The 144,179-nt window shown below is 45.3% G+C and overlaps 1 protein-coding gene across 1 annotated transcript; it reads left to right on the top strand.

The window, feature by feature from the left end:
• The first annotated feature begins 28,213 nt into the window (after nucleotides 1–28,213).
• Nucleotides 28,214–131,201, top strand: TFAP2D (transcription factor AP-2 delta). The gene is made up of 8 exons (XM_069605761.1): nucleotides 28,214–28,680; nucleotides 29,784–30,269; nucleotides 36,568–36,628; nucleotides 105,891–106,056; nucleotides 110,042–110,160; nucleotides 111,347–111,488; nucleotides 127,586–127,699; nucleotides 130,488–131,201. Exons 1-8 carry the CDS (start codon nucleotides 28,315–28,317, stop codon nucleotides 130,705–130,707), a joined length of 1,674 nt encoding a protein of 557 aa, XP_069461862.1. The 5' UTR covers nucleotides 28,214–28,314; the 3' UTR covers nucleotides 130,708–131,201.
• The last annotated feature ends 12,978 nt before the right edge of the window (nucleotides 131,202–144,179 follow it).

The following is a 144,179-nucleotide window of genomic DNA, read 5'->3' as shown; positions in this document are numbered from 1 at the left end:
ATGGCTGTCGGAAGGTCCCACTCCTGCAAGGCTTTTTTGCCTGTTCTAGCTTCTCCCATGGCTCTCGCTCCGTGCAGTAACGTGATCGGATATAGACGAGCTGTGCCTGAGATCCAGTGCATCGCTACTCTTAGCAAAGATGCTTCATAAGTATGAATCCTAGGGAATTTCTTTCCTGTTCCTATAGCTATTCTGCTAACGTTCTTGTCATTTCACAGAACACGTTCTTCTCCGGTATCCCTCGCCATGTGCTGTTACCAGCGGCTGCCGCTCGAATCATACAGCATTTCCCAGCCACCACGTTCGGAGACTTCCTCCATCTGCAGCCACCCATGGCTGCTGCCTGAATGTCACAGCATTTCCCAGCCCCCACGTTCAGAGGCTGGTTACAGTGTTCCTCAAGTCTGCAGCTTACGGAAGGACTCCCCAAATCCCTGGTTTGATCTGAGATCCTCATTCGCTTCATGGGCCGATACTCATTGTTCCTTTGCTCTTGTAGCTTGTATAAAGATAACGGCATACCGAACCGGATCTTCAACAACTCGGATCATGCAGATTTAGATCGTGGAACTTCTACCGTTAGAACCCACGTCTTTTCAAGTAGGTCACAAGAAAGATAGCAGACCCACATTCCCCAACCGCAAGCTCTGTACTTACTTCCCTATCTTCCTTCCTTCCTATTCACCTTGTCAGACATCCAGGAGAGAATCATGTATTCACTTACAGCTCCCCATGGACTTTTCTCTAAACCGACACAGGTGCAGATGTCTTTCTATATTTCTTTCTCTGTGCATTCTTCTATGCTCTAAACAACGTATTAGTGTCATTTTCACTATCAGGCTTCACATTGATATCAGCTCCTGAGGGAATCCAGCCCGAAGAACCTAACCATGGGATCCCCGGAGAGAGATCTTTCGGAGAGCTGAGCACTCAATCCTGCACAGGCGTTTTTGCCCCAGAAGGTTTCCCTAGGGGGTTTGCTTTTCTCTGTTTCCTGTTTCCGTCAGGTGAAGGACAAAGCCCACCTCCATCAGCAAGTAGCTAAGTAGCTAGAGTCAATCCCAAAATACCCCCTTCTTCACTACCTTCTGGCAAATATGACGGAAGCCCTCGTAAGATAAGCGAATTTCTGGATAGCTGCACGTTACAGTTCACATTCAAGGCAAACTATTTTCTCACTGATAAGGATATGGTCAGGTTTCTTATCTCACATATGTCTGGAGTGGCTCTTGCCTGGGCAACGCTGTTGGTTACCAGATGCAACACTAAATTGGACACCTATCCGGCTTTTGTCAACAGCCTGAAATCATTGTTTAGCAGACAGGAAATCTCAATTACATCTCAGGAGAAACTTCTTGACCTCAGACAGGGGACACAAGATCTCATGACCTACATCACACAGTTCAAACAATTGTCTTCTGAAACCGCATGGCCGGATGACGCCTGGTTAACTTTGTTCTGAAAAAGGCTTAACCGAAGAACAGAAAGACGAGGTGTCAGGAGTACCCTGGCCTGGCAATTTAGCAGACATGATTATGCTTAGGATGCAAATGGATTTTCGAATCCAAGATCGACTTAACAAACAAAGAAAAGGGAGTCCTCCAAGACCTAGATTTGATTACCCTAGTAGTACCCCTAAAAGTGTGCCACCTGAAGAACATATGCAACTCGGGACTGCCAGAGGTCCTTTGTCCTCCGAGGAAATAGATTGCCAGCGGACACAGGGTCTTGTATGTACTGCGGCTCCTCCGCCCATATGGATAGGGAATGTCCCATAGCCCTTCCTACACGTCAGGAGATCAGGAGGTCGGGAAACTCCCAAGCCCTGCCATAATGAAACCATGGCCCGGGAGTGTCATGATGGTTATAAGGAAAGAAACATGTTGGGCCTGTTTTTATCATTGTTTAAATTTTTTCTTTGGTGTGTATCTGTATGAATGAATCATAAGTTCTGTATGGGATTGTTTGGTACAAATGGTGAGGAGTGGGTATATGAATAAGTGAATTATGATTGCATATTATCACTATGTATAAGCCACTTTGTCATCTCGGCTCCCATTTACGGATAGCCATTAGTGAATTACATTGCATCAGTGATATGGAGTGATTCTTTTTTTGTTCATGTTCTTGCTCTTTTTTCTCTATTTTGTACTCTCGTTATTAATTCAAGGAGAGCATTTCTTAATTAGAATTTCTTAACTAATATTTTTGAAATGATCTTTTGTATTGGAGATATATTAAATATGTATATGAAATTTTCAAATAAAATATGTAATTGTTTTATAATGTTCAATCTTGTGATTGTGCAATATCGATGAACACGGTAGCCTCTGTTGACATGAGATAGCTTTTTTCTTTTTAAGAGAGCGGTACTTTTGCGAGTCACGAGCCGTTTTGTTATATGCCAAGGGTTCCACCCTTAATGTGAGGGTCTGCTTGTGACGCATAACTTTTCCCTCAAACCTCTCAGTGTTTTCTTGTGTCATGATGGTTCCCCAGAAACCCCAGTGCTATCCCAAAATTCCAGTATCACAGAGAATCCCATGGTAATAATTATGTTGAAGATATTCTTTTACGGCCGCGAAGTACACAATGTGTCGGCCCTGGTGGACTCTGGTGCTGCTGGGAACTTTGTGGACGATAAATGGGCTGAGGGTCAAGGAATCGGACGTTTACCAAAATCTGTCTCCATTCCCATCCAAGGGGTTGGCCGAAGTCCCTTGGTGTCGGGGCCAATTCGAAAGCAAACGCTCCCCATCACTTGCCTTATTTCTTCTCACAAAGAACAATTAAGTTTTGATCTAATAAAGGCTGCCCACTTTCCTATATTCCTAAGTCGACCCTGGCTCCGTTTGCACAATCTGTTTATCAATTGGTCAGCAAGCACTCTCTTACTAGGCTCTGAACACTGCATAACTCATTGTCTGTCCAACAATTCGGTTGGGATCCATATCACTCCTTCACTTTCTCATGCTGGAGCCACCACAATATTGAGCCACTTGGGTGGTATCTCTGAAGAGTATGCTCAGTATACCCAGGTCTTCCCTACATCCCAGTTTTCCTCACCCTCCACATCGTTGGGATGATTGTCACATTGACTTAATCCCAGAGAAATCCATACCATTTGGACACATGTACATGTTATCCCAAACGGAAAAATCAGTCCTCAAGGAATATCTCCAGACCAATCTACAGAATGGCCTCATTTCTTAATCTACCTCATCTGCAGGAGCCTCTCTGTTTTTTACTCCTAAAAAGAATACAGATGAGTTATGACATTGCATTGACCATAGGGGGCTAATTAAGATCATGGTGGCTGATAAGTATCCAATGCCTTTAATACTTGACATTCTCAAAGCTGTGACTGGAACCACAATCTATACCAAACTAGACCTCTGAGGGGCATATCATCTCATCTGTATCGCCACAGAGATGAATGGAAGACTGAGTTCCAAATACCCTTTGGGCACTTTGAGTACCATGTCATGCCGTTTGGACTCTCCAATGCTCCCGCTATATTCCTATGGTTTATGGACCACCTGTTTGCAGATGTATTACTACACTTCGTAATTGTGTATCTTGATGATATACTGATCTTCTCTCCAAATACAAAGGAGCATGTCTGAAATGTCAAGGTTGTATTGGACCGGCTACAATCCAACCAGCTCTGCTGTAAGATAGAAAAGTGTGAATTTCATCGTCACCATGTTACAAACATGCTACACTTTAGCACAAGCAGCAGTTCCACCGGCCGGCGGAAGCCGGCCCACTCCTGCAAAGGCCCACAGAGATAAGGCCCTGTTTGCCCCTTATCCCTTTCACATATCGCCGAATGCGGCGAGGGCAGGAGTCCTCCCCCAACCACCATCGGACATCCGAGTCCCCAGACGCCACACAGGTGCTGCAGAAGCAGCTGCAGTGCACAGTGCTAAAAGGTGAGATCGCTCACACGACCCGACGCACCTTTTTGTGTCATTTCATTAGAAGATCATTTTACACTCAATGTGTTGTCCAGAGATATCATCTGATCTACAAGACCTGCCTGATCCTAAGATGGCCGCCTGATCGGCATTAAGCACTCAAACAAGGCTGGAGAGACACACTGCCAGGCAACGTTTATACTTTAGCACGAGCAGCAGTTCCGCCGGCTGGCGGGAAGCCGGCCCACTCCTGCAAAGGCCCACACAGATAAGGCCCTGTATTCCCCTGTTATCCTCAGTGCGACAAGGCCCCCGAGTCTGCCACCCTCCTCCGTGTCACCCACGTACAAGGTACTTTGCCTAGCCATCTGCGAGAATGTTTCAACATTGTCCACAGTAAATGTGTTTCTAGGCTTAGCCTGTCGCATTTGTAAACAATATAATTACAGTCTACCTATATCACTTGGCCCCGCCTATTTCATAATTACAACCCTACGAGACCAACTGCCTTCCGTAATAGATTGATACAAGTATGACTGCTTCGACTGGTTCGCTCTATCATGTTATTATGTACAAACATACTGACGGACTCCAGGCTCTATGTACTGTATTTTTACTGCAACATATTGTACTCGCTTTTGCGCACTCTGCTATATATCTGACCTTCAGTCAGATTTCAAAATGGTACAGGTATAGTCTAACACGTCGATACTTTTACTAGTGTCATTCTCATGGCCATTTTATGCCACGCATATGCTATTCTTAATGCCTCTAATATGTATAGTCAGCCACTATTAGCCAACCACTACTGCCACCAGTATTGCTTTACCTTACACCCATTGCTTCTAATTGTACAGCACTAACATATTTTTGGTATGTATTATTATTTAAATGCAAATGCTCTATTCTGGTACAAACTGTGCATCATACAATACTCCTGCTACTGCCCATACTGACCATAATTGACACTCAAACTAGTGCTCTGATGCAAACGACTCAGGGTACTGAACAAATTGTATGACTGGGACATCTCAACAATGGTACCTATCTGAATCCTTTTTGAGCCAAATTTTCTAAAGCAACTAACTGACCCGCAAAGCCCCCACTGTAAACCCATTCTTGGCATCTATCTTTACCTTGATCTCCCTCATTAGTATGAGAATTATCCCCGCCTTAATCCAACATACCAATAACAATCCACATCCTGCCGTGTCCAGGAGACACACAATCATTGCCGACCACCCCAATGTCCAAAACCAGATCGAACCTACAAACGTTCTGCCTCCCTTGAACCTACCAACTCACATCACACCTACCCCATTCTTGCCACCGTTGATAACACTGAAGTCCAAGCCTAGGCCTAGACCTCCCGTATTGCCCTCAATGGCATCGCAGAACCTACTATCCATTACACCCCAACACTCAAAGAGACCCAGCCCCCGTCTGCAAACCCTCACTGCACGGAAGAACAGTCAACCATGTCCCTCAATGATTTGAAACACTAGACTTGGCAATAGACTTGAAAAATCCTACAGAATACCTTCTGTGCCACTGACAACTAACTATTGTCCACCACATTCTCCCAAGACTAAACCTAAACACCCAAAGAAGCCAAGACGTTCCACGGCCAGACCATCACCCCCCGACCATAACAACATCCCTAATACCATACTAGGTGCCCTGATTAATGCCAGGTCCCTAGTCTCCCACGCGGTCGATATCGCTGACCTTATCTTAGATAAGAATTTCGACTTCCTCACCATAACCGAGACATGGCTACATACTGCAGCCGGTCAATCTTTCCTTCTAATGACCCTGAACAACTACACGGTCATTAGAACTGATAGAGACTCAGCAAGAGGAGGTGGGGTGGCTTTCATAGCCAAAGCCACACTGGGTCTGAGAGTTGCCGCACACATTCCTAATAAATCATGTGAACTAGTAACTGCAAAACTCCACCTCACAGATTCCAGAACCATAACAATGCATCTAATCTACAGACCTCCCGGACCACTAGGCTCCTTCGAGGAAGAAATGAATGCACTCCTGTCCACCAACACAAAACCCAACTCTCAAATCCTTATGCTGGGTGACCTTCATCTAGGTTTCAGCGACTCATCTGACACCCAAGCCACTTCCATCGCCAACACTCTAGTGGAATTCGGTCTCACTCAAAGAGTCTTCCTCCCCACCCACAATAAAGGCTGAATCCTTGAATAGATAGCAGATATCAACTGCACAGCAACCATCACCTCCATCAAATCTCTGCCCTGGACTGACCACTCCCACCTGATTTCTAAACTGCAATATTGCACGCCTACCAACACTGATCACCCCATTGCCCCAGGCATACCCACCGGAAAAAAAGAACATTACTGCAGACAAACTACTTCCTCTTCTCCAACCATTATCCAAGCCCCCTTCCTCAACGATTCAAATGTTCCCCGGTATCCACTCTAGAAGTAATGAACATCATTGCCTCACTGAAACCCTCAAACTGCCAAGGTGACACTTGTCCAGCTTCGGTCATCAAAGACTCTGCCAAAACATTGGGCCCTTTTATAACTACCCTCATCAATGCCTCAATCCACACAGGCATAGTCCCTACTAATTTGAAGAACTCATGTGTACTCCCCTTACTAAAGAAAACAACACTCTACCCTAGTATCCCTACCAACTTCCGACCCATCACCATAGTTCCTTGTCTTCTTAAAAGAATCGACAAGGCAGCCTATAACCAAATCCAAACCAACCTTGAGAACCATAAACTACTCGGACTTAGACAATTGGGATTTAGGCCCCAACATGGGACAGAAACTGCCCTGATTGACCTAAAGATCCAAATCAATGACTTGAAGGACAAAAGTAAATCTGCTCTCTCGCTCCTGTTGGATCTGTCAGCCCCTTCAACCTGGTTGATGATAAGGTACTATGTAGACACTTATCTACTGCGGCTCACTTTTCAACAGAAGCAACAGCCTGGATCCAATGATTCCTTAACCACCGCACTATGAGAGTATTCTCCGCCTCTGCTGCAGCCGACCCCATCCCTATCACCTGCGGTGTTCCGGAAGGTTCATGCGTTTCACTTACCTTATACAATGCGTTCACCAAATCTCTGTTCGACGATCTGGACCATCTGGGTGTCACCTACACCAAATATGCAGATGACACCCAAATCCTCCTGCCTCTGTCAGGAGACTATGATACAGACCTAGCCCCTGCAGAACAATGCCCTCAGAACAGCACTGAGTATTCACAAACTGCAACTCATCTCTGCAATTAGATGCAACAACAACTGGCTTTCTATTCAAGAAAAGATCCAACGCAAAACAGCTTCTCTGACCTATAAATGTCTTAACAGCGCTGCCCCCCAATACTTGCCTGATAAATGTGTCAAACATAACCCTTCCAGGACGACCAGGTCATCAAACACTGGCCTCGTAAGGGTGCCCAGTTACAAAGCTAAAAGAGCGGGAGGCAGCAGTTTCTCGGTGCTGGCTGCCCAACTGTGGAACGCCTTCCCCCCGACACTACGTACTGAACAACCCTTCCACAAATTCAGGAAAGACACCGAACTCTGGCTGATCACCAAAAGTACACCAGCCTAGACATTACCCCCTTACTGTACCCACTTGCATATACTTTGCCTTTTGTAGCCTGCTCGCTGTAGCACTATGCTACAGTATGTATTTACCCTACCGACTCAAGTGTGTCATTGTGCTCTTACCTTACGCTCATGTATGTAATTTATGTTCTGTGTAAATATCTTACTTGCATGCACTCACTATATTTTGTGCATATGTATTCTATATTCTCACTGTATGTACTATCTATTCTGTAACCATGAACATGCATATTCTTGTAATGCGCACCAATACCTCAGGGTGGGGTGCCCAATATAAATAATAAACAATACAAAACAATACAACATACTTAGGGTTTGTATTGTCCGCTCAAAGAGTGTCCATGGACCATCAAAAGGTTGCTACCGTGATAGATTGGCCCCCTCCTACCAACGGCAAGGAGATCCAACGGTTTGTTGGGTTTGCCAACTTCTAGAGGAAATTCATCCCCTGTTTTTCACAAATAATCTTACCATTCACTAGACTGCAAAAGAAAGGGGTTCCTTTTGTATGGAACTCACAAGTCTAGAAATCATTTGATGACCTGATGAAATTATTTACCATTGCTCCAATACTAATACATCCTGACAGACATAAGAGGTTAATTCTGGAAACTGATGCCTCTCAATAGGCCTTAGGCGCAGTATTACTTCAGGAACTAGCATACGTCATCGAATCACCCTGGCCTATTTGTCCAAGACCTTCAGTGCTTCCAAAGTTAATTACTCAGTTCTGGAAACAAAACTTTTGTCGATAAAATGATCCTTTGTGGAATGGAGACATCTGTTTTTAGGCTACTCTCATCCCATAGAAGTCCGAACTAACCATCAGAAACTGAAAGTTCTTCAATATGCACAAACTACTAATAGTCGACAAGCCCAATGGGCACATTTTTTTTTCTCCCTATAACATCAGCTTCACCTTTTTACCAGGAAATCAAAACCTCTGGGCTGACGGTCTTTCTCACAAAGATCACCCCACGGGCAAATTCCATCAGGAAAAAATATTGCCTCATTTTACTTTTGTCTATGCCATTACTGATTTCTTACAAAAAATAAGATGATCTAACCTAATGCACCAGGATCATTGTCTGGAGTTATTACGAACCCATGATCTTCTTCAATAAAGAGAATACTTTTTTCATGGGCAACAGGTCTTGGTTCCTTCCAAGGATTTACAGCTAGAAATTCTGCACATGTGTCATGACTCCCGTGTGGCAGGCCATTAAGGGGTCTCTGCTACTTTTGATCTCATCCAGAGACATTTCTGGTGGCCTTCTTTAAGAAGGGACTTTAAAGACTATGGCATGGCCTGTGCCACCTGTCTGCAATCAAAATCCCCACGTACCTCTCCTCTGGGTTTACTTACTCAAATGCTAATCCATGTCAAACCCCGGCAGATTATTTCTACCGATTTCATTGTGGATCTTCCCATCTGTGACAAACATACGGCCATCATGGTGACTATAGACTATTTCATGAAAATTGCACATTTTTCTCCTTTGCCTGGTGTTTCCAATGCCACCCAAATTGCTCAGATATTCATCTCTGAAATCTTCACTCGTCACAGATTGCCTGACATCATTGTTTCTGACCGTGGTCCGCAGTACACTTCCAGATACTGGCAAAAGCTTTGTTCTCTTTTACACTTCCAACGTGCATTGAGTTCAGGATTTCACCCCCACACCAAGTGGCAGACCGAGAAGCTGAATCAGACGCTGGCAGTTTATTTACGTTGTTTTGTGTCTGCAGTACAAGACGACTGGGTAGAACTGCTACCTCTCCCAGAGTTTGCATATAATAATGCCCCCCACACTGCATTACATACCAGTTCATTTTTTTGTTCTTATGGTTACCACCCTTCCTTTCTTCCTTCTATGGTGCCTTCGGCTACTCAATTCCCTGGCATTGATGCCCTGGTCACCGACATCCAAGAAGGTCATTGGTTTGCCAGGGGAGCTCTGCAGGATGCCCAGGACCGTGCCAAACCCTATGCGGATCGGAGGAGGTCGCCCGATCCAGTGCTCACTGTTGGCGGCTCTGTATGGTTATCATTACCATTTTTACCACGTCACCTGGTTTCTTCAAAGTTGTCTCCCCGGTACTTAGGTCCTTTCCCTGTGCTTCGGCTAGTAGGTGAAACAGCGATTCGTCTTCGCCTCCCCCCACATTGTCCAGGATCCATCCAGTGTTACACCTGTCCCAAATTAAGCTGGTTGTCTCTGACCGTTTCTGTAGAGCTTCGTCTGTTCGACCTCCCCCTGTGGATACCCCCATGAAGGGGGTTAATACCAAGTGTCCAGCATCTGTGATTCTACGTACTTCAGAGGCCGTTTACAGTTCTTGGTCGATTGGAAAGGCTATTTACCTGCGGACAGATCTTGGGTGCGGGCCTCTAGGGTTCATGCTCCTTGGTTGATCAGGCGGTTTTATCGGCTCCATCCCGGTAAGCTAGGTTGTCTTCCTCTGTGAGGGGGGGCATAATGTTACAACCCATTATGGGCAGTGGTCTTCGTGACGCTGTGGCAGGCGCCAGTATACTGTTGCATTTGCCTGTCCTGGAATGGCCATCGGAAGATCCAGCTCCTGCAATGCTGTTTTGCCCGTTCCAGCTTCTCCTGTGGCTCTGGCTCTGTGCGGTCTTGTGATCGTATATAGACGTGCTGTGCCTGAGATCCAGTGCATCGCTACTCTTAGCCAAGACGCTTCATAAGTAAGGCTCCTAGGCAATATCTTTCTTGTTCCCATAGCTATTCTGCTAACTTCCTTGTCATTTCACAGAACACGTTCTTCTACGGTATCCCTCACTGTGTGCTGTCACCCGTGGCTGCCTCCCAAATTTCACAGCATTTCCCAGCTGACACGTTCGCAGGCTGGTTACAGTGTTGAGTCCACAGCTTACTGTAGGACTCCCTAAATCCCTGGTTCGATCTGACATCCTCATGCACTTCACGGGGCGATACTCATTGTTTCTTTGCTCTTATAGCTTCTATAAAGATATCGGCATTCCAAACTGGATCTTCAACAACTCTAATCACGCGGATTGAGACCGTGGAGCTTCTACCGTTAGAACCCACACATTTTCAAGTAGGTTACAAGAAAGATAGCAGACCCACATTCCCCAACCGCAAGCTCTGTATTTACTTCTCTCTCTATCTACCTTCCTTTCTATTCACCTTGTCAGTCTTCCAGGAGAGACTCCTTTACACAGTTACAAGCTCCCCAAGGACTTTTCTGTAAACCAACACAGGTGCAGATGTCTTTCTAAATTTCTTTCTCTGTGCGTTCTTCTATGCTCCAAACTACTTACTAGAGTAAGTTTCACTATCAGGCTTCACATGGTTGTCAGCTCCTGAGGGAAACCAGCCCGAAGAACCTAACCTTGGGATCCCTGAGAGAGATCTTTCATAGACCTGCGCACTCAATCCTGCACAGTGTTTTTTGCCCCAGAGGGTTTCCCCGGGAGGTTTGCCTTTCTCTATTTCCTGTATCTGTCAGGCGGAGGATGACAAGGTCCCCGAGGGATTTCTTGCTGTCTTCATGGACTGTTCATCTGTGAAGGTTAGTGGATCTCTGCCTCTATACCATAACAACATGACAGCAAGTGAATCTAGGTCACGTGGCCTAAGCCCCACCTACCTGGTGCCTTCCTGGTTGCTGCTCTTTTCCCTACTTAAGGAGCCCTCCAGCCTCTTTTCCTTTGCAGATCGGGAGCAGGTGCATGTGGATCTAGGTCACCTGCCCTAAGACCCGGCGACTTCCTGGTTACCTCTCTTTTATCCCACTTAGCAAGCCCCACCCAAGTGGTGCCTACCTGGTTGCCGCTCTTCTTCCCCACTTAGCAAGCCCTGCCCACCTGGTGCCTCCCTGGTTTCTGCTCTTTTTCCCTACTTAAGGAGCCATCCAGCCTCCTTTCCGTTTCCGGTGCTGAGCAATTGCAAGTTGATTTAGGTCAGCTGACCTAAGCCCCGCCCTCCTGGTGCCTTCCAGGTTGCCGCTTATTTTCCCTGCTTAGCAAGCCCCGCCCACCTGGTGCCTTCCTGCTTGCCGCTCTTTTTCCCTTCTTAGCAAGCCCTGCCTACCTGGTGCCTTCCTGGTTGCCACTCTTTTCCTTACTTAAGAAGCCCTCCTGCCTCTTTTCTTTTGCAGATGGTGAGCAGGTGCAAGTGGATCTAGGTCACCTGGCCTAAGCCCTGTTCACCTGGGGCCTTCCTGGTTGCCGCTCTTTTTCCCCACTTAGCAAGCCCTGCCCACCTGGTGCCTTCCTGGTTGCTGCTCTTTTTCCTCACTTAGCAAGCCCCGCCTACTTGGTGCCTTCCAGGTTGCCGCTTATTTTCCCTGCTTAGCAAGCCCCGCCCACCTGGTGCCTTCCTGGTTGCCGCTCTTTTTCCTCACTTAGCAAACCCTGCCTACCTGGTGCCTTCCTGGTTGCCGCTCTTTTCCTTACTTAAGGAGCCCTCCAGCTTCTTTTCCTTCGCAGATGTGGTGCAGGTGCAAGTGGATTTAGGTCAACTGGGCTAAGCCCCGCCCACCTGGTGCCATCCTGGTTGCCACTCTTTTTCCCTACTTAAGGAGCCCTCAAGCCTCTTTTACTTTGCAGATGGGGAGCAGGTGCAAGTCGATCTAGGTCACCTGGCCTAAGCCCCGCCCACCTGGCACCTTCCTGGTTGCCACTCATTTCTCCTACTTAGCAAGCCCCACACAACGGGTGCCTTCCTGGTTGCCACTCTTTTTCCTTACTTAAGGAGCCCTCAAGCCTCTTTTCCTTTGCAGATGGGGAGCAGGCGCAAGTGGATCTAGGTCACCTGGCCTAAGCACTGCCCACCTTCTTAGCCCTGCCTCTTCCTTCCTGCTCTTAACTCTTAGATCAAGGGCGTCTCTCATCCAGGTGTCTGAAGCAAAATGCAGATGAAGAAAAGGGCAATTCCTGTTTGGACATGTTCGGACCAGGAGGACCCAGCGCCCAAACAGCAGGTAAGCATGCACCAACATGTGTTTACTCCCTCATTCCCCACAGGCCATCCCCACTCCCTCTGGCCCCCCTGTGATGTTCTGTGTGCCCCACCTTCGCACACAGAGGTGTTGCCTGTTTTGCTTGATTCTTTTACCCTACTTGCCCTCCTTTCCCCTCCAGCCTACTTCTGCAGGTGTCTGTAATGATACACTCTGGTTTCACCATCACTGTCTTGTGGCAAAGTGATGGATTTGACTTTTATGGACTTCATTGATTCGCCATGTGTCACCCTTTCTCAACTCTCATGCTGAACTTCCTTTGCATCTTGTACTCATGGTGGCCCTGAATCATGCTGTTCCCATCTTCATCTTATATCTTGGCTTGCAACATTATGTGTTACTACTGACTTCTGCAAATGTATTCTCTCTCCCCTCTTGCTTCTCCACACTTTTTGACTGTTTACTCTCTGTTCTCTCCTCCTCTCCCTTTCTCCCTTTTCCTATCTCCTCTCCTCTCCTTACTTTCCTCTATGCACTTACTCTATCAGAACTGTCCCTGGACCTAGTATGAGAGCAACTTCGTCTGTCCCCTCTCCCCTCCTCCTACTTGTTCCCCCCCTCCAGCAGCACTATCTGAAATGTCATCAGGCCTAGTACGATAGTCGCTTGTTTTGTTAGCATAATCCACCATCTCCAATAATGCACCTAGAAAAATAGGGCTGAGAGTCTCATCCCACCCAACTAAACAGCATGATGCTGCATCTAACAGTACTAGTGAGAGACCCGATGATACATGTCTCCAATCAATCTCATCTGCCAAAAGTAACATGGCCAATAAGGAACACTGTTTGGCCTCTTACAAAATATTCCACTCCCTGGTTCTGCAGGGCAGAGGTGGATGATTTAAAACTTACACCCGAAATAGAAGCAGCATCCCTTCCATATTTGGTGACACACAATATCTTGAAGATCTAAGCATATCAGACATATCATTGATAGAGTTTTCACATCACCAAGATCTTATGCAAGCTAGACTATGGATCAAGTCAGGCATAGTTCTGAACACCCTATGGAAAGCCAAATCAGATCTGTATTACATGGGATTTATATTAAGGCACTAAGGCAGGATGACCTACGTAATGAGGCATTGCTAACCGATCATGTTCCCATGAGGTCACACTACCCTATGGTCGCTGTTCCAAGTCTGAAAATCACATGTACACGTGGAGCTTTTGACCATGTGCAGGAAGTCACCTCAGCATCAGAAGCTGAAGCTTGCGATCCGTGGCGCAGGGGTCCTCCTCAAATGGGTTGGTAGGGGGTTTATTCATAACAACCCGCCAATCCTAATTCATCTGTTTGCAAGTTAGCCAGTTGGAACACAAGGGAGTTTAAGCACTTACTACACCTAGAACACAATCCCCTGAATAAAGTTGACATTATTCTACTTCAAGAGAAGTGGTTTATTACGCCTCTAACTTGGCACGGCAATACAATATCTTCGTTTCAAACCAAAGTTTCACAACAAGGTCTCTTAGTAGCAGGAAAAACTGGCCTGAATTTCATTTTGGAAACATGGGCCACACCTAATATTTACACATAATTGGTAAAAATCAAAACTCCCACTGGCAATCTTGGTATTTTGAACGTGAATTGGAACCATGATGGCATTTCTGATTTTGCCTTTCTCCATCACTTAGAGCAAATGTTTGAACTTATTGCTTTAGATCGATCCATCACATTTACCATCTTTGCAGGGCATCTAAATATTCATTGCCTCACAGGTCGTCCTCCTGACGTGGATGGAATTAATCAAATTTGGCTCTCCTTGATGCGGGATAGACCATTCTTATGTTAAATGGTGCTCTTAGGGGGGACATTCCCCCGAAGCCCACTTATACAAGGGCGAATCAGAGTACCATCATATATTATGTTTTTGTCCAATGCAGCATTATTGAAGATTTTCGGGTTGTTCCACAAGTGTATAGTTATCATGATCTGTTGGAAACTAATTGGTCTTGGGTAATTCACTCATCTCTTCCCGAGCGATACATGGCTCTAATTGAGATCTCAAGCGGCCGCAATAGGTTTTGCTGGTCGGTGGGACAATTGCTCAACTTTAAATAATCTCTTCGTGCTGACCCCTGAGACCTCAATTCTAGGATTATGCTCCTAGACGGCCACTACATGGCTGCCATGTCTATGTACAAACTGCATTTGTAAATCACCCAGAGACCAGCATATAGGCATAAACATGCCTTTGATCAGGGGGTGGTTACTTAAAAAAAAGCAGAGTTACGCAGATTTATTAGACAAGCAGCTTATTTGCCATCTCCGTGAGACATGAGGATGTACACATGCACAAGATGACGTACGAAAATTGGTTCAAAGCGCATCGAGCAGGAATGTACCAAACAGAGTCTGAGCTGATGTTATCAATTATGACCTCCAGGAATAGTGCTGACATCTGGAAGCTTATAAATGCTGCGTACCAAATCACTCAATCTCCGTACCAGATTCATTCTGTACCCAAAGAACTCTGGATTCAACATTTTCAATGTTTGAATGTTGCTCACTCGGCACAAAATCTTGATGATTCAAGCCATTGGACATCATCCGATAATATGAGTTTTGACACGTCGACATAATCTTTCAAATCACCAGTTAAGCATCTCTCGAGCCCCTTGACCTGATGGCCTTTACAATCATATGTTAAAATCCTATCCAGAAGAATGGGCATTAATCATCCATGTCACCTTCTCTAGGGTCATCGAAGAAAGACAAATTCCCCCTAGATGGAGAAACTACATCATAGTACCAATCTTCAACTTGGCAATCGTGAACAACCGGAAAATTATCGTCCAATTGCCCTCCTGGACATTCCAGGGAAGATATTTTCGAGGTTACTATTGAAGAACCTATCCACATGGGTTAAAGAGGCAAAGGTGTTTGATACCAATCAAACATGTTTTTTTCCGTGCCTGGCATCACCAATTAACTTTTTCGCATTTTGGGTGATTAAGAGTTTGGCTATTAGAGTAAAGAACCAAATTACATGGCCTTTATCGACTTTAAGGCAGCATTCAATTTGGTGTCAGGAGAACTTCTGTTTGAAAAACTGAAGAAAGCAAATTGCCCTCCCTAGATGAAAGCATTGCTTGCTCGATTGCACACAAACACCTCGATACAAGTCTGCCTGCCCATGGATGGTAATTTGTGTGAGCCAATTGCAACACATTGTGGTTTCAAACAGGGTAGCATTTTGGCATCCACCTTATTTAACTTCTTTATTGCTGATGTTGGGTGCTCTTTAAAATCAGTAGTTTCAGGCCCTCTGAAGATTGGCTCCTACCCACTACCATGGCTTCTATATGCAGACGACCTAGTTCTATTGTTAAAAACACCAAAAGGTCTACAAAATGTACTTTTGGTTTGGAGGTCTATGTCGAACAAAATCAATTGACTATAAACTTGTCAAAGGCCAAAATCTTAATTTGCAGTTTGACACAGCAAATCAAAAACCCAAGTATAAGTGGCATATATGGCTGGCAAATAGAAATGACAAATGAGTACTGTTACCTAGGTCTCAACACTAACAATCATCCATCTGATCTGCCACACAAGCTCACATGAGAGAGAAAAGTCCAAACTACAGCTGCACAAGACAGAATTATTCTTTAAAAATATTGAAGTTCTCCCTAGAGCCTGTCATAATGTTCTACAAGAAAAAAATACTCCCAACCATAACATATGGTACTGAGACCAGAGCGCATCATGACTTGATCTTTTGGACACAATTGAAAAGTCAATTTTGGAAGAAAATATTTTCTCTTCTGCCTAGTCAGCCCATGTGCATAGTTTGTTACAAACTTGGCCTGCTCTCTTTGAGTGCAATATGCACTTGGAAAAAGCTTAACCTATATAAATAATTTGTTATGGACGATACCGAAGGATCCCTGCTGTCAATTTTAGCTTCCTATTTTAAATCCATAGTAGTGAAAAACCTAGAACCATGGAAAAATAACATCTCAGCCACCATGCTAGCATCAGGAATTTTGTTAAATGTATTAGTAACCGACCATAAGTGGGCAAAAAAAAGTTACGTTACTTTGACTGGATTGTAACACGGCAACAGTGTTTACAGTACTCACATTTTAGGGATTTTCCGTGCAAGACACTGAATATTCCTGAGTGATACCTAATTATATTTCTGGGCTCTAAATATAGACCGATGTATTTACATTCTCGACTCAATCTTTGGCTAAATCGCAAAGTTGTTAGTCAAAGAACAAGAGCGATTCCATCACGCCGAGTCTGCAGATTTTGTAAAAATCACATAGAGCCTGAGACGCTCAAACACCTGCTTATTTTCTGCCCGGCATTACTCCAAGTAAGGAGATATTATCTAGTACATCTCTATTATAACAACTTCACTTTTGTCTCCCTTGACATGCTATGGAGTAGCATTTTCAACGGGGAGCGGAATTCTGTAGTGTTTGCTACCATACATTTCCTACAGTCAGTTAGACTTGAATATGACAGTTAGACGCTCTAGACGTATGATGCCATACTATAAGCAATGTACTGTTTATATGTATTTATAATTGCTCAGGGCTATTTTAGAACCTTTCATTGCACCACAGTTTTGAAATCTAAAAGTTATCTACCTTTGATATTACTAGAACTTTATCACATTGGGTACGTGACCATATCTTCAAGGGTCAGTTAGCTAAAGATGTGGCTTCTTTTATAGCAACACCTAACTTAACCTTCCTTGCAAATGCACAGTTCTAACAGTATTGTATTTTAAAGGGTTGTTGTGTAGGCATCCGATGTGCACCTACTGAGCGGATCATATATGCTTTGCTCGTTTAACTGTGTTGATGTGTTGATGTTAGTTGTATTAGTTGTATTGATGTACAACAGGAACTGTGAACATGAAATGTAATATATATAACTTGCATTTATATATTATAGGACATTCTTAACTCTATGCGTCAGTTTGTTGATCTGTTGATGTAAGCTGTGTTAGTTGTGTTAATGTATGATAGGAATTGTGACTATGAAATGCTATGCATACAATTTACAACTATATCCTATGGGAAACTCTTAATTTCCTGTACATATATATATATATATATATATATATATATATATATATATATATATATATATATATATATATATATATATATGTGTGTTTTAGCCAACCATAACAATGAAAAAATAAAAAATAAAAGAATAGACATCAGAATCAAAGAGAGTCACAAATCCCAACTGAGTCCTGCCTCTATACAAACTTTTTCAAAATATTAATTATTGATCTGCTGCAACGTTCTACACCTCCCGAAGAAGAGGGCTAATATGAAATGTGCAGTTTCCTTTTCACACCCAAAATGTGCCACATCCTTGTCATCACAGCACTGGTGAAATGACTTCCACAGTCTGATTCTATCCTTTGAGGCCAACCAAACCTAGAGAAATTATGATTCACCAACAAGTTAAGCACCAAGATGCCCGAGGGCGGTGCACGCTATACATATAATAAACCAAACCAAACCAAGCTGGCTGCTGTTTGTGCATTGCTGTCCGGTGCTTGAATGCATTCAACCACTTGCACATTGGACAATTCAGTGTCAGCATGTATCTGTTTCCGTGTGCTGATTTTTGCACAGGACCAATAAAATCAATTTGTAGATCTGGCCATGAAAGTGTCAGACCTCTTTTCATTAATGGTGCTCTCTATGTTGGGAAAGTATGTTGAAACCGTGCATATATCAAACACCCTCTTGTATATCATTCTACAACTCGAGATATGTATGGTCAATAAGCATATTCTTTTACTATTTCTAATGTTTTCTGGGAACCGTTGTGACCTGCAATTATGGCATCATGGGCATGATGAAGCATGAGTCCCCAAAATGACAATGGTACCACCGACTGAATTTAGCCTGCCACGGATTCCAAAACTATCAGTCCATCCTGTAATTTGAATACCTTTTTGTTCTTCTCAGTTCTTCTTTCCCTTTGCGGTCCTCCTCAGTCAGAGGATTTTATTATGCATCTACAATGGTTATATAATAGACCTAAAATGGGGTCTTCTTTTGTGCCTTGACCAAGTCCTGATCAGGGGTATGAAAACTCCATTGTGCCACCAGCTGATCAACTGTTCCATGAATTTGGGATCGAGTTATTGCATCTACCTGGATTTCACCAAGTAGGTGATCAATAGGAAACAACTCCCCCATCACAGCCCCAATGTTGGCTAACTGCTCAGACTTGTCTTATCTTTCTTGTCTTCCATCAGTGTTTTCAGATGGCCTTATATTTTCCTTGCAGTGAATAATCATGTCATTTTCAAAAACAAGTTTATCATTTTACCATGTTTAAGTGGTTTCTTGTTATAGGTGACCATTCCTTTCACTTTCTACCCATGTAGGTATTCTACAAAACTATTTTGGGCATAATCAGAATCAGTGACTAAACCTATTTCTTTAAATTCATTTCCTACCGCTGTTGATATTGCTTTATACATGGCGGCCAGTTCTGCTACCTGATTGATTTGGGTTCCAATCCCATGCTTACTCTTGGAATGCCATTACACTGACCCACAAATGTCCTATCCCTGCCACCAAATATTTTTCTGAATCACCCCCATCTAGTATGCATATCCATCCATGTACACAGTCGGGACATCCCTGCATGTTTCATTATTGAATGCCTTGTGTGGAGATTGTTCAAATTCTGCTAAATGTGCTTCGAGATCTGTGTCATCAGATGCACAGGCAGCTGCACAGTCATGTAAATTTGTCAGCTCCTGAGCAACTGGGCTATTTTTATTCTGTCCATATATCACTTCCACCAGGAATCCCTGTAAAGCCAATGTCAGTGATGTGATTCTTGACTGGACCACATTCCCCTTGAATAATGGGGCCGAAAAGTTGTAATGCCCAGACAGTGGTCAAAAGTGCTTTTTCACATTCACTAAATGTGGTTTCTACATGTGACAATGTTTTGCTGGCGTGTGCAATGGTTTTGTTATTTGCATCGTGTTTTTGATACAAAACTGCTGACATACACCAATCTGTGAATCCCATCTCAAAGAAGAAATCCTGATTCGTTATTGGATAAGCCAAACATGGGGCTTTCATCAAACAGTCCTTTATCTAGGCCGCCGCTTCACTTTGTTTCTTTTACCATATCCAGGGTACCACTTGCTTCAGTAATGTAGTCAAAGGTTGTGTGATTTCTGCTTAATATCCAATACGTTTTCTGTGGTAACTTGTCATTCCTAACAAACTCTTTAGGCCTTTCAGATTGGTGGGATCTTTTCGTTTCTGAATAGCTTCAACTTTTTCTTTTGTTCATTTAACCCATGCTCTGTTACTTCTTGCCCCAGACAGTTTACCCTTTTTTACACCACTGCACTTTCTGTAAAAATACTTTTGCCCCAGCCTTTTGTTACTGACCGAGTACATGTCTAATTTTATTGAAGTTACTTTTTAAGTCCTTATTCTTGATTAGCAGATCATCCACACAAATCACAGTTCCCCTCTCAGCTTAACCTAGGAGTGCTTTATTCAGGAATATCCCAAACTCACTTCTAATTTTGGTAGCCAAAGGGTGTGCAAAACCCATGCATACTGCAATCGATTAAAGGAGAAGGCAATTTGAATGTTCATATCTTCAGCAAGTGGCACACACCAATGCCCTACTGTAAGATCCAGAGTGGTATATATCTTGGACCTTTGAACCAGTGCAAGTGGAATGGGGCACCTTGAAACAGGTACCCTCTTGTACAGTCCTCTCAAGTCTGCACACACGCACCACTGGCCATTGGGATTTAGCACACCGAATGTGGTAGCATTTAAAGTACTGTGGATAGGCCTAATGAAGCCCCAGACTCTAAATGTTTTATTATTTCTTCTAGGGACTCCAGACAGGGCATGGGTAACCTATGTTTGTCACACAAATAGTGACAACCCTACCATACCCTTTCGGTAGTGTAGCAACATGCAAATTGGTAAACGCACAATCATAGGTGTCTTTAGCAAATACCTCCTTGAACTCCGTAAAACATTTTATTTACTGGTCTTTTTCCTCTTCATTTGTGCAAGCATCTGCTGCTTGTATTTGTTTGTTTATCATTATAGAGAATTCTGGGAATTCCTCCAAAGGATAGACTTTTGTACTTTCCTCTAACTGTGTGGCAGTGTCTCTTTGGTGAACCGGCACACTCAAGTTTCTTGGTGCATTAGCCTCCATTTCAACTTGCTGTTCTTCTCTTTCAGATTCACCCACTTTAAATAGGATGCAATTATCCTGATGACAGAATATCACATATGTTTGTCTCTAGGGGTAAATTAACTGTATCCTGAAAATCCCCTATGGTTTTCAATCCAATGACTCAAGCAATTCACCCTGTGAAGTTACATAGCTTTCATGGATATTCTCGATCACTGTGTTGTTTAAATCAGGAGTGCAGTGGGATACCTGTATTGCCACCCTAATGCTGTATTTACTTCCGCTTTTAATGTTCTGGCATCCCTTGTTACTCACCAGTATTCGAAGGGGGCCATCCCCAACCTCTTGCAATGGTGTATATTCACATTGCTGGCTCGTGGATTCATTGAGGCACACACATGCATCAGTTTCTTGTATCATTTGTCCCTTAATGCTATTGCACATTGTCTGGTGAAAGCAGGAATAGTGACATCCTTCTTTATCTGAAGCTCAACTGCATATGGCATCATTTGGGCACAATGATAAGCTTGTGTTTTTTGTTCTGAAACTCAGTTGCCGTTGCACCCAGCCTAGACCAAACCTTTTGATTCAAGAAATATGAAACCCTACACCTTCTGTGCATGATGTCATTTCCCAAATAGAATTTATTGTTGTTCCACTTACAATCCAAAGACTGTGGTGAATGCTTTTGGAACTAACTATGATTCTCAACATGCACCTTCCCACAATTCATTGCCCCATTCAGTCATCCAGACCAAAGATTTGTTGATTTTTTTTTTTTTATTATTTTAAAACATGGTATTTCCTCTCTGTCAAGCATTTGTTTAAACATATTTTCATGAATGAAACACTGTTCCTGCTCTAGGGCCAGCACTGCCTCAATCATTTCTGGATTCCCATTCACATACACCGGGATCCAGGCCTGACCTTCTTCCATGTGTATGTCTGCAATTGTTGAAATATATTTTTCCTGATCTGACTCTGCAGCAACATTTGGTTTGCAATTGTCCTCATTTAGGTAACAATGCTATGTGTTTTCATCTGTCCATGTCTGACAATTGTTCTTGGGGTCCAGAAAAATCTCAAAAGCTTGCTTTTCCGCTTCTCCTTGTATTTCACCTGGCACATGAGGATGCCAGTGACACTAGACACACAGCCATTTCGAAGATATACTTCCACTGCATTTTCCGATCTGGCAATCGAGCGACATTCTTTTGCAGTGTTACTCTGCCTCAATGTCTTATATCACACAAGAAGCATGTTACTCCATCTTCATTCTTGTAGCTTATTTTAAAATAGTTGATATTTTTCTGAAGTCTCCAGTTTCCTTAATGTGTGCCTTTGAATTTACTTATGCAGTGGAGTTTCACCTGTACATGTTCATTTCCATACTGCAGATTGCACACATTTCTCCGGGTCAGCTCGGTTGTAGCAGCACTGCATTTTCAGCTACCGGGCCCATGTAGTAGAAATTAGGCTTGAGGCTTTTACGGCCTAGTCATTCGAATACAGGCCACACTTCATATCTGTATTTTTATTTTTCTGTAGACCATATAGGGATATTTGGCCGTTGAAAGTTCAATGCTGGTTTTGTCTCTGCCATCCTACAATGCATTTTTGGGCTTAATTTAGCCATTGGCAGTTCATTTGTATAGGGGGCTTAAAATACCCCCACAGTTCTCGGGGGAGTGATGGATTTCTGGGGGAGCTGTGGCATTCCAGAGAGAGGAGTGCTGCTTTTTTGGGATGGAGTTTCGGAGTTTGGGATAGAGTTCTTTTGGTATGGTGTCCCGGAGGGAGGAATGGAGTTCTTTTTGGATCAAGCTCCAGAGGGCGGGATGGCATTCTTTGGGGTGGAGTTCTGAAGGGACGGTGGAGTTCTTTTGGATAGGAGTTCTGGGGGCCCGGGTGGAGATTTTTTTGGGCTGGAGTTCCAGAGGGATGCATGCAGTCCTTTTGGGATTGCATACTAGAGGGATTAATGGAGCTCTTTTAAGATGGTGTTTCTGAGGGATGAATGGAATTTCTTTGGGATGGAGTTCCAGAGAGATTAATGAAATTCTTTGGGGATGGAATTCCAGAGAGAGGGACGGAGTTATTGTGTGATGGAGTTACGGAATAAGGGATGGAGTTCTTTTCAGGTGGAGTTATGGAGGAAGGTATGGAGTTCCAAGGGGATGGATGGAGTTCTTTTCGGATGGAGTTCCGGAGGGATGGATGGAATTCTGTTGAAATGGAGTTCAGGAGGGAAGCATGGACTTCTGAAGGGAGTAATGGAGTTCCGGGGGTAGAGGGTGGAGTTCTGAATGGATGAATTATGCACTTTTGTGATGAAGTTCTGAAGACTGGGATGAAGTTATGGCGGGAGGGATAGAGCTATTTTGGGAAGGAGTTCCAGAGGGAGCAATTTAGTTATTTTGGGAAGGAGTTCAAGTAGGAAGGATGGATATATGGACAAACTAATTGAAAGGCAGATGGCACATAGATGGGTTTGAGGAGAGACAGATGGTTACATAGATGAACAGATGGACTTTTGAATGAGAAGACAGATGAAGGAATGTATGTACATGATGGTGAATGTGCAGGAGGTGGAATGAAGGAAGGGACTTTGAGTGGAAGTTGGAGTGCGTTTGCATAAGAGAGGGCGAGAGAGAAAGGGAGAGAGAGAGAGAGAGAGAGAGAGAGAGAGAGAGAGAGAGAGAGAGACTGATATACATATCAACGCTAGAAAGGGAGTAGAGGGCTGTTTGCTTCTTTAAGAATATCTAGAATTCGAAAAGTACAGTCGCAGACTTTAGGTGAATACTTATGCAATACCAGTACATATGTGGTCTCAGTACTTAGGTAAATAGTCATAGAATGTCAGTAACTAAGTGATTTCAGTACTTATGTGAATAGTTATAGCGTTTCAGTAACTAGGTGATCTCAGTACTTAGGTGGCTATTTATAGCATTTTAGTACCTAAGTGATCTCAGTATTTAAGTGACTAGTTATCGAATGTCAGTACCTACGTGATCTCAGTACTTAGGTGAAGTTATAAAATGTCAGTACCTGAGTGATCTCAATACTTAGATGAATATTTATAGAATGTGAGTACCTAAATTATCTCAGTACTTACGTGCACAGTTATAGAATGTCAGTACCTAGGTGATCTCAGTACTTAGGTGAATAGTTATGACATGTCAGTTCCTAGGTGATCACAATACTTATGTGAATAGTTATAGAATTTCAGTATGTAAGTGATCTCAATACTTGGCGGAATACTTATAAAATGTTGGGACCTGTGTGATCTCAGTACTTAGGTGACTAGTTATAGAATGTCAGTACCTGAGTAACCTCAATACTTACATGAATATTTATAGAATAATAGTACCTAAGTTATCTCAGTACTTACGTGCACAGTTATAGAATGTCAGTACCTGGGTGATATCGGTACTTGGGTGAATGGTCTGAACAAAACCAATTCGATCTATGTATTCTTTAGAACGTCTCGTGGAAAACACAGCAACGACAGGACTTCCCACTGTTACTATGTGAAAGGCAGGGCAGTGCCGCTGTGCTTTGAAGATCGTTAAGACTGCTGTTTGAATTCGAGGTGCACTTACTCTATTGTGAAGACAGTATAGGGAGTAGGTTCGGGGGAGTTGCTAGGTCTGGAAAAGACCGGGGGCTAACTGATGTTGGAACTGTTGGGACGGGGGGCTAGCTAGTCTTTTGGCTGTAGCTCCTGAGATTCTATCAGGGGTTACAACCAAAAGATCGGGGGCTATAGCCCCCTAGCCCCCCACCCGCCCCCTAGCAACGCCCCTGAGTAGGTTTATGATTGTGATAAATGGCGTCGGCAGTAAATGTTTGCCTTCAGGTATGCGTTAGTAAAGCTGGGGGCATGGGTCTACGTTTGCCGCACACCTTTGGGAATGAACGCGAGCTCCAGGTGCCTGTTTGAGAGCTGGTACCCGGTCACCCTGTCAGTGGGGTAAAAGTGTAGCAAGCACGCCCCTCCTTCGCCCTCATCACGCAGTTACAGAATTGCACGCTGGAAATGTCGGCCTAGCTGTTGTCTTTCGCGGATCTGTTGCCCTACTTTATGAGAGACGCGCGATGTATGGTGCCCTGGGGGCACACTTCAACACACCGTGTGCACCCGGAAGCACGACAGTGAAGCACAACTGCTACCTCCCGGGGGGCCGTTTTAGTTTTAAATAAAAACACCATCATTGAATTTGAACCGTTGTAACTTTGCAGATGTCGATGGGGAGCGCCTCCCGATAACGCGGCCTCGCTGTAATCTCCTTAATCTGCTACAGTGGCCCTGGGATGAGGCGCTTCCGAGCGCCGCGACGCCGCCGCGTCGGCGTCACGGCACATACAGCTCCAAGACTCGAGCTGGGGGTTGGATTAATACCTGAGCTCCTCTCCTGGCCCGTTAATTGGAGGGGCAGCAGGACCTGCACGAGGGGTGCTTTTCAAAAACAGATGCTCCGGCCCAAACACAGGAGCAGACGGAAAGGAGAGCTAAACGCCCCGTGTATATGGCGAGCCCTGCGAGCGGAACTTTCCCCCAAGACACCAGTTCACGACTAATTCCACCTGACACACCATGGGCTGTGTACACGTCATGCAGATATATCCTTTACGTGTATATAATAATGATAATGATGTGTTATTTATATAGCGCCTTAATCTAAAGCGCTTTACAGAGCACATATTTACATACAATATCACCCAACTGAAATTGGCACTATATATATTGGTATATGTATACATATATTTATTTAAATGTATATATAGTATATGATATAACGAAGAGAAGAGTACACGTGCACTTGTATGTGGTGCCCATTGACGGTAATAATAATAATATTAATAATAAGGATGAAAATAATATTCGTGACTTTTTTATACTACCCGTTTATAAAGACCCAAACACAAAGAGAAGTGACAGATGGTGCTTACATGTCGAGTGGTTATTTCATAGATTGAACTAGATACAATAAATCGAAAATGAATATGAAATATACATAAATAGCTTGCAATGTCTTTGCATGTATGTATACGCATAGTACATTGGGAATAAATGCAAACACGCATGGGCGTATAATAAATATACATGATAATAGTTTCTTAATTGTACAAACAGTTCTGAATATTATTCTGCACCCGAGCGTAAATACATAACTGTGCGGTTACTGCCACTTTGCCAAGGATTGCAGTTGTGCACATCGCCCCCAGTCTGCTAATAAACCTGTCCCCGGGCAGGAACCGGGCATTGTGTGCGTGGCCCAGCAGCCTCGTAGGCACTAGTGGTGCCGGGGGAAAGGTCCGGGCAGGCTCCGGTGGGGCGGGGGGGTTGTCCTTTCAGGTGACCAAGGGAGAGTCGGGTAAAAGGGCGTGGCGGGTCTTTGCTGCTCCGATCTGAGTAATTCGCGCCCACGGGAAGGCGGCGCTGATAACCCCCGAGCATCGCTGCCCAGAGGCTGCAGTGAGCAGGTGTGGTGCAGACTCGGCCGTGCACATTCCGTCTGCAGCACACACGCCGTGTACATGCGGCAGGCCACCCCACCGCTCAGCCCTCGGGCGGCGCTGTAAGAAGTCAGGTTATTGGGCATTTAAGAGTAATGAAGCGAGTGTGGACCCCACCCCACCCCGAGAACAAAGCACGTGAAATGTGGGTGACTTGCGGATTAGCGTGTATTCAGGGGCAGGCCACGTCCCTTCCTCCGGGATTCGTTCCCATTCGCTGTCTGTGCTCCATGGCCGCATGTTCGCCTTCGCTTCTGAGAAAAATACCGTTGTGTGCATTTGTTCGTTCTTTCTTTCCTTTTCCCAATAAGGGCCTGGTTTACAAACCCCTTTTCAATGGGGGTCTTCCTTCCTTCCTTCCTTCCTTCCTTCCTTCCTTCCTTCCTTCCTTCCTTCCTTCCTTCCTTCCTTCCTTCCTTCCTTCCTTCCTTCCTTCCTTCCTTCCTTCCTTCCTTCCTTCCTTCCTTCCTTCCTTCCTTCCTTCCTTCCTTCCTTCCTTCCTTCCTTCCTTCCTTCCTTCCTTCCTTCCTTCCTTCCTTCCTTCCTTCCTTCCTTCCTTCCTTCCTTCCTTCCTTCCTTCCTTCCTTCCTTCCTTCCTTCCTTCCTTCCTTCCTTCCTTCCTTCCTTCCTTCCTTCCTTCCTTCCTTCCTTCCTTCCTTCCTTCCTTCCTTCCTTCCTTCCTTCCTTCCTTCCTTCCTTCCTTCCTTCCTTCCTTCCTTCCTTCCTTCCTTCCTTCCTTCCTTCCTTCCTCCCTCCCTCCCTCCCTCCCTCCCTCCTTCCTTCCTCCCCCCTCCGCTACACGGCAAGTCCCGGGCACGAGTGGGCCAATCGGACTTGCCCCTGGCAAACAATGGCGTTCAGTTCTGCTCGTGTGCCTCCCTTTGTCCGCGGCTAAGAAGGAGCCAAGTGCCCCCTTGACAGGTCCTGTTCGCCTCCGTGAGCAGCACCAGCAGATATGGGCCGCTTTCACAGAGAAAGAAAGAAAAAAAAAAACACGCCCTGCCTCTTCGCCTGAGGCCAAGCATTAAGACACCTTCCATTCCTAAACACTTGAAAGCCACACAAATCAACTGTCAATTAAAGGCGACTTGCACGCTCTTATTTCCCCGCGCCCCGTTTGCAATTGTTAGGGAAAGAAGCATTTTGTCAACACACACAAGGCCGAATCGACGACAGGTGCACAATCTCGAATACCAGCCAATCGACGTCCATAGAAATATCGCTTTTCCACACATGGATCGCGCGCAGCGTCGGATCGGATGCGGGGCGCCGTCTCCCTCCCCTGCACGAGCTCGCGGTCGCAAATGCCGTCAAATGCGCTCATCGGAAGAGTTTCGAAAATACGATATTGCGGCGTTGAGAGCAATCTGCAAGCGGAGCAGAATGCATGCACCGGCCATCGGCGCCAGGCCACTGGCAATGGGAAAATCAGAATATAATATTTAATATTTATTTGATAGCCACATACAGAGACACGATCAAAAAGAGGCATGCAGGGCGGAAAACACAGAACATGTATTCCCCATTTAAAATTCGAAATATGTCGATGAAATCCTGCAATTCCCCCAATATCATAAATCTCGTTCAAATATCGTTCCCATTCTAATAATATTAAAACAAGAATGGGAAACATACCCCCGCAAATGAAAGAACCACTGATTACTTCCTGCGCTTTCGTTTCTCAGAAACTGGATCGAAATCTGATCGAAAAGTTCAGGAATATTTCGTGGAAGGCGGTGGGATCGTCGTGCTGCTTGGCCAAAATCCTAAAAAAACGAACAAAAGAGCCAGTATCTTAAAGCGAATGGCCGTCCCTTTCCCCTGTGCCGGTCTGCCGGCCTCTCTACGCGAGACCCCACGGCAGCAGCGAAATAGTAAATAAAACCAGGCCGGTCTTTAAAAAAAAAACCTGCAGTTCGTGGAACGAAATCCCGGGTAAAGATGAAGAAAGCAGAGCGGAGTTAGAAAAAAAAACGGATAAAAATCTTGAAAGCATCGCATGTCCCTTATTAAGGGGGAAGATACAATATTTATCCGTCGTCTCCAGGGATGAGGCTCGTCCGTCTATTGTCCTCCCCGCTCGCGCTGCTGATGCTTGATTTTCAAAACTTCCATATCGCCAAGGGACCTACGACATCAGCCAAAGAAATAGCAGGCAAGTACAAAATCGGAGCCAGGGAGCAGCCTGCGTGCAGAGGGGAGACTCCATTCCTGCGGACTTTTTTTTATCCCAAGGAGTGCAAGGAAAGGACACCGCCGGACACGCACAGCGCCCGCGTGCTTTTTGGGGGTAAACGCGAGAAGTTTGGTATTTTTAAGGGGGCGACCGGCTGCAGCCAGAGGAAGCGGCGCTTTGAGGAGGAAGACGCGAGCGCCATGTCCACCGCCTTCCCGGGGCTCGTGCACGACGCAGAGGTACATTTTTGTGCGCATTGTGTGGTTTTCCTTTCCTCGGGGTATTTTTTTAATCCGCAGAAACCATTGCGTTTAATGATGATCTGGTGAGCTGTTAAACAGGGTGACCGGGGGCTATTTTCGTTGGGACATCTGTCGCGGGCAACGAGTAGCCTTAGCAGTAACAAAAGACTGCCCCTGGTATTGGGGACGGAGCCCGCGGTCAATATTGCGAGGCATGTGACCATTTTATTTGCTCGGACAGTTCGGGGGGTTTGTGACAGGATTCGTGCGGGGACGCTGAGGCATGATTGTGAATTTTAACACCACAATAACGGGACTAGTCGATTCCAGTCACGGTGTTAAGCTACTATTACGAGTGCTTAGTCCTTGAATGCAAACGCACACTCTATCTTCTATTAACATAGTATGGCAGTGTGTTGGAGATTCGCGAACTTATAGATACGAGGTGCCATTTGTATTATATTTCCCTCTGGGTAATGAAGGTTTTCACGGGATGTTTTCCGCCGGTGAGCACTGAAGATGTCAGTTTACTTGTATTGTTTTTTTTTTGTTTTGTTTTCGATTGCGGGTGGGTTGTTTATGTGGTTGGGCGGGTCAATTGTCCACCGAGTTGCTACAATCAACAAAAGCAGCCTTGAGACTGAGGATGTCCCAATCTCTAGTGGGTTTTTATACTTGCATGTCTAGCGCGCCATTCCCGCGCAGTCCTTTGGCGATGTGTGTGTGTGTGTGTGTGTTTTAGACAGGTAGGTGCCAACTCCTCATTGAAGTGTAATCCTCTGCTGTGTCTTGCAGGAGGAAGCCTGGGGTGCTAGTCTCCAGTGCTTGGTGTTACACAGCTCGGATGTGTTGCTGACACTACAGTGCAGGGGTTCTCTCTGCCTGTGTGGGTTTCAGACAGGTGCATGCGCCTTTCGCTGGGTGCGCCTTGCAGGAGGGGGACAGGGTTATCAGAGAGCCCCTCTAGTAGGGTGCTGCAGAGCCGGACGGTCTGCTCTCTTGTTGTGGGGGCGCTTTGTGCTATATATCTGGGGGACTGAGGCTGCCGCGTCTCTTTTTAAACTCCACACTGATCTCCTGCTTGCTTGCCTCCACCGCAGATACGTCACGACGGATCAAACAGCTACCGCCTGATGCAGCTGGGCTGCCTGGAGTCTGTGGCCAACTCAACCGTGGCTTACTCGTCGACGTCCCCGCTCGCCTACTCCGCCGCGGGCACCGAGTTCGCCTCGCCTTACTTCTCGGCCAACCACCAGTACACGCCGCTGCACCACCAGTCCTTCCACTACGAGTTCCAGCACGGCCACCCGGCCGTCGCGCCCGAGGCCTACTCGCTGAACTCGCTGCACCACTCGCAGCAGTACTACCACCAGCAGATCCACCACGGCGAGCCCGACTTCCTGAACCTGCAGCATGCGCGCGCGCTCAAGTCCTCGTGCCTGGACGAGCAGCGCCGCGAGCTGGGCTGCCTGGAGGCCTACCGCCGCCACGACCTGTCCCTCGTCAGCCACGGCTCCCAGTACGGCATGCACGCGGCGGACCAGAGGCTGCTGCCGGGGGCAGGCCTCGGGCCCGACGAGCTGCAGGTAACCGGAGGCCCGAAGTACGCCTGCGCCCAGCCACTTTCTTTTTTTTAACTTATTCCTTTTACTTTTCAAGGCGCTCATTGCAAGCAGATTTTTGATTTTACAAATAAAACTGACAGTTTTATTTTTATACAGACCTCACATATTGGTAGCAGGTAACTGCACGCATTATCATCGCAGCTGTTGACATTTACTTATTTATTTGTTCATTTATAGCAGCAGGACAATCCTTCAGGCATCAGGGCGCTAGCTACAGAAAGTGTGAAGAGACGTTCTCCAAAGTGCAAGACTAAGCATACATGTGACAACAGAAAGGTGGTTCTAGAAAGGCAGAGTCTGGCAGAGCTAGAGTCATCTACACAAATGTGCACGTGAGCCAATTTAACAACATGTCCTCTCTTGCTATTATATATACCAACACACCGACATATAGATTTACATAGCTCTTTCCCATCGAAAAACGCTTTTGCAAACCAGGCCTAGTGTGTAACTGTACATATTATATATATATATATATATATCACACACACTTAAACATTCGATTGCATATCTTCCCTTCGATAGGTTGGAAGATAAAGCTCGCCTGTGAACACGATACACCACCGAACCCTTGACTTTCAAGCTAGATTTCACCGGGAGCGAGCGCGTCTATTCGCCTCGCCGTCTGCATCGGGGTGTAAAGTGCGCGCCCGGCCGCGCTCTCGGAAGAGCCGTCCCCCTCTACCCTGAACCTAAAGATCGCGGCCGCGGCGCGCCTCGAGCAGAGTGTGTGCTCTGCATAGAAGGCGGCGGGATCAATGGCCTGGCAGCCGCCGGCGTGACTTTCCGCACTTGAAGCCGGCGCCTTATTTCCAGGCCGCACTCCCCAAGTTCACGTCTCCGCCGCGCACTCCTTATGTCCCTCGGCGGAGAGAAAAGGGGGAAATGGACTCCTGCCATTCAGCGCCCGGCTCGGCTAAACCCTATTTACTCCCGCTTTCTGTGGCAGCGTCTGCTGCTGATTTGTTTTGTATCTGTACAAATTTCGCCCCATTGCGGGGCACAAAGCGGAGCATTTTTCAAAAGAGGGGATTAGGGAATTTGGAAAGGGAGCGGACAAAGAGTAAATCCCGCGCAAAAGAGCACCGTAGTTTATCCAATTTTCGGCTTAGTGCCGTTCAACTGGCCATTAATGCAATGTCATCCGACCAGACAACGCGCTCTACTGTTTGGAGACAGGAACCAAGTTTGTTAAAGCACGGGACGAAACAGGCAGTTTCTACATGGCTTCTCTGCAATCTACCGTTCAACATTTCTAAGTTATGGATATTTAACTTCCTAATAACCCTGCAAGTAGAAATAATAATAATAATAATAATAATAATAATAATAGTTTCTATACATAATTGCAGTGCTACCAGATCATGCAAATAGCTGAGTTGTGCCTTTCAAAACCCACGGATATATATATATATATATATATATATATAGTGTTCTTTAAACTGTGGGATGTTCACCCTAGAATGGCCAGGGGATAGGAGGCTCTAAAAATAGGGAGTATGGAGACTACTTTCCTAGAAAGAAATACACAGATTGTGTATCTGAGGGTGGGGTAGTAACAGTACCTGTGGCGGCTGTTCGGGTGGTGGGTGGGGGGGGGACTCAGCATAACAACATTAGAGTACCTCTGATAGGTACATTCCCGCCAAATCCGTCATACGGGTCCAAAGTTAATTTCAATTATCAATTCATTTTTGGGTTTCCTATGGAACTTAATACTCAAGTACAGTGCCCTCACCCCCATGCAAATTAAATTCGTCCTGTGTCTGTTTCTATAGTTATCATCTATCTGTTTAGGTATCTATCTCCCGTGTGCGTATGCACGTGCGCATATAGAGTAACAGTATGTATCTATCTCCCGTGTGCGTATGCACGTGCGCATATAGAGTAACAGTATGTATCTATCTTCCCTGTGCGTATGCACGTGCGCTTATAGAGTAACAGTATGTATCTATCTCCCGTGTGCGTATGCACGTGCGCTTATAGAGTAACAGTATGTATCTATCTCCCGTGTGCGTATGCACGTGCGCTTATAGAGTAACAGTATGTATCTATCTCCCGTGTGCGTATGCACGTGCGCATATAGAGGAACATATGGAGAGGGGCATACATCGAGAGATTAAACAATGCATATTAATATTAAAGGTGAACTCAACTTCAGTGTATAGTTGGAAGCCTTTCAGGCCTTGTGTGGAGCTGTCCAGCACCGGCCAAGAGAAGCCGGGCCGTGGTCTGTGGGAACCGGGCGGAAGCAGCCGCCATTTTAGGCTCGAGTTGGGCCTAGAAGTACGGCGTTCGCTTGATTTTCACTGGCACACTCGGGAGTTTCTCCCTGAAAGTTCATCAGCAGCCCGTCTCATTTCCGATGCACCGAATGTAAATGAGGCTCCCCCGGCGCGGAATGCTAAGTGGGTGCCATTGGCGCAGAGGGCGCGGGAGTCACGCGAACAGATGCACGGAGTCGCGGGGCTGCGGCCTCATCTTTCAGCCCCCTAAAAAGATTTGCCATGGCCCACAAAGGGAACTGTCACACCTTGCCCCGTCAGCGCCCTAATTTATGCCTCTTCGCCCAGGGATTCCGATAATCACTTTAGGGCCCGGCATAAAGGGGGCAGCCGTGACTTGCCCTGAATGGGATTTCGCCCCTGCGTCGTCTGTTTACGTTCTTAACAAGGCCGGTGTTACTGCCGCCGCCGTGTGTTTATGTGAGCCGTGTTATGTCGGGCGAGGCCTGGCTTTCCGCAGCCACTTAACCCTCGCTTTGCTGCCTGCCAGCCCGGCCACCTGTTATGGAAACCCCCACTGCCCCACAGATGTGTAATGGGAACTTAATAGGAGAACGTGGAGGCCGAAAAAAAGCAGCGTTGGCAACGGACCAGGTCCCTGACAGCCCAACACATGTAGGCAGCCATACATATAGCCCGGACGCAAACCTGCACGTACAATAATCTACCCAAGTGGTGCATGCACTCTGCATAGCCCATCAAAGGGGTCAGGGGGGAGGCAAAGTGAGTTTGCCAACATACTCATTGAACCGGGCCAAATTCACAGAGCGGTGCAAAATGTATTTTTGGGGGGCAAAGTCACTTTGCACGGCAAAAGTACTCTTTGCACTGCGGTAGATAGGCCTAAACCAAAAAAAAGCACTAGGACTGTGCTACTTGTTTTTTTTTTTTTTTAATTAGGCCCCTTTAGCTCAGCGCAAAGAGTACGTATGCAGTGCAAAGTGACTTTGCTCCGTAAAAATACACTTTGCACCGCTCTGTGAATTAGGCCCAGTTCACCGTGTTTGTTGGCAGTGCACAGTCACTCTGCACCTGCTTAACGTTCCATGAATTATGCCGCACATCTGTTCGCGCCTTTTGTGTGGGTATCTGCAGTGTACCTCGGTATAGAGGAGGCACATTGTATGACTTATGCATGCAAAATAGCACCACATTCTTCACTAGGCCTGATTTACAAAGCGTTTTTCAATGGAACTGCGCCACTGTAAAACGATTTTGTGAAGCAGGCCCATTGTGTGCAAAGCAAACATATAACCCACGGCGCAAAGCGTGCACGCATATAGGTGTGCAACAGAAGATGCTGTGGTGTCAGCGATATTGCAAAGACACCACGGAGCAATCAGCGATAATGCAAAGACACCACGGAGCAGAGTATGTTTAAGATACACACAGCTTGCATACTTCAGTCGTGTGTAATGTTCTCGTCTACACTGACGACATATTCCATGTCGCAAGCATGCAACTAAAGGAAACACATCTACAAAAACATTGACAAAACACACGCAACTTCCTTAAATACACACATGTGGTCCTGATTCGTGGAATTATTTGCGTGTTAAAAGGAGGTTTGCGAGCCATTCTGCTCTCAAATCCCTGTTTGATAAATAGGGATTTGCGGGCAGAATGGCACGCAAATCCCCGTTTTACACGCAAATAATGCCATGAATCGGGCCCATAGACGATGCACATGTATCTGCAGTGGGCAAGTATGCCTCACTCTTGTGTGTATGTAGGGAGCATGGCAGGAAGCAGGCACCCCACAGGGATTCTGTGTCCAAGTTAACACCCCCTCGGCCTGATTTACAAAAGCGTTTCACAATGGCACAGTCTCATAGAAAAAAGAATTACAAATCCCAGGCCCTCTCTCTGTTACAAAGTGGCAGTCATCGTTTTAAAATGGGGGTGCAAAGTGGATGTGTTCTTTGCCTTTTGACATGACGTTATATGTGCTTGCTCACGTGACACAAAATCTAAAACAATCAAGTGCCATCACTCCTTAATATAGAGAGTAGCAACCTGGCACAGCATACCCGGGAACCCACTGCTACTATGCGGGCATTGCAAAGCGCCACGTTCATGGTTGCCATGGTTTCTTAGCGCTGATGTCTACCTATATTGTCACTGATTCACAACGTTTTTTCAATGGGATTTTCCCATTGAAAAACGCTTCACGAATCAGGCCCAGGGTTTATCCTTATTGGTGAATTGGCATTGCATACGATGAATTGAATTGGCCCATGTTCTCATCTGCATTTACACCGCACACCCACCACAAAGGTAAACATGTTATGCATATTAACGGCTACTCACATGTACGCATGCGCAGAAAATAGTACACAATACATTCATGCGATCAGATGTATTGGACCTTCTTTACAAAGCATTTTGCTATGAGTTTGTGTCAGTGAAAAGAGTTTTGTGAATCGGGCCCATTGACGGTTCGCATAGAACGACGCACCTTAGTTCCACTCAGATATAAACGGACTATAACCACAGTTTGCGCATGCGCACAGAGGGCCCCAAAACACAGATTCTTTCAAATTCAAGTGCACGCGTATACAGAATTATCACATGAGCTCAAGTGCTTGGAACGCCCAAGTGCACCCAACGAAGGTAGCCTGTGTGTGCACCCAGCATAGGCAGCCAGGGTGTGCACCCACGGAAGGCAGCCTGGGTGTGCAACCAGCATAGGCAGCTGGGGTGCGCACCCACGGAAAGCAGCTCGGGTGTGCACCCAGCATAGGCAGCTGGGGTGTGCACCCACGGAAGGCAGCCTGGGTGTGCACCCAGCATAGGCAGCTGGGGGGTGTACCCACGGAAAGCAGCCTGGTGTGCACCCAGCATTGGCAGCTGGGGTGTGCACCCATGGAAGGCAGCCTGGATGTGCACCCAAGGAAGGCAGCCTGGGTGTGCACCCACCAAAGGCAGCCTGGATGTGCATCCACGGAAGGCACCCTGGGTGTGCTCCCAGCCTTGACAGCCTGGGTGTGCACCCACCAAAGGCAGCCTGGATGTGCACCCACGGAAGGCACCCTGGGTGTGCTCCCAGCCTTGACAGCCAGGGTGTGCTCCCAGTGAACTTAGGCTGGGTGCGCACCCAAGGAAGGCAGCCTGGGTATGCACCCAACAAAGGCAGGCTGGGTGCACACCCAAGGAAGGCAGCTTGTGTGTGCTCCCAGCATTGACAGCTGGGTGTGTACCCAGGAAAGGCAGCCTGGGTGGGCACTCAAAGAAGGCAGCCTGGGTGTGTACCCAAGGAAGACAGCCTGGGCGTGCACCTAGCGGAGGCAGCCTGCGCGTGCTTCACAGCATTGACAGCCTGGGTGTGCACCCAGTGGAGGCAGCCTGGGTGTGCTCCCAACATTGACAGCCCGGGTGTGCTCCCAGGGGAGGCAGCCTGGGCGTGCTCCCAGACTTGACAGCCTGGGTGTGCTCTCAGTGAACATAGGCTGGGTGTGCACCCAAGGAAGGCAGCCTGGGTGTGCTCCCAGCGGAGGCAGCCTGCGTGTGCACCCAACATTTACAGCCTGGGTGTGCACCCAGCATTGACAGGCTGGGTGTGCACCCAGTGGAGGCAGCCTGCGCGTGCACACAGCAGGTTCTCCTTTCTACACAAACCTCAGCCACGCATCTTGCATGGCGGCAGTGGGGGTTCGTTTACAAACTGCCTCTGGGGCCAGGACATCAGTCACTGCCCGTGTTTCCACCCACGTCTAAAGGAAGCCGGCGTGTGCGGATGGCCGTTTCAGTTGGTGCCGGTAATAGTGGCACGTGGTCCGCTTTCCAGCGGCACTTGCTGCTCGCCTTCGCTGTTCACAAACACAACTCTCGCTGGTTAACTATAACTCAGGGTCAGGGCAGCCCCCGAGGCAGGGAGGGGACCGCGCGATTGCCAGTGGCGGGGTCGGCCTGCGGGGCGCATTTACTCGACCACAGTGTGTAACGTTGGGCCTCATGTGTGATTTGCCTTGCAGGGATCCGTGGAGGCGCAGTGCGGCTTGCTCCTCAATGGCCAGGGCGGCGTCATACGGCGAGGTAAGGCCACAGTGTCCTTTATTGCAACTGTCCCTTGACATGGTTTGTTGTATGCCAATGTATCATTGCACGTGTTCGCTAGTAAATCACGTATGAAGGCATGGCCTGACCGCCGGAGTATATGACATTGTCGCACATTGTGCTCTGTGTAGTATTTCGTGGTGTTACATTATTTTCCCTTAGGCAGAATCAATACATGCGCACACAAAAAATCCCAGCTTTAAAACAGTGTGATAAAAACAGTGTCCATTTTGCATACTGTAAAATGAGGGCTCACAATTCGAGAAATGCACACGCAGACGCCCGCCATTTTCATGCACTGCTTCGCTGCAGCCTCCAATCATATTTCGTTAAGAAGTGCATTGATTTCCGGGTTGGACGCGGATTTATGTGTTTGCAGACTTGACATGTTCAATGCATTTCCGGAGGCAGGGACACGAGGAGAAGACGCGAGGGGCTGACGCTCGAAACCATCGCGCTTTACTGTCAAATACCTTTTAAAGGGAAGCACAGTCCATCATGGAACAAAGTGACAATATGTTGAATGAATGACGCGCTACAATATTTCGTAACGGTGTCCGAAATGAGACACATAAGTTTATAGATTAATAATAAATGTTGATGTGGCAAATAATATCTTTCTCTCTCTCTCTCTCTCTCTCTCTCTCTCTCTCTCTATATATATATATATATATATATGTATAAAGAGAGAGAGGACTTTTAATATAGTTTCTGTTTACTGTGAATTCATTTCTGTGAGTCGTACCTACGGTTGTACTTTAATATATAAATATATATATATATATATATAGAGAGAGAGAGAGAGAGAGAGAGAGAGAGAGAGGGATGGGGGGAGAAGGGGAGAGAAAGAGAGAAATAGAGAGACGCACATTCGCATATTAAGTTACAGTAGAACGTAAACTATATCAAAACTTCAATGCAAAGCGCACCACAGCCGCATTCGTTTCGTGTGCTTTAAGTGACCGCCCAAAATCTAAACCGGTGCTCACAGGTGTGTGTTAGAGCGTTATATTTAATACGCCTGCTGCCCACATGTGCTATAGCTCGTATATAGAGAGCGGAGAGTATGGGGAGAGAGACGGGCCGAGTGCGGCGCATCTACGGGACCGCGCAGTGAATGCACGCTCGCCCCTCTTGCGCTCTTCCTCGTCCCAGGAGCCCCATACACTGGGACGAGGCTTCAGAGCGGGCCGCTATATGAGCCGCCGCCGCCGCCGCCGCCGAGCTGGAGGCGGGATCTGGGGAGGACGGTTGGGATTATTGCGGGGAGACGGTTAATTCCAGGGCCTGGTGCAGATGGTGCTGAAAGGACAGCGCCCATCGCGCTAATCCCCAGGCCGCCTGGACGCGTCTCCCGCCGCAGCGCTTCGATTTCTCGCCACAAGCAGCCACGGTGCAGTGCGCAGGAGGGGGCCGGGCGGGGTGGGGGGACAGCGACATGACCCAAAACCAACTAGAACAACAGTGGGGTTGCATGGCAACCATAGTTGTTGATTTCATAATACATTGCCTTCATTGAGTTTTTGAATAGATTTTACGAGAATGTATTGTGTTACGGTTATCCGTTATTTGTTTTTTGTGTGTAAAGTTTATTTGAAACTATGTCACACAATAAATACGTTATTCTTATTATGTATTATTATTATTATTAGTAGTAGTATTATTATTATACTACTACTATAAATATAGTGGCCGTTTAAATTCTATTTTAGCTATTTTTGTTAGCTGCATATGTGCGTGTTACACAGGTGGGAGTGGGAACCTGCTAACCGGGCAATTCTGTATTTTTGGCCATTACTTTTCCAAATATTATATAAATGAATGCACCCCAATCATGTGTCATACAAACATTTGAAAACCATTCGCCTTTATTCACTTGGCGACAAGTCTTTGGTTGTGACCGCGAGCGCACGCAATATCCCGGGACACGTGCACTGGCGAGGCACCCCTGGGTGAGGTTTTGGTGAATTATGCGCGCGCATCGGCGCCCCGCGTGCTCTGCTAGGTTCCCGTGTACCGACGGGGTCGCCCCGCAGTGCAGGTGCGTTCTCATCATCTCGTCTGCTGAGGAAGCTGTGGCGGCGTCGGCCGTTTTCCACGCACCGCAGATGTGGTGGCGCCCTGTCTCCCCGCGCCACAGTGCTTGCATTCAGCCTCCTTCCATAATTGTTACTCTTTGCATCGATATTGTCTATCGTAACAGAATCACGATTTTATGTGGCACTGCAGGCCGGTTTCACACGCCCATTCACGTGCATGGATGTAGGCTCGCACCTGCGTGGATTCCAGAAACGTGCTCATAAATTGGGCGCCGCGTTTCCAGGCCAGGACTTCATAGGTCGATGCTTCCAGGCGTTCCTTTTACTTTCCGGGGGCTAGACCCCAGACTACAACTCCCATAACGCACCTGGTTGTTAAATGAAACGGCAGAAATCTACGATGTCCCATTGACAAAGGAGTCCCTTGCTCACCCTGGGAATCGGCATAGGAAAAAGGACCTCCTCGTGTGTAAAGTGTAACCTAGATTTGACAAAAAGGTCCCGGTACAATATGGGCAGCATTACACGTACCCCCTCTTAGGTTGTCCCCACCACCTCTACGAGTCCAAATGAATAGCGTAGAGGGTAGATACGGTGGATTCAAATGAATGACTGTCCTTTGTCTCCCTTCCCGTCTCCAAACTCACACATCATTTTGTGCGAGCACATGCATTGCCAAATTTCTATTGGTCCTTTCTACTGTCACTCTTTCTACCAGTAAGTGCTATAAGGAACGAACCATAGAAAACGTGCGAGAACCCCAGGAGGCGTCCATGACGTGCAGAACCTTAACATCATTTTACAAGTGTTGAAAATAAAAGTTTATACGCACGTCTAAAATGGGGAGACTTCGGCGTAACGCTATTCCTATTCTTCCATTAGACAGATAGAACATTCTATTTTTAGGGGGACCGGAAGGGCATAAGAAAAAGGAACAGACTCGATGCTTACAGGCCCCCAGGTCCATGTGTCAGGGTGACGCTGTGAGTGCGTGCACTTCCCTTCCTGTGTCTGCACAACTGTGTGTGTGCACTTGCCTGTGTGCATGGTTCAATGCCTGCCCGTGTCTGTGCCTGCCCGCATGTGTGTCTGCTCTTGGATGTCTGCCTGCATCTTGTATGTCCACCAATGTGCTGGTCTGTGTCTCCGTGTGTGCCGGCCAGTCTTCCCGCCCATACTTCCTCTGCCTTCCAGTGGGTCAGCCTTATGATGGGCCCACTGGAGATGTGCTGTTAGCACTTGGACTTTGAGATCTGGACCTGCACTTGTGAGGGTGTGCCTTACAGGCACATTATGACATTATTGGTGCATTTAAAGCTGCACTTAGCTTATGATAGCAGCATCCTACATGTAAGGGGCTATATTGCAAACACAGGGCCCGATTCATGGAATTATTTGCATGGTTCAAAGTGACTCTGCACTGCTGAAAAGTGACGTTGCAGTGCAGACACAAACAATGATTCATGGAACCGTGCGAAGTGTATTTTTGCAGTGCAAAGTTCGTGCAAAATCAGTGCATTGTCATTTTTGCAGTACAAAATGTCTTTGCATGGACTTTGCACTCCAAAAATACACTTTGCACAGTTCCACGAATCAGGGGTTGTGTCGGCAGTGCAAAGTCCCTTTGCAACAGTGCAAAGCACTTTGAACCATGCCAAAAATTCCATGAATCGGGCCTACAGTGTCTAAACAAAGCACATGATATGTATTTCGGCATGCCCCATGTCCTCCCAGAGATGCATGCTGGGACCCGTAGTTTTGATGTTCACATTACAGTCCATTCTGGGCTCTGCCACTTCTGACAGGCGACTGGACAATACCAGGTGTGCCTGCCTGGTACCTGGCAGGTTATGGTAACACCTAGCAGATACACATTCCTCCCTGCTTCACGAGCACGCTGGGGCACACGTCATGCCCATCAGGCAGGCACCTACTGATGGATTTCATGACCCCTTATAAGTACTACAGAGGGTCCTCCCAGGTTGTACGCTTGGTTGTTATTGGACGCATTGTTTGTTATTCCTTTTCCGGATCAGCGTTATGTGGTGCCATGCGCATCTCCATGCCTGCCTTTTAATTACGCCCTCTCTGCCTGTACACATCGCGTGTTGCCCTTTTCCATGCCTCAGAAGACTAACATCTGTATACTCCTGGAAGGCTCACAATATACGGTTATATGTGATTTTCCAAAGACAATTTCAGAGAGGTACGTTTCACCGAAAATGTAATACCGAAAAAATAGATTTAAAAAAAATGGGTTGGGGGGGAAGCCTCAGTCCCTCATTTTTCTATCCTTTTAACCCCACTCCAGCCCCGTCCACACCCATTTTAAACCTTTACCCCACTCCCCCATATATATTTAATTAACATTTTTGGTATTTTTTCGGTATTATGATTTTCAGTAAAACTTGCCGCTCCGTTTTGTTTTTGGTAAAATGACTGAGTTTCCAATACACCACTCCCCGGACAAGCCTTGGCACTGCTAGACGTCTGCTGTAGTGGCATAGCATATGGAAACATAATACAACATATCAACATGATAAATACAGGACTACAGGCCCAGAAGTCAAAGAATAAGAGGTCTGCGTGAGCATCCCCTGAAATATAGGCGGCATTATTGCAGACTCAAGGCTATACATGGTATACAACAGGTGCACCTGTGGTGCTAACACGGTGAGACTCACTAGGCATACGTTGGCATGTTGTGGCTTTCATGACTACACTTGGCAGATGGAAGCAGCACCTGCACAAATAAGAGCCTACAAAACGGAATCTATGTGATCACGGCATGCCCGAAAATACCGCATTCGGAAATTCCGAATGCAAAAATGCAGGTGTGCAGTGATCACATATGCATTGGTGCCATTGCAGAATGACAGAATCCCTGCAAGTGCAGGGGGCACTCCCGCAACCCATGGACCCGTTACACCGCACAAGGGGAGCCAGAGACAGCCCTGCAACTGATATAATGAGGATTAGGCATTTTTGTCTAATGCAAATGTGCAGTAAACAAACTTGCACTTTTCTTCCTCTGTCTTTCTACGGCAGTTCACTTTACAATGTATATGTTGCATTATTTGTACACGTGAGGTGTCGCTTGGCATAGGATTGCAGTGGATAGAGAGGTGGTCTGTCCCTGATTTAGGGTGACTTTACCAGGCATCTGATGGCATTTTGGAGACACTTCACTCGGCATTCGATGGCTGCCCCTGTAATCATATTTTGATTAGGCATGTGTTGGCACTGTTGGGGCATCCATGGCCTCACTTACCAGATGATACAAGTACATGCACCTGTGAGGGTATATTTTACATATCGTGACTAATCTGTATGCATGTGTCATTATTTGAGCATTTGACACTCCACTCTGCATATGCCAGAAGCACCTGAGCAAGCTTACACATTGCATATTTGCGACAATGCCAGGCATACAATGATATTATTGGGGCATTTGAGGGCGCCGTAGGCATGTATTGGCAGCCCCCCTGTTAGTGGGTTTACACCTTGCATATGGTGGTTATTCTACACATTTGACAGCATTATTTAGACATTTGAAACAGCACTTGGCATTCTACGGTAGATCATGCGGGGCTGTCCCTCACGCATGGTGATCATATGCCCGCCCCCTCTCGCATTTGCCAATTATTGCCATAATTTGCCCAGTTGCTCATGCCAATTGGAGTATAGAGGTGCCCGGGCAATCCCAGTCATTTAGAGCGACATAACATCCAATGTTGGCCCATTGGTGTAAGTACCTGGCTAAATGATGGCAACGCATGGTGCATGCCTCATCGATGCCGATTCACAAGTTGCCATTGTTAGCCTAAGCTCATTTTACTGGCATCCAGTGGCGTCCAAGAACTGCAATAGTTTTAAGATAACAATGTTTGTGGGAAACGTGTTGAGCGTGCTGCAAAGAGTTAATCTGTTGGGTTGGAAGTCCTAAATTAAGACTATTTCTGTAGTAAAAATGAAAGTTAAGATTCTAGGAACTGCCTTTGCTCTCGTCGAGAAAGTAATCAAAGCAAAATCCTGAGCAGGACATTGAATGATGGAACAGCTGTGCAGGCTACATTGGTATGGGATACCACAGAATGGTCACATCCGGCATTGGAGCCTAGGTAGGTCCCTTTAGCTGCTGGTGTGGTAGCACGTCACTGGCCACCTAGAGGCGCAAGAGAACACGTAAGCCATATAAGCTTTACCAGAGAGCAATAAATGTCCAAACAGAGCCGTTTGCTCTCCAGGGTAGCAGGACTTGCTCTTCGGTGGCTTGCCATGAGCACCAGTCTCCCGGTGAGAGTTGTTGATGGACGGTGAACAACCAACACAATGATAATCCTTTATGAGCTAAAGCATGTCAGCTCTAGTCCAATGAAGTCTCACATTATAAAACACCTCTTACCTCGCTAACACAACAATATGAAATATGTAATACTAGCTCATCACAGATTAGCACAGGTTTAACACTCCAATTAGGCTGTAGAAGTTGGCTCCCAATGCAGAAATGTTATTGAAAGTAGACATTACAGTGGCTAGTGGTGGAAAGGATCCAAGATCATGTCAAAATGTGGATGGAAGTTTTGAGGCGTCTAAGATCAGGGCCGAGCCAGGACTGCTGGGTTAGTACCCCTGTTTATTTATGTATTGTTCGCTTGTTAGGTGCTTATACAGGAAGTAAATACATTTTCAAAACACCCACAGGGCAACAGGGAGGGGACAAGGGGATGTCAGACAGTTATAATACATCACAACTATTAAATACAGTGTTGGGAGGGGGAACCTACTATGCCTGGTGAGTGTTCAGAACGTGCAAGTGCAGAAGAGCGAGTGAATGGGATAGGTGCTGGGGTGCTCATGGGTGAGCAACAGATGAAGTGCAATGAAAGGTAAGTGTGAGCCTCCATGGTGGATGGTGTGCCAAGGCAAGTGGCGAGGATAGACAAACTCTCGGGGAGATTCAGTGTGGGAGGTCAGGGCCACGAGCATGCATAAGGGCCCTGAACCCCAAAAAAGCAACTGTGAGTTAGCAGAGGAAAGAGGGGGGGGATAAAAAGAAAAGTCTTGAGGAGCTTCCTGAAATTTAAGAAAGTCCTGTGCAAGATGAAGAGGGACGGGGAGATTGTTCCAAAGAAGCAAAGAAGGGGGCCAGATGAGGAAAGCGATCGACCTCCTGCCCTGTGTTTAGTGAAACGCTTTAAACACAAAGAGTTGGTGCCAGAGGAGTTCAGAGGTCTGGAGGGGGAATATTTAGTAAGAGAGAGTTGAAGATAGTCTGGTCCATGGCCCCAGACAGCAGAGATAGGACTTGCATGGAAATATACATCTACCTTGAGTTTTTTAGTTGTGCCAAGTACTTTGAAGTGGTCTTTGTGTGGCTACTGAAGGTCCTTGGATCGGTTGCATGTGTTATAAGAAGTCGTTGTGTCCCTGGCTGTGGTTCACAGGTGTTCTCAATCAATGCTGCCTTTACTTTCAGTGAGTCTCGGGGTTCAGTTTCCCCGAAGGCACAAGATTGATAGAAATGGTTTTCGGTAGCTCAGCTAGTCATGGCTGTGGGTAGGGTCTCAGCTTGCCAAAGGAAAGGCAATGGCTACCAATATCAAATTCCTGATTAGTAGTGGTCGTGGCAACAGCAGTGGCTGCTTAAAAGTAGTCACTCTTCTCTGTTTCTCTGATCAACTCCTTGACTGTCTAGGTTGGAAATTGGTGGAGACACGTATTCCATTGAAATGTATTTTCCCGTGCTGTAAATTCTTCAAAACTTCTCTGAACTAGAAAATCTGGTGTACAAATGCAACCAATCTGAAATTTCTTGGACATTTAATCACAAATCTTAAAGGGAGCAGAGCAACCCCCCTGGTCTAACGACGAGGCAGAAGCAGGGTCCAACTGGGGCATCAAATTGTCTCGGGCACCAATGGAAGAGTGGCCCACCGTTGCAAAAGGCAATTAATTCCTTTTCTGACAGACTGTTTGCGTAGTACCCATGGTGGAGGTATTTGATAAATTGTCATGTAAATTGTGCTTTTTAAAGAATATTATACAGTAACACTGGTCAAAACGACTACCCACGTGCTGAAGTAACGTATCAAATTGGCCCATATGAGCCTGAAAAGTGGCTTACTTTGACCAAAAAAAACTGCCCCACAGTAACAGTTTGTGTTTTTGGTTCGGCCATTGCCCTATTGCCGTATAGATCATTGCCGAGCCGCGGCAGAAGAGACACACGGTTTCTTTGTCCACTGTGCAGGATCACACGGTTGTAAAGCAGTTGATCAAACGATCACCCCTTTTTGGCACTGGAAAATAAGAGGCCTGGTGCAGGTTACACGCCTGTCAATAGAGGCCACTACTGTTTTAGAGCAGGAGTCCTCCCTGGTGAGTACAGTGGGAGGCCTCTCTCAAGCAAGCACATAGAGCTGTTTTGGGTTGCCCATTCAGTCAAAAGATGCCTCGCTCGTTGGCGTTAAGGTTTACTTTTACAAAATGCAGCAACTGCATGTTAGATCGTTTACAAAAAATCATATTTAGAAATATAGGTTTTACTATGATGTTAAAACGATGCACTCTTTGCGACACACATATCTGGCAGCCACCTGCAGTTACATACAATTAAGTTTGCTGTTGTGTGTAGCTATTAATCAGGCCCGTGGGAGTCACTGTAACTCACTGTGCTAATTTAACATAGCTGGGGCATTTTGATTCACGTGGGCAAATAACGTGCACCTTATGTCCTGCGTGACGCCTGTCAAATTCAGATCATCCATCCTTTATTAAAGATGCAGGTCATGGATTGCTGTTTAACCTGCAACCCAAACATTTTTGGATGTGTTAATATTGGGCTTGGAGTTTACCTAAGGTTAAATTAAGGTTAAATAATCGGTTCATTATATTTATAATGAATAATATTTTTTTTATAACGTGCTTAGTACTGAAGCGTTTTCTTAGCACTGATACAGGATTCGAACCTGCGTTGCTCAACGCCGTCTTGCTTGCCACTGAGCTATACTACCCATGAAAGAAGAAAAAAAAACGTGACTTTCTGCATATAGATCAATCTTTAAAAGAAGCATATGCTGCCCTTTCCTCCCTCAGCTTCTCGAATGCAAAGGCCATGCCAGAGGCCTGGCTTCTTGCTTCAGTTCCCCAGCCAGCTAAGGCAACATTTGAGTATCATTGGCCTACAGAGTGCACTTAAAACCCAAGCCACAGAATCAAAAAGCTAGAGCCTGCACATGACGATTGCATTACGGTGAGTACAGAGCCCAGCGCACACTACCAGAAGACTGAAGCACGCATAGAAGCTATGTCATTTCTGTCCTGAGTGACAGGTTTGAAGTGAGTCACTTCAAAGCTCCCGGGGGCTCTCCGGCAAGATGACAGATCCAGCATCTCCAGGCCGTGGCAGTGCAGCATCCTCTATTGCTCTCAGAAATAGCTCTCATCATCCATCATTCACACAGGTCACTTTTGTGTAACTGGCTCGACAACTTCCCAAATAATTATGTCACACAATTGCAGGTGTTTATGGACATCTTTGTTGACTGCCTTATCCAATGGTTGGTGCACTCTGGAAATATTTGAGGTGTTCCACAGGTTGACATGAGTGCACACCTGAAGACCAAGTTTCTTCAAGAAAGGCACCATGTCACTCACCTTAAAGGACAGGGGTAAGAAAGACACAGGTGTGGTAGTAAGATATGTGTGGGTCGGTTGAACAGTCTATGGATGAATCCGTTTTAAAACTTTGACTACCTTGGCTGCAAAGGAGGGCCCATTGTTCTACATTTGTGAAAGTGATACCTGTTATTTTCACCCCCCCCCTATTCTGAAGCAAGATCCACATATGATCTGAGCTCATCATGGAGTCATTCTCCTGGATACAGCCCCTGTAGGTGAATATATAGGACTGCATGCCCGAAAACCCCTTTGGCCAATGCTCAGCTAAGCTCTCACAATGTTCACTTGTGCTTTTTTAGTTTATATGAAATTGCCAGCTGCCAGTTAAGGGATGCTGCATCATTCTCTGTGATTGGCTCTTACCTGTATCATGCGGCACTCGGTTGTGGGGTTTCCGCCTCTGCTGACTCTATTTGGCTTCTCTTTGGTTCTTGGGTTGCTGGTTTCTGCAGGTTGTGCTTGCTCCTTTTTGGTCTGTGTCTCGGGCCTCTCTGGGCTGGGGGTTGAGCCTCGCTGGTCTCCCGGCAGGGCCTCCTTTTTACCCGAATTTTGCAATGGAATGTCCCGTGAGCCATTCCATCACCACCAGTTCAACATGAAGATTCTGTTGTCTTACTTTATTACTGTACAGATATCGAGTTAAGCCGGTCTACAGATGTGTGTTCTGCTCCCTTGTTGCCCGATCACATATTGTTCTGCCTGTTTACCCCCTGCTGCCTGGTATAGCTGCCTGTCTCTCTGCCTTCTGTTAGATTTGGCAATAAGTCTTAGTTGCAAGAGCGATTGCAGACATAATACAAACCTTTGGCGAACCCTGTGTTTGCGATTAGTGGGTGTCAGTTGTCGCTCACCTCCAAGTATTGTGTCTGCCCAACACTAATTTGTTAGAGAAAGCTTTTCGAGGAAAGAACAGCTAGTGTCGCGCCAGAATGAATTATTTTTTTTTAACAAATTAAGTCACTTGTTTTTTTTTTTAAATACGTTTTTTTTAAAGTTTATTTAAACAGATTATCGATGCCGTGAGTTTTTATAAAAATTCTGGTTTAAAAACAGTCCTTAGTTTCCTGATCCTCTACACGTGTTTCACCAACAGTTAGACTGCTGGCTCAGCAGGAGGAAATGGGTAGAGAGGTTTTAGATCTGATGCTAATAGTGATGAGGCTTATTGGCAATTTCCAATGTGGCTCTACTGATTCGAGAAATGTATCATCATAACGCGTGTAAGCACGGTTACATATGTGTTCAGATGGAGGGCCGCATATATGGGCTCAACTTGAATGGCTGGGGCCAGCCCTGTCTGACAAAACCACTCCCTATCGCCTCCCATAAGAGGCAGGTAAAGCACTCCAATGTCAATAAGTCTGTCTGCTCCTCTCTTTCTCATTGCGTCTCCGGGCCTAATGCGCAGACCGTTTCCCACTTTGGTTGTGCCATTATAAAACGCTTCTGTGAACTGTCTTTTTAACTTCGAGCATGCGCGTGTGTGTGCATGTGTAAGCACGCCTGGGTTGGTGTGAGTGTAGGAGTGTGTGTGTGTGCATGTGTTAGGCGTGTGTGTGTAGAAGTGTGTCAGTGCATGTGGAAGTGTCTGTGTGTGTGTGGGTGTGTGCATGTGAAAGAACGCCTGTGTTTGTGTGAGTGTAGGTGTGCGTGTGTGTGTGTTTAGAAGTATGTGTGTGTGTGTAGTTGCGGTGTGTGTGTGTGTGTGCATGTGTTAGGCGTGTGTGTGTAGAAGTGTGTCAGTGCATGTGGAAGTGTCTGTGTGTGTGTGGGTGTGTGCATGTGAAAGAACGCCTGTGTTTGTGTGAGTGTAGGTGTGCGTGTGTGTGTGTTTAGAAGTATGTGTGTGTGTGTAGTTGCGGTGTGTGTGTGTGTGTGTGTAGAAGTGTGTGCGTGTGTAGTAGCGTGTCAGTGCATGTGGGAGTGCCTGCATGTGTCTGCCCCTCTGTCGTTTAGCTCTTTTGTCTGTCAATCCATCTGTACCTTTCCCTTTATATATTTGCCTTCTTCTCACTCTGATTCTACTGGGCAAACGTGTGCTCCATAGGCCGCACCTTTTAGGCCTCTCTGGGTGCAGGGCCCAGAGCAAAATGAAGGGCCTGCCTCCCCCCAGAGTTGGGTGGCACCAACCCTGACAGAACGAATATTGTCTGTGCATGAAATGTGGAGCACATTGTCAAGCAGAATGTTATAGGGGATGTGGTAGGCGCGGGATTATGGATCTTTAAATAGCCCCAATCAGTAGGCAACTTTCGTTTCCTGCCTGTTGCTTGCTGCACCCACTCTGAAGTACCCCGCAAGGTTACATTTCTTCCCACAGGCAACGATAGCGTGTGCAGCAATAATGCCACGCCGGCCGAAAATGGGGGACAGGCCGGCTTGAAGAAAAGGAACACTTCAGTGGCTCGGTGTAGTGATTAAATACTGCAGCCCATTCAGCATGCCGTGTTAACATTTGAGGAGTACCTACATAGTGATGATGGGGTACACCTGCTCACGTTTGACCCGGAGGTCTTCATTCACACCATTGCAGGTTTCATAAAGATGATGACAGTTAGGGGGTGCGCGTAACCTGGAAGACCCCTTCACACTGTGGCAGTATTGTCGCTCACATTTTTTACCCACTCCATGATTATTGGTACACCTCCGGTGGGGGCAGGATTTCAGCACTCAGCGGTGACATACTTTACTGGTGTAAAGTAGGGGTGCAGGCTTAGAGATGTTTGAGGATGCAGGGGTTTGGGCCGGGATTCGGTATTTGGGTATCAGGGTCAAAACTTGGGCCAACGAACAGTACATGGCGTGGGGCTCACATGGTCTTGTCCCTCGCTGGCTTATGGAGAAGTGGGAGAATATTTTGGCATACACTATCAAAATTATGTTTTTTGTACATGCAAAATTGTTTATTTATTATTTAAACCCTTAAATGTTTTTATAAATCGGTGTCTATAACAAGTGGTTTTCCGTGGAAACAAGCTGTGTGTGTGGTGATTTTGCGCCAGGGTCTTATCCAGCACTTTGGGAGGCCTTCAGGCAAAAGTGTGACATTTAGGCATTTGCAGGGGTGGCGGGCCGGAGGAAAGTGATGGGCCTAACTCCCCCTTGAGGGTGGGTGGCATCCTCCCTGACAGCTGACTACGGTCTGCGCTGGAAATGTGGGGCCCTGCCTTGCGGGGAGCATCCGAGAGTCTGCGGTGGCACAGGATTATGGGGCTTTAAAAAGCCCTCAGGAGCAGGTCCTTTTCTTTTCCCATGGGATGCATAACAAGCATAACAAGGAGGTTTCAGTTTTTCCACTGGGGAGCAAAATGAGTATAGCATTTCTATGAGGGTCTTTGTCACAGAAGCACGGTGCACTGGTGTCATTCACCTGATGGTCCCACTTCATAATTATTAGTACAACATTTTTACTCTCCAGTGGGAATAGGGGTGTTACGCAAATTGTCCTTTTACAATTGACCTTTTGTCCTAATTGACCAGTGGTCCTAATTGACCTTCAGCACAATTGACCTTTACCTTTATGTATCATATATATATATATATATATATATATATATATATATATATATATATATATATATATATATATATATATATGTGTGGGGTTGGGTTGGGGTAATACATAACATAATGGGATTGGGTAGGGGGTTGTGGGGGGGTTTCGATTGAGTGGCGGGTTGCAGGGGGTTTCCCTCCGCATACATGTGCTAATTGACCTTCATTTCACAATCAATTGTGAAAAGGCCAATTCTCCCGCAATCAATTGTGAAAAGGTCAATTAGTGTGCAGCTAGGGATATGAGATCAATGCTCAATGGTAATGTCTACTGGCCAGTGCTTTAAGTGGGGTAAGAAATTGAGGGGGGCCCTCTTTTGGGGGCGTGGCTTCCATTGTGGCATGGCTTAGAAGTGCACAAATCATAGTAAGGTGCGCAAACAAATATGCCTTATGGTCGCATAGTGACCACACTATTGTATTGTGCCTTATGGTCGTATTTAGACCACACTACTGTGTTGTGCCTTATGGTCGTATTTAGACCACACTACTGTGTTGTGCCTTATGGTCGTATTTAGACCACACTACTGTGTTGTGCCTTATGGTCGTATTTAGACTACACTACTGTGTTGTGCCTTATGGTCGTATTTAGACCACACTACTGTGTTGTGCCTTATGGTCGTATTTAGACTACACTACTGTGTTGTGCCTTATGGTCGTATTTAGACCACACTACTGTGTTGTGCCTTATGGTCGTATTTAGACTACACTACTGTGTTGTGCCTTATGGTCGTATTTAGACCACACTACTGTGTTGTGCCTTATGGTCGTATTTAGACTACACTACTGTGTTGTGCCTATGTTCGTATTTAGACCACACTACTGTGCTGCACCTTATGGTCGCATAGTGACCACACTACTGTGTTGTGCCTTATGGTCGTATTTAGACTACACTACTGTGTTGTGCCTTATGGTCGCATAGTGACCACACTATTGTGTTGTGCCTTATGGTCGTATTTAGACCACACTACTGTGTTGTGCCTTATGGTCGTATTTAGACTACACTACTGTGTTGTGCCTTATGGTCGCATAGTGACCACACTATTGTGTTGTGCCTTATGGTCGTATTTAGACCACACTACTGTGTTGTGCCTTATGGTCGTATTTAGACTACACTACTGTGTTGTGCCTTATGGTCGTATTTAGACTACACTACTGTGTTGTGCCTTATGGTCGCATAGCGAACACACTATTGTGTTGTGCCTTATGGTCGTATTTAGACCACACTACTGTGTTGTGCCTTATGGTCGTATTTAGACTACACTACTGTGTTGTGCCTATGTTCGTATTTAGACCACACTACTGTGCTGCACCTTATGGTCGCATAGTGACCACACTACTGTGTTGTGCCTTATGGTCGTATTTAGACTACACTACTGTGTTGTGCCTTATGGTCGCATAGTGACCACACTATTGTGTTGTGCCTTATGGTCGTATTTAGACCACACTACTGTGTTGTGCCTTATGGTCGTATTTAGACTACACTACTGTGTTGTGCCTTATGGTCGCATAGTGACCACACTATTGTGTTGTGCCTTATGGTCGTATTTAGACCACACTACTGTGTTGTGCCTTATGGTCGTATTTAGACTACACTACTGTGTTGTGCCTTATGGTCGCATAGCGACCACACTATTGTGTTGTGCCTTATGGTCGTATTTAGACCACACTACTGTGTTGTGCCTTATGGTCGCATAGTGACCACACTACTGTGTTGTGCCTCATGGTCGTATTTAGACCACACTACTGTGTTGTGCCTTATGGTCATATTTAGACTACACTATTGAAACAAGGCGGGTGCCTATTTCATACCTGTTACACGCCAGTGCCTGCCGACGGCCAGACCCCCGGCATCACAACCCTATCAACTACCTTTATCTAGGGGCTACATAGACCATCCCAACCACGGTCACCTTAACCAGGTATTACTCAGCGTTTCCATAACATTCTCGACCCCACCATTTAGCATGTATCTACTCACCTCCATCTTGCTTGCCTACGTCATGACCAGCCTCAATACCACATTTCCGACCAAGATGGCTCCACACCTACCCAACATGCCAGCCCTACCCAGGCGTAACAACCAAGTACCTTACTCAGATTTAAACGCCTCTCAGACACTATCTTCCAGTCACCCTCGCACCACCACAGAAAGGAACTTAGGACTTAGAGCTAGACTAGCCAAAATCCATGAACCACTTGCCCGCTCACTGTCCACTACACATAACTCTAGATCGCTGCCACCGCGACCTATTACCTCTACACAACCCAGTAACCCACTACAAACCCTTCAGAACTCCCGCAACCAGGGTACCCCTAAACTTACACAAGACAAGCGCCATACTACTACCTCAAAAAATATAGCTACCATCTCTAAAAACAAAGCTAGCCCCAATATCAAGGGAGCCTTGATCAATGCCAGGTCGCTAGTAGCTCATGCTACAGAAATTGCAGACCTAATACTCACCGAAAACCTTGACTTCCTCGCCATCACTGAGACCTGGCTACACCCAGCAGCAGGCCCTATGCTTATGTTGGCAGTCCCAGATAACTATTCTATCCTGAGACAAGACCGCCCTAACTCTAGAGGAGGTGGTGTCGCCTTTATCCACAAGTGCAGTCTTACCATGAGACTAACCACCTCGACCGACGCCCTCTCTTGCGAATCACTAGCAGTCAAAATACCACTCACTAACTCCCAAACTCTTAACATCTACCTGATATACCGTCCGCCAGGCCCCATCGGCACCTTCGATGAAGACCTTAACTCCATCCTATCCAGCAACCTCAAAAGCTCCACTCAAGCCCTCACCTTAGGAGACTTTAACTTGGGCTACAATGACTTAGAAGACCATTCCGCTAGTACCATAGCTAATACTCTTACTGAATTAGGCTTTGTGCAAAGATGTACGACACCTACGCACACGAAAGGTAGAACACTTGACTGGGTGGCCGACCATAACTGCCTAGTGAACATCACTAATATCTCACCCCAAGCCTGGACCGACCACCACTTGGTATCATTCATGCTCTCCACCGACAGACCCCCACCCCCGCCCACCATCAAGGCCCCACCCACTCTTACTAGAAACAAGAAGAACATGACAGTAGAAAGACTTATCCCTGACCTCCTCCCCATTCTCAACTCACTTCCTGATAACTTGGACCCTGAGTCCTTAGTTGAAGAATATAACAAGATTATGGCCACCTCACTGGACCGCATCGCCCCCCTTAAACTGAGATCCAGTAAACCGAAAACGCACCTCAACAAATGGTACTCACCATTCCTCAAAAAACTAAGACAGCAAAAAAGAAACTGCGAGGCCATCTGGAAAAAATCCCCTTCAGTCTCTAATAAACTAAAACTCTCCAAACTAGCCGCACTCTACAAAAAAGAAATCTACCTGGCCAAACGAGCCTCCTTTGACTCTCGTATATCCCAAGCGAAATCTAACATGAAAGAACTTTTCTCCATCCTCAAAGAAATAGAAACCCCCATAGCACCCCTTGACACGTGCACCAAAGATAAAAACTGGTGCTCAGAAATTCAAAGTGCCCTAGCCAACAAGATTGCGACTCTTCAAAGTAAAATCACTAGCAAAAGAGCATCCCTGAATGACACCCTCAACTCAATAATTCCGGACAAACCCACACCCACTGACCTAGCCCGCTTCCAATTCACCAAAGTCAACATACTGGAAGTCAAAAAAATTATCCTGTCCTTGAAACCGTCTAACTGCCAGGGAGATCTATGCCCTGCACAGCTCATTAAAGATGCTGCCCGCGACCTCTCCCCTTTCATTACAAAATTGATCAATGCCTCCTTTGCCACTGGCTCCATCCCTACTAACCTAAAACAATCCTGGGTACTACCTCTACTGAAAAAACCTACACTCGACCCAGCCACACCTACAAACTACCGACCCATAACTACTGTTCCCTTTCTACTAAAAATTCTGGACAAGGTTGCCTATGTACAAATACAGAAGCACTTGGAAGAACACAACCTCTTAGGCTCTAGACAATCTGGATTCCGTCCCCAACACGGGACTGAAACCGCCCTTATTGACTTGAAAGCGCAGATCGATTCTCTCAGAGACAACGGACAAGCCGCCCTACTCCTCCTCCTCGACCTATCTGCAGCCTTCGATCTGGTCGATCACTCCGTCCTTTGCTCACACCTCCACTCCTCGGCTCATTTCTCCAGCGAGGCCATCACCTGGACCACATCCTTCCTTAACGGCAGGACTATGAGGGTCTTCTCTCCCACGGCGGCAGCAGACCCTATACCCATCACCTGTGGTGTTCCTCAGGGCTCTTGTGTCTCCCCCACATTATATTACATATTTACCAAGCCCCTTTTCGATGATTTGGATCATCTTGGTATCACCTACACTAACTATGCAGATGATACTCAGATCCTCCTTCCGCTTTCAGGAGATTATGGAAAGGATTTGGCCTTGTTAAATAGGGTGTACATCATCATCCAGGCATGGATGGCTACTCATGGACTATGCCTGAATGGTGATAAAACAGAACTCATCATCTTAGGCACCACAATCAGTATAAAGAAACTTGGCCCGGCTTATAAATCCTTCATGATTGACGGGAACAACATCAAAGTCGGACTGGAGGTCAAAACATTGGGATTCTATCTAGACTCCAATTTCTCCCTCAAAAGACAAGTGAGCTCCCTTGCATCCTCCACGGCTTACACGTGCAAATTAATCCGTGCAGCCAAACCTTTCCTGTCCGACACTAGTTGTCTGACACTCGCCAGAGCCCTCATACTGTCTCGCCTTGACTATTGTAACGCCCTCTACCTAGGATCCACCAAGGCCATCACCAATAAACTGCAAACCCTTCAGAACAACGCTCTCAGAGCAGCTCTGGGCATCTCCAGAAGAGAACACATTACAGGATTCAGCCAACAGAACAATTGGCTCCCCACCAGAGATAAAATTCTCTTAAAAACGGCATCCCTCACCCACAAGTCTCTCAACAACGCAGCCCCAACTTACCTGATCAACAGGTTCCACAAACTATCCTCCTCAAGACCCATCAGAACCGCATACAAAGATTGCTTATCTGTCCCCCACTACAAACGGGCCACTATAGGAGGCAACAGCTTCCCGGTAAAAGCTGCCAAGTTCTGGAACTCCCTGCCTCCAAACCTCAGAGCAGACTTGCCCTATCAGAACTTCCGTTCCAAGTTAATCTCCTGGCTGAAACTGGAGACCCACTAAAACCAGGTAGTGTCCAGCGCTACACGCACACATTGTAACCACGTGTGCCTCTTGCTTATCTGTATATTACATTACGGCCTGCTGGCCTACTGTTGATTTGTATATATTGTATATAACATTTGTGCACCTATATTTGTATTATGTATTTTCCTCGTGTAGTGTAACCAAGCTTCGAAAATTCTTGTAAAGTCTGCGCCCTGATACCCCCGGGTACGCTCGCGCATTATAAATAATAAAACAAACAAACAAACAAACAAACACACATATAAATGTATTTGAGCATTTATATATTTTTTTGCGGACTACTATGGTTTGCGTATTTTTCAAGCCATCTTTTATATACATAGCAATGTTACATATTTCTATGTTTATAAAAGGTGGCTTGAAAGTGCACAAACCATAGTAAGTTACTCACACTTGTGTGCTTACCTTACTATGGTTTGTGTACTTTTCAAGCTGCCTTTCATAAACATAGATATTTATAACAGATGTCTATGTTTATAAAAGATGGCTTGAAACGTAGGCATCTTTTATAAAGTGTTGAGGACGGACAAAACCCAAGGTGGCTTTGTCCGTCGACGAAGCTTTATAAAAGATGCCTTGAATTGTGTACGATTCAAGCCGTCTGTTATAAACATAGAAATATTTCTACGTTTATAAAAGATGGCTTAAACGTACACAATTCAAGGCATCATTTATAAAACCTTGCAAAAGGAGAAAGGCGCCTCGGCCTCAGTGATCTCTGCTCAGAGCAGAGATCACAGACCCCGAGGCGTCTTTCACCCTCTGCGAACCCACGGGCTCCATGATCTAATCTGCATATTAGATCATGGAGCCTGCGTGTTTGCTGAGGGTCATTGACCTGGCTAGGGCAAACAAAGGGACTCTAACTTCCTATGATGGCCCCTCAGATGAGGGGTCATCAGAGGAAGTTTTGGTCAGGACGGAAGTGCCAGCCAGTCACTGCAACGCTGTGCCTGGCTGGCATTTCTGTCAGCTTGCCTGACGTTAAAGTGGCGGGCGCATCTCCCGTCGCGGCTGCGTCCGCGGTGGGATAATGCGTCCTGCCATGGCGTGGTGGTACCAGAGGGCCCCAGCAGTTCCCCGGCTCAGCCCCACTTTTTGGAGACTGCCGGGGCCTGGCTCCAGCAGGCCCCGGCCCACTTAAAGCACTGCTACTGGCAGAAAGTTGTGGACGCAGATCAAGAAACGCTCGAGGGAGTGGGGTGGTTCGGCCTGGTTTTGGTATCAGAGTAACAGGATGGCCAAGATTGTGCCCTAACGTTTGGGTGAGTCTCTTAGAGGTTTTGGCAATTTTTGGGGGAACCTCTGGGCTAACTGACAGGCAATGGCATGGGACCCAGTTGGTCCTGCCCCTCGCTGGCTTTTCAAAGAGTGGAACAATGTTTAGGCATAAACTGTCATAATTGTGTTTTTGTACATAAATAAGAAAAAATGTGTTAATACATCTATGACCATACACATTGTTTTGTCACTGTTGCAACCTGTGCTTTGATGATTTTTTAGTGTTACTTACATGCTTGGCAGTCATATGGTCTATCCACACACCCTCCACTCGCAGCACTACCTGAGATTCGTTGATCGGCTCCTCACAGAGACTCTATGGGCCCGATTCATGGAATTATTTGCGCAGTTCAAAGTGACTTTGCACTGCTGAAAAGTGACTTTGCACAGTCGACACAAACCCTGATTCATGGAACGGTGCAAAATTTATTTTTGCTGTGAAAAGTCCTGGCAAAGTCCTTTTGAACTGCAAAAATGACTATGCGCTGACTTTACCCGGACTTTGCACTGCAAGAATACACTTTGCACGGTTCCATGAATCAGGGTTTGTGTCGGCAGTGCAAAGTCACTTTTCAGCAGTGCAGAGTCACTTTGTACCGGGCAAATATTCCATGAATCGGGGCCTGTTCTTCTGCTGCGTTTCTGCTTAGTCTTCTGCGCCGCCATCTGCGTGCTTGTCTATACATAGTAGAGATGCGTATTTGTGTCGTCTGCACACCACTGCATGTCCCCAGTTTGGTAACTCTACATTCATTAGTTTACGCTACATTGTTTCCAAATGCCATTCTCTGTCTCTGGGCCTCACAAGCTGTCACTCTCTGCTTGTAGGTAAGCCCGTTTGCCCATGACAGCTCAGGGGCAACGCTATGCTCTTGTAAACAAGACAACTCTGAACAGCACGGGGTTGGTCCCAGCACTGCACTTAGAGGCTGGAGTCTGGCATGAAGCGCAGTATGATATGATAGGATAGGTTATTTATAACGCTAAATAGCCAGAAGTTTCTAAGCGCGACCCGGGATTGAACCTGTGTTGCTCTGTGTGCTTCCAAGGCGAGCACGTTGCCCCTGAGCTATCCTCCCGAGACCTATAAAAAACGGATTTATTTATGTAACTATGGATGTATCTATGCTACTGCCCGTCTATTGGTCGGCTTGTCCCTCTGTGCATCCCCCGCTTTCCACGGTTTCTTTTTCTCACCACACCGTGTGCATTGGCGCAGTCACACACCACTCCCACAGCCTGACACCCTCCGCCACTAGTCAGGGTGACACTGTCGCTGGTGGCCTCCCATCAGCCATGGGGATGATCCTTTGAAGGAATGTACAGTGTGGGTAATGACGAGCCCAGAGACAATGCTTGCTGCTGAGCTCCGGCCCGCTCCCCCCTGCTCACACTTGCAGCTAATGGCGTGTCGGGTTTTGCCCGGAGCCCCGCTGCACCGGCCATCATTCAGAACCAATAACCTTTACTTCACTCTGCACTCTCCTATCGATAACTTCTCTGGCCCCCGGGCTCGCGCTTTGATATGTTAATGCCCCCGCGCCCCACACTCTGCAGAGAACACATTAATGCGCTCCAGACAGAGCCCAGCTTCCCCCATGGCTGATTATTTGCTGCCCCACTTTTAATAGCAATTGCGGAAGGCCCTTATTTGGGAGAAGCCCCCTGTTCCTCTAATGCACCCACTTGTGTTTAAGAAGATGTACTAGTCTCGGAGACAGCGTTGCACGATGTCGCCCTTATTAGGTTTGCGGGGGTGCTGACGGGGGATATTGGCGCCCCGAATGCCTAGCTTGCAGTCGCTTCTTCCAAATATTTGTATAAAAAAGGCAACATGCTGACATTTGGCCCCTGTCGCTTCTGTGAAATCTGGATGGCAAACTCCAAAAAAAGCAACTCCGGTTTGGCTTTGTGATCATGCAGCCTTCACGCCCCAGGCATGTTTCAGAAGCTTAAATAGCGCCATCGCCCCTGGGCTAGGAAGAGAGGCCGCGACTACCGCGAGAGCGTCGCTCCCATCGCCCTCGGCAACATAAAACACAAACTACTTTGAATCAAAAACCTTTTTTTTCCGCGTTCGGGGCTGGAATTAATATGATCTGAAATTTTTGCGTTTTAAGAGATCTTGAGCTTGTCGGATCGCTTAGAGGTGAATGACACGAGACGGCGCCGATATTCACGTCTCTGCTTATGAACATTGTCAGGTTGGATTACATTACTAGGCTACTTCTCACAGTCTTTCACTCGGCATGCAGTGATCACACCCGAGGACCACCCTGTGACTAGGCTACTTCTCACAGTCTCTGACTCGGCATGCAGTGATCACACCCGAGGACCACCCCGTTACTAGGCTACTTCTCACAGTCTTTCACTTGGCATGCAGTGATCACACCGAGGACCACCCTGTTACTAGGCTACTTCTCACAGTCTCTCACTCGGCATGCAGTGATCACACCCGAGGACCACCCCGTTACTAGGCTACTTCTCACAGTCTTTCACTTGGCATGCAGTGATCACACCGAGGACCACCCAGTTACTAGGCACCTTCTCATGATCTCTCACGTGGCATGCAGTGATCACACCCGAGGACCACCCCGTTACTAGGCTACTTCTCATGATCTCTCACGTGGCATGCAGTGATCACACCCGAGGACCACCCCGTTACTAGGCTACTTCTCACAGTCTTTCACTTGGCATGCAGTGATCACACCCGAGGACCACCCCGTTACTAGGCTACTTCTCACAGTCTTTCACTTGGCATGCAGTGATCACACCCAAGGACCACCCTGTTACTAGGCTACTTCTCACAGTCTTTCACTTGGCATGCAGTGATCACACCTGAGGACCACCCCGTTGCTAGGCTACTTCTCACAGTCTCTCACTCGGCATGCAGTGATCACACCAGAGGACCACCCCGTTGCTAGGCTACTTCTCATGATCTCTCACGTGGCATGCAGTGATCACACCCGAGGACCACCCCGTTACTAGGCTACTTCTCATGAGCTCTCACGTGGCATGCAGTGATCACACCCGAGGACCACCCTGTTACTAGGCTACTTCTCACAGTCTTTCACTCGGCATGCAGTGATCACACCAGAGGACCACCCTGTTACTAGGCTACTTCTCACAGTCTTTCACTTGGCATGCAGTGATCACAACCGAGGACCACCCCGTTGCTAGGCTACTTCTCACAGTCTCTCACTCGGCATGCAGTGATCACACCCGAGGACCACCCTGTTACTAGGCTACTTCTCACAGTCTTTCACTTGGCATGCAGTGATCACACCCGAGGACCACCCCGTTGCTAGGCTACTTCTCACAGTCTCTCACTCGGCATGCAGTGATCACACCAGAGGACCACCCCGTTGCTAGGCTACTTCTCATGATCTCTCACGTGGCATGCAGTGATCACACCCGAGGACCACCCCGTTAATAGGCTACTTCTCATGATCTCTCACGTGGCATGCAGTGATCACACCCGAGGACCACCCCGTTACTAGGCTACTTCTCACAGTCTCTCACTTGGCATGCAGTGATCACACACGTGCATCACCCCATTACTAGGCTACTTCTCATGATCTCTCACATGGCATGCAGTGATCACATCCGAGGACCACCCTGTTACTAGGCTACTTCTCAGACTCTCCCACTCAGCATGCATTGATCTCATCTGAGGACCACCCTGTTACTAGGCTACTTCTCACGGTCTCTCACTTGGCATGCAGTGATCACACCCGAGGACCACCCCGTTACTAGGCTACTTCTCATGATCTCTTACATGGCATGCAGTGATCACACCCGAGGACCACCCCGTTACTAGGCTACTTCTCATGATCTCTCACGTGGCATGCAGTGATCACACCCGAGGATCACCCCGTTGCTAGGCTACTTCTCACAGTCTCTCACTTGGCATGCAGTGATCACACACGTGCATCACCCCATTACTAGGCTACTTCTCATGATCTCTCACGTGGCATGCAGTGATCACATCCGAGGACCACCCTGTTACTAGGCTACTTCTCAGACTCTCCCACTCAGCATGCATTGATCTCATCCGAGGACCACCCCATTACTAGGCTACTTCTCACAGTCTCTCACTCGGCATGCAGTGATCACACCCGAGGACCACCCCGTTACTAGGATACTTCTCATGAGCTCTCACGTGGCATGCAGTGATCACACCCGAGGACCACCCCGTTACTAGGCTACTTCTCACAGTCTCTCACTTGGCATACAGTGATCACACACGTGCATCACCCCATTACTAGGCTACTTCTCATGATCTCTCACGTGGCATGCAGTGATCACATCCGAGGACCACTCTATTACTAGACTACTTCTCACAGCCTCTCACTTGGCATGCAGTGATCACATCCGAGGACCACCATGTTACTAGGCTACTTCTCAGACTCTCCCACTCGGCATGCAGTGATCTCATCTGAGGATCACCCTGTTACTAGGCTACTTCTCAGACTCTCCCACTCGGCATGCAGTGATTGCATCCGAGGACCACCCCATTACTAGGCTACTTCTCACAGTCTCTCATTTGGCATTCAGTGATCTCATCCAAGGACCACGACATTACTAGGCTACTTCACACGATCTCTCACTTGCCATGCCATGATCATGCCCGAGGACCACCACATTCCTAAGCTACATCTCATAGTGTCTCACTCGGCATGCAGTAATCTCATCCAATGACCAACCCGTTACTAGGCTACTTCTCACGGTTTCTCACTTGGCATTCAGTGATCTCATCCAAACACCACCCATTACTAGGCTTCTTTTCAGGCTCTCTCACTCGGCATGCAGTGATCACAACCGAGGACCACCCTGTTACTAGGCTACTTCTCACAGTCTCTTACTAGGCTAGTCCTAGTTCTTACAAACCCCATTACTAGGCTAGTCCTCACGGTCTCTCACTCAGCATGCAGTGATCACATCCGAGGACCACCCTGTTACTAGGCTACTTCTCAAGCTCTCTCACTCGGCATGCAGTGATCACACCCGAGGACCACTCTGTTACTAGGCTACTTCTCAGGCTCTCTCACTTGGCATGCAGTGATCACACCCGAGGACCACTCTGTTACTAGGCTACTTCTCACAGTCTCTCACTTGGCATGCAGTGATCCCATCCGAGGACCACCCCATTACTAGGCTAGTCCTCACGGTCTCTCACTTGGCATGCAGTGATCACACCCGAGGACCACTCTGTCACTAGGCTACTTCACACGATCTCTCACTTGGCATGCCATGATCATGCCCGAGGACCACCCTGTTACTGGGCTTCTTCTCACAGCCTCTCACTCAGCATGCAGTGATCTCATACAAGGACCACCTCATTCCTAAGCTACATCTCATAGTGTCTCACTCGGCATGCAGTAATCTCATCCGATGACCAACCCGTGACTAGGCTACTTCTCACGGGTTCTCACTCGGCATTCAGTGATCTCATCCAAGCACCACCCATTACTAGGCTTCCTTTCAGGCTCTCTCACTTGGCATGCAGTGATCACACTCGGGGACCATCCTGTTACTAGGCTACTTCTCAGGCTCTCTCACTCGGCATGCAGTGATCACAACCGAGGACCACACTGTTACTAGGCTACTTCTCACAGTCTCTCACTTGGCATGCAGTGATCCCATCCGAGGACCACCCCATTACTAGGCTAGTCCTCACGGTCTCTCACTTGGCATGCAGTGATCCCATCCGAGGACCACCCCATTACTAGGCTAGTCCTCACGGTCTCTCACTTGGCATGCAGTGATCACACTCGGGGACCATCCTGTTACTAGGCTACTTCTCAGGCTCTCTCACTCGGCATGCAGTGATCACAACCGAGGACCACACTGTTACTAGGCTACTTCTCACAGTCTCTCACTTGGCATGCAGTGATCCCATCCGAGGACCACCCCATTACTAGGCTAGTCCTCACGGTCTCTCACTTGGCATGCAGTGATCACATCCGAGTAACACTCCATTACACCTTGTTGGATGCAACTGATTGCTTCTCATCCACGTTTCTCATTAGATAGGCAGAGGCCTGCCAACTGGCAGGCTTGGTGGTTCGAATTAGGGCATTTATCTTCCAGCTCAACCCTTGTAGAACATAACAGTTTAAAGGCAACATTTTACGGGTACAGTAGTTCACTTTGCTGCACGTTCTGACTCAGGCCTTGATTCATCGGAGGTCGATACATTGAGCACCACTCCATTGGGTAATAAGGCAAGAGATGATTACAGCACTTAGAAGGTAGAAGAATCCAACATGAAGCGCTACATTGAAACCTGATATTGTTATCATGGACGGCCTGAAGGATTTGGACTCATACATAGGGCCTGATACACAAAAACATTTCATAATGATGCAATCCCATTGGAAAACACTTTGTGAATCAGACCTGCAGTCTCTACATACACCTTTGAGCAAAACTAGATATCGTTTAAGGCTTCAAATGTTTCAGAGGGGCTTATTGTGCTTCATAGAATGCACATCAGGGATGTGTGCATGTCTAGTGAAGGTGCCAGACTTTCAAGATGGCTGTATTTGCTATATTATGGCACAATCAAGCATTATACGTGAATTAGTCACCATTATTAAACTCTCTTGGTTACAGCTGTATCATCCCAGCTACATGAAACGAGAGTGAACTAGAGCACCCAAGTTGTTCCATACATTGGTTGAGTCACTAACCCATTCCGATTTCGTCTTTCTAATTTTAGACTATCGAAACTACATATAGTACTACAGACACCTCACACTGCATGTCAGAAGACTCCAAGTAAAGGTAGCTTTGCAGTGGAGGAATTTGGCATGACATGGTAAAGAAAAATGGGTGCTGATGGGAGACTCCAGGTGCACTCCTTTGAAGCTGACCTTTTGCCCACATAATTGGAAATAGTGAGAGGCTTCTCATTGTAAGAGGATTCAATTCAACACTACAGCTAAGTCAAGGCCTAGTCTATAATACTGAATGAAAACCCTTATTGATATATCTTTATGTCCAGTTCATGCGTTCTGGATGACTACCCCTATATAACACCCCTCTCTTGGAATCCCCCTGACCCCACTGAGCCAAGAAGTAGTTCTGTTTTGCAAGTTTAAAAGGTTTATTTGATAATTTAAAATATATATATATCACACTTTATAATAAATTAATAATTGAATAGCACACTTAATCTGATATGATAAAGATCAACAACGGAGAATCTGGCACTAACACGCTTCTCTATAATCAATAAGGAGTTGACATGAAATGGATAAGGTAGCACACTGGTAAATAGGTACAGAAGTATAATGTGGTAGAGAATGCTTTATAGAGTTCAACTGGATGTAATGTTGAATGAAAATGCAATACAGAAAATACTCAATATGATTTCAACAAACAAGGTAATCACTTTTCTCTGGCAATCCCCTCCCCCCCTTGATGCAATGCAAGGAAATGGAAGGAAGCACACAGTTCTCAGAAATGCAACCATCTGCAATTCAGTTCACCCCAGCAAGCTTAGACTACAGAAAACAGATAGGAGTTTTGAAAACACAGGCCCAAATTGCTTTGATATGTGCTGGCAATGAATTAGAAAATATGCTAAAATACTTTTAATTCCCTTTCAGAGGTTCAGGGTGAGTGGTATCTGGTTAATATTAGTCCAGGCTCACACTAGCAATGATGCAGGAATGATTAGCAGGTTAAAGGAATTTCTGGCAAGGAAAAGCAAAACTGCTGTCTTTTTACACGTGAAGAAATTTGCAAATCGCGGCAAAATTCGCGGATGCGCCGAGCGCTATTACAGAGGAACCGCAAGGACTATCCCTATGGCTTCGGGGTCCTAGGAAAGCCTAGGATCTCAGCTTCCAAATGAAAGTTATTGCAAGTCTCTAGCCCAAACGGTTGCGGAGATATGACCGATTTACTAGAGGTCGTTTTTGGTTTTTGCAAATTTTAAACGCACACTTTTTCAGCTTTAAAAATGATGGCAGGATAACACAATTGCTAAGCTGCGGTTCTACTTAGGTTAAATAGATTGAATTAGATGAATTTAAACTAAGAGATTGGTTCTACACAGTTCTGCTGGGTACTCACACTATATTCTTGAATTAAATGGGCCTCATCACGGATCTGGTCAGGGTTTTAGACTGGGCTCTGGTCTCTCTCTGGGCACAGCACTGCTTTCTCTCTGCTCTGGATAGATTGAAGTCTCTAGTTTGGCTTTCTGGAGGTTGATGAATTTGAAGTTTGGATCTCTGGATGTTGTATGGTCCGGCAGAGTGCGTTGCAGCAAATGGAATTCAAGGTCCCTATCTGTCCTGTCTGTCTGCTTTTATGTGTTTAGAATGTGGGTGTGTTCTAGCATCACTGACCCTACCTCTCTCTCAGCTTCTAATTGGTCAAACTTCCATTTATCATTTGATTGGGGAATGAACTGTGAGTCAGAGGGATGTCATTTTATGGCTTGCAGATAGGACACTCCTCTGTCAGATTGCACACATTCTATATTTGATAATAAAAGACATATTTCACAGTTACACAGTTGCCTGAAATTACATATACATGGTGTGGCTGAATTTAGCCATGTCTCTGTCCAAATCTGCTGTTTCTAAGAGCTTGCATTCAGAAATGGCACATAATTGACTTTTTAACTGATTTTTCACTTTCTGACATTGACCCAACTTTACATACATGTGTGCAGGGAGTAGGGACATTAACTGATGAAGTTTCAGATTTTTAACATGCACACATTTAGAGTAATATCCACTTTTCCGCTGAAACCCCCCTGAACACGCCACCGGGTCGAAATACCTCTTAAAATGTGGGCAGAAAAATCACAAGAATTATGGTGTCATTTATAAAATTTTCACATGTCCGTACTATGAGTTATTCATCTTTTTCTAAACAATATTCTGGCTACAAAGGGGTGTGGTTTCCTCTCAGCACAAGGTAGAAATACTGGTTAATCCAGTTCTGCCAAGCCAGCTTGCTCTCACAGGCAGTGCCCCTCCCAGCTCCTGCCAAGAGGAAGCTACATTTAACGACTGCGTAATAAAACCTTTGCCTGAGTGAAGAGGGCTTTGTTCACTCTCCTGCAGAGCACAGGTAATTCAATTATCAGATAGATGGCATATCCTTAGTGTGGGCAGCAAAAGGAAGGTTGGCCTGGGAACACAGTGGTGACTCAAGTTTCACTCCTGATGGGGGTAGCTGCCAAGCAAAATCAAGTTCCTTAAGCCAGACCTTCAGCTAACTGGCAGGTTTTTTGTTGCTTTTTAACTTAACTTGCAATTTTACACATGCAGCTAGGATGCTGAGTCTAAGTGCAAAACTATGACATTTCAACAGTTACAAAGGCATGTGATACCAAACATAGGTCACTCATTTAATCTAAACAATTTCGATTTTAGTGTCTTTAAATCCAGTGCAACTTAAACTGCTGACTCCATAGCTCAGCCAGTTTTGTTATAAGCATTGTTCTGGGCTCTTCATTTCCCAGATTTTGTAGGCACACAAAACTCCATTCTACCAAATGTCTGCTGGTGTTCAGTGAATATTTTGCACATATTGCAATGTTTGAAAATAGGCATTTTGACTTGCCTTCAGGGAAACAGAGTGGTTTTAAAACGCCGGCTTTTGGATAGTGGTGAGTACTGGTACTGCACCCATTTTTGGGATTTAAGAAATGAATTCCCCACAATTCTAGGTTGCATTTGGCAATCAGCATTTCCATTCCCAATGGTTTCAGACTACTGTGCGGGTAGTCCAATGGTGGTTTTAAAGCGCTTTGAAGCTAACCGGCGCTACTGTTTTTCCTTTGGCAACCCATTTCCCTCATGGCAACCCGGCCTTTCATTCTCGCACTGGTGGGTGGCAAGTGAGGCAACCATTTTAGTGTGCGCACAAACTGCGCAGCTTTCCTGGATTTCGGCGCACATGTGGGTTTTCCGCCATCTTGAATTTTCTAAGCACACAGCACCAAATGTTGTGGCATGATAGCTTAAACGTGGGTCAGGACACCCAACATCATGGTCATCCAACTTCCATTGAACGTACACATTGTTAAGCTGTGCGTCACGTGATTGGGTAGTACCTGGATTTCTGGTAGACGTCCGTGCTGTAGAGGCCAGGCTGGTTAGTCAGGAGCCGTCTGTTGATATGGTGATGCAAGGTAGCAGCTCCAGCCCAGCCCTGATAGAACAGGGGTGGAAGGGAACCACCTCCTGACGCCACAAACTCTCTTCCCTGCGGATTTACGTGACGTCAAGACAGTGCAAGCACTGACAGGGAAGATTGTGCTGATGACAGTAAGTCCAAGGACCTCAGTCTTCAAGTAGATAGTGAGGAAGCAAACCTCAGATTCCAGCGGTGAAATAGGCACACACAGTCCAATGGTAGATAACTGGAAACAGTAGAAGCTGAGGTCACCTGGTAAAAGATGTTCAGACGTAGTGGTCCGGGTAGAGCAGGTGAGGAGAAACTGATGAGAGGCAAGGCTGGAGTCCCAAAGTAAGGCTACAGGCAGAGCTGGTACCCGGGTCAAACAAGCAGCAAGGAAAACCCAGGTGAAAACCAAGGAGGGAACCACAGGGAAGGGACCCCAAAAGGAAGAGGGAGAGGCCCTCCCAAGAGAAACTGAGAAAACCAAGGAAGGGAAGCAATCAGGAACCCAGATCCGGCAAGAGCTGAAGGCTAAAGAACCAGGTGAGAACTGGATCCGGGGAGGCAGCAAAAGCAGGCAAACGGAGCGAAAACAACGGCCAGTCAGGAACAAACCGCGTTAAGACGCGATTCGTTCCTGCACTCAACCGCTATTTACAGTCCACGGCATGAAGCCGAGGCCTGAGGCGCAGGCCGGCCCGCGCATGCGCAGCGTCCCCACCGGAGACGAAAACGAGGCTTGATACGCAAGCCGTCAGTCTCCGTGTACCGCGGCGCATGCGCGCGCCCGTAACAGAACAGGGAGGCAAGTTCGGACATCGGGAGACTGCTCTCCCGGTGAACCGAAATCTAGGATAAAACCGCCAGGGTTGGTAGCATCCCGCCGCCCTCGAGAGTGGTGCCCTAACACCATGACCCCTCACAGAAAGACCAGGGGCACCGGGCTTCCAGGGATGACTGAGGTAGAACTCCCGCACTAAACGCGGTGCATGGACATTGCTCACTGGCTCCCAAGTGCGATCACAGGGGGGATAACCCTTCCAATCCACTAAAAATTGTAATTTCCCCCTACGATAACAGGAGTCACAGATCTCTTGGACCTCAAATTCAGGAATACCCTGAACATCGATGGCAGCCGGGCGGGAGTGGGCACGACCATAGGGGTCGGGCGATAGGCCTTCAGCAGGGAAACATGAAACACTGGATGGACACGCCAAGAAGCAGGCAAGGCTAATCTAAAGGCAACCGGGGAAACCTGTTTAATTATGCGGAAGGGGCCATGGAATCTGGGGTCAATTTCAGCCGACTGATGGTGGAAACCTTGAATTTCAGATATCAGCTGATCAGCAGAAGGAACCGGACTGGGTTGGACAGGAGGGAGGGGCAGTAATTTCGGATGTAAACCAGAAGAACAGTAGAAAGGACTAAACCCAGTTGCCGAATGAACTGAATTGTTGTAAGCGACTTAATCCAGGGCTAGATGCGACATCCAATTAGACTGAGATGCGTTGGTAAAACATCGCAGATACTGTTCTAAAGTCTGATTGGTCCTTTCAGTCTGCCCATTGGTTTGTGGATGATGACCAGAACTAAGGGCTCTATGTATACCCAAATGTTGACAGAGTTGACTCCAGAAAGCTGAAACAAATTGAGAGCCCTGATCAGATATTATCTTTTCAGGTAACCCGTGTAAACGGAAAATGTTCTGTAGAAAGGATCGGGCCATTTGAGTCGCTGTGGGTATCTTCTGAAAAGGGATGAAGTGAGCCATCTTAGTAAAACAATCCACCACCACCATGATACAGGTATGGCCCTCGGAACGTGGGAGATCCACAATAAAGTCAGTGGCTAGTGTGCCAAGGGTATGGTGGTATTTCAGTAGGATGCAACAAGCCCACAGGCCTCCTGCGCGGGGTCTTAACCTGGGCACAAACCGGACAGGACTCCACGTATTGCTTAACTTGAGTAGCCCAGCCAGGCCATCAGAACTGACGGGCTATCACTTCCTGCGTAGATCGAATACCACGATGCCCCCGTATCTTGGAATCATGTAGACCTTGCAATACGACTTTACGGAGGTCTTCAGTGGGTAAGTACAACCTTTTTCAAAAAAGCAGAAGGCCATCCTTTTCGCTTATTTGTGGATGTTTTAGTAAGGTGGGACGTCTAGGATCCACTGACATTTCCTGAGCGACCCTTTGTAGATAGGGTACCAAGGCCAGAAGAAAATGTTTCGGGGCTAACACAGGTTGACCTCGGTTCTCTTGTTTAATATCCTCCTCCAAAGAGTGAGAAAGTGCATCAGCTTTCACGTTTCTGGTGTTAGATATATAGGTGATATTGAAGTCAAAATGTGAAAAGAAGAAGGCCCACCAAGCCTGTCATGAAGTTTTGCACTGTAGAGAACGTAGAAACTGTAGGTTTCGATGATCCGTGCGCACTTCTACTGGGAATCGTCCTCCCAAAAGATGGTGATGCCATTCTTCAAAGGTGCTCTTAATGGCCAGAAGTTCTTTCACTATAACTGGATAGTTACGTTCACTGGCAGTACGTTTTCTGGAGTATTATGCTAGTGGGAATTCTATCTTCAATTCAGGGTCAAGTTGTAACAGAACTGCCCCTACAGCAAAGTCTGATGCATCAGCTTCCACAATAAAGGGCCTGTCCTCCCGGGGATGATGAAGGATTGGAGACGTGCTGAAGGCTTCCTTCAATTGTTGAAAGGAGACTGCGGCCTCCGGTCCCCACTCAAAGGTCTTCTTGATGCTGGTCAAACTGGATAGGGGAGCAGCCAACTTGGAAAAGGATGATATGAAACAGCGATAGAAATTGACGAAACCAAGGAAACGTTGAAGCGATCACGGATCATTGGGAGACTTCCAACCCAAAATGGCACCTTGCAGGATCCTTTTGTATACCCGAGGAGGAACTGATTACGTATCCCAGGAACTCAATGTGATCTTGATGAAAAAGACATTTTTCAGGTTTGACGTATAGCTGATTCTGTTGCAATCTTCTAAGAACATCTTTCACCTGGACTATATGTTCTTTAAGAACTTTTGAAAATACCAGGATGTCGTCCAAGTACACCCAAACAGATACTCCAATTAAATCAGCCAATACATGATCCATGAGGCGCTGAAAAACTGAAGCAGCATTGCTTAAGCCAAAGGGAATAACACGATACTCGTAATGTACCAACAGTGTCTTAATCGCAGTCTTCCACTCATCACCGGGTTTTATGTGCACCAGATGATAAGCTCCTTGGAGATCAAATTTGGTAAACACCCGGGCTTCATGCAGTGATTCCATGATGGTCCGTATCAAGGGAAGTAGATATCTGTCTTTCCTAGTGATGTCATTTAATTGCCGGTAATCGATGCATGGTCGCAGGGTACCCGCTTTCATTTTGACAAAAAATAAGGGAAACCCCGCTGGGGAGGTTGAGGGTGCGATGTATCCTTTCTGAAGACACTCCTGTAGATACTCACGTAGTACCTCCCTTTCCTGTGAGGTCAAAGAGTATACCTTGCCATGTGGCTGGGGAGGTTGAGGGTGCGATGTATCCTTTCTGAAGACACTCCTGTAGATACTCACGTAGTACCTCCCTTTCCTGTGAGGTCAAAGAGTATACCTTGCCATGTGGTATCACCGTGTCTGGTAAGAGGTCAATTGAGCAATCAAAGGTTCTGTGCAGAGGTAACAGAATATCCTTGGGTTCAGAAAAAACCTCCTGAAATTCGGTATACTCTGATGGTATTGAAGCAACCGAATAAAGACTAGTTCTGCTACTCCCGTCTGTCTGCGTTGAGGTAGAAACTGTCATAACGGGGAGTTGCTTCCACAACATTCCTGCGTACAACGGTCTGAACAAAACTCTAATGTTCTTGTCTCCCAATTGATGTTAGGATTGTGGTGCAACAACCAAGGTAACCCCAAGATGATGGGATACGTGGGTGTCTTGATAACATCCAGAGAGATCAGTTCCTGATGTCCTTCAATTTGCAGTTGTGGGGTTCCCATATGTTGATGAACTGGTCCCGAAGACAAAGGGGTCCCATCAATAACTTCCACCACCGCAGCACATCTCTTCTCAAGCAAGGCGATCCCATTCCTGGCTACGAAATCGACATCGATATAGTTGCCAGATGCACCGCAATCCAACAAGCCCAAAACCTCAACAGGTTCCTTTCCCGGCCAGGAGACCTTTATACTCAAGGCCATGAGTACCACTGGCTGCATTGGTTGTTTATCCAGTTGATCATCTGGAAGGACTGAAGAAAAGGATGAAGGGCCTGTCGTTGCCTTCCCTACATACGACAGGCCATTTAGTTTTCCGACTTCCTGGAGGGGTCGTAGTGGATAGGTATTGAGGTAATGTCCGGAGGCCCCGCAGTACAAGCACAATCTGAGATCTCTCCTTCTCTTCCTTTCTGCATCAGAAACCGCTCCCAATTGCATTGGTTCAGGTGCCGTCTCAGTGGAACCTAATGCCTTGGATGGTACAGGCAAGAATTGTGGAAGCATCTTTTCAGATCAACGTCTCTCACTCCACCTTTCAGCCAACCTATGGTCAATTCGTAGGACTTGTTCTTGGAGGGGACCTGCAAGGTATCTGGTTCCGGTATATGCAATAACTCATCCTTGTATTCCTCTCTCAATCCTCTTCAAAAAAGTGTTTTCTGAGTGTTTTCCGGCCATTGAGAATCTGTGGCCAACTAGCAGAAGCGACTGATATAAGAAATGATGTCACTAGACCCTTGCTTTAGATCCATAAGTTGGTTCTGAGTTGTTGCTGCAAGATTAGGCGATTGGAACACCTCCAAAAAGGCCTTTTCAAAAGCCACAAAATACTCCAAAATAGGGCTCTTGGATATTACCGGGGGTGTGGCCCAGGCCTATGCATTTCCAACCAAATTACCCAGAATATATCCAATCTTGGCCTTGTCCTGGTTGAAATGCGTTGGGCGACACAAGAAATGGATCCTGCAATGATTACAAAATTCTGCCACTCGCCGGGGATCACCATCAAATTTGACAGGACTGGTCTGAGCCATCACAGATTCAGCTGAAATACTTGAACCGGCCCCCTGTTCCACCATTTGTCATAATTAAAGGTTCTCCTGGTGGAGAGCCGACATCTCAGCGCGTAAGGCCTGATCTCATTTCTCAAATCCTCTGTGTCATCCATCTCTGGATCAGAACCGGTAGTTAGGCGTCTTAATCTGTTAAGCTGTGCGTCACGTGATCGGGTAGTACCTGGATTTCTGGTAGATGTCTGTGCTGGAGAGGCCAGGCTGGTTAGTCAGGAGCCGTCTGTTGATAAGCTGACTCCAGCCCAGCCCTGATAGAACAGGGGTGGAAGGGAACCACCTCCTGACGCCACAAACTCTCTTCCCTGCGGATTTACGTGACGTCAAGACAGTGCAAGCACTGACAGGGAAGATTGTGCTGATGACAGTAAGTCCAAGGACCTCAGTCTTCAAGTAGATAGTGAGGAAGCAAATCTCAGAGTCCAGCGGTGAAATAGGCACACACTGTCCAATAGTAGATAACTGGAAACAGTAGAAGCTGAGGTCACCTGGTAAAAGATGTTCAGACGTAGTGGTCCAGGTAGAGCAGGTGAGGAGAAACTGATCAGAGGCAAGGCTGGAGTCTGGTGGAGCAAGGCCCAAAGTAAGGCTCCAGGCAGAGCTAGTGCCCGGGTCAAACAGGCAGCAAGGAAAACCCAGGCGAAAACCAAGGAGTGAACCACAGGGAAGGGACCCAAAAGGGAGAGGGAGAGGCCCTCCCAAGAGAAACTGAGAAAACCAAGGAAGGGGAGCAATCAGGAACCCAGATCCGGCAAGAGCTGAAGGATAAAGAAGCAGGTGAGAACTGGATCCGGAGAGGCAGCAAAAGCAGGCAAATGAAGCGAAAACAACGGCGAGTCAGGAACAAACCGCGTTAAGATGCGATCCGTTCCTGCACTCGACCGCTATTTACAATCCACGGCATGAAGCCGAGGCTTGAGGCGCAGGCCAGCCCGCGCATGCGCAGCGGCCCCGCCGGGGGCGAAAATGAGGCTTGACACGCAAGCCGTCGGTCTCCGTGTACCGCGGCATATGCGTGCGCCCCGAACAGAACAGGGAGGCAAGTTCGGACGTCGGGAGACTCCTCTCCCAGTGAGCCGAAATCTAGGATAAAACCCCCGGGGTTGGTAGCGTCCTGCCGCCCTCCATGAGGGTGCCCTAACACACATACATTCTAATCATGATGCACACATGGTTCTGATGCACATGGGGGCAACCCCATTGAGCTAATTGGGCTCCAGCCCACCCCCTTAAAATTCTGTGCCTTTCCTGAAGGGACCCTCTGACTTTCAGTGCCATTGTGAGCAGGATGAAATGCAGATGATGAACGCAGTTTGGGTCTGAATTGCGTCCGCGGAAAGGAAAGCAATCACTTTCCTTTTGTTACCAGCCATGTCATTCGTAGGTGTGACTGTTGGGGCAATTGGCACTTCAGTGGGGCATTTATAACTGAAAGACTACCCCACTTTCTCCACTTAACTATTAAATCCGTTTCTGCATCCGAGACAGTAGTAGGACAATAAAGCCCCCTTTTACAGATTAGTTTATACCCATGAAATCCACTAGCTTCACATGCAAAAACAGGGGTTTCTTCTATGTGGATATTAAGGGCCTAATTCACAGAACATTTAGGGTAGAGCAAAGTGTTGGTTTGGTATGCCAGAGAGGACCGTGGTTCACACTACGCAATCACCGTTCAGAGCACCCAGGGCCCAACAAACCCTCCCCTGGCATGAAAAGGAGGACTCAGCCAGGCAAGTTAGAACTGTTCTTTATTTTCCATAACAGACATGGATCGTACAGGAAATAATTCTCCAACAATAACAGATGGTCTGCCCATGTCAGGGGCTTTTGTTACATCCTGATATCACAAATTAGGGCTCTTCACCAAAAAACCTAAGAGCCCGCCTGATTGGGTGATCGGGGTGGTATCGCCTATAGCTGGCACATATAGAGGTTATTCTACTGGTCCTTGCATGCCAGGTGGCTTGCCTGACCCTTCCCCAAAAAAACTATCTATTACATTGTAGCAATTGTAGCATGATTAACATTGGCCCTTGCCCTCTGCCAGCTACCACTGCATCTGTGTTCCATGATTGGCTGGAGCTGATCTTCCCAGGCCTAGGACCCAGCTCTGTTCTCAGTTCTCAGTGCACCTTCTTAAGATGACGAGAATGACTGAGGGCCTGATTCACAGAGAATTTTCAAATTGTATCGCACCATTTTAAAACGCTTCTGTGAATCAGGCCCTATGTGTTCACATTGTTGCTGTCAGTATGACCACTTTGCCTTTGAGAGTGCCTGCAGGGTTGCAACACTGTAAAATAATATATGTATAATTTTGTGTCTGCTTCGCTGGGAACTGCTCCTCTTCTCACCATGGGTAAATGGCTATTGTTCGGTTCTGCTGCACCACGTGGGTGAAAACTGCAAAACTGAGCTTTTTGCTCTGCAATTAGTGAGGATTTATTCTGCTGTTTTGCAGGTGGCTCCTTGTCTCGGAGTTTAGGAATGTGCTGCTCGTCTCTGACCTTGGCTGCAAGCCCTAGTCTGTTGCTTCATGCGGCCTAGCTCGACTTTGCTTCGCCTTTCATTCTGAGTCATGTGGCTTCAATGAACTCTACTATAGTTATGCTATAATTGCTATATATCTATGCTGTGCTATTCATCTCATAGGTTAGTACCATGTTGGTTCTTCCAGTTTCCTAATACGACCCTGCAGTTCCATGTGTTTAGTAGCAATAAGCGTCTGCAAGCCTGCTCTGCATCTCTTGTTGCCTTGCGTTTCTACGTTTGGCTAATGAGAACAAATAATAAAAGATTTTGACAGTATGTATATGTATCTGTCCTCTATCTACAGAACTGTGTAAGCATGTTCTTCATGTGTGCACGTGTGCGCCCATATACCTTTGCGCGTGGATGTGATTGTGCTTGTTGGCTAACAATACTATGTCGTGGTGTCTCTAATGACATTAGCATCGCAGGATATTGGTCAATAGTCGATCATGTCATTGAGGCGTCTGGATCCATTATTAGTGTTGGGGCACTTGTTTCCATGATGACGTTAGCAAGATGGGGTTTGAGTGGTTGTCTGAGGGAATATCTGTTTGCATATGCACTTGTCACTGGCCTTCCTGGTGGCTGTCCAAACAGTGGGCCTCATTCCGAGGATAGTGGTAGCAATGGAGCAATTAGCTCCATGGCTGCCTCCCATACCGGTACCGCCTCCGGGTTGGTTCAATGGGGACTTAGCGGTCCATTCCGACCTTGGAAGGACTGGTAAGCCCCCATTAAAAAAAACATTCCCCATTCCCATTTCAGCCCCCATAGGGCTCAATGGGAATGGGGAAGTAGCTAATAACGGTACCGCAATTTGCGGTACCGTTATTAGCTCCGAAGTCCCTTAACGGGTCCCGTCCACAACGCCTGGTCAGACCAGGCGTTAAAGGAGGGACCCGCTAAGGGACCTCGGAATAGGGTGCAAAGGGTTTACCAGTACCGGTGTCCTTACCGGTGCCGGTAATCCATTTGCACCCAACTCGGAATGAGGCCCAGTGACTGGCAACTTGCATCTCTGTCTCCTCTGGCTGTCATTCCTATGGGGGTTAAGAGGGGCATTCTAGGGACCCTCTTTTCAAAAGTGACTGTGCACAGCAAAAATACACTTTACACTGGGCCTAATTCACACAGTGGCGCAAAGTGAGTATGCACTGCAAAGGTACTTTTTGCACTGGATTTAGCCAATTTGATAGTTTATAATCGATCGAATGGTACATGTTACCAATTTTGGCCAGTACCATTTGATCGATTGTAAAAAATACCGAACATGTGGAGCAGGGGTTGTGGGGGTGTCCCCTGCTCCCCATGTTTGGTTTTTGGCCTTGGGGAATTGCAGGTGTGGCCCCCGCTTCCTCAACATTGGAGGCGGGGGACTGTAAAAAAACACACAAAAAAAGATGAAAAAAAAGAAAAGGAACACTGCGGCTTCGGATCCGACCTGCACTAGAGAAATGAATCTGACGCTGCAGGGGGGCAGGGGAAGCAGAGGCGAGCAAGCAGGTAAGTAGGGGAGGTGGTGTAGTGGCAGTGTAAGGGACATTTGGATTTGTTTGGCAGAAGTGCAAAACGATTGGCAGCAAAATTGACTACAGTCAATTCTGCCACAAAAAGTCACTTTGCACCAGTGAAAAGTCACTTTACACTGTGCCAAAAACTCCCAGAATCAGGCGCTTAGAGTTTTTTGTCTGAATTAGGCCAATTCAGCATGGGCCAAAGAGTGCTTCTGCAGTGCAAAGTCACTTTGCTCTCCTCTGTGAATTAGGCCCGGTGCAAAGTATATTTTTGCAGTACAAAGTCACTTTGCCCCACGCTAATTGTTCTGTGAATTATACCCTAAATGTTCTTAAGATCATGAATAACAGCAAGCCAGAGTTTTGTGACAAACAGTCTCTGTACCAGGAGACCTTTTCACACAATCTCTTTTGGAATGGGGAGCATGTATGTTATGATGTAGGATAAAAAGCTTGTAATGTCAAAACTATGCGAAAAAGCTTTACACTTGCTTTTATGCTACACTATATTTTTATTCATTTGTATGGCAGAAAGGGGGGACAGAACAAAATTGCCTTTTCACTACCCTCACCCCTCTCCGTCAGACAAAGGCACACGCATGTACGCCAACATGACATAAAAGCAGTTGCCTTCCAAAGGATTCCATTGCAAACACCGCCCTCAATACATAATTGGCAGGCAGCACTTACGCAGTTTGCACTACAAAGTGCAAAACTAATGCATACAGACGATTATGCCTGCATTTACGCCTTTGTTTTGTATGTCACAGTGCAAATGACTACAGTTGCATGCAGGGGATTTGTTTGCATTTAAGGAAAGGGGAGTGGCGAACTAACAACAAGAAAGGACGGGCAATTGGCAGCCAGGGATTTACAAGCAACTAAGGGAGGAAAGAGTGGGGAGCAGATCACTGATTCTCAGGTAGGGTGGGGCGTGTCTGGTGTGTGGAGATAGGTAGGGTGTTAGGTGGTTTCCTATTGTGAGTTTGCTTTATCAGGGATTTGTGTTACCTATTTTGTTTTGCTGCTGGGGTTGTGTTGAGATGAGTTGATGGGTTAGGCAATGCTGTGTCAGGTGTCACTATGCCATGTCTCAAATTCAGGGAGTACAGTATTGAGTCACTTTCCTGAATCCTTCCTTCTGGCTGTCCACTGACACCTCAAAGACACTGCACCTGTATCACCACTCCGTTGTACATGGGATTATGGTACAATGCAGCCATATATGCACAGAGAACTAGCAACTGACAAACACAGCCATGCACCATAGCAGCCATGCTTGCAGCTACCATCAAAATGTGCATTTTGCATCTAAAATCGTGTTTTTGGTCAATGATCCTTTCACAATGTACACTAAATGACACCATTGGTTGCTAATTTGACAATGGTTCCCAGAAATATTCCTTTGGGACAGCAGAAATGGATCACCATCTAAGAAAATGTACCCCGCCCACACAAAAGGATTACCGGTACCGGTATGGGCACTGGTGCCGGTAATCCCTTACCGCCCAATTCCGAGGTCCCTTTCCCGTTAAGGACGGGACCAGCAAAGGGACCTTGGAGGTAATTACGGTACCTCAATTTGCGGTACCATAATTACCCCCTTCCCCATTTCCATTGAGCCCTATGGGGGCAAAAATGGTAATGGGGAAGGGCCAATGGTGAATGGGGAATTACCGCCCCGCTAACCTTGGAATGGGGTGGTAATTCTGCCATTCACCATGGCGGAATCGGTAAGGTACCGGCGTCATCCATGGTGCTAATAGCACGATGGTTAATGCCTGGGTCGTAATGAGGCCCAAAGTCTCAGAAAGTACCACCTCGCCTACCATTTAACCCGTTAGCACCCACATTCCCCCTGAAGTTTTGGTCTCTTTGCACCCCTACCGCCGAGAAGTTTCCATGCACTAAATTGTTAAACTCGTTATTGCCACCCAAACATCATTGTGCCTAATAAACTGGTGTCAAGAAAAGTTCCCGGCACCCCTTCAGCATTATGCACAATGGGCCTCATTACGAGCATGGTGGTAGCCGTGCCTGTATTGCAGTCACGACTACCGCCATGCTCGCTACCAGCCCTGCCACCCGTGATTGGGCAATAACCCATTGCCCATTCATGGGTGGCGGTAATGCCGGGCTCCCGATCCCCATTCTGCCCCATATGGCAGAATGGGGGTCGGGATCATGGTTGCACCGGCAGCGTTTATAACAGTGTCGGTGCAATCACGAGTTCTGTAAGACCTGGCAGGCTGTCAGGAACCCACGAGCAGAACCGGTAATGCGGCGGGACGGTATGAACGGTGCCGGTGCCTTATCGGCTCCGTTCACACCGTCACCGCAGGGTCGTAATGTGGCCCAATGTCTCTTCCAGACCGTAGCCCATAAAACATGCAATCATAAAATGCAGATATTCCAGGGGATAAAATGAAAATCCAACCCTAGAGAGAACGAAAAGGAACGGATTGGCTGTAAAAAGACTCAAAGAGACATTGAAAAATCGGGATACACGTGTATTCATGTGCAAAGGCATATCATCGGGTCTGAGATCGAGGGATAAAGACACGCACACCGTGTTTAAGATCGCTTTCGAGGCATAGGTTTGGGTACAATAATAGCTCAGTGGGTTAATGTATTTGATAGAGACATCTGACGGTCACTGGATTGACCCACTGGTTTTTGTGCTCTATAACATTGGCATAGTTCACGTGTACCAGTTTATTTCTGTTGTACAAAGTCAGAATTATTGGGTCAGCAAGCACTGTAAACAAATACGTGGTTTATGTGAGAATGCATATTTGTGACGCTTCTGTGTAATTTTTCAAAAACAGAACATTATCAGGGATACAAGAACATTGCAGATAAACGGGCAGAGGGAACTACCTGCAGTTGAGCTGATGAGCCGTTTTTTCACGACGTGGCATGCACTGATGTGGCTTATTTTGGGATATTGGAGAAAGTGAGTCCTTTTGTTTCTAGGATACCCTACATTTCCGGGTCTAACATGTGACACTGTGCTGATATTGTGGACTCATTCTTGCTCACTGAGGAAGTGGTGTTTGAAGGGAAAATGTTAAGACACATTAAAATAGCGAGGCATGTCTCAATTAAGGCATGGCTAAAACACAAATAACGTTTTTAAAACGTATTTTTGTGTGAGAGGCGGTGAAACACAATTTAGGAAATGCTGCCTACAAAACTGCACCCTTCTACTCCAGTAGCATCGCCCTCAGTTTAATAATATTGATTTCTATGTATATAGCGCTTTTGCCAAAGTCCTGCCCATAAACCATAGTTTCATATAATTGTCACCCCTCCAAAGTTGGTACTCATTTATCGACCTCAGAAGGATGAAGGATTCACCTACTATAGAGAATAGGATACATTCCCAGAGAATTGGTTAAGTACCGTATAGTGTAGCACTTGTAAATATAATCAGAAGTACCAAGTTTATAATACTATAAAATAGAAATCTGAGGATGCTGTCTAGAAAAATGTGCTTTCGTGGTCACCCCACTTGCAAATACACACCCTCTTTCATGTCTGCACCCACATACCATCCCGCCTTGCACCCACTGTCGATGCCCGCTTATGTAAAATAATCGCGATCAGAACAAGAGAGATAAGCAAACCGCAGCATACAGGGAAAAAAATGATTTTCCCAGGATCAGACTATGGGCCCGATTCATGGAATTATGTGCACGTTGCAAAGTGACTTTGTACTGGCCAAAGGTGTGTTTGCACTGCAGACACAAACCCTGATTCATGGAACTGACTGAGCAACGTGTATTTTTGGAGGGCAAATTCAGTGCAAAATCACGTCATACTGCGAAATGACTTTGTACTGCAAAAATACACTTTGCACATTTCCATGAATCAGGATTTGTGACGGCAGTGCAAACTCACTTTTGAGCAGTGCAGCGTCACTTTGCATCGTGCAAAATATTCCATGAATCAGGCCCTATTTGGTTAAGCAGCGGAGCTGGGACTGCAACTTAAGTTTCCGTTTCCGCAAATAACTCCCATCCTCCAGGAAGCTGCAATGGTTGCTTTGTTTCAACTACCTTTTCATCTGTGTTCCCTCTTTGCTAATAATATCTACCATTGGTATTTCTGCCAGAAGAAGAAACATGACATGCAACTATTAGAGGTCCACCCAAGCTTATAAGCCATGGTGGCCCTTCTAACTTCTGCTGTTCCTGCTTCGCACATAACATTATATGGACGTGTCGTGCATTATTCTGTCTTTAAACCACCCTAACAAATGTGATTTTTATGAAATCCTAAAAGTTTTGATTTCCACTGACAGTCCTAATATATCCATGTAGCTTCACCACAGAGGGAAGCGTTCACGGCTCCTTTGAGTGACTGTGAAAATCGTACTATCATTATTGACCCTAATGTGAATGTTGCCGCCATTTCATTGTTGCAGGCACTTCCATACGAGCTGGAAACTTCCTGCACAATTTACAGCAGATGCAAGAAACATTTGCCAGATGGTCTGCCCTACAGTGAGCAGCTTTCCATGCACCACTCTCTGTCTGGTAGACTGAAGTGAGACTGTCTTAAACACACCCTTTTATCAGAAATCTTTGAAATAATTTACACCACATTCTTTAATAAGCATTTGCAAACTAAGGCTGCTTTGGTAAAAGTGGCTATAACACATGCACAATACAGACGGCTTCTCATTTCAGCCTCCAATGACGTAAACAAAACAAGAAGAGGAATCTGAAGCTATATTGGCCAGACCAAGTTAGCTGATAAAACAGAAACGCAGCAGGATTGCGATCGTCAAACATTCCACATCTTGGCCTGACTTGTGTCCTCTGCTGCTCACCGTAGGCAGTGCCATGCCTCCTATCCCTTTCTTTCTGCTTGCCATTGATGTGGCAAGAATGCAATGCGTTCCATGTTCTACTCAGTCAACTATAAAGGCCTTCACACCTGCACAGCATTTTAAAAGCATTAAAACATAACAGCATATTCAACTGTAATGAGTAGACCAAGCAAAGAATGTAAAATACATTTTTACCAACACCGGTTTTATGCATTCACATGCCAGAAATGTCCACAGTAGGATAACAAGACCTCTTTCACTGAGCAGTTTTAATGGATCCTGAACTATCTGCGAGTGCGAGTTGAAGTCGATAGTCATTGTACACAGAAAATGCACTTGGCGAACATGATGCTGCTAAATTACTCCTCCAAGGTGGTCACACAGCTCCCATACATCTGGCCATGTTTGTGTCCAAATGCTTCACCCCTTGCTCTATTTCCACATCCTCCAACATTTCAACCAGGGTTGCCCTGTTAAAGCGTAATCTGATGTGAATGCTTTTAGATCAGTGCAGCAGATTTAAATATTGTTGATAAGCTCAGTAATGTAGTTCCGCAGGCTGAGACTCTGGCTGTTTGAATTGTTTTACTGTTCTGCCACTGGCACCAATCCATCACAACATGAGTAAGTATGGTCTGTGGCCTGGAAAAGTCAGAAAAAGCTCAAAGTCTGGGTGAGCAGAGGCAGCGGGCCAGATTCAAGGAACATTTACCTGGTTCAAAGTGAATTTGCACTGCTGAAAAGTGACTTCGCAATGCCGGCACAAACCCTAATTCATGGAACCGTGCAGAGCGTATTTCTGCCGGGCAAAGTCATTTTGTGCTGCAAAAATGACTATCCACTGACTGCCCAGCAAAAAATACACTTTGCACGGTTCCATGAATCAGGGTTTGTGTCAGCAGTGCAAACTTCCTTTTGAGCAGTGCAAATTCGCTTGGAACCGGGCAAATAATCCATGAATCGGGCCCAGTGAGTTTGTGCATGCGTGAATGTTTACGTACTTGTTCATGCCATAAATGGGAAACCTGATAGGACAATGAAGAGAAAGATGGAGCCTGAATACATGGGCAGTCACAGATGCCTTTTTAGTCCCAATGATCAAGGTTGGCACTTCTAAGCAATGACAAGTTAACTTGTAATTTAGACACAGGGGAGTGGGTGATGAACTGTGAAGTCACCTGCACCGGGTGTATGGCAGAGAGCATGAGATACTGTAGTTCTTTCTGCTGCGTGTTCCTGGGAATGGGCCTGCACCCTAGGGCCCCCAACAGATCATACACAGCCACAAAGTACCGCAGGCAACATGTGCGCATGGAGATGTAAGAGACAACAACTGTGATTTATTTAGTGATTAAACTGGAGTATTCCAAAAATGTGAAGACCATCAAGGTTGAGATTGCCTGTGTAGTAACACATTTACAAAAAAATAAGAAAATTAAAGCATTCTCAACGAACAGCCTGTTTTATGAGAATGCTTTAATTTGCTTATTTTTTGTAGACGTGTTACTACACAGGTCATCTCAGCCTTGCTCGTCTTCACATGTTTGAAATATTCCTGTTTTATGACTGAATAAATCACACTTTGTGTCTCTTACATCTCCGTACGCACAGGTGCCTGTGGTACTTTGTTACTATGTATAACTTGTAATGTTGCCCAGCGTTATGTCAGCAAATTCACTTGGCAATAATGACAGGTACTGATATTACCCCACTTTCTACTCGTTTTATTCATATAGAGAGTATTAAACACAGAGTTACCATAGATCTATGACAGGCAAGATGCATGCTGTCTCTGTAGCAGGCTATTAACCCAGTGGTCTACCTCACCTAATGGGAATATATTACAATGTACGACTGCATGTTTTTGACAATCAATGAATGTACACAGGCGCACCTATCACAGTACCTTTTGCTGTCTTTGTTGAAATTATAGTTTTTTGCTGAAGTCTGTGTTTCTGCAACTATATCTTATGTTTGTTAGGTTAACATATTATGTGAATTGCTTACATTTCACATAATGATATAATGACACTGTGGGGGCCCAGAAAGGATTCCTCTGGTTTGGACTGACAAAATAAACTTTACATTACTGGATTTAATGCCACACTCTACTGCCATTGCATGTCTGCTTGACAGTCAGGTGTGGGGGCGCAGGGGGGCGGGAGCGCGAATTGGGATCATTCAAGAGGTATTTGCGTTGATACGTGCAGCTCGGATGTATCCTGGTACTGTTACCTCGGTCTGTTTCTTGATGGTTTGTGTTGAAGGCACTTGAGGGATCTGTGTCCAGAAGGGATCTTTGGTACCTCTATTGATAGGATGCATTGATCACAATTGTGATATATATGTTGGCTTCAGAGGTGTACCATTCTTATATTTGATGTCTGTTCTGAGGTTGTTCATTTGCCATTGAGGTATAGCGTGGTTGGTATGCTATTGTGTGTTAGAATATTTGGGAATATTATAAAGCATGAAATGAGTAAGATTAACTAAAATACATAAATAAGTAACTGTGGATGGAAGCAGGGTCATACAAACAGTTGTGACCAATGCTTCGACAATCAATCTTGCCACTGAGAGAAAACAGTCACCCCAAATGTACACAACCAGGTGCACTTAATTTTCGAAATGCCACAGTAACCGACCACAGATACACCAACATAACTTTCCACAGTCCTTACACAGCCCTCTGACAGACACCACAGACACCCAGACAAGCAATTACCTCAACAACCTGAAGTGCACATTGACCACTGTCACAGATACCTCACAGAAAATCTAAAAACGTACACCCCACAGGGAGCCCAAAAGGTGACAATGAAAGAAGGCATGCTATTCAAGATTCAATAACACAGCACAACAGGGCACAGCAAAGAGCCTAATTCATTCTTATTTCAGGCACAACTCTGTACGTTCAAGCAACTTCAGAGATTGGCAGCAGGGGAGGAAATTAATGCTGGTTCTGTTACACCGACCCCCCCCATCCCCCGACTAAACACAGATCTCTGTTGCAGTGAAAGGCTGGTGGCATGGTGGCAGGCAATATTTATCTGCCTGTCAATTCCATTGATAATGCACTGTGTCGGGGCCAACGCAACAATAATGCAATTCTAGTTGACGGCATTGGATGTCAGTAAAAAGGGAGCAGGAGGATTTTGTCTCTAAAATCATTAAACCCACCCAATGTTTAGGGTGTTTTTTTCATATGGTGTGAACTTATTCTCTTATAAGAACTCCAGGGTGTGCAGTTATGTTAGAGGGAGATTACATTATTCGTCCAGGATCACACACGTTGGCTAAACACTGAAGCAGGAATATTAACCCACTCTGCAATTAAAGCAAATGGCCACACACTTAATAAGCTTTATTTGGTACAAACATTTAAAGTTTTGGATTTTAAAGCCTGCAATAATACAGTTGTATAGAGTTTACTTGCAAAATGCAGAAATTCGAGCAATCTAACATGTAAATCCATACAGAAATATGATAGGCTAAAAGAATGCCAACCCTATTTTTCACATTGTGAAAGGAAAACTATAATTCCCAGAATGCAAAATAGTACAAGGCTGAAACATTTCCTTTCAACACTTCTGTACTTTTTTCCAATTTAAGATACACACTGAAAGAAGTTGTATAATCCACTTAAGTTAGGTCTGGAGATTCTGTGTCACAAACGTCCAGCTCGCTGCTAGGAATGATATTAAAGAATATTTCATCATCTACATAAAGATAACTCGATAACCTTGTTTTATTTGTTCAGCTAGTCACCATCATAGATATATAAAAAAAGGTTTTATAAGGGATTTATCTGTTACTGCCTTTTAACTTTACTGACTTTGAAGTGAACACGGAACTGGTGCTGTTTGGGGTCTTTGAGTTGTATTTGCTAGTATTCAGTTGTATTTGCAAGTTTAAATTGCTGGCTGCACTACCACTGTTTGTTGCCATTATTATTTATTTATTATTATTTATCTGTTTCTCCTTTGCTTTGCACTTTCAACTTCTCCCCCTTCCATGCACTTTTCACCTCCCCCTCTCCCATGCACTTGCACGTTCTCAATGTCACCGGGCCTAGTAAGATCGCTGTTTTGTTCTCCCCTGTTCCCCTTCCTAGCCTTGTCGCGCTGTCGCGGACTGAAACACTTGTGTACGAGCGCGATAGAAATAAAATATCAATATCAATATCAATAAATGACTCATCCCACATAAGAAAGGCTCTGCAATAAGAAGCACACTTCAGCAGTGTGTCTCCACTGAACAGAAGACATGTGTTGGCAGGTCTTAAGGTGCTAGCTTCAGAGCCCGTGACTATGCTTTGTGTGTGCCTGCCTCCACCAGGCCGTGACCGGGAAATGGGCAGTGCGTGCACGTCCCAGCCGACCGAATTCTAAATATAGCTCGGGAGAAAGAAAATGCGACAAGGAAATACCGGCTTCTACCACGCTTTGAATTACAACCAAATATGTGGAAAATAGCCCAAACTGCCGCCCTAGCTTGCGCTCTCATGACGCTTCAGATCACGTGAGGCTGTGTGCACGTATGTTTAAGGCCCTTGAAAGTAAATCCAATATCAGCGCCATGTTCTAACAAAGTCTAACTATCAGCGGCCATATTTATTAGCAATATGGTGTTAAAATATTGTGTTGTAAATGAGTACTTTGGGACTTGATTTTTTTTTAAGAAAAAGAAAATTTAATATTCCTTTTATAGTCAAATTAATTGTAAATGGCAATACAGTATTCAGTTTTGCCATGACCTGTCAGAATGTTGCGCAAAGCAGCAGTATTGTTTCCATTTCAAGATGGGCACAATATCTGTATGTTTGGAGTGCAAATGGAAGTAAAAGAGTCCCCCGGGGGTGTGTTTTCAGCGGGAACAGGTGGTGGGGAGAGGGTGGAAGAATAGGCCTTGCCAGGGCTCTGGGATGGAAAGGCCGGAGGGAGAACCAAACAGCACCCAAAGGCTGTGTGTCCCTCTTCAGATTGCATGTCCCAAAATAGCTTCCTCCTCGAATCCCATCTCCTATATCTCACCTCCCCATGACAATAGTTTCGGGTTAAAGGTGGCGCTAGAAGTAATACCCAAAACTCGATAGAATAAAATGGAAGTTAAATGTAACTTGTGAAGTTCAAAAGCTCAAAATGTGTTGTTAGATTTGACCTGAAAGGGAGGACAATCCGTTGGGAAAAGTTAGTTAATTCCAGAGGACGAATTTTAAGAAGTTGCATTTGTTCCTGACTTGCATCAGGTTGGAATAGGAGGAAAGGGATCGAGGATGAGTTTGTCTGCTCCACCTCCTTTGTCTGAAGAGCCACTCCTTCACAATCCTGGCACTTGGTACTCTACCAGGTGCACCGTTATTGCAAATGTAAAGTAGGTGTCAGTGGACATGGGCTCCACACCTGGGCCTGAAGTTGCATATCAGCTTGTGGACCAACATGTGTTATTTCATGCACTTTGTGCCCATGCATTTTCTATGTGACCTGTCACAAATGGCATTTTGTTGACATTTCGTCAATCATACACAATTTCCCTGGCATACATTTGTCACTGCCAAAGCTATTTGTGAATTGGGCCCAATTAGAGGATAAAAAGGCAGAAGAAGTTTCGTAGTAACTGGACCTCAGGAGGCCAGTGGCAAAAAAAGGCAAGCACGAGTTTCAGTGACATCACAGTCATTTCGTCTAAGGCTTTAGTTAATGAAACCTTAGATGAACGGAGCGGACCTGTGCTACAGTGTATTTACATTTTAGGATGGACTAAGGGGTGTAGAGGCGAGGACAGCAGGGGCTAGAGGAGAATGTTCAAGCAGCTAATCATCCATTTTTAGAACAGCAACAGGAAACCATGATAAGCACTACCATTACACAGTACTGTAGCAGGCGCATGCCTCTTCACCCTCTGTGACCCACCCAATTTGTCTTTACTGGCCTGCTACATTTTTTAACTCTCACATTGGTAACCCTGATTCCAAACTGAAGTACACTCATTGGGAGTCCTTGGTTTCTGTGGGCGGGGCCTAGTGTTGGGAGGCGGAGAAAGAGGCGCCGGTGCAGTGTCTCCGGCCTCCTGCTGTTTTGTTTGGAGGACTCCCTCTCGGACGTCCATCAGTCCCGATGGTGTCCCCCAGAAAGGAAGCCGATCAGGCTATCTCCACCACCAAACTATTTTGGCAGCCTCACGGATCCAGTGGCTCAGAGGGAAAAAGCCGTGCCTCACTATGCATCTGTACTGGAGCAGGGCCATACACGCGTGGCCACGCAGTGTCTGATCTTCCCACACTATCCCACTGCATTCAACTTCCCTAAACAAGCCTCTCCTGACTTTACCAATCCAGACAGTTTCAGTGTTGACAAATCTCAGTTGTTCATGACAAGGGCTTTGAAATGGGATGTTATGAATGTTCAATTCAATCAGAGCTCAACTATACACAGGAATAATTGAGCACGTCTCAAGCCATAGGTTCCAGTTAACACAATGTACATAGATCTGCCACTAAACAGCACTCTCTGTGCAACTACGTATCAACGTTCTACCATTGCATTTACACCCTCTTAAGGCAAATTTCGAGATAACATGCATTAAAATCCAGGATAATACTGACCGCCCTTTTTGCTTTCTTTTCCACACATACCACCCTAATGCAGTACTTCTATGTCTGCTCGTGATTCCCCCAGGCCCCCATGCACACTTCATTACCCCCCCTCCCCCCGCTAAATCTGGTCTGCATAACCAGGTATTGGCACCATACGGACCCACAGGACACACCTCGGCACCAGAAGACCACTATGGTGATAACTAGAGCACTACACATGAATTCTACTTGACATTGTTACCATCCTTAGGTAAATTCAATTCGGGGTTATAATAACCATTTGAAAATACAGAAGAATACATGTAATCATAGATAAGAGTAGGCACATCCATTTACTCTCTCCATTATGTCTAAATCCCCTCTTAGTACCTACACCCTACATGTTCTCCCAGTGTATCATTGAAGAGTCTGATCAATTACTTCCCTGAATCACATCCATTTATTTTCTGGTTAGTGATTTAATGAACTTGATACTCATTCTATGACAATGACAATGTTGCTCTAAACATTTCACACTCTTTGTTTCCTTATCGTGGACTTCCTGTTCTGGGACTTGTCTATGCATTATATGTGCTCGCCTTTTTTTGTTATTGTGTCCCCCCTGGAAATGGGTATGTCTGTACATTATATCCCCATCTCAGTTCCTACCCAGTGTATATGTATTGACATTCTTAATCAACTCCTCTGGATTGTCTCCAATATGTCTTTGTGCACAACGTTGCAGCGGCGAAACGTCTGCGCGTATTGATGTTGCGGGATTGGTGGGGCATGCAATGTGAACCCTAGAAAGCTCCCTCTCTGCTTCGGTAAGCCTATAATATTTAGTGAACTACAGAGACAGTGCAAAGTCTATTGTTCATGGAAGATACGTTCGTTCATTAGCGAGAGTAATGATTCATTTCTGCTGTCAGTGTGTCTTAGTACATCAGTGATTTAGACTATGGCGGTGCTTGAAAATAATCCCAGCTTCGTATGATTAGCTCAGAGCATCTCTTTTCAATCAGTTATGCCACTCTACGAGCTGTTTTGTGCCATATCATGATTCTTCATTAGGGCAGACTAGTCATTTAACCCCTTACGTGCCAGACTATTAAGCAAGTCCATGCAAAAAGGACGAGCATACTCGTCCTTGGAAAAAGAGCGGTGTCTGCAAGTACTATGATACTAGGTTTCACTCCTGAATAGACTATGTTAACTGGGTTTCTTGTAGAAACAATATCAGAGGAAAGCAAGCATACTTGCTGGGCCTGATTTACAAAAGTGTTTTACGATGACACAATCCCATTGAAAAATGTGTTGTATATCAGGTCCTCTGCCTCCAAAGACAGAAGCTTAGACTGGCAGGTGTCTTGTGGTGGCCAATGGCCAATGGGGCATTATGAGATGGATGTGTAGAGGAGTGGGAAGCCCCCTACTCCCTTGTTTCTCTGCTCCATAACCTTGTACTTCCCCCCATGATTGTAAAGCGCTCTGTTGTTTCCTGAAGCTAGGTCCAAGCTCAATAAATACAATAATAATAATAATAATAATAATAATAATAATAATAACAATAATAGTAATAATAATAATAATAATAATTATTATTATTATTATTATTATTATTATTATTACTATTATTGTTATTAGTACTTTTTCAGCATATTCTTGTGGGGGAAAGTGCAAAATCAATGTCCATTTCCTCTATATTTTGTGTTGACTAAATAATCAAATTAAAAGTCATCATCCCCAGTCTCGGGTCGTACTGTTTTCATCAGGTCATTTTGTTCCTCGTGTCCTCCAAGAAGTTTGAGATGACGTATCATGTTTGCGGGACTCATTGTAAGAATTGCGTTATTTTCATTTGTGCATCCATAATTCTCACTTTAGGGCCCCTTAGCCCGCCTAGGAGGGCAGGGAAATCCAAGGGGCTGCAATACACCCTTTTGTCTATAGATTCCCCAGGCGGTTTCTTGTACCCGCAATGAAAATTCACTGGCCAAGTTCCAACCAGAAGAAGCTGTCTTTCCATTAGTCAGCCTGGTTGCCCTTATTGAAATCCATGCAACCCAAAATTGAAAATCAGGCACTGAGAATAAAACCTGTGGGTGCATGCATATGCTTGCAAGCTCAGAATATGTGTTCTGTTGAATTTAAAATACTGATTTTCACCAATCAAGTGGACAAACTCATCACAGAAAAGCAGCCAGCTTCCTTCCAAAGTCTGGTGGGAATCATTTTTTGCCATGGGTGAAAACGTTTTTGCACTTCGAGAAATTGTAAGTGACTATAGATCAAATTGTGGGACTCCTGTAAGTCCCTTCCATTACTGGATCATCACACACTTTCCATATATTTCTTTTTTGGGGAGTGGCGGGGGGATTCGTTGAACTCCACCAAAGTTATGAGCATCTGAAAAAATACATTTCTGGTCGGGAGCCAACGCCACCATGCCGAGAGACTTCCTAACTCCGCCTCCATATCACCATAATTTCACTTTTGCCTCAAAATATCATACATAATAAATCATGTAGTCACCTAACAATTACAACCATTATTTTCCCAAATCCATGACTATACAGGGCTATCACCTCCTTCCATAGAACCAATACAATGTTCCTCATTTCTTTTCTGCACATTAAAATAAGCCTAGCATCTCTTTACATCATCAACTACATGTCAGTGTCGTGAGGGGTTGGCAGAAATGTGCAAATGCCTAAAAACAACATTCCATCACTTCCTGCCTAGAGGCAACATTTCATCACTTCCTGCTTGAATAAGGCATGCCCTTGCCGATTTGTATTCTTTGCACGCTATTTGGCGTGGGTTGCACAGTTCCACTGCATTGCATGCTAAATGTATGTCCTTGTATTCAGGCCTGGATGCTATTGATACCAGCCTACTCTCTGGAGCCATGAGAGTCGGTGCTGATTGGGCAATCAGCCACACAGGTCTGGAAATCAGCATAATATAGAAGCTACAGTACTATTGTGCATGCACGGCTTTCTAGATAATCATCAAAGTAGCATTGATTGCATACTGCGACTCAGCACTGCAGCAGGTGTTGCCTACTGCGGTAAGACGTTAATACACCTGCAGGCTTTTTTTCACTGCTTTTTTTGCCGAAAATGTTCGATGGAATAACTAATTGAGAAATATAGGTGGTGGGTGGGTAAGAGCATATAAGGGCTATGGGGTGTGTGCTATAGGGACTACAAAATAGGGAAGGGAGATTGGGGGACCCCCCAAATATATACAAACAAATGCGATGAGTGTTTTCAGCTGAAAATCTTCGGCAAAAAAACGCAAAAAAAAGCCTGGCGATCTAAGAACATAGATGTCCTATGCCGGAACTCCACCGGGTTTGGGTGTATAATCAAATGCAATCAATAAAATAAATAAATAACAGCCTACTGCATTCCACTGTGGCATCTGCAGTGATCATCTAACACCTGCCGTGGCAGCCATTTTAGGATGCATGGTTATTCTGAGACCAAACGTAGTGTACTTCATAGCTTTTGTCTGTATTTTAAATATGCAACTCTTTCGGGTTCGTTGCTTGAAATAGCGGCAAAACAACGACATCCGAGAAATCAAAGTCTGCAGCATGTCTCTGCATGTCTCACGTGGCAGAAGCAGTATGTTGCCTAGCAACTTGCAGGACACTTTCGTTACCCGCGGAAAAAGTGAGAGGCAAGCCCTGCTGCACTTATTTTTACAGGTGCCCGCGTCCCGTAGGTCTACTGCACGCAGGTGAGCTGCATGTTGCTTGGGGCACAGTATATAAGTAGAGACTGTGCACACTTTGGCTCCGATTAATGGAATTCTTTGCACGCCTCAATGTGACTTTGCACTGCTGAAAAGTGACTTTGCACTGCGGACACAAACCCTGATAAATGGAGCTGTGCAAAGTGCATTTTTGCAGTGCAAAGTCATGTTGTGCTGCACAAATAACTTTCTATTGACCTTGCGCTCACTTTGCCCAGCAAAAATACACTTTGCACAGTTCCATGAATCAGGGTTTGTGTCGGCAGTGAAAGTCACTTTTCAGCAGTGCAGAGTCACTTTGAACCGTGCAAATGTTCCATGAATCGGACCCTTCCTCAGCACAACACAGTGAAGCAGCCGTAAATAATGGGGCCGGCTGGGTAAACAGTGGTGTTTGATATCACTCATCCCAACTGTGCTAAGAGCGTTCTAGTGTACGTATGAGCTAATGATCAACTTTAGTACTAATTGCCATGTCATATCATTAGGAAGACAAGAGAGCCTTCGCTATGAATATAGCAATGACAAGGTGTGAGCGAGCGGTCACTGTGGCTGCGCACGACGTAACTCAATGCAATCTAAGATCATTCACCTTACCCCTATTCTCCTACTCTGGTGCTCTTCCCTGCTACTCCTGCACTTGTAATGATAATGATGTGTTATTTATACAGCGTCTTAATCCAAAGCGCTCTACAGAGCACATATTTACATACAATATTACCCAACCGAAATTGGTACTCATTTATCGACCTCAGAAGGATGAAAGGCTCAGTTGTCCTTGCCGGGATTCGAACCTGCGACCTGCAGATCACACTCAGATGGAAACAGTGAGCGCTCAACTCGCTGAGCTATCTTACGGGCGTTATCTCGTATGCGTTAGTCCTCTCTGTTCAGCGCTGCATGGGCCCCCAGCTGGGTTTGCGCTTAATAAAGGCCATCCATACATATATGCAGATCCTTACTGTGTAAGGGGCATCAGACCGCTGCATCCCCTAGCAACAGCACACGCGTTGCTGTTTTGAGTCAGGACAGATATGTGCACGCTCTTGTGGCTTGATATGCCCCACCCAGAGATCAGACACGAGGACAATGTGAAGCAAGGTATTCCCGTGCTAAGAGCCCAAAGCAGGCTCTGCTAGGGAGTGAAGTGATACCAGGCTCGGACTGGGGAATAAAATTGTCTCGGGCACCAAAGAAAACGCGGCCCACAGTTGCAAATGGGAATTGATTACTTTTGTGACAGACTGTTTGAATAGTGCCCAAGGGGGAGTATTTTGATAAAATGTGATGCAAATTGTGTATTTTAAAAAATATGTATTCATCAACACAGGTCAAAACTACTAGCCGCATAGCGAAGTAATTCAACAAACTGGCCCATATTGGCCAAAAACGTGGCCCACTTTGACCCAAAAAACTGGCCCACACCGCGATTTGGTGCCTTTGATTTGGGCATTGCCCTATTGTCCTATAGGCTAGTCCGAGCCTGAGTGATACTGAAACCCTAACAAGGGAGGTAAACTGAAGCGCAAGCCAGGAGCATGCAAACATGTGGCGTGCACCGGACTGCAGGTGCATTCGATTTGGAAAGGAACACTTTTGAGTCTGTTCAGAATGTGAATTGGGTGTCCTGGAATCCACACACTCACTCCCTCACTCATTCACTTGCAGTAGAACAGCTACAGGCAACCATATTCTAGAAGCCTCAATCCCCAAAGGCTTGTGCTTTCTTTCATGTCAGTGAGAAAACACCTTAAATTACGTGGGTGTGACAATACATAGACATGAATCTGCCTGCAAACAGCAGAATGGTGGTGTCGATTCACATCAAAGGGAAGTGCATGGCATGGGGCAGTTGTTTCAGCTGTTTCCTCTAAACCTGGACTCCCTTGTTGGAAGCCAAGTGCAGGGGAAGCTCAGTGATAACAGCAGTCTGCACAGATCCCAGGCAATGTATCTAAACTCCATGTAGATATGTTTGTGCCTGACACCAATTTTACTGTTGTTTTTACATTTACTACTCAGAAGCTGACAGGGAAATATGCGAATAAACACTTTCAGAGGCAGGCTATTTAAAGCTGTGACTTCAAGCATGCCAGAGTGTGACAGGTATTCTGGGTCCAGAGCCTGCTCGGCCTACAGACTTAAGCTACACCTCACTGATGAGGCCCAAAAAGGCTGAAGCACACCCGAGTTTGCTTTTGGTTTCGCCCTGAAGAAATGTGAACAATCTCTTGGTTCTGTCTCTTGGTTCTCTTCCTATCCCTGTGTCCGAGGTCAGGAATCTGGGAATAATCCTCCCATCTTCTCTTTCTATGAAAGACCAAGTGTTTTCTGTATGCAAGGCAGGCCACTTCCACCTCAAAGTTTTAAAGAAGATGCTCCCGCTGCTACTGGCTACTCTTCATCCTCCGGTGATTGCAGCCTTGGTGCTGAGCAGACTTGATTACTGTAACGCGTTATATCTCGCTCAGCCCAAGGGCATGATCCAACGGCTTCAACACCTACATAATCTTGCTGTCTGGGTGTCCACTGCGTCCCTCCAGACCACCGTTCTTCGCCTGCCAAGCCATTACAGAAGGGGAAAGACCATATGCAAATCAGGCTTGGCCCAACCCCAAAGGCCAGACGTGGGTCCCGTGCCTGCTGGGCCTAGAGACCCAAGCTACTCCTCACTGATGAGCCCCAACAAGGGTGAAACATGTTTGGGGATGCTTGTGGTCTCGTGCAGAAGGGATGTGGCCTAGCAGTTCGGGCTGGACTGCCCCATTTGGGGTGGGGCCAAGCCTGATTTGCATATGGTCGTTCCCTTCTGTAATGGCTTGGCAGGCGAAGAACGGTGGTCTGGAGGGTTGCCCAGAGCATTGCCAGTGGTTAAGATTAATTCTAAACCTTCCAGCCATCACCTCTTTGTTTTTGCTTTGTCACCCCGAGTGGGACGGGTATGCCCAGACGTGGGTGTCGTGCCTGCTGGGCCTAGAGACCCAAGCTACTCCTCACTGATGAGCCCCAACAAGGGCGAAACATGTTTGGGGATGCTTGTGGTCTCATGCAGAAGGGATGTGACCTAGCAGTTTGGGCTGGACTGCCCCTTTTGGGGTGGGACCAAGCCTGATTTGCATATGGTCTTTCCCCTTCTGTAATGGTTTGACAGGCAAAGTACGATGGTCTGGAGGGTTGCCCCGAGCAATGCCAGTGGTTAAGATTCAGTCTAAACCTTCCAGCCATCACCTCTTTGTTTTTGCTAACCGGTATGGAGGCAGAGTGGCCTTGATCTTCCCTAACTGGATCCCTGCCACTGTCATTCCTACTCGGTCCTACTTCTCCTTTGAATGCATTGTATGCAGGTTCAGCATTTCTGCAACCCTTTCGTTGACTCTCGCCACCATCTACAGGACCCCTAGTCTGGTCGCTCTCTTCCTCTCTTAGTGGTCTGACGCCAGCTCTTCACTTCTTGCCTCTGCCTCCAAACTTCTCCTCCTCAGTGACTTAAATATCCAACTTGACTCGTCTGAGTTGGCTACTGGACTCTTCTGCATCCTCCATTCCTACCTCTGGCCCAATGCACTCTGCCGGACATACCTAGGATTCTCTCATATCTGCATATATTCCTATCTCCAAATTTCTCACTACTCCTCTCTCCTGGTCTGACCATTCCCTCCTGTCTTCTCATCTGGATCTCTTATGTCCCCCTGCTAAGACTCTGCCGGCACTGCCTGTCTCCTACTCCACCATTCGACCGATGAAGCGAGTGTCAGTTGCTGCCTGTGCTACCACCTTCTTCCCCCGCCAACTCCCACACTGGCTCTGCCCTGGAAATCTTCAACTTTCTATCACCAACACCCTGGATATCCTTGCCCCTGTCATGAAGATCCAAATGAAGCCTGCCTCCAAGCGCAAAACCTGGTATGACACTGATCTATCACCAACATCCTCAATATCCTTGCCCCGTCATAAAGATCCAAATGAAGGCTGCCTCCAAGCACAACACCTGGCATAACTCTGAGCTAGCCTCTCTAAAATGCAAGCCCAGAGTGGCTGAGTGGAAATGGAGGGCATCAGATGCATCCTTTGACAAACTAGCCTGTCGCCTGCTCCAAAGGCAATACAGACTCTCGATTCGCTCAAAGAAGAGGGCTCACTTCCAAACCCACATCTCTGGGGGCCACTAACAACTCTGGTGAACAGTTTAAAATCTTCAAGGATCTCGCCAATCCTTCGGCAGTCTCCACATATCCTTTGTTATCCCTGACCCTCTGTACTTCTCTTGCCTCCCACTTCCTTTCCAAAAACCAAGACATTCTGGCCTCACTCTGTTCTACACACCTAGCCCCCCGCCATGCCTCCTGCCTCTTCTGACTCCCCTCCCCCCTTCCCTACCTCTCTCCTCCTTCTCTCCCATAGCACCGTATGAGGGTTTTAGACTAGTCTTCTTTATGAAAGTCTCTTCCAAACAGGTGCTCCCCTGCTCCTCCAGAACTACCAAAGACAACATTGCCTCCCTTGCACCTTCCCTGGCTGATTTCTGTAACCACTCATTTTCCACTTCCCTCTACCCCTCAAGCACTCCCTTGAGATTCCCCTCCTTAGAAAGCCCCCTCTGTACCCTTCATGTCCTGGTATCGCCCTATCTCTATTACCCCATACCTGGGAAAACTCCTGGAGAAGCTTGCCTTCTCCCAACTGACCCAACATACCGAATCTGTCAGCTATCTCCATGACCACCAGTATGCCTTTGGAGTTGCCAGAGGCACGGAAACTGCTCTACTGAACACCTGTGATGACTTGCTCTCTAATCTTGACTCCAACTCTCCTTCAGTTCTTATCCTCCTGGATCTTTCCTCTGCATTCAATATGGTCAATCATGCCACCCTGACAAATCATCTCTGTGTAAACTTTAGAATCACAGGCCTGGGACTGGACCGGTTGACCTCCTTCCTCTCCAACTGACCATCCCAGGTTCAACTGGGCCCTTTTCTCTCCTCTATCACACTCTCCACATGCGGCTTCCCTTAAAGCTCTATCCTCTCACTGTGGGGTTTCAACATCTACCTTGCCCCCTTGGCCCACTTGATTTCTTCCTTCTCTCCTCATTTCCAGTGTTATGCAGACAACATGCAGTTCTCCTGTAAGCTTCCCTCCCCTTCCTCCTCTCTCATCCCTGACTATGTGACTGCCATACAGTCATTGTGCACTGCCAATGATCTCTGTTTTAAAGCCTTTGAGACTGATATCCTTTTCATGGGGAGCCCAGCTCCCACCCACTTGTGAGGCAAATATACCCTGGTGTCATCTTTGATTCCTCTCTCTCGTTCTCTCCTCGCATTGTGCAATTTGCCAAGAAGACCACTATAAACTGTGCCTCCTCAGAGGTATTCTCCCTTTCCTCACCTTCCCCCAGAAACTCAATGTCTCCAGAGCACTGGTCCTCTGCGGGCTTGACTACTGTAACAGTCCCTTCCTCAATCTTCCTTCATCCTCCCTTTGTCCCCTTCAACTAATCCAGAATAGGACCCCAAAACCTATTCTTGCCCTCAAGCCAAGGGACCGCATCTCTCCAGCCCTAATATCTCTTTTCTGGCTCCTAGTTGCTGCTAGGATCACATTCACGACCCTCTGCACCATCCTCACGGCTTTCTGGGGCCTGAGACCCCAATACATCAAACTCCCTGTCCCCAAATACCTCCCTGCTCGAGCCCTTCGGTCTTCTAGCTCCAACTCTCTGCGAGTCAGATGCTTCTCTAAGCGAAGGTTTGTGGGAGGGGGAGTAGATGGCTATGCTCCGCAGGAGCCTCCCTCTAGAATGGTCTTCCTGCCCGTCTCAGACTTGAGCCGGATCTCCTTAAGTTCTGGAAGCTCCTCAAGACACTCCTTTTCTCCTCCTTCTTCACTTCACCCCCCCCCCTGCTAACACCTTCTTGTGCCTTGGTGACGGGGTGCTTGGCTCCCTCTGGGTACTACAGGGATCCAGGCCCCCCCTGCCCAGTCCACCACACACGTTTTCCTGCACTTACCTGCATTCCCTGGCACTTTTCCTCTGGCCTCCCCTAAGCAATTGCACTTCACCCCTCACCCTTTTCGCTTGACACTATATTACTTTGTTTTTGCGCAGACCGGCACTTACCCCCTTCCCCCACTCTCGCACTTCCCGTACTGCACTTGCATAATCTGACTGTCACAAGGCCTAGTAGGACCGTTATTATATCTTTCTCCCTTGTTCCCCATGCTCCCCACCCTTTTTGTCTTGTGGTGCCTGGAAACCATTTGGTGTTCAGGCTCCTCAAAAATATCCAATAAATAAATAAATAAACAAATCAATAAATAAATACATACATACATTAAATACATAGATACCTGCATTTCCAATTGCAATCACACATGGGCACTGATAGTCAATGACACAATTCCACATAAAGTTGATAGAAAAGAATAGGATGGCATAGTTTGACTGGGAACTGGAGTGCGCACCTCGCCATCCTCTTTTTTCTGTTTCCAACAGCGTGGAGTTCCGGGCTCCAGAGGCAGCAGCACTGGAGTTACTGTGCCCCACTTTAGAGAACCATATTCATGGTTTTCTCCCCTCCCCTGAATTTGGGAAAGACTTGTGTATTAGGAAGGGTGTCAGTTCCTGGTCACCTGATTGGGAATATGAGACAACTACCGCTACCAGAATCCATAGAGACTATTAGAGCTACTAATTGGAACCACCTGCATACCACCACAGCCTCCCAGATGAATGTTTGTGACAGGAAAGTGCTAGGAGGAGAACAAAAACAGAGCAACAGAACAGCAGAATGGGTCAAACCCTGTTAATACTTTTTTTATTGTTTTGGGATTCAACCCTGTTGATACGTACTAAGTTGTTTTTTGGATCTAACCCAGTTATTTTTTATCAGGCATAATTTGACTGGGAACTGGAGTGCGCGCTTCGCCATCCTCTTTTTTCTGTTTCCTACAGTGTGGAGTTCCGGGCTCAAGAGGCAGCAGCACTGGGGTTACTGTGCCCCACTTTAGAGAACCATGCTAATGGTTTTCTCCCCTCCCCCAAATATGGGAAAGACCTGTGTATTAGGGGGGGTGTCAGTTCCTGGTCACCTGATTGGAAACATGAGACAACTACCGCTACCAGAATCCCTAGAGACTATTAGAGCTACTAATTGGAACCACCTGCATACCAGCACAGCCTCCCAGATTAATGTTTGTGACAGAAAAGCGCTAGGAGGAGAACAAAAACAGAGCAACAGAACAGCAGAAGGGATCCAACCCTGTTAAAACTTTTTTATTGTTTTGGGATTGAATCCTGTTAATACGTACTAAGTTGTTTTTGGGATGTAACACAGTTATTTTTTGTCAGGTGTAATTTGACTGGGAACTGGAGTGCGGACATCTCCATCCTAGAAGCCTGCAAGTTTAATTCCCTTGTATTTTATTGATCAACCGGTTATGGGATTTTTCAGAAAATTTACTTCACAATAATTGTACATAATACATGCACAGAACACAAGCATTTACATCCATAGTGAGACTTGTCGATAAAATCCCTCTTCCCTCTAATGGCTCAAAACATAGAAACCTAGCTACCTTTCAGTTAGTTTTAGGGACTGCATGCAAGGGTATTCCTCACTGGGGATTTGGCCAACAGTGGAGTACTGCAACCTGTAACTTGGTAATGTGGACAGCACCATAAACGAATTACATCTTTATTTGCTCGAAATACACCAGTTTGTGCCATATTGTGGGCATCAAGGATTGATATGTACAACTCTTTCTAGATTTTGCCCATTAGAGTGTCCGTCTCTTTCACTATGAACCTTTGCCGGCCACTTTCTCGCCAAGGCCCGATTACTTGAATTCTGAACATTATGATGGTGTTAAATTGCATTTTTACCTTTACTAAAGTCCAGTGCTGCTAAATTGCAAATGTGAATATTGCACATGGTGGTTGTAAATACACCATGTGTGGTGTCACTTGTTAAGTGCCACTTTTTTATATGTAGTGAATAGACATCAACATCCCATTTAAATAAACATTAGAAACCCAATAGTTTGGGCTGTATTATAGGCATGGTAAAGGCATTTGCCATTGCCTGCCATCTCTTACCCAGGTACTCACAGTATTTGCCAGCTGTTACTATCCTATAGCCAGGTAGTACAGCATCCTCATGGCAGTACTTGACAATACTGTGCCTACCATGGCATACATTCAACATATGTAAAGTATAGCCCCACATGTGCTAGCAGCATATGCCAAGCGCAGCTTGATATGCCTAGGTAGGGCCATCATATGTATTTTATAGTGACTCTATCTGCCTTATAGCAGGAAGGTGCTGCCAACCTATGGCACGTGCAGTCACACAAGTCCCTAAAAAGATATATATTGCATGCCTGTCAGTTGCCAATTGTAAGGTATAGAAATGGAGGCGTGATTATCATGTACAAAGTGCCCTTTCAAATACCACACTAATGTCAGCATATGCCTGGTGTAGTCAATACTTGTTAATGTATAACCCTTCAAGTAAATGTGCTGCCATCATAAGCCGAGCAAATCCTCAAAAGACTCAATGAGACCATGCAAACATACATTCTGCTTCATTTGATTTCGGTAACAGCTGCTTGCCTGGTAGGTAACTAGACCTAGTTACAGCCTCACAGACGCTGCCATGTAGAGGCATAGAAGGCACTTGGGCAAACCACATGTTTCTCTCATTAGTCGTCAACAAAAACATAATCCAGCAGAACGAAATTATCCACAGAGAGAAACCATCGTGACACTGGACCTAGAGCCTGATTTACAAAAGCGTTTTTGAATGGGAAAGTGAAAGGAGAGTGCCTGCTTAGGGCTGATCTGAGTCGTGAAAGCTATCAAGATCGTCGAGACTGTCTCTTTCCGTCAGGCATCACAATCTGTGGCCTTTATTTAACTTAATAAAGAAGAGCTGCTATGCACTGACCAGGGTTTATCCTCGCCCTATATACCCACTTTTCCTTCGAGCGCCAGGTTTTGCCAGGCAAGCAGGCATGTCATGGCCCCTGCTTCACACTCTCACTGTTTCAAGTGCAAACTGTCCCTCACAACTGCCTCTGTGTTTTACAGTCACCCGTGTAATTGGCATGCCACGGTGCCAGACGAGTATATCAACAATGGGCCCGATTCATGGATTATTTGCCCAGTTCAAAATCAATTTGCACTACTGAAAAATGTTGTTGCACTGCCTACACAAACCCTGATTCATGGAACCGTGCAAAGTGTATTTTTGCAGTGCAAATTCCGGGCAAAGCCAGCACAGAGTCATTTTTGCAGTTCAAAACTGCAAATACCTGAGATGGATCCTCACTGCATTCTATGAAGTAAATGAAAAATACAGTTTTAGGCTAGGGGGATGATACTTACCTCCTAGTCATGGATAGAGTCGCTACTGTTTGTCATGACCCTTATAAGAGCCAGTCAGAATTTTATGGCATGGGCACAGAAGCACCTATTATGCATTATTCAAGGCCATGCTGACACTCGGCGAAGTATGCACAATAGTTGTACAATAAAAATGATAAAAGGTCGAGGCATTTGATCAATAAGTAGACTTGAGAATATCTCCCATCCTGACCCTCTCCCAGATTGCTCTGGAAGTTGTGGCCTCTCTAGTGAGCACCAAATACGGGGGCGTCGACCATGACTTCTTTCATAAGCCCTTTAGCCCACCTCATCAAGGTAGGAGAAGGCACTGGAACAAAGGTTTCACGCAAGAAAAGAAAAAAATCTCCAAAAGAAATTCTCAAATTATCCGTCAGCGTCTCATCATGTTTTAATCACTGTGCAACTCATACTCTGGGATTATTAGGAAAGGTGGAAATAAGCAGTTGTATTCTGTTTACACAGGTGAAAGGCAACACCTGCAGTAGTAAACACTCTACGTGTCAGACCCAGAGCTCAGATGGCTGAGACGCGCTAGAAAGCCAAGAAACACATCAAAGTGACCAGCTTGGTTGATACCGACTTCAAAGAGAGATCCATTTTCTCAGGCCACTTTACCAACAAGGATAAAACTGAATCAACCTCAAATGTCTCACCCCTAAATGATACTCATGGCACTTAGGGGTGGGATGAGTGCCTAGCCGGACTCCTTTTAGATGTCTACATATCAATTGATGCTATCTCACTATCAAACCATCAACAAAGTCGCGATGGACTGAAATACCTGACCAATGTAAGTTTACTGTATAGTAAGAAGACCTTTGTCCAAGTTTAGCCAGACACTTCACTTCCTGCTCTAAAGCTGCAGATAAGGGTTCGTATTCTATTTAGAACACCACCTAAACCCAGCCATTTCAGGCAGAGTTGTAGGACCGGAGGATGCTCGGTGTCCGCTATTTGTGGATGAGGGAAGCTGACTGTAAAATGCATGCAGCTGCCCAGCCAGCTCCAAAACTAGTCATGCCATGAGTATCAGATGGTTGGTCAGTAGCAATGGATGGCATTCTCATGCAGGAGTCCAGGGAGAGATGGCAGAAGCGTTGTGCAATCTATCGTTAACTCCAGTGCAATTGGGTTCCACGCTTCAGAGGGGAAACAGGGTGTGGTTAACCTTATTGTCCAACATCCCTAGGGTGATAGGGGTGGCCTCTGCACTATCGATGAAATCATCAATAAGTACCATGTCCTGGATAATAGGTAACAAGTAGGGGATAACCGGACCACCCAGATGTGCTACCATTAATCCTCTTGCAACAAGCTCCGAGACAACATCCTAGTTCCCTCAAAGGAAATTGTTCATCCCCTCTTCCAGGCCACCCACATGGTCACCTGAAGCCACCTGTCACTGACCGTTCCATAAACATCATAGTCCTTGGGTCACTGGGCTGCATATCTAGATAGCCAGAGACCCTGCTACATTCAAAAGGGCACCTCATCGTTTCCACCTTTCTAATAAAACAAGGATGCCCCACATCGTCCATCCTCTCACCCCCTCTCCCTCTCTGGACACCTCCGGCAAAGCTTTGATGCCTGCAGCCACTAAAACACCAGAGCTCGCAGCCCTTGAAGACCATCCATCTATGTTCTTCCTGCACTAACATAGTTAATTCAATGTATAGAATGCACTCGCTGTCAACCAAGGAAGTATTATCCCTCAATACATCGTTTTGCATCCAGGTTGCGGATACGAGATTGTGTTGAATGCATTCATATTATGCTACATTGGCATTTGTTGCAAATGAATTTCCGCTTTACAAGTTGAAATAGAAAAGAATATGAAGGTATCAAGTTATTATTAGAAATGTGCCACACGTGTAGCTATCACAATGAAATACTAAATCCAGCTGCTATTTGCCTCTAATGTGATAAGGCAAATAATCAGAAGGACATGTTGTTGATACATTAGAGTGGTTCAAGAGAAAGCGTGGCTCGATCACCTATTGAGTATTTATGTGCTTAGTTCTATGCAGTATTTCAGCATTGCACTAAAGTAGGTGATATCTTTAATGTATAATGCTTTCTGTGGCAGCCACAGACATGGGCGCTCTTAGGGTTCCATGTGTTAAATTCGCGGCAAAAATGGCCGTGGACACAAAATATCGCAGCAAAAAGGCAGTGGTTTTGCCGCCGCAATCCATGTAAAGGATGAAGGGGACACCCCTGCAACGCCCAGACCCATTGTACCATTTAAAGGGTGCGGGGGACACCCCAGCAACCCCTGCTCCCCTTAATTGGTGTAATGGGGTTCACCTTTAACGGGTCAAACCACAGCATTTTTGCCGCAGTTTTCTTGTACAGACGACATTTTTGCCCCGATGTTATCACTGCATACCGCTCTTAGGCACAGCCTGCTCTGTAGTGTTTTTTGACATCGCTGTAATATCTTGATTATGGTTAGGAGTGTCAGGGTTTCCTGGCTACAAGAAAGATGTACCGGCCCTTTTTCACAGAGCGTTTTCCAAGGGGGGGGGTTGCCATTATAAAACACTTCTGTGAATCAGGCCTATAGCCTCGGCCCAGATGTGAAGTTAAACGAAGGAACTTGCGGTTGATTCACGAGCAAATGGGAAGATGATCGTGAGCATCTTGCACCCGCCACCTTATTCATGATGCAAAAGCGATTCACAAAGATTTGCCCTCTGCCTTGGCAAAGATGCATTAAGCTGCTATTCCACCTGCATCAGGTTTAGGCCTGGAAACTCAGGTAAAAGGGAGGAAGGTGCATGTCTGAGATAGTCATCCTTGTCCCCTCATTTGCTTCTTTGCAAATCTGTGTGAATCAGGCCATGCTCAAGATTAACATAAAACTATAAGAGCTGCAGGCAGCGGTGGACTGCGAGACAAAAGAGGCCCTGGAAATAATTTTGATAGGGCGCCGCATATTATGAATTTTCAACGAGCCCAAGCTTTCTCCTATGAGAACATTTGGAAATGAAATAGGCCTCCACACAAAAGAGGCCAAGGGCGAAGAGGCCTACCAGGAAATCTCTGAGTTCCCTATTGCCAATGCACCCCTGCCTGTAAAAGAGGGATATGACTATGGGCCTCATTACACGGACGGCGGTAAGGGTTAACGGTCACCGTTAATGGTACCGGTGACCATTAACCCTTACCGACTGATTACGAGGTCCCTTTGCGGGTTGGAGACTTTAACGCCTGCTTTTTTCAGGCGTTAAAAACCAACCCGCAAAGGCACCAGGGAGCTAATTACGGTACCGCAATTTGCGGTGCCGTAATTGGCACCTTCCCCATTCCCATTATGCCCTATGGGGCAAAAATGGGAATGGGGAAGGGCAATGGGGGAAAGGGGGAATTACCGCCCCGCCAACCTTGGAATAGGGCGGTAATTCCCCTTTCCTCCAAGGCGGTGCCAGTATTTTACCGGCATGGACCAAGGTGCTAATAGCACCTTCGTCCACCGCAGTCCGTGTAATGAGGCCCTATCAAATTTAACTTGTAAAATACGCAGAAATAAGCAACTGGAACTGTTAATGAGCCTTCCACTTTGTAGGAAAATTGAGCGCAAGACTGTATGGAAAGTATCACTCACTGAGCAACACCGTCCCATCGGGAAATTGTGCCTATGTTGGATCTTGAGAGATAGCTCTGTAATGTGCCAGCCCGTATATTATATTTATGGCCATGAGGACCAGGAAGGGCATTCACCCAGAAAGCGTTGGTAGATATTCTAGCTCAAATGCAAGACAGTAAGCAGCTGTAATGGCCCCTGTGTCTATGTTGTTTGGTGTTGGGGCCGAGGATGGGCACAACGACGCAATGGTTAGGGAACTCATACATCTCGTGCTATTCATCGCCCGAAAACCTATATTGCTCCACTGGAAATACGAGTGCACACCAACTGAAACCACTGGGCCACTCTAGCTAGACTCTGTTCACTTGAAAGCAGCTGTTTCATGCAAGTGGCCGACACCCCACTTGCTAGAACATTCGGAGAACTGCGTGACTTGTTTATTTTATATATCTGACCGGTGTGTTAGATTTGCTCTACCATCTGATTTGCCGAAAACCTGCATTTCTTTGTCTGAGGGGCAACTTGCTCTGCACATCACTTACTCCGTCTTATGGATATTAATATAATAGACCTATCCAAGCCGAATCTGTAGAAAAAAACGAATGCAAAAATAAAGTAGGAGAAAACGCTGAATTCTTTTCACCGAAAATTGTAGGTACTTTAGTATATGTATGGTAAATAATAGGTGGGGGGTTGGGGAAAGGGTATAAATTAGGGTGAGGGGGGTTAAGGGAGGAGCGGGGGTACTCCCCCGCATTATTTTTTAAAAAAAGGTTAAAACGGCAAAAAGTAATTTTCGCTTTTTGGGCATACAAATTAGGTTGTTTCTCCATTCGTTTTTTTTCTCCAAAATGTTCACGGATATCCATCCAAGCACAATGAGCTTCATTACAAGGTTGGAGGTAGCCTTGCCAGTAAAACCGGCAAAGGCTACCTCCAAACTTGCAACACGGTCCGGCACCCACGAATGGGCAATTACTGAGGTATTCTGGCCCCGCCAGACCCGGTAATTGCCCTTTCGCGGGTGCCGGAGCCGGTAGATCCCCATTCCCATTTAAGCCCCATAGGGCCCAATGGGAATGGGGAGGCCTGTAGCACCGGCACGGTTGATTGCCATGCCGGTGCTACAGGCTTGCTGTGCTTGCGGGTACCTTTCATTCCGCCAGGGCAGACCGTGAGCACAACTTGGAGTTTGCCGGTCCGGATACAACGGTACCGGTAAGCTTAAAGCACATGCTTTCACTGTTTATTGTTCGCACTACCTTGGTGAGGGTTTTGTTGTGTCTATGCTTGTGTCTTATGCGTCTGTCTGCTGCAGGGTGCTTTGCTTCTGCTGACTGCACCCTGTTGTTGTTGAAACTTTCTTTAATGAAAAGATTAAAATAAAATAAAAACAGTAAGCGGCTGCCTAGTGTCTGTGCCTAGTGGACACGGTGGAACATTTGACATGGGATCCCTGAGAAATGTCCAGCATGTTTTTGCCACATAGAAGAACATTAAAACCTTGCCTTTTGCGTTAGGCCATTCCTTTAGACCTTCAACGTAATGGCTGTGGACGCTTTGGTGCTGCCTTTTGGCTCTTGTCCATTTTTAAACCTGGGTTTGAGACGTCCCCACTCGGGCACTTAGAGACCTCGTAGGTTCTTTGCTACCATAAAAGCTTTATTGAAATAGTGGAAAGTAAACTGCATTTGGAGGGTGCTCCAGTCTTTATAACCATGTTACTCCTTTAACACTGTGAAAATGGCATTCATTCGTTTCCCCAAAAGCGCGGTGGGAAGATGCACGTGTCATTACAACAAATTGCATTGCCCAGCGTTCAGCAACATATATCTTTGCAATTAGGGATTGTATGTTCATGGTTATATGTTGTAGAACAGTGTATTACATTCAGAGGAATGTCGTGCCAATATGTAAACCCTTCTTTTTTAATATTTTGTTGTAGGCGGCACCTGTGTGGTGAACCCGACTGACCTCTTCTGCTCTGTCCCTGGCCGCCTATCTCTTCTGAGTTCCACTTCGAAGTACAAAGTGACAATTGCAGAGGTGAAGCGGCGACTTTCCCCCCCAGAATGTCTCAACGCCTCCCTGTTAGGGGGCATTCTGAGAAGGTGAGCTATTATTACCCTTGCAAATTCACATCTCTTGCATGTTATAGGAAATGCACCTGGCTCGCGCAATTCCGCCACACTCCAAGGTGAAGCCTGACTTTCGCAGTAGTTTGTTTTTACTTTATTTTTGGAAACTAGGCCAGCTGGAACCACTTTAAAAGTGACCTGCACATATTTGCTGATGTCCCCTCGAAATGTCATCCTGTCACCAGTCATCAGTAGGCACCACCCATCCATCCCCAAGCATATGGTGAAAAGACCATCCTTGGGATGTTGGTATCCCACACTCCTAGCAACAGTCCCTGGGTACATGGGGAACATCCTATTTTACACGGGTGGCTGCACAACACGAAAAATGGGGGTTCAATATCTAGCAATAAAACAAAATATGTTTATATTGTGAGCAAATTTTACAGAAAAAAAATATCTTTTTCAAGTCTGATGCTTATCCATGACAAAGGTAGGAATACTATATTTCATGTGTAAGCACTGGACTACAAATAGAAGCATTCTGTGTTTTTATTTCTTCTAAGAAGCTCCCCCACTCTAGGAACAGTAAAAATATATTTTGTGTGCCAGCTTCCACATGCAAAACATATGCATTGCAGTTATGTAGCATGTGGAGGAATGGAACATAGGCCCTGCAGCCCTGTGGGGCCCTACCCTGGCTCCTAAACATAGGGGGCACGGTTAATTCAAAACTCAAGCTGATACAATTTCCAGGGGTTCAACGAGGTGGGCTTTTTACCAAAGGTTATAGGTATATGTTCCTACATGGTTCGACCTCAAGCCTGTATAAAGACAGGCCAGAAGAAACTTGGGACAGTCGATGGTTGGTGTTTGAAGAGGTATTAGCCAATTCGACCTAAAACAATTGACCTAATAACCAATTTGATCGAATTTTGCATGGGTAATTTGGCCTTCGGGGCAATTTGGTTGCATGTATTGCAAAATACCAACCGTGGAGAGCAGGGGTTGTGGGAGTGTCCCCGCCCCCCATGTTCGATATTTTGCAAGTTTGGGGGTGCGTGGGTGTCCCCTGCTTCCTTAAAATTGGAGGCGGGAGACAAAAAAAAAAACGCATGTGCATTTAAATTGGGACCCGAGCAAATTAATTTTCAGACAGTTTGCCGCGATTTAAAGAAATTCGGTAAAACATACCCAAACCGTTGAAGAGACAGAAGTTACTCAGGCTTATTAGAACAAGGAATTGTAGCAGGATAATATAGGTTAGAGTAGAATTTAGTGATAGTAGGGCCTAGGTGAAGTTAGGGAATTACGTTGCATTGCTTTCGGGGGAAGGGGTTTAAGAGACACCTAATTAATGGGTGGATGTGAATTCTGTGTCCAGGGGAAACATTTGCCACATTCATTTTATAAGCCTAGGAGAAGGCTGGGCTCTCAAAACCTCAGGTATATTTAATAGGAGGTGAAGACCAGCCCACTGATGATCCGACATGTCATCTGTCAGCAGAGAGATGGCCAAACCACTGAGAACCCCACACGCATTTTGTAGGCAGAGGAGAAGACCAACTCACTTAGAACCCCAGGTGCAACTCGTAAGCAGAGGGGAAGGTGAAAGCGCAGAGAAGCCTACATGCATTTTGTAGGCAGAGGAGAAGGCCACATCACTTAGAACCCCAGGTGCAACTCGTAAGCATAGGGGAAGGTGAAAGCACAGAGAAGCCTACATGCATTTTGAAAGCAGGGAGAAGGCCATAGCACTGAGAACAGCACATGTATTCAGTATATAGATGAAAAGGACAAAGCAATTACACCAACACATGCATTATTAAATGGCAGGGGAGAATTTCATTAATATGGCTTAATCTACTAAGTGCCCACACACGGTATGGCACCAACTAGGTGTCAGGGGAGGAATATTTCTGTTGGGAATTTTAACCTGGTATATCCATGGCGGTTTGCTTTGGAGACTCCCACATAGTACATGGGTCTCTGTGTTGCCCATGTCACTCAATTGGTAGCTGGCAATATCTTCCTCTTGAAAGGATAGGTACATCTGTCTCAATTAAATAGGGTGTGATGGAAAGAAATGTAATTCTGCATGCAATAAACATGCCGCAGCAAAACCCCTTCCAACAGTCCTTAGAGGACCAAGATCAGGAGGAGGGTGAGGAAAATGCTCCCCCATCAACTAAGGCAAAAGAGGGACAGGAGACAGCATAACTTCACAATAAAAGAGAACAGAGCATGGATGGGAAGCAAGAAGGGATTCCTGTCAATTCCCCATCTGTGATCTTCTTGAAATAAGACAAGAAGAACATGACAAATGTTACCATCCATCTTCTAATTCAAGATGGAGATACACACACCTCTACTTAAACAATAATGGAGATAGCGAGAGAACCCAGGGATAGAAGAGGAGAGTGCTTGAATTGAAAAACCATGTAACAATCAAATACAAAAACCGTACACAGGAAACAACCTTCAGATACTCCACATGTGCCACTGTACAGTCTTTTCCCAAAATAGACAGAGAAAAACATGACAGTGATAGTACAACTTTGCAGTCCATCACATCTCAGCACTGGCTCCTCAGGCAGAAGCACCCACACAGCATTTGCTACAAAGTGCATAGAGAAGAACCCAAGAAGGAGGAGAATCAGAAGAGTTTAGGGTCCATCACATCCCTCCGAGTACATTTGGAGTATAGAGTTACCTTCATGTGTCAGTCCAATAAGCACATCAATCAACTAGCCATACATGCAAAATAAGTGCCTATCGAGGGAAGCCAAGTACACACGTTTGCCCTTCTGTGCCGAGGGCCCACATGCAAAGGCATTATCTGCATGTTTGGCAAAAGGAGAGGGTGAGATGGAAGACTCACACACCTCAATTGTCTTCCATTGGCATTTTGCACCAACATCCCCACACCAGTACATCAGAAATGTTTGCAGCTTCACAGATTGTCACAAGTCCTGTCAGAAAACTATCTTCTCTGCAGATCCCAGGGCACACAGGCATCCTATTTCCCCCTCCATGCACCAGCCCAGCATTGCGGAGTCATTAGCGCGTGTCACCAAATATTACAAAAGACAAGAGAAAACCTCAGTTCAATGTTTTACAACTTGGTGTAATGTTTGCAATAGATTTTTCCGCGGAGGTAATTACTACCTCAAGAAAAAAGTTGGAATTGTGGAGTTTCAGGTCAGAAAGTCAGAATTTCTTGCAGTGATAAAACATGCATTATATTTAAATACAGAATGTTTTAATGTTACAGCCAAAAGCATAATTGGGGCCTTAACAGGACAAGACATTTAGGCAATTTAACCCGATGGGGGGGCATTATAGAAGCCCAAGCAAAGCAAGGGCTTTAATGTAGCTACATGCAGTCCCTTCTGCCTTTCCATGTCGGCCACTTGCGGAAAGAACTCCGGGACCCAGCAGGGCTCAGAGCATTATCAGGAAGGTAAGGGCCGGGCGAGGGCCAATGAGCTTGATTTTTACAAGCTCACTGACACTGGCCGGGTACTAATTGCTAAATATCGTCCATCTCTTGAACTGCTAATGAGTACTCGTTGGGACCCTTGGACTTTGATGCTTGTATGCACTGCTCCCAAACCCTGCCCAACCCACATGCTTTACAGTTATTCAATGACTGCTTCTTTTTCTGTTAGAACAGTGGTACTAATAGAACCCTTTTCACTTGTATTATTATAGTCTGTTTTAGGACAGAGCAGGCAAGACTGTGTTGTCGGCACCCCCGCCCACCTCAGCCAGTTAAATACACACCCATCTTATTGACAAGCCACATAAACAAATTGGTTATAAAGAGGGAAAGTGTGCGAAATGGTTGCATATATCAACTTTTCACATTTAAATATCCCATTCTCAAGGGTACACTGGATAGTACGGCTTGAAGATTTAGGCAAGCAGCAGTGGGGGGATGTGCAGCCAATGTATTTGGTTAACATATGTATTCAAGCATTTTTAAATCAATTGTATGTATATTTTGTATTGATAGAGCAAAATCAAAGAATGGCGGTCGGTGCTTACGGGAGAAGCTGGACAGACTTGGTTTGAATTTGCCCGCAGGGAGGAGGAAAGCCGCAAATGTTACTCTCCTGACGTCCTTAGTAGAAGGTAAATTGCCTTATTTCAGGCTAAGAAAATGGACCACACCATGTTAACTGGTGCTTCCGTTAAGGATATCTGATGTGTACTAAAATGAAGAAAAAAAAACACACACACAAACGCTGCATACCACACATGTACTTGAACGTTCGCACACACAGAGATACACACCACACACACACTACTACTCACAATCACCTTCTGTAGCCGCACTTGATACACTCAGAACATTTCCTGGCCCTTCTTGCGTTCTACTCTGAACTCTCTCACCCCTCTGGTTAAGAAGGCCCCTCTTGCTCATATTATGACTCTTTCATCTAATGGTATTATGTATGAAACGCCAACATGTTATTGAGGTCACTGGTTCTTTACTAGTTTAATTGTACACAACTATCTGACTAAAATAACTCTTTTACTAACAACACATGCAGGGTCCAACTGGGGCATGCAATTGTCTCGGGCACCAACAAAAAAGTGGCCCACAGTTGCAAATGGCAATTCATTCCTTTTGTGACAGACTCTTTGAGTAGTGCCACAAGGGGAGGATTTTGATAAATTGTGATGCAAATTGTACATTTTGAAGAATATTTATTCAGAAACGTTGGTCAAAACTACTAGCCTCAGAGTGAATTAACTCATCAAACTGGCCCACATTGGCCAAAAAAGTGCCCCACCTTGACCCAAAAAACTGGGCCACACAAGCATTTTGCGTTTTTGGTTCGGCCCTGGGCCTATTGCCCTATAAGCCAGTCTGAGCCTGAACACATGCAAACGACCATAGCCATGCGCTCGAGCTACAAGACTACTGCAAATTGTGGGCACGCACAACATGTTTGGTAAGCAGTAGGTCCAAATAAGAAATTGGAGTTTCAAGACATGCTCTTTTAATCACTCAAGCAAGGAAAATAGGTGTTCACCCCTGGGGAAATTGCATGTCCTCAACTCTTTCTGAGTCTGGTGTGGTGGGGGTTGAGAGTGGAATTATACCCTTTTAGAGTGACATCCATTGGGGCGGAGCGTGCATTTCCTTATATCAGATGTTGGATTGTGTCTTATTCTTTTCACCTGACTAAGCTCATATCCACTCAGTTTTACTGTTCAAACCAATTGATGATTCCCATAATGAAACAGAATAAAACAATATAAGCGTGTTTTGTTGTGGTAAAATGATTGACCGTGGTTGCCTGTTCTACAGGAGAAGCATTACACTTAGCAAGGGACTTCGGCTACACCTGTGAAACAGAGTTCCCAGCCAAGGCAGTGGGGGAGCATCTCGCCAGGCAGCACATGGAGCAGAAAGAGCAGACAGCGAGGAAAAAGATGATCATGGCAACTAAGTAAGTAGAAGTACCCGGTCCATCTCATGTTAGATGTAGTTATTTTATAATTAATACCCTCAGAAACCACCCCTTTTAAGCACAGAGTCCTCCTTCAACTCCACTTGTAGCACTCACTGAAACTCAATTTTACACCTCATCTACCCCTCCCCCTGGCTTTGTTTTATCACCAGTTAATTTCCAAATCCCACACTGATCCCCCCAACCAAAACACCTCCAGTGTCTCAAGCCTCACAGTGACTCCAACCTTCTCCTGCCCCAATTTGATACTCTTGTATCCTGCCATTTGTTTTTCCAACCCCCTAGTTTCTGCTTTCTTTGCTTCCTCTCGCTGTTACCCCTTCATCTTCTGTAACCGACCCCATCTCTTACCTATTATATGTCAGCACACTCACCTTGTCTCGTAGCCGCAGAGGCAATTGTTGGAGAGAAGCACGTTTCTCAAGACAGGCGAGTGCTGGATGACACTCAGGAGCTGATGAGCTGCTCACACTTCCATGTGGTCTTTTATAAAGGGCTGTAATTAATGTGTTTTTTTCCGTTTAATATTGTTAATTTAAAAATTAACACTGGAGTAAAGAAGGATATCTCCTATGTACCAAACAGCATGTGAATCATGCTTGCCCATGCCCGAGTCAGGGACAATTAGACAACAATGAGATGTACAAACACCAAGCCATGCTTGTCAACATCTAAAAAGTGAAGTCCTGGGACCTACTTGCCTGCCACTAAATGCGGACGATAAGGTATTAGAAAATACCCCAATTGCAACAGTGTATACCTTATGCAGAATCTTTGGGAATCACCCACTCCCCCTACGATCCCAATGATTCAAACAGATCACTCACGCTAATTGACAGATGCCATGTCCATGAATGTTGTCCAAGATAGCTAGGTTATGAATTATAAAACATGTCCTCCAGCCAAGTTGATACATTGGCCTACAACTAGCCCAGTTATCTGGCATCAAGCAGATCTGGCGGGAAATTGAGAAACCAGTTCTGTATATGCAGCACGCAGACTCATTAAGACCCTGCTTTTTTTTTTTTTTTTTTACACAACCACACTATTGGAAAATCTCCAGACATGGCTACTGATCAGTAATTCAGTAATTACCTTAGGCCAGTGATAGCAGGCCTTCACAGAATGTGTATATGCAATCTCTTACTTCTACTTTTTGGCCTGGAAATTGAAATTGACACTTTTGTACTGGTTTGGTATCTAGTCCACTAAAGCAGTATGAAGACATACCACTTCAGGATTAATCCAGGGGTTACCTAGGGGATAATCCCCAAATTAGAGGGCTGTACTAGTTTGTTACAAGCCGGCAACCCGAGTTAAAGGCCAGAGCATAGACACGTTTATCAAGTGCAGCAGGCACCATTATGGCCTGTTACAGCACCCATATATAATACAGTTGGGTAGTATAGCAATACATATAATAGTTCACCTTCATAACATCATAACACAGGCCTTTCAGGTGAATAAAACTAGTCCTTTTTTGGTTTCTACTACACAAGCATAACGTGAAATGGAAAAAGACTGGCATGGCCCGAGAGAAGAGATGATGAAAACAAGGGAAAGGAATATCTTTGATGGTTCGAGATTTTTCATTAAATGAAGGAGGCCTTATTTCAGTGAATGCAGCCCTCTTCCTAAGCAAGCTCACTGGCCGTGTCGCACCACCAGGGGCCAGATTATCAAAGATTTGCACTTGCGTAAAAAAGCGGGCCGAATACATTTATCACCAATTTTGCGACTTTTACAATAGAGAATGGGGCAAACAAGTTTAGCCCCAGTCGGTATTTTCTAAACATGTCACCTGGGGAAATGTGGAGCAGGCTGTTTTATTTACTATGTTTGTTGTGTAACTTGAAAAGAAATGCAATAGCCACCTTTTGTTGTATGTTATGCAGCAAACATAGTGCAAAAAACAGCCTGATTCATTTTTGCCCACGTGCAAATGTTTTTAGATAGTATGGATTGTGACAAAATGTGCTTGCTCCATTTTGTATTATCAAAGCATTTGCTCACTTTTTAGCATGGTGCAAATGTTATATCATCTGGCCCCAGGTTGCTAATAATCAACAAAGCTGCTATCATGGTTCATTTATATGGTCTTCTAAGGTGATAAATCCCAAAGGCCCGATTATTGAAATTTCTTGCCCGGTGCAAAGTTACTTTGCCTGGTGCAAAGTCACTTTGGACTGCCTACACAAACCCTTATTCATGGAACTGTGAACATTCTATTTGTTCAGGGCAAAGCCAGTGCAAAGTTAATTTTGTACAGCAAAAATGTCTTTGCACTAACAAAAAAAAACCTTTGCACTGTTCCATGAATCAGGGTTTATGTCGGTAGTGCAAAGTCACTTTTCAGCGATGCCAGATCAGTTTGAACGATGCAAATATTTCACTTGATATTTGAACTTCAAAAATTACTATGCGCTGAATTTGCCCGGTCTTTGCACTGCAAAAATACACTGTGCACGGTTCCATGAATCAGGGTTTGGGTCGGCAGTGCAAAGTCCTTTTTCAGCAGTGCAGAGTCACTTTGAACCGTGCAAATGTTCCATGAATCGGGCCCATAGGGTGCATGCCTGGGGAAATGGATTTTGGAAAGTGTAACATTTTCGGTGGTGCTGGCAAATGCATGGTTTGTGAATCTTCAGATCGTTTCTTTAAACAGGGCATGGATCCTGGATGTGTGTTCATGCTGTAATGCTGTTGCAGAGGGGCTGCTCCCCTGAGTACGGCCTGCTACCCCGACTATTGGTGGAACAACATTATCATAATAAGCTCCCCACGACCTTCGTCCGGTTTACTAATGGGTCCTTTAAAAAAAAAAGAAAATGACCCCAAGCATATTGCATGTGCCCAACATCTTTTAAAAAACATTAAAACAAAATGGCCAGCATTTCGTTTTATTTCAAACACCATGGGATGTGGCTGGGGTGCAGAGAAAGACGACGGAGGCCACGTGCATGGGGAGGGGAGAAGGGTCACAGGACGGGTGTGTGGGGGAGGCGAGGAGAGTGTGAACATGGGACAGGGAGCAAAGGTGGGGGGGACAAGAGCAGCCAGCTGATATTGTCCCCGTAAGTGGTGCAGGAAGGAGGAATAGAATGCAGTCTTATCCCAGGAGATATAGCCAGTGTTCCCTGCCTCCTGATTGGGCAGCACCACTTCTCCAGGTGCTATATTATTTTTTTTTATCATAATCTTCATATTTGTATTTATTATTTATTTTATCTGAGGTATCTATTGAGTGTGAATCCAGTTTCGGGAAGCAATGGAACATTTATTACTGAAAGGGGTTTCCAGGACACCTTAGAGTGAGGTTAGATTAGAGGGGAACAGAATTTACAACAAAGCATTCATTACCAGCATACCATTGACGGTCAAATTGTGATGAGACACACATGTCATTTATCTGCACATATATGCCAGCGCATTAAATATATAGCAGACAACCCCTTCCTGTGTTTACTTAAAATCTAGTAAGCTGCATGTATTTGTTTCTTCTTGTCATCCTTCATTTGTCTTTAACAACCTCTCAGATTTTATATACAAAGCAATCTACACCAATAGGCAAACAGCAAATGTTCACTGTTAAGCTGAGGTCACACACCCTACCCAAACTGGACGGGCGTGTATTATAAGCAAAGTAGCACATTCCCCGCCTTTACTATTCTCCGCTCAATCACATCACATTGTTCAGTTTCTGCGTCTCCCTCACTAGCTAAACAAAGCATACCAATAGTGTCTTCCCCCTTGCTGTCAGTACAGATGAATGTTCTTGCAGTTCCTTTTGTTATCTTTGCATCAATCTAGAGTAAAGTCTCATGTTCAAGGAACTCTGGTCCTTGTAGTTTTCTGTAAGTACGAGGAATGTCCTTATGTGGCTGGAATTCTTGTGCAATACATTTGTCTTGACACAATTTGATGTTTAACGCCTGGACACTGAGGATTGGTGAACCGGCATGCTTAAAAAATCAATGAAGGTTGAGTGAGAATTACCACAATGGGGTTGTTGGTTTATACCATCGAGGGTAGCCGGGGATAGTTAACATTGGCAGTTAGTGGTGAACATGTAACTGTGCTGAGAGAGAGTGCAGGAGTGGAACAGGACAGTAGGCTGTAAAAGATGGTCGTCAGGAGGGACACTTCGGAGGATGATTTCGAAGCGTGCATCTTACAAGGTGTGAAGTAGGTGTTCCTTAAAGAGAAGGCATCTCGATGCCTTTTCTGAATTTCATGAGCAGGGGAGCAAGTGTGCTGTTGATGTGTATGAGGTTCAACGCTGTTTTGCCATAGATGGAGAATTCCTTTTTTTCTTGTTTGCATTTCTGCTGCTCTATTCTGCCCAAGTCATGACTTCTCATGACCCACTGTATACCAGATATGCTACCTTTGTCTTCCAGAGAGCAGGGAAAATGCATCGTGCCAGCATTCTATATGTTGCATTTGCCTCTGCAGGTGTTTGAGGGAATAGCCAGTGAATTTCAATGAGTGTGGGCAGTATTGTGCTGTGTCCATATTTGCAGAGAACTTTGATGAGACAAGAAGTGACATAGAGAAAGCTTCTTATAGATCCTTAGGTGGTATTGGGTAGATCGCTATTAGCATATTTGTTCATTATTAACTAATCGAATGGTACATTTTATCGAATTCGGCGAGTGACATTTGATCGATTAAAAATAAACAATTAGGCAAATATGCTGACCTGGACGATTGCACCCTGTACAATAAATGATTTCATGCCACCATACAATTTTGTAGTGATCTGTTCAGGATTTTAAGAGGAATAGGCATTTACTTTTACTTTAGGTGAGCACTAAACATGCCTTTGAAGGCCAAAGGTGTACTTTCTGCATAAAATGCACCAAATGTAATAAAACTGGACTGACTATGCTAGGTCAGGGCTTGACTTAAAATGACTGGGTGCCACACCATCCATAGACCACACGTGTGTGTATGTCAGTGTGTGCGTCTTTGTGCAGGTGCATAGTAATGCTGTGAAAAAGCTTCCATACTGCCAAACACGTCCTGCTGTCTCCGTTTTATACAATGTATATATGAGACCAGTCCGTGTGGGGCATGGTCTTCAGATATTGAACTAACACAGGACTATCAATACCAAATAACAAAAATCCTCCTAAAATTGATAGAATTGGCAGTTTTGACAACATGTGAAATTGTGTTTCTATTGTGCAGATTTAAAGCAAATCGTGCACAATTTAGAAGGCTTGAGAAGTTAATTATGTCTGTAGATTGTTGAAGCTGGACTGAGATAATGCTCGCTGCAAATAGCAAATTAGTTATAACGTGTAAAATGCAGGTGCAACACTTCAATCCCAGAACAGGATACATATCTAAAAAAATGCGTCCTAGCCCTGCAGAGCTCCCAAAGAAGTTGTAACCCCCTGGGTTCATCCAGAGGTGTATGTAGTTAAGTTGAGGATCAAGTTACATAGGAAACCCGAAAATTAAATTGCTAATAACTTAACAACCCCCCACCCCAGCCACAGGCTGGAAATTAAGGGCAAGATTTGATAAAAAATGAAAAAGTTATTTAGAAAGCAAAAAAAGCTGTTGTGGCCTAATCTCATTCATTTCCCCATACAGAAAAAGTCCAAATATCTGTGCAGCGCACAGCAAAAACCACTGGATGGAATTGGACCAGGTACAAACAGCTTGGGAATGAAGCATTGATTCGATTTCCGGGAGGGGTCTGCGGTTACTCCATCCAGTAGTCGTTAAAATATTTCACAGAGAAGTGGGGGACCCCTTCTTCCAAATTTATAGTTTTGCAGGAGAGAGACTTTTCAGACATGAAAAAGCTGCAATTTTAAATTGTTCGATGCAAGAGATATTTGTGAATGTTTATGAACTATTGTTTTGAAATATTCAGGTATATTCAAAAAACAAAAAGCGGAAAAAATTACATTTGTAGTAGGAAAAAGGATGACATAGCACCAGGCTAACGGTGGAGATGGGGAAAGAGGACACCATGTGAAATTGGGGAGTTGGTGGAGTGGGGGACTGGGGACCAAGTTTGGATCTTGAACGTTTTTGCATTTTCAGGTTTATTTGTGCAAGTTCAGGGTTATACTAGAAAATGGGATCAGGAATTAAAGTGTGTCACAAGTATAATACCAGCAAACATTTTTTAAATATTCAGGGTTATTTTTCATCCATTGCTTGTCAACAGGTATGGGTTTTTTTTAAAAAAAGAGAGAGATTAAACAATGAGATGAATACAAAGAAATTGAATTTTACATCTATAGTGAGGCAACATGTCAAGCGGTGCAATATGGCCCTGGAATGAAGGCTGTGCTCACTGGCCAGAGGCCCTGGCTAGCGGGTCCAAAGGACATGTATAGTGGTCACAGCTGAAGGCCACGTCCACCTAGTGTGTCCAAAAGAAACATATTGGGGAAACACATGGCACAGTAGTGTTTCAAAATATACGGTGGGCATGGCCAAAGGCTATGCTTAATGGCCAGGGTCAAAGACCCTGGTTACTGTCCCAGAAAGACATGTATAATGGGCCCAAAACAAACATATTGGGGGAACATGTATAGTGGGCACGGCCAAATGCAAAAACTCCCATCAGCTACCTTGCAAGCAATACAAGAGGCTGTTGATCCATATCCTTCGAAGACAACAGTACTCTTTACGTACTGCAACACACCACTCTGCAGGGGGAGCAATTTCAAAGTGCTTTTGAAGCTTTAATCCAGGAGCTGAGAAACATTGCCCCCTACCTTAGATGTAAAACACACGCAACACCTTCCCCTGTCCACCTGCCCCTTCATATTTGTGGTTGGTGCCTCTTCCCTCATTTCCCTCCCACCTTACTTTCTGACCTCTCCTGCAAAAAAAAACAGATAAAAATAAAATAAAATGTTACTTTAGGGACCACCTTTCACAGTTAAAAAATAGAACTAAAAAAACATAATCTTATCGACTCCATCTACTTTACATTTCTCGGTAAAGTAGATATTCTCAATAAGATTCTCCAACATTTCCATTAGCATTTTGTGTTATGCTAATGGGAATAATGGCCAATTGTATACTACTGAAAAATATAAAACAACAGAAACAATTATCTGCCCCAAATACTTTTCTCTAGCATACAATAAGTACCATAATTGTTGTACCTTTATAACTATCCACGGTCTCCACCGTCTCCTTTCCAGACCATGGATCATTAAAAGACCAGGATGGCACGTGCACACCATCACACAGGGCAGCCCTTCTACTATTTTTAGTTTTATATTTGTAACATTCCCATAATGCCTGCTTTCAAACAGTCACACATCTATCCACCAATCACTTCCAACAACTGTACATATAACCTTATGACCATATTAAGCTTCCATACCCCAACTGCCACCTAACAATCATCTACAAATCTTTTGCATCTGCATTTCCCTTACTTATACAAAATATTTTTAAACATTGCTCCTATAAATGCACATATGCATTGTGCAGTGAGAGAAGTGCATAAATAGAAGGGGCAGTACGGATGGGCAAGTGCTCAAGAGAACCCAGGATGGAAATGTCATGGGATGCCAAAGTGTGACGCCACTGGCTAAATACTGAAGCAAATGCGTCCCACGGGTCGGATGCATTTTAACCATAACATCCCTTTAACAAAGTTTTTTCTGTCAATTTAATAGGTTTTTAGAAGTGAAAATGTTTCATGGTGTTATGAAAGAACTATAAAACTCCTTTGAGAAACATATTTTTGCAACATATACTCATGCCTGTCATTATCTGCAGTGCATACTGGGGATACAAATCAATGTTCAATTGCATATGGCATAAGGATCAACCATGACCCCAGCTGAACCAAACCACCCCTATTATTCAATGCACCTACCCTACATCCTAGCTCAGTGTCCACTATACCCTAATAATGTAACCAATGGCCAGTGCTCATGGCTTGCAGCCATGGCCAGTCTCCAAATCCATGCGGCATGGGCTTCGGCCATGCTGCATTCCCAAAATAAGCAAATCAGAGTACACATTTGCATTTGCCGAGGTCCAGACCCACTACCCAGACACCAAATGTATATCACTCGTTTTTCTACTTACATTCTTACACTTTGGAAAAATAAAACACAAGGCATATTTCCAAAAACATGCTTTCAGGTCCTTGCTAATGCTCATTGCGAAGTGTGTTGCAATCTACTCCACCACTTTAGGCTGGAATCGCAAGCAGAATATTTTTTCCCATTCAAACCCACTGCTTCGCCCATGCAGCATGCCCCAATAAGCAAATTACAGTACACATTTCTCCTTTTTGATGGCCAGGCGCATTGCCCATACACCAGTGTTATATCACTGTGTTGTGTATTTACATTTTCACACTTTAAAAAAAATAAACCACAGGACATATTTTCAAAAACATGCTTTTAAGTTCTTGCTGACCCTACTCGTGCATATTTGCTGCAATCCCATCCAGCAGTTCAACCTGCACCAATGAGCATATTTGTTTTCCCTTTCAAATGTATCCCAATTTCAAAAAACTTTACCACATAACCGTCCCCTGGTGGCCATGCCAACTTTAACCCCATTGCTGGTCCCTCGTGGTCATGGCCAGTAGCCCAATTGTCCGGGTCATGCACTTAGGTCATGATCCAGACAATCCGGCCATTGTCCATGGCACAGGCTATACTGCGGTCACCAAAGGTATATCACTATTTTTTGGATATATGTTATGACACCTTTCAAAAAATAAAACATTGACACATTTGCAAAACCATGCTTTCAGGTCCTTGCCAATGCTCTTTACACAAGTTTGCTGCAAATACACCCATTTTTTATTTTTTGAAAAGTGTCAGAATTTACGTACAAAAAATAGTCACATAACTTAGCCAACACTTGCCAAAATCCATGCAGACTTTCAAGGGTGGGTCTATAATAATTCTGAAAACCTTTGTCCAGGTTCCTCAAACGGCAACAAAGTTAAAAGCCATCTGAACATATCGAAATACCCCACTAATTTTGCCCCTTCTTGACTTAATCACAACAAACTTTGCAAAAATATTTATATCCATATATTTATATGGCACCCCATTTATAAGCCTTTAAAATATTTTGGGACCCCCTTCTTATTATGTTCCCTCTTAACAAAACAGAAACACACTTTGCAGAACCATTCAGAGTCGGGTCTAGAATGCTATTCCAGATTGTCATGCAGTTTCATTGAGTGGTGCCAAAGTTATGAGCCATTCAAAAACTGCTTTTCACCAACCCTGTAATGTAGAAATAGGCATAGATGTCCCCGAACATCTCAAGTGTTTGCAAATATCACAGGACTGCTCCAGAAATCCGGACTGTTCGTGGATGTCAGAGTTGAAAATCCATCAATTTTTTAGGCTTTTTACGGCCATATCCCATCCCATCCTCATCACCCCTCACCTCGACGAAGATTGTTTCATTAGTTTGACAAGTGCAATGTTGTGTTTTTTAATACGTCTCCACTGCGATGTTCGTGGACAATAGTGGCTGTACGCAAATCCAACAGGGGCGTTTTCAAAAATCTCATGCACCTCATGTTTGGGCATCTGGGGTGAGATCAGTATATGCTAAACAAATAGGATGCCCTATGTGCTGAATAACTCAATCAAAGTATTTCAGAACCTACATGCTAGGGACCAGAGACTGTGTTCATTATTAAAAATATATCATTATATTCTGTTACTATTTCATAAAATACATCATTTCAAAACAATTGCGAAAAATTAGTTCATTTTCAACAAACCTATATTTTTGAAAAAATAAGTTTTTTGTGCAAATAACGCATATTATGCATAATAGCAGACTTTCAAAGTAGGAATACTATTACTGTAAAAGTGATTTAGAATTTCTTTACTAAATTGGATTTAGTTGAGAAAATGAATGTTTACATTGTATGTTAATGATATATGCACATGATAAATGTTTACACAAAATGCGTTATTTGAACTAAAAACGTATTTTTCAAAAATATAGGTTTGTTGAAAATGAACTGATTTTTTGAAATTGTTTAGAAATTATGTATTTTATGAAATAGTAACAGAATAAAATTATATAATTTTTAACAATGAACAAAGTCTCTGGTCCCTAGCATGCAGGTTCTGGTTCTGAAATAAATTGATTGAGTTATTCAGTCCGTGGACCTCATGCCATCCCTGTGGACCAATCGGAAGTCCGTCCGCAGACTGAACAGGGAAGTGAGTCCACAGACCGAACCCAGATTTCACTAATTGTTTTTACCATATTTTTGGGCGTTTAAAAAAAATACTGGACTGATTTACATCAAATTTACAAAAGCATGCTTTCGGGACCAAGCCACTGCTCCTGCCACAAATTTGGTGAAAATCCGTCCAGCGGTTTGGGGTGTAGGCATGAGCAACATTTTTATCCATAGTGTCTATGGAAAAAACTGAAATTTTGAGACCCCCCCTACAACTTTGCCCCCCTTGATGAAACCTCACCAAACGTGCCAGACAAATACAGACTAGGCCATATACGTTTTTTGCAAAGTTTGGTAGGGATTTGTCCAGGGGGAGCAAATTATAAGCCACCCAAAATTTGCTCTTTCTATGAGTTGATCAACGTAACCATAACTACAGGGCCGCTACCGCTACAGGTCATGTAATATATATATATATATAAATATATATATATATATATATGGTAGAACAGCAGAGGAGAAAAAAAGCGCACTCCAAACATGAGGTACTGCAAGTCCCAACAAAAAATAAACCAACTCGAATCTAAGTAAAGAAAACGAGTTTAATGATGGTAAAAAATGGCAAAACACACACAGCGACAAAGCAGGATGCCACGGCCGTGTCCTGAATGACGTGTTTCGCGCTTCCCTGAGCGCTTGGTCACATTAGCGGACAGGGAAAACAATCACCATACATATTACAGTGTAGTCGCTCTCCCATTTTGCCTATCTCCAGAAGTCAGCAGCTATGCTGCGAAGCCAGGGCGGCCATATTGGACTGGAGTAAAGTCCCACATATACCCATAGTAAAGTAAATTGGGTAATGTACATTGCACATTAAAATAATTCAGGAAACATGTTTAAAATGTCACAAAAATGAGAGGTAAGCATAATTGAAATTATATGAATGCCTCACTGTCAAAGGAAATTGGCAGAACATAGCTGCAGCACAAAGTGCAAGTGCATTTCTATGTAAACATATTGACATGGCAGCATAAATATGCAGCCATAGCTACAACATAAAGTAAAAGTGCATTTCTGTGTAAACATATCGACATAGCAGCAATATACTATCAAAATCCAGGGATAGAGTCGCACTATCACTATATAACCTCTATTGACAGTTAAAAATGAATGCAAGCAGCCATAAATGCAACCCTCAAATTAAAACATGTTTCAAGGAAGAACCAAAAAGTGCAAATGCAGTAATGGAAGATCTAATAAAAAAAGCAACCCATGGCTACAGCGTAAAGTACAAGTGCATTTCAATGTAAACATATCGGCATAACAGCAATAGGTAATCAAAAGAGATTGGTAAGCATAAAGTGCGAGTGCATAAATTCCGATATGTTCCTATCATAAAATTACATATTACAATACAGGTGGCTGCAAGGTTGGGTGCAAATAAAAGCATTATACACCCTAAGGTCTAGCAAAACGATATTATTTGTTTGTTCGAGTGCCCGCACATTAGGGAGGAAATATACAGGAACAGAATCAACTAGACAGTACTGAGCCTAGTAAAATAACAAATACGGAGAGAGGACAAAAATGGGATGAAGAAAGCAATATCTATAACAAAGAACAAAGTGGTGGATTTAAAATAAACATGTCATGTTATAATCATAAAGTCACGTTCCCCTAATATATCAGGAAGGCAAGACAGCCATAAAACCAAAAAGAAAATATATCAGATTGAATAACAAAGATAATAGAATTAAAATAAATAGGGCATTCCCAGGCCAGGGCAGTGTATCTTGTTGACAACTGAGAGAAGCAATATTGGGCAGCCAGAAACCAAAATCAAATGAACAGAAAGAAGAAAAGGTGAGGCAAAAGTAACAAGGTTATCAGATTAAAGTATTAAAGTATACAGCTCCTCATCAACATTGTGACCATTGGGGTATTTAGCGTCAAAGTCTAAAATGAATCTGGTTTCCAATTGTCTCAGTCTCAGGGTTCAGTCACCTCCTCTCGGGTGGGTCGGGACATGGGCCACAGTGAAAAACGTAAGAAGATGAACATCACTGTCATATTCTTGCCTGAAATGTTTAGCCATCGGGTACGTAGGGTCAAAGTTCTTAATAGCTCTAAGGTGCTGCAAAATTCTGAGCTTCAATATACATGTGGTGGACCCTACGTATCATTTCCGGCAGAGACATGCAAGGACGCACACTACAAAGGGGGTGTCGCAGTTGATGAAATGTTTTATCCTAAATTCAATGCCAGTGATAGAATGTATAAATGATTTATAAGCAGTAGCATGAGGGCAAGCCTTGCATTTTTGACATTTAGTGAAGCCTTTTGGTAAGCCTGGTAGCCAATTGGTCATGGTAGGATTTTTTGAACAGGAGAAAAGTAACTCGAAACCAATCTGTCCTTTAACGAAGGTGCTTGTTTGTAAGTTAATATAGGACATTTAGGTAGTACTGGGCGAAGATCTTTGTCAAGCATAAGGATGCGCCAGTGTCTCATGATAATCTTCCGGACATCATATGATGCATTGTTGAATGTGACAATAAGGCGAGGATCATCATGGTCCTTGTTTTTCTTACTGGTTGGACCGTGCAATAGCCTTTCGCTTGAAAGTGCATGTGCTTTAACAAAGGCCATTTCTATAATCTTTTTGCGGCAACCCTGTTGTAAAAAACCAACGGCGGCCAAACTGCAGCACCGGTCAAATTCAAGAATTTGCTCTTTCTATGAGTTGAGCAACGTAACCATAACTACTGGGCTGCTACCGCCACAGGTCGTGTATATATATATTTATATATAACATCATATTGTTGCCTTCCTGATCATTATAGTTCCGGTGTGAGCACTGCATTTTGTGCTAATGAGACCTCCTGGTTTTGCTTTGCAAGCACTTACCTCACTTCACAGTCTCACTCGGAAGGCAGTGGGGAAGGATGCCTACCTTGCAGACCCCCGGAGGGCATTAAAGCCCGTCGGGAAAAGATTCTGCTAGTGAGCTGCAGATCAGAATCGCATTCAAGGTGAACCCATATCTTTCCCTCGGGCCAAATCGGCTGCAAATAATGTGCGCACTCCCTGGCAGCGGATGAACTCGGAGCTGTGAACACAAGTGCCGCGCAGAGAGACGCGCAAAGACATGCTGCTGAAAGAACCCTTCTCAGGAGACTTGGCAGGAAAGGAAACCCTTAGTTTGCTCAGTTGACAAGGTGGTTAATGACAGAGAGTCACACAGCAAGGAATGGGAAAGCAAACTCAATCATTGACAAGACGAATTTGGCACAAGGTCACTTCCTCATTGCTAATGAACAAGAAAGGAGGTTGCCTGCAGACTACTAGTACATCAAAACATGTGATTTCATGGGGCAGATCTACATTTCCACTTTTGAAAACAAATGTTTAACCATTAAGTTGGCATTTGTCCAACTTGACAATTTTGCCAAGCACTTAATGTATAGATTTCACCGAAGTTGCTAGGGCTAAACTCAGTGAAACACATCAGATGCAGTACTTCCGCCGAATAAGGATGTGTTTATAATGCCCAGCGTAGAAAAAAAGAAAATCCCCCAAAAAAACACGTTTCAGAGCATACATATATGACTGGTGATGCCTACAGGGTTAATTGGTTACTTCACTAGAATACTGTTAATGAATTATATTTTACCATGACACCTACCAACATGCTCTCTTTTTGTATCCCCTAGCAACAGGTTTCAAATAAAACGATATCAGTAGTTTCCGAAGCTTACAACACTCCATTAAATCAAGTCTCTCAGAGTCATTGCTGTATCTTGACTCAGTCTTTTTATTGCTCCATAAAAGGCAGTGCACAAATAAACCTAGTGGTCCTCATCACGCGTTGGGCGGTAGCCCTCAAATGCGGTGGTAATGCTATTACAGCGGCATTTAAGGATCCGCCCAAACATGAGTATGGCAGCATTTACCCCTAGCTCTAAGCACATTCAGCTCTAAGCTAGGGTAAAAGCACCAGAAAAATGCTGATTTTTGGTGCAATTAATGTGCGGTAATACCGCTGGCGGTAATTGCATTGACAATTCCCCATTGGGTCCAGAATGCGGAATTAGATTTACCGTTCAACCCGTGATCCGGCGGTAATACCACCAGAAGGGTGGGCAGTAACACAAATACAGTTGGGCGGTATCCCAGTCGGGATACCGCCCGACTCGCAATGAGACCCAGTGTCTTTTAGCCAATACATTTCGGATACAGATTCGTCTTCAGGGCTAAACACTATCTTAATAGGTTGTGTGCTGTTCATAACCTTAAAAAGGTTACAGACTGTGCCACACGGTCAACGCTCAATGGAGTGCTAGCACCTGGCACTCACGCCATAGCTCGCCAACAAAGCCCAAAGCGGCCTGGCCTCACCTCGTTTTACACCTGTTTTCTTGGGTAGAAGGGGGCAGGGCTGAATCTGATTGACCTTTTAGGCACATGATTGCACTGATTTGCATAAGGTTGCTTTCCCTTTTTTAATGGCAGAGACAAGAAAACAATGATCCACTGTTTCAACCCAGCGACTGGCAAGTGGTATATTTTGTGTTGTGAACTACATAGCACATCGTTGTAAGCCCCTCCAGCTCCCACACTTAAGTAAACTAGGAGAAATGCATTTCAATCGTGGGCAGAGAACAGGATGAACAATACCCACGGAATAGATACAGAAATGTGCCCAACATTCAAAAGAGTTTGTGGATGACATTAGTGACACTTTGCTAGCTGTCGCTTGTAAGGGCTGCATTCTCTGGAGCACCAACAGATTATGCGCAGCACACATGTTCGTGTCAATAATGCTATCTAGGAATGTGTTTTCTAGAGGTAGTGTAAACGTTTCATTAAACATTGCAACAATGCATCTGCTAGTATGAGTGAGTCCTGACCCACTGACAGCATCATTCTACACACTGATTGGCCAGAATAAGAGAATATTGAGAGCATTTATGAAAAGAATAAAACAGAAATATTGTTCAGGCAGCTGGTCTTCACCAATTGAAAGATGTAAATGAGTTATTTCAATTTGTATCTCCTCCCTTTGATATATGATGGCCATGATATCATCCGGATCAGGCGCTCCCCGGTCATTTAGGCCCTCCTCGATTAAGATTTGTATACATTGCATGAGCCTTGGACTGCCATTTGGTGGTTACTCCCAAGCAAAGGTACTCCTCATTGCTCTTTCTGCATCAATCATTACTTCTTTAGTGCATTAATTCATTCACGAGGCGCTGAAGATCTGCAAGTGGTCCAGGAAGGATAACACATTTCACAGTAACCCCCAACAACCACTAGTTCTGCAAATACTTTTTTGTCAGCTGTTCTCTGACTCACCTGAGCATTGGGTGATTCACAGTTTACCAAATCCCCCAATACAAATGTTACCTGTGTTCTTTCCAAAATCTTGCTGGACTTATATCTTCCAAGGCTCAGTGGGCTTCTGAATATCCTTTTGAATTGATGGTGGGATTCGGGAGTTGAACATAATCAAAGGATATCCCCGTGTTGTCCACAATTCTGGGTGGTTGACCTGTGTATATTCATGGGTCACTTTTGGCTGAGTTCGTGCAGGACTACTGAATCAGGATATGAAATGCTTTTAGGGCATATTCAGCTTGTCTTTTATCCAAAAAGCAATGACTCATTCACCTCGTCGAAGCACCGTCACACATACATAGAAAGATGCGTCGACTAAAATGTGTTTATTTTGTTCATTGTACATTCAGTCTTAGGCGAATATAATTTAAAGAAATTATAGTTCAATGGAAACTGGAATCTATCAACAGTGTAAATGTTCCAGCAAAATGTTATCAGTGCTTATGCATGGAAAATGTAATGCTATGAAGTTTATTGACATGATAAATCATTGCCTCTCTTACAGACAAATATGTAAAGAATTTCAAGATCTTTTGAGTCAAGACAGATCACCCTTGGGTTCCTCCAGACCGACCCCCATTTTAGATCTTGACATCCAGCGACACTTAACACATTTCAGGTAAGTGCTTGTGAAACGCAGGAAGACTATCAATGCGAACACATGTTGGTTGCCTTTAGATGCATTTGTAAACACGGCCAAAAACACCTATGGCCCTCCAAATCCTTCCATGCACGTCCTCCTCCACGTAATCTGCTAACATGCATTCTAATATTTGATTGGACTCGGCAGAAGGCATTTGACAGAGAAGCCTACTGCCGAGCACCGTACTGTAGGAGCCACTGCCGAGCATGGTACTGTAGGAGCCGCTGCCAAGCACAGTAATGTAGTAGCCACTGCCGAGCACAGTACTGTAGGAGCCACTGCCGAGCATGGTACTGTAGGAGCTGCTGCCAAGCACCGTACTGTAGGAGCCACTGCTGAGCACCGTACTGTAGGAGCCACTGCCGAGCATGGTACTGTAGGAGCCACTGCCAAGCACCGTACTGTAGGAGCCACTGCCGAGCACAGTACTGTAGGAGCCACTACGAGCACGGTACTGTAGGAGCTGCTGCCAAGCACAGTACTGTAGGAGCCGCTGCCAAGCACGGTACTGTAGGAGCCACTGAGGGCACCGTACTGTAGGAGCCGCTGTTGAGCACGGTATTGCAGGAGCCACTGCCGAGAACCGTACTGTAGGAGCCGCTGCAAGCACAGTACTGTAGGAGCACCACCATGCACCACAACAGTGTTCCGAGAGGCAGAGGCCTCCCCTTACATCTTAGGAAAGTCAAAGAAGGAAGAGAAAATGTGCTCTCCCCCCACATTGACTTCCCAGCAGTTTATTATAGACTACATAATCCTCTGCCATGACGTCATAGTATTAGGGTAAGGCACCTCTAAATGTACATATTTCATAATGGATCCTCATGGAAGCTATAAACAGCATTATTATAACTTTTATTCTGAATTGATTAAACAAAGGGCCTGTATTTGCGACTTTTAGATAGCCTATAAGGATTATAATGTCTACAAAATCCAGCTGAAAGGCTGCCAACTAACACCTCACAGTGCACTCCTTTCTCACCCTTGCTTGCTAGTAAGTGCTGTGTTTGTCGACAGTTGGGACTTACAACCCTTAGACTCGGAATTTTGGAACGTTTCTCCTTTTGCTAAAGATTGAAATTGAAGGAAATAATTCTCCAATTAGGATCAAAAGCAGCTGAAGGCAATCGATCCAACACCTAAAAACATGGCTACCTGTTCAGAACACAGCAACAGTCATCATAGGAACCTCCGCTGCGAATAACAAGCACCAAGAGGAAGCGTGCTGGGGAACATTGTACTTTAAAAGCAACACAGATTAACCTATTTACACCTCGACTGTGTGTCATTTGCCATGCACAAAACAGCAGTGGATGGTAAATTGTGGAAGCTATGCATATGGCACTAGCGATGGGGTAACCCATCCTTCAGTTGGCTAAGTTTGAGAATAAATGATTTCTCAATGGGAATTGTCACCAAAGATGTTGCCAGTGAAAGGGATTACTTGAAAAATCCACCAATCACTAAAGGGTGGCAATACAGACACTTTGCACCAGTGCTAGTGCAATTAGAAACATTTCAAAGGATTGGCCTAATGCATACGGCATACTCTTTTAGCGCAGTTATACACCAGTGCACTGTTTGCTCTTGTTGTAGCACTGATGCACAATGTGCCTGCATTAACGAATATGTTTTTGCATTTGGTGATGTCTGATTGACTATCCATTGGAAAGATGAGTGAACTTGTATGGGCTGAACAGGGCTCTGTCGCCCTCTCCTAGAGTTGGGGAATGACCCTGGGGGACACACTCTCCAGGTCTCACTGAGACTTGCAGGTGCTCCTCAGAAACACTGATCAGTCTTTTAACCAGAGAAGCATGATACTGGCAAGGGGATTCTCTTGTCTACTCCAGGTGTGTTGCTAGGTCTTGAAAAGATCCGGGGCTATGCTAAAGTCGGGTCTGTCAGGGCTCGGGGCTAGCTGGCCTTTTGATTGTAACCCCTGAACATATAGCTGGGGCTACAACCAAAGGACCCTGGGCTATAGCCCCCTCAGTCCCCCCTAGCAAGGCCTCTGGTCTACTCACACACTCTTTAGTACCAGTTTGGTTTTCTGAGCTGGTAGAGGGAGGTGCAGGCCCAGAGTTTCATGTGATGAGCCTCCAGTGGAAATTCGGCAGTGTCTTCTTCTTCTTCTTCTTGTTAGGGTGACTCCAGAAACCTGGAGCTGATGATTCCATCTAAATAGATGATGTTTGCCAAAATAAGCACCAATCAGCCAGCCATCCCCACTAGATCTCGTCCCACTTCCCTTTCTCCCTCACAAACTGGAGCAGGAACCTACACTGATCATCCACCACCCCTCTTTTCCAACTGAACAGATCAGATAACCCCTGTACAACCACCCCAATGGCACTCATCCTGACACTGAGCGATTCCCGCTGCACATAAAACCTCACACAGTCCAACATATAATGAGACACTGTCTTCGGGCACCCGCAAGCCTCACACACCGCCGATGTAAATTTACCCATCATACACTTGAGGTTTCCCCCCAATGGGTGCCAGGCACATCACCTCCAGAGTCTGTGTAACAAGCGGCCACTACTGTGAGGCCACAGCCAGATCGACGGGTCAGTCGTAGGAAGCACCTTGATTATGGATCATAGGTCCCTATAATTCTGCTTACTCTCGCACCCACAAAGTGAAGTTGCATGTTAATGATGTATGCCGCTCTCAAATATACATACTGAGAAGTGAAGATTTCCCATGTAAAGTCCACTGAACTCTGCTGAATGTTTGATTTTTTTTTTCTTGATTTCAGCTTAATTACTCACGGTTTTGGAACACCTGCAATATGCGCGGCCTTGAGCACCTTCCAAACTGTCCTTAGTGAAATGCTGAACTACTTGGAAAAACACACGGCAAACAAAAATGGCAGCGTAGCGGAATCCGGCCAGGCAAATGGCACCTCCGAAAAAGCCCCCCTGCGGAAGTCCACGGAGGCTGCTATGAAGGACAGCAAAACTGAAAAGACAGACTAGGCTGATCAAACAGAATCTATCACGAGAGAGCTGAGCTGCTGATATTTTTTTTATATATATATCATGGAGGGTAATTTATCTACAGTGGACCAAATCCAAGCAACATGCTGGCAGTGTATTTGTGTAATGGAATTGTCACTTTTTTATGTTGCTACTTTGTGCACGTTATATTTTACTGTTGCAAACGATAGTTAAGGACATGTGGATTTGAGGAGTCTGGAAACTCTTCGCAGGCTCACTGAGGTTCTTTCCGAGCACTGGCAGTCGGCAGGACTCACAAACGAATGAGACTCATTCATATTTGCTACTAACTTGAACCTTCGATGCAAGTGTGACAACCCTCCCAACCATCTCCAGCTTCCTCAACGGACTATAACAACGATTCTTTTGTAATATAGGACTGAATCCGCGCAAGGACGTATATATATATATCATATTTGCTTAGAATATTAGGGCAAAATAAATTTTTTACATCATAAAGATGACACTTTGAGGATCTTTGTCTGTTTCCATCAATCAGGTTAGTGCCAATGGTCTACGTATAAGTTATATAACACCGACATTGAAATTCTTATTCGAAACATGTAGGTTTTAAGCATGGGCGATGGAGAGACAAGTCTTGTTTATAATTCATGGTCCTCCTTCCATCAATAGAGAAATTGACACTGAAATGATCTTACAGTATTTTTTTTCATTGTATTGTATATTTGTATGGTGCCTTTACACATGTGTTTCCACGCGTGTTTACATTTCTTTGACTTTTCTACTAGTTTTTCACAGCCAGTTATCTGTGACAAGTACCCATCCTGATAGAATTGGACTCATCATGACTAGTGTTGAAAAGCGATGCACAGAAAATGATCTCAATCTGGGTGCAATCTAATTCAAATGTATTGCAATGCTCAATTACTGGTTTAAAAACTTAAAACCAAGTTACAATAATGTTTATACCATTTAATTCATACATCGCATGCATCATTTTAAAATAATTCAACCATAACAAAAACGATATAAATCATCATCTAACAGTGTTATACAAATACCGTAAAACAAAGAACCAACAGTTATATTGTAATTTTTATTTGGTATTACATGTTCAGCCTTGTATTCTTTTGCAAGACACTCCTGTATGTTACTAACCTGTACCTCCCAACAGTGGCCTGAAACATGCTGTCCATAAACCAGGATTTGCAAACTTGGTTCTCCTCAACTCTTAAAGATATTTGGCATGCCTCCTTTGGTCTGGTGATAGTAATATATTTCAATAAAGATCAGATCAACTTTTGCCCAGATATCACCAACATTTGCAGGCAAATAATTGAAAGTGTAAAATTATTCCAACCCACAGCTCTCAAAAACTCACAAAAGACTTCAGGATACTTTAAGAACCTGTGGCTTCATCCTGAATTATTTCACAACACAAACCAAAAAAAAATACACAGGACCATGCACTTATAGTACACAATTATGTATGTATTCAATTCAATATCAAAGTCTAAATATTCTGATCAGATCTGTTTTGACACGTAAATAACCACCCTAAGTGTGCAAGCCAATGCATGTCAATACGGAGACAATGTCCCAAACACATAAATATGGACTACCATTTAAAAATGAATAAACTTGAATATAACCCACAGTGCCCTCTGTTACCATGCTCACCTCATTCATACTCGCCTAAAGTGCACACATTGTTTTAAAAACATGAAATGTTGGAATACATGGAGGTTTATTCAACACATTCCATACAGAAAAATATAGAAACCTATATAGTTAATTACAGGTTTCTTGTGTCAACATACTGTTTCATGCTTGCCCAACATGTATCATTCAACGTGAAACCAACTTCTAGTCACAGGAACTTTTTATTCAGAGGCCTTTCAGACATTCCCCTTTTACAGTTTTCTTATAGGTCAATTGTCTTATCTGACCTAAAGGCAGTGGGCATCGACCCATTTTTCTCCAATACTAATTGTCCTTGGTGACAACATTAATACATATTCTAGTATGTCATGTTACTCTGGGATGATCACTTTCTCCAATCATCCAAGGGGATTCAATCCTTCCTCTTGGTTCAATCTGCAATTAATCCATATGCAGAATTTGTACACCACATTTTACAACACACAGCTGCAGAACCTATGTAAGTGTTTTTTTGTAAAGATTGTAATCCTTGAATCTAGATTTAATAAGCTGTGGCTTGACCCAAACCCTAGTTTGGAACATTTGCCACACCTTAGTTAACCACAACCTCATTTACTCAATCTGAGTGTGCCTTAGAACCGAGGTCGCACAACATTGGTATAGGTGAGAGTTTCACCATAGGGGCCGATTCCCTGTAAAGGTCTCACTCCTTTTATTGTTTCCTCAGGAGTGATCTGATTAAAATATGATTAGTCATGTGGTTGAAAAAACTGAATGTCTATCTAAAAGTCAGTTGCATCACTAAACACCATTTTCTAGAATGATTAATCACATGTCATAGTTGCTCAGCTAGTTTCCACTTGGTTATAATCTACTAAGGAATCATTTCATGAGGTCCCTATTCGATTCCCTAGGACAATTCAATGAACCCTTTATTTTAGCCAGGGAAGTCTTTAAACCCATTACCTATCATAATGTGTGGATTGGTTGACTATAGGCACATATAAAAATACAAAATAATACCTCCTAGGATCAATTATTACTACCGTACTTGCAGGGGCTGATGATAGTTTAGTTAGTTAGTTTAGTTTAGTTTCTTTATACCGCGCGCCGAACCCTGGGGTAACTGGAGCCGTAGACTTAGAGCAGGTTACAACAGAAAATAGACATACAAAATGACAACAGTAAGTGCAGATGACCGATTACATGGTGGTCGAGAGGCAGACACAGGATAAAAGTACATTGATAAGTGTGTCAGACAATGGTAGAGTTCTTGTTGGCGAGACAGGACTTAGTTTTTGCTCTGAAGGTCCAAAAGTATGGCTCTACTCCAAGGTTCAAAGGTATAGCATTCCATTGTTTGACAGCTAGGACCGGGAAGCTCGAGCCGCCTGCTTTTTTTAGGGAGAATTTGGGGATGGATAGGCAGTGAGAGTATAGCGTTCCGGTTGGTCTAGTTGAAGTGTGTTTGTTGAACTTGTCTGCCAAGTATTTGGGGGCGTCATTAGAGAGGCATTTGTGGACGATGATGAGAGATCTAAGGGTAATTCTGTCTCGTACAGGGAGCCAATGACCATCTTGTCTGAAGCTGGAGATGTGTGAGTGCCGCGGGATACTCAGAGCCACTCTGAGGGCATTATACTGCAGCACCTGTAGTTTGTTCAAATTGCCCTCTGAGGTGTCAAGAAAGAGAGTATTGCAGTAGTCAATTTCTGAGAGCACTAGCGCTCTGGATAATGTACTGCAACTGGAAGGCGAGAGGAAGGCTTTGTAGGCATTGATTAGTTTATTTGTATAAGCTGTGGAGGAGGCTGTGGCGTTCACCTGTTTTTTAAGCGAGAGTGTGGAATCTAAATAAACACCTAGGGTTTTAATTTCTTTGGCCACAGTGATTAGGTTACTGTCTATGCTGATAGAAGGTTAATAAGGGTCCAGTTTGTTTAGTCGTGGTTAAGAGCTGACGAGAAGGCGCTCAGTTTTCTCGTCGTTGAGGCATAAGCCGTGTTCTGCCATCCAGGCTTCGATCTCCAGGTAAAGGCTGTTGATCCGTATGGAGTCCTCTTCATAGCAACCTGATAGGGTAGAGAACCTGGGTATCGTCAGCATAATTTGTGTATGTGACACCCAGGTTATCAAGTTGTAGGGCAAGAAATCTGGGGAGTGACACATGAGCCTCCCATGCTGTACACCTGTTGGCAAATTTTAAAGGTGCATTCCATTAATGGACTAAGTTATATTTTTAACTTTAAAAATATATCAGGAAGATTTTCATGACTTACTCCAAAGTGAAGAGATAAACCTAATTATTTCCATGGACAAAAGTAGATAAGTTGGACTGCTTCTTCTGGCGAATGAGTAATGACACTAACTTTGTGTCTTATTCTTTGGAGAGCTGCTGTTCTTTCAATATACCTTCCTTTTCAACTAGACAGGGGCACACATTTAGTGTTCAAGGCACAAGGCAGTGGCTGCTAATTTTGCCTGTTTGGTGGTGGAGTGTAAAACTTCTGTTTACAGAGGTCAGTGGAATCTTTCAATGCACATTGAATCAGATTGCATTGTGGTTCCCAGCCAGGGATACTGCAACACTCCTGCAACACTGACTGCTCAGAGGAATTGATTTTGTTCCACTCATACGATGACTTGATTGCACAAAGAAAGTGGAAGTTGTAAAGTAGCTTCGACATATGCTGGCTATTTGAATACAATGCATTTATTTAGATGTCATTCAATTCACTCTGATGTGGACAAGTAGTTGCCTATAGTTTGAATGGATTTGAATAGCAAGTGTGGCAAGTTTAGTATTTTACTACTTGGTTTGAATCAAATCATGAGTAAGTTCTATATGTTTTTGACTGATTAAAGCTTTCTGTAAACCATGATTTAATTCTTGCAATTAAAAACACACCCAGCCACAATATGTACCCTTCTCCCTTTCCCTTCTCTGTTCTTGGAGGTAAAAGTATACCCATCGAAACAACCGAATTGGCCCCTGAAAGGTCGGGGCATGCTATTGTAACCAATTCATCCATAATATCCTCCTAAGGCGTTATATCAAGCAAGGTATATAATTGTCAGGGGCCTGAGGGGAGAGACATGGCCACAAAGCCAAGGGGAGAAAACAGGAGTGTAAGGAATCCTTCAAACAAGAAAGGATAGGCAAGTACTACAGACAGTCAACAAAGACAGTGAACAGAAATGGTCAAGGAGTACAAGTAAGAAAAACACTTTAGGTTCCCACTTGATGTGTACATAGAATGGGGGAAGAGTTCCCCACAGGGTCTGGTGAACCTAAAGCCTTCTGAGCTGGCCACTCGAATGCTCATGGAAAGGAGCTGCAGGAGTGGGTGTCTGGACCCTAAGGCACAAACAAGGAAACAGGGTTCACAAGATTGAAGCCTGTACGGGTCCAGCAGGAACTGTAAAACAAATGCCTCCTGAAGCAGGAACTAGCACACTTTTAACAATAAGGCACAAGGTTCAATTCTGAAACAATTCTGAAACACGACAAAGTAAAGGGTCAAAGATTGCCTGCTTGGAAACCCAGCAGCCAAACTCTGAACAAAGGAATTACACAAGCACATGTGAGGACAAGAACAGTAAGAGAAATATGCAGAGAAGAATAGGAAGTCAAAGTAAGCAAGGTTCAGGACAGAGACCAGGAATGAAAGGGAAAAAACAAGAATAAAATAATCTAAGGTCAATGGTACAGGAGACTTGAACTGCAAACTAAAAACTAAGGACCAGAATCAAGGAACAGCAGACTGAATCATAGACCAGGAACAAGAAAACTCAGGGCTGAAACTCTGGACTAGGAAAACAAGGACTGAACTGCAGTCTGGTAATACAGAATTTAAAGAGCTGTACATCTGGACTGGAGTAACAGGGCAGGACTGCAGACAGATAGCAAGGAAACTCAGCACGGGAGACTTGGTAGCTAAAGCCAGGTAACACTGACTATGGGCATAGACCAAGGAACTACAGGCAACAAACAAGATAATAGGTGCTAGAGAGCAAGGGGCTGCAGACAGCGAACAGAAGACTGCAATCAGGGGAGCAGGGCTGCAGTGCAGGGAGCACAGAGGTGCAGGGCAGAAGGCCGGGAAGCATATACAGATTAGCAGGGCTGCAAGGCAGAGAGCATAGGGCACTGGAACAGGAGCAGGTTCTGGAAGCAACAAGGCACAATAGAGATCCAAGGATGAACGCACAAGGGCATGGGAGTGAAATCAATGCAAGAGCCTTGTGATCCTGCAAGCAGCTGCTTAAATACTGACCTGCCCTACGCTGATGCCAGCCCATTAGCTGCACCAGGCGGAGCATACCTGAAGGTAATCTGCCTCCTCCCTCTCTGGTCCTGGGAAAGTGGAAGCGGCACTGATCTATAAGGCCAAAGCTAACCATTTCAAATTACTGCTCTTCAGTGTGAATTTAGATTGATCAGAAATTAAATGTTGTCTCTGCAGAGTAAACTGTACCAAACAGTGTTTACTTTCTATATCTTTGCTTTGAAACAATGGATCAAAACTTGTGATCTACTCTAATAGTTCCAAAACACAACTCAAGATTAATTTTCATCACAAGACAAGATCTGTGTCTTCACATTTTGGTTCTTGCCTCCTAGTCCCAAGAAAGGGATCCCTCTTCTCGGAAACCACCTTGCTGTCCCTAATTCCTAAACAGCAAGCAACAGGATGGCACGTGGAAATATATTCTTCTGTGGGAAAAGGCAAAAAGCTAAAAAACAACACCAGGAACTTAATGTTATTTGGAAGAGCTTAGAAGATGTAAGAGGATTCAATTCAACACTACAGCTAAGTCAATGCCTAGTCTGGGATACTGAATGGAAACCCTTATTGATATATCTTTATGTCCAGTTCATGCGTTCTGGATGACTACCCCTATATAACACCCCTCTCTTGGAATCCTCCTGACCCCATTGAGCCAAGAAGTAGTTCTGTTTTGCAAGTTTAAAAGGTTTATTTGATAATTTAAACAATAGATATATATCACACTTTATAATAAATTAATAATTGGATATCACACTTAATCTGATCAGTAATCAATAATGGATAGTCTGGCACTAGCACACTTGTGAATAGGAACAGAAGAATAAGGTGGTAGAGAATACTTTATATAAGTTTTAGGCAGTGTCCTTCTGTGCCCATAACATCGGCAAAAATGAGTGGCAGCCTATTCTTCATGCATTTCCCTGTGCATTTTCTGGGAAGCTCTGGCCATCATGATGTTTTCAATGCCAGTACTGCACAGTTTTTGAGGTAGGGCTCGGATGCATGGATAAAAACATCCCACAAGCCTCCCTGTTGCGATGGTCATTCGATTTCACTGATGGGACTCGCAAGACCTGGGATGTTTCCTCATCTTCTTCCAATAGATGGCACAGTTCAGCATCTTTTCCTCCATCCGGTCGGATCGATCGGTTCTCCTCGCCGGTCCAGATGGGAATATTGGGCGGTACCCTGGCCCCTTGCGTCTCTGCTCCCGGTCTCCGGATCATCCTCCTTGGCCAGTCTCGAGGTTTTCTTTCTCCTAGGACGACAAAGGAAGAGCGGCAATACCTATTCATAGACATTTTCCCCCACCATTGATACAGTGGGGTGGCATATATATTTTAGAACTCAACAGATATGAACATGCACATTTTTTTTAAATTAAGAGACAGGAACACATAAACCTGAGAAACACAGAATTTGATAGGCGATATGTAGGATATTTTAAGTTAGAACTGAATTAATCTGAGACAGTACCCTCTAGGATTCCAGAGGATTCCTCCAGTTGTTGCAGAGTGTGCCTGGGATGGCAACACTTCAACTGGTTAATGTGGACCCACTTGTCTTCCCCCTCTGCCAAACCGCCTTTGGGGATGCGGATCTTGTAGGCCACAGGGGAGATTTTGTCTATAATCTCAAAGGGTCCCTTCCATGTGGGCAAAAATTTTCGCTGTTTGGCCTGGTTCCTTTGGAAATTGTATAGATAGACCCGGTCCCCCATCTGATATTCCTTCCTGGAAGTCTTCAGGTCATAGTGGGTCTTCATGCTATCAGCTGATCTTTCTAGATTCCGCTGAGCATAAGCAAAAGCATGTTGAAGGTGTTTCCTTAAATTCTCCACATACTCGTGAGTTGTGGAGGCATTTATCAACGTTTGCTCTTGGGTCCTGTAGAGCAAATGCTGAGGAAGCACCATCTTGCGCCCAGTCATCAACTCAAATGGTGACATTTTGGTTGCAGATGAAGGGGTAGATCTGATGGCCATTAGGACCAGAGGTAATCGGATATCCCAACTTGGCCCAGAATCTGCCACAAACTTCTTTAATATGCTCACAATGGTTCGGTTATATCTCTCTACTGCCCCAGAAGAAGCTGGCCTGTAAGCAATATGTAACTTCCTTTTGACCCCCAGTATCTCCCACATCTTCGTCATTACTTCACTGGTGAAGTGGCTACCCCTGTCTGACACAATCCTTTGAGGAAGACCGAAACGGGAAAAGATGTGGTTAATCATCAGGGCAGCTGCAGTTTCTGCCTTGCAATTTGGGGCTGGGAGACATTCCACCCACTTGGTAAACAAGCATGTCACAGTCAACATGTACTTATTCCCCCTAGCAGAGCGAATCACGGGGCCTACAAAGTCGATTTGTAAATCTGACCATGGCAGTGTCATCCCCCTCTTTTGGAGAGGCGCACGGTGCGTGAGGGATGATGGCTGAAATTGTGCACACACAAGACACCCCTTCAAGTATTGGTCGAGGTCCTGCCCCATGTGTGGCCAGTATGCAACCTCTCTTAAGATTTCCAATGTTGTGTGAAACCCCCTATGACCGGCGGCGGCCGCATCATGGGCGTGACTTAACATCAGGCTTCGGAATGAGGTAGGAACCACCCACTGATCGTGGCCAGCTTTGGATTTCCTTACCAGCAAACCGTCTTGGATCCGGAACATTTTTGGACATTTCATCAACACTCTTCGGTCCTCTTTCCCAATATAATCGGTATCCGTCAGGGGAAAGTCCTCAGGGTCCTCAAGGTGTTGGTAAAATTGACCAATTATTGGATCCCCCTTCTGAGCGGTAATCAAATCAGCATCAGGGGTCTCCTTACTCCATTGTGCAATTGAAAGATCATTGTGAGCATTTGTCTGGGACCTAGTGATAGCAGTGACCTGGATTTCCCCCAACAGGGACTCAATCTCAATTAGATCCCCTTGGATGGCCCCGGTTTTGGCCAGCTGATCAGCTAAGCCATTTCCAGTTTTGTCTGGTCCCTCTACTTTGGAATGACCCTTGATCTTTTTCCAATAGATGGTCATCTCATTCGAGGTGACCAGATCATCAATGTTTTGGATCAACTTCCCATATTTCAAGGGTTTGTTTTTAGCACATAACATGCATCTGGTTTTCCAATTAACCAGGTGCTCCACGAACCCGTTCCGTACATAATTCGAATCTGTGATTATGACCAGTTCGTGGAGTTGATGCTGGATAGCGGTGAGGATGGCTTGATGCACAGCCATCAACTCTGCCACCTGACTACTTCGGGGACCAATTTTGTATCCAGCGGAGGGTTCTGGGGACTCATTCACCCATGCATTCCCTACGCCGGGCCACCAGTTCTTTCTCCCCGTTGTTGTCAACATGGTAAGAGCATCCATCCACATAGACAGTGGGCATTCCCTCACACTTGTCCTCTTCAAAGACCTTGTGTGGGGAATTAAGGTATGCCTCCGTGTTGTCCTTGATTTTTAGACTTTCGTCCTCGAGATAGTTTTCTCTGGCACAATCATGCAAGTCAGCTAGACCTTGCGTGAGGGGACTCTTCTTGTTTTGGCCATATCTGACCTACACAGGAAAGCCTTGCATTGACAGAATCCAGGAAGTAATTAGGGAATTACTCACATTCCCGGCCCGGATTCTGTCACTTTGGAGATATTGCAGAGGCTGGTGTGGAGTCTCCACTATGATGTGTTCCCCCTGGATAAACGGGCGGTAATTCTTCAATGCCCACACCGTCGCCAGGAGTGCCTTCTCACAATCGTTGAATTTTTCCTCCACAGAGGATAAAGTTTTGCTCGCATAGGAGATTACTTTATTGACCTTGTCATGCTTTTGGTATAATACTGCCGTCAAGCACGTATTAGAGAACCCCGTCTCCAGGAAGAACTCCTTGTTTCTGACAGGGTAAGCTAGGCAGGGCGCTTGTGAGAGGCTTCTTTTTAGTTGTTTTACTGCCTCGGCTTGTTCTGGACCCCATTCCCACTTGACCCCCCCCTTCAAGAGATGAATCAGGGGTCTGGTGATCTCTGCGTAGCCCTCAATGAACTTTCTGCTGTAATTAGTCAGTCCAAGGAGGCTCCTTAGTTCCCGCAGAGTTGTGGGGTTTTTGAAGTGCTTCCACTTTCTTTTCCTGGGGACAGAGACCCTGAGGAGTAATCTCATGCCCCAAGAAATTAACACGGGTTCTACACCACTGTGCTTTCTGCAAGGAAAGTTTTGCTCCGGCGGCCCTCAACTGGGTCAGAACATAACGGATCTCCGCTATGTGTTCCTCCACAGATGAACTTTTGATGAGGACATCATCTACATAAGCCAGGTTACCCCTTGCACCCAGGTCGGGCATGGCCTTGTGTAGGAAAATGTTGAACTCATTACCAGAGTTAAGGTATCCGAAGGGAGTCCGGGTCCATGTGTACTGCTGGCCCCCAAAGGTAAAAGCCAGCTTGTATTGGTCCTCCCTACTGACAGGCACAGTCCAGTATCCATTGGTCAGGTCTATTGCAGTGAATACCTGTGACCCCTGAATCTGGGCCAGCCCTTGGTCAATGTAGGGAAGAGGCCATCGGGAAGTATGGACCCGTTTGTTGAGCTCCCTGAGGTCGGCGCAGAGTCTCCACTGGCCGTTTGGCTTCAATATTCCCAGCACCGGATTATTGAAGGTGCTGTGGACTGGACGGATTATTCCCCGGGACTCAAGGTTCTTAATTATTTCAGTAAGGGACTCCATTGATGCGAGAGGCAAGCGATATTGCTTCACAAACACAGGAGTCATGCCAGGGTCCGTGGGGATTGTTGTTGTGTGGATGTCGGTGCGACCACAGTCATATGAGTCTACCGCAAAGAGATCTTGGAAATCCAAGAGAACTTGTTTCAACTTTTGCTTTTGTTCCAGAGTCATACAGGCATCAGCTAGGTTGACTCTCTCTTCCACCATCTGCCTGAAGCCTGGAAAGACTTCTGGTTTGGCTATTTCAGCGGCCTCCTCCAGCTGGGTGGAGAAGTCCCTGGTTAGAGTGCTGATTTGGACTGGAGGCTTCAGGTGGGAAAGGCAGCCCTCATGGACCTGGAAAATCACCTCATCCCTCCTGAAGTCACAAGCCACATCTTCCTTACCATAGGGGCAGGAAGTGTACACCAGGAAGTTCCCAACGTGCCGGGTAAAAATCCTGTCTGGTGTTGTATTGTCATCACTGTCACTGTGGGGATTGGCCCTAACAGTTCATTACCTAAATCTATGGAGAAATGTCGGCCATCAACAGCCATTCCAATAATGGTGCCTGCGGCTAGAGTAATACTCTTTAAGTCGCTGTTATCCACCTCTATTAGAATGGTGTCATGCTCTATGTTGACTAATGGAGTTGGGTTTACCCCTAACCCTTGCTGTTGGAGGGAAGCGTTTAGATGTATGTAAGCATCAGGGTTTTTCAAATGTTGTCCTCTTTTAGCTTTCACTTCCAGGGAGAATTGTCGGGTCCTTTCTGGGATGGTGACTTCCTCTTTGATCTGAATTTCAACTGCATAAGGTAGCAATTGAGCTGACCTAAATGCTTTTTCTGGATCATCAAAGCCCATGGGATTATCCGCTACTCGGGACCAAGCTTTGAAGTTTATTAGGTCCAAACTAATGGCAAAGTGATTGAGAATGTCACTGCCTAAGTAAAAGGCGGCAGTGACGTCTCGCACGACCCAACAATTATGGACTATGCTCTTGTTGCCAATGGAGATTTTGAGCATACACCTGCTTGGCAGGAGATGTTTGGAATTAGGTGCTTCCAGGTCCATTTCCCATTTGTCTATCAGTTTGAAGGTGGGAATGGCTGGATCTTTTGGGAGTTGGCGAAACATGGCTTCGCTGATGAAGCTCTTACCATTGTTCACACACACTCGAGCGAGAACAGAGTCCTTCCCATCATTTAATTGGACAGGGATGAACAACTGCTCTCCAATTTGCTGAATATCAGCCAGGCTCTGAGCTGATTTCGCATCTTTCTGGACTATAGGAGTGGGAGTTTCTGATTGTGGATTAGTATAGAATCTCAGAGTGTTTCCTTCCAGCGTGGAGTACCACTTTAGACTGGAAGGAAGGTTGATTTTCAGAAATAGAGAGGACCCCCCATCACCAGTCTGTTGTCCTACTGCTATTACTGTCACGTCTGGAATTTGGCTATTCTGGAAGTGAAATTCTACTTGGTCAGATTTTTGTTCAACCATGTGGCAGGTGCCGTTTAAACTAACATGGTTGACACTCTGTTTTAATTTTATTGGTCGGCTAGTCTGGGTCCAGAGGACCTTGTTTATGCAATCTATTAAGGGTGACAACCTCCTCAGGAGGTCATTCCCCAGTAAACAAGGGGTGCCCTCTGGAGTCACTACTATGACCGGGTGTTTCACCTTGTGTCGCCCGATCTTAATGTCCAAGTCTGCAGTCCCCTCAACGGGAATTTCCTTCCCGTCAAAGTTCTGCAGTTGTCCAGGAAGAGAAGTGAGAGGAATTTGGTAATTCTCTCCCCTTCCTGCATTCAGTTCGTCAAAGGCCCTTCTGGACAGAAGGGTAGCTTGAGATCCAGTGTCCACCAGTGCCAAAATTGTACCCTGCCCCTGTACTTGTACCGGGGCATAGTATCTTCCCTCCTTCTCCTCAAATGGGGCACAGATAATGCACATTTTTGGACAACTGGTGGGCTAACTTTCTCGTTTTGGACATCGCTAGCGAAGAGATTTGGGCAGAATTCTGTGGAGAGCCTTGGGAATCTGAAAGAAAAAGTTGGCAACTGGAGATCCGAGCCATTTTGGGTTCCCCTGGCTCCGGCTCTGGGCCGCCCCCCCCTTTTTGGAGGCAGTCACCAGGATGGGTTTGAACCAGGGGATTTTCTTGCTGTTGGTTCTGGGATGAGATGGTGGGCGGCGGTAGCTCAGTCTCCACATCTCCCCAGTCTGGATTTGCATCCCTAGGGACCCATTCTTCTTTGGGAGGAGTACCCCCCTCTCTGAAGGAGAAGATCCTTTTCCCAGGATCCTCTGAGGATCCCTCTCCCTCAAATTGTAAGATCTGTACCTCCTCCTCAAACTGAGTCTGTTTGGGTCTTTTGTTTCTCCTACCCCCCCTCTGCTCCTTAGGAGGCAGACTTTCATGGGCAGGAGATTTTGTTTCCGGTTCCTGGGTTTCCAGGGGCTGTTTACAAGTGAGGAAGGAAGCTTCCTCCAAGGCTTTACACCCTCCTTCCCTTTGTGCCTCCTCCCTGGGGACAGGTGAGTTATCGGGGTGCTGCCCCTGTCATTGTTCTGGAGCACCAGGTCCAGAGTTGGGTGCGTTCTGCGCCGGCATGCCGATCTGAGGGTTCTGCTGAGCCCTCAGTATGTGACCCAGATCCCGTGCCATGTTTTGAACCTGGCGCTCTAACTGGGAAACCCGCTCAGGCTGATACGGGGCCCTGTTTTCTCCCCTGGGCTGATCCCGGGAAGGGTAGCTATCCCTTCTTTGGTAGTACCCCTGGTTGGGAAGATTTGGATACCCCTCCACCCTTGGCCTCCCCTC

The sequence above is a fragment of the Ambystoma mexicanum genome, chromosome 4p (assembly GCF_040938575.1).
Source record: "Ambystoma mexicanum isolate Mex_15411 chromosome 4p, UKY_AmexF1_1, whole genome shotgun sequence".
Classification (NCBI taxonomy): domain Eukaryota; kingdom Metazoa; phylum Chordata; class Amphibia; order Caudata; family Ambystomatidae; genus Ambystoma; species Ambystoma mexicanum.
Note: the sequence above shows the minus strand (reverse complement) of the source record. Positions and strands in the feature narration are given on the sequence as shown.

Bases quoted from the DNA above. Each gene is read 5' to 3' on its own strand.
- TFAP2D (XM_069605761.1), top strand. From the start codon at position 28,315: ATGAGGCTCGTCCGTCTATTGTCCTCCCCGCTCGCGCTGCTGATGCTT. The intron at 30,270-36,567 runs GTAACCGGAGGC...TTTGCCTTGCAG, and splicing joins TCGGGCCCGACGAGCTGCAG to GGATCCGTGGAGGCGCAGTG. The intron at 36,629-105,890 runs GTAAGGCCACAG...ATTTTGTTGTAG, and splicing joins GGGCGGCGTCATACGGCGAG to GCGGCACCTGTGTGGTGAAC.